The sequence below is a fragment of the Taudactylus pleione genome, unplaced genomic scaffold (assembly GCF_031769625.1).
Source record: "Taudactylus pleione unplaced genomic scaffold, aTauple2 ptg000447l, whole genome shotgun sequence".
NCBI lineage: Eukaryota > Metazoa > Chordata > Amphibia > Anura > Myobatrachidae > Taudactylus > Taudactylus pleione.
This window is the reverse complement of record NW_028284849.1, coordinates 548,478-692,656: the sequence shown is the minus strand read 5'-3', so window position 1 is coordinate 692,656 and position 144,179 is coordinate 548,478. Positions and strand designations below refer to the sequence as shown.

Genomic DNA, 144,179 nt, shown 5'->3' with positions numbered 1-144,179 from the left:
TCCGGGTCTCGCGGGTTTTGGATCCTATATAAGGTACCCGCGTCGGCGCCATTTTCTCTCTCGGCTGTGGACAGTGAAGAGGGAGGGTGGGAGTTAGGGCTGGCTGGACTGTGTAGTGTAGTGTAGTGCAGAGTAGTGTTGTGTTGTGCTGTGCTGTGCTGCTGTTGTCCACTACTTCAAAGTCCATAGGGGCTGGGTGGACTGTGTTGTGCAGTCAGTTCTCCATAGGGGCTGTGTCCTCTCCAAAGTCCTGTGCAGTGTCCCAGTCCTAAAGGGGTGCTGTAGTGTTGTCCAGGGGGTGCTCTGTCCATCAGGGGTGCTCACCCCCAGTGCTAAAAAAATAATATTTTTTCTGTGTTTGTGAATTGTGTGCGCAGTAGCCGCACGAGCATCAACAAAGTAGTGCCAAGCGTGCGCCTGTGTCATAAGTAAAGGGCCGGCTGGCTTGACCGTTAAAGGGTGCTGTAACCCCCAAAGTACACTCCAGTCCAAACCTAAAAAAAAAATATTTTCTGTGTTTGTGAATTGTGTGCGCAGTAGCCGCACATGCATCAACAAAGTAGTGCCAAGCGTGCGCCTGTGTCATAAGTAAAGGGCCGGCTGGCTTGACCGTTAAAGGGTGCTGTAACCCCCAAAGTACACTCCAAACCAAATAACAAAATATTTTTTCTGTGTTTGTGAATTGTGTGCGCAGTAGCCGCACGTACATCAACAAAGTAGTGCCAAGGGTGCGTCTGTGTCATAAGTAAAGGGCCGGCTGGCTTGACTGTTAAAGGGTGCTGTAACCCCCAAAGTACACTCCAAACCAAATAACAAAATATTTTTTCTGTGTTTGTGAATTGTGTGCGCAGTAGCCGCACGTACATCAACAAAGTAGTGCCAAGGGTGCGTCTGTGTCATAAGTAAAGGGCCGGCTGGCTTGACCGTTAAAGGGTGCTGTAACCCCCAAAGTACACTCCAAACCAAATAACAAAATATTTTTTTGTGTTTGTGAATTGTGTGCGCAGTAGCCGCACGTGCATCAACAAAGTAGTGCCAAGCGTGCGCCTGTGTCATAAGTAAAGGGCTGGCTGGCTTGACCGTTAAAGGGTGCTGTAACCCCCAAAGTACACTCCAAACCAAATAAAAAAATATTTTCTGTGTTTGTGAATTGTGTGCGCAGTAGCCGCACGTGCATCAACAAAGTAGTGCCAAGCGTGCGCCTGTGTCATAAGTAAAGGGCCGGCTGGCTTGACCATTAAAGGGTGCTGTAACCCCCAAAGTACACTCCAGTCCAAACCAAAAAAAATATATTTTCTGTGTTTGTGACTTGTGTGCACTGTGGCTGCACGTGCATCAACAAAGGAGCAGCGCCAAGCGTGCGCCTGTGTCCCATAAGTAAAGAGCTGGCTGGCTCATTTCTTAAAGGGTGGTGTAACCCACAAAGTGCACTACTCTCCAGCAAAAATAAAAAAATATTTTCTGTGTTTGTGTGCGCTTTAGCCGCACGTATATATCAATATAACATAAATGGAGGACCAAACTTTCTCTGATAAAAATAAAATAGGGAAAGATCAAGAACCACTTCCTCCTAGTGCTGTTGCTGCTGCTGGGAGTTGTTCATCATCCCAGAGAGGAAGTCGGAACACCACCACTTTTACTAAACAATTGACCCTCCAACAGTCCCTAGCGATGAGGATGAAGTACGACAGCAGTCATCCTGAAGCAAAACGTATAACTGAGGCCTTGACTGCTATGTTGTTGTTAGACGTGAGTCCGGTATCCGCCATTAGTGCAGTGGGATTTAGACAATTGATGGAGGTAGTGTGTCCCCGGTTCCAAATCCCGTCTTGATTCCACCTGCATCCTTAAAGCAGCAGCGACAAGCGTGCGTCTGTCTGTTAAAGGGTGGTGACACCCTCAAAGTGCGCTCCACAAACAATTTAAAAATTCTTCTTTTTTTTTCTGTCTTTGTGAAATGTGTGGGCTGTAGCCGCACCTGCATCCTTAAAGCAGCAGCGACAAGCGTGCGTCTGTCTGTTAAAGGGTGGTGACACCCTCAAAGTTTGCTCCACAAACAATAAAAATATTCTTCTTTTTTTTTCTGTCTTTGTGAAATGTGTGGGCTGTAACCGCACCTGCATCCTTAAAGCAGCAGCGACAAGCGTGCGTCTGTCTGTTAAAGGATTACATCGGTGACAGCATCCAAGTAGACATGTCAGACAGTCCGTACCTGTACTGGCAGGAAAAAGAAGCAATTTGGAGGTCCCTGTACAAACTGGCTCTATTTTACCTGAGTTGCCCCCCCTCCAGTGTGTACTCCGAAAGAGTGTTTAGTGCAGCCGGGAACCTTGTCAGCAAAAGGCGTAGGAGGTTGCTTCCACAAAATGTGGAGAAGATGATGTTCATAAAATGAATTATCAACTCTTCCAGGGAGACCAGCCTCCAGAACGTACAGAGGGACCTGTGGTTGTGGATTCCAGCGGGGACGAATTAATACTCTGTGAGGATGAGGATGTACACAACACTGAAGAGGGTGAGGAATCGGAGGATGAGGACGACATCTTGCCTCCGTAGAGCCAGTTTGTGCAGGGACAGATTAATTGCCAGCTTGTTTTGTGGGGGCCCAAACGAACCAATCATTTCAGCCACAGTCGTGTGGCAGACCCTGGCGCTGAAATGTTTGGTTTGTTAAAGTGTGCATGTCCTGTTTATACAACATAAGGGTGGGTGGGAGGGCCCAAGGACAATTCCATCTTGCACCTCTTTTTTTTCTTTGAATTATGTACTGTTTGGGGCCTAGTTTTTCAAACTGCCATCCTGTCTGCCACTGCAGTGTCACTCCTAGATGGACCACGTGTTTGTGCCGCCCACTCGTATCTCTTAGCATAGTCATCCAGCTACCTCGGTGCAACCTTTTGGATATAAAAACACTATTGTGAGGTGTGAGGTGTTCAGAATAGACTGGAAATGAGTGGAAATTAAGGTTATTGAGGTTAATAATAGCATAGTAGCAGAAAAACACACAAATTCTGTGATTTTAGCTGTTTTTATGCTTTTTAAAAAAAAAATACAGATCCAAAACACAAAACCCAGAACCCAAAACACGGAAGGGTGGTTTTGGCAAAACCAATCCAGATCCAAAACACGAAGAAAGATCCAGATCCAAAACCAAAACACAAAACACGAAAAGTGGCCAGTGCACACCCCTAATAGTAACACAGTATAACTACCAGGAGAAGGTACAAATTGCTGCATGTATGTATAGTAACACAGTATAACTACCAGGAGAAGGTACAAATCGCTGCATGTATTTATAGTAACACAGTATAACTACCAGGAGCAGAATAGTAACACAGTATAACTACCAGGAGCAGGTACAAATCACTGCATGTCTGTATAGTAACACAGTATAACTACCAGGAGCAGGTACAGATCGCTGCGTGTCTGTAGAGTAACACAGTATAACTACCAGGAGCAGGTACAGATCACTGCATCTCTGTATAGTAACACAGTATAACTACCAGGAGAAGGTACAAATCACTGCATCTCTGTATAGTAACACAGTATAACTACCAGGAGAAGGTACAAATCACTGCATCTCTGTAGAGTAACACAGTATAACTACCAGGAGCAGGTACAGATCACTGCATGTCTGTATAGTAACACAGTATAACTACCAGGAGAAGGTACAGATCGCTGCGTGTCTGTAGAGTAACACAGTATAATTACCACGAGCAGGTACAGATCACTGCATGTCTGTATAGTAACACAGTATAACTACCAGGAGCAGGTACAGATAACTGCATGTCTGTATAGTAACACAGTATAACTACCAGGAGCCGGTTAAAGATAACTGCATGTCTCTATAGTAACACAGTATAACTACCAGGAGCAGGTACAGATCACTGCATTTCTGTATAGTAACACAGTATAACTACCAGGAGCAGGTACAGATCACTGCATTTCTGTATAGTAACACAGTATAACTACCAGGAGCAGGTACAGATAACTGCATGTCTGTATAGTAACACAGTATAACTACCAGGAGAAGGTACAGATCACTGCATTTCTGTATAGTAACACAGTATAACTACCAGGAGCAGGTACAGATCACTGCATTTCTGTATAGTAACACAGTATAACTACCAGGAGAAGGTACAAATCGCTGCATGTCTGTATAGTCACTATGGGTGAGCGGGTTCGGATTTTTGAAATCCGAGGCCGATCCGAGTCAGGTTCGACTTTTCCCGCCTGACTCGGATCTGAAATCGAGGCAAAACGTCATCATCCCGCCTTCCGGGTCTCGCGGGTTTTGGATCCTATATAAGGTACCCGCGTCGGCGCCATTTTCTCTCTCGGCTGTGGACAGTGAAGAGGGAGGGTGGGAGTTAGGGCTGGCTGGACTGTGTAGTGTAGTGTAGTGCAGAGTAGTGTTGTGTTGTGCTGTGCTGTGCTGCTGTTGTCCACTACTTCAAAGTCCATAGGGGCTGGGTGGACTGTGTTGTGAAGTCAGTTCTCCATAGGGGCTGTGTCCTCTCCAAAGTCCTGTGCAGTGTCCCAGTCCTAAAGGGGTGCTGTAGTGTTGTCCAGGGGGTGCTCTGTCCATCAGGGGTGCTCACCCCCAGTGCTAAAAAAATAATATTTTTTCTGTGTTTGTGAATTGTGTGCGCAGTAGCCGCACGAGCATCAACAAAGTAGTGCCAAGCGTGCGCCTGTGTCATAAGTAAAGGGCCGGCTGGCTTGACCGTTAAAGGGTGCTGTAACCCCCAAAGTACACTCCAGTCCAAACCTAAAAAAAAAATATTTTCTGTGTTTGTGAATTGTGTGCGCAGTAGCCGCACATGCATCAACAAAGTAGTGCCAAGCGTGCGCCTGTGTCATAAGTAAAGGGCCGGCTGGCTTGACCGTTAAAGGGTGCTGTAACCCCCAAAGTACACTCCAAACCAAATAACAAAATATTTTTTCTGTGTTTGTGAATTGTGTGCGCAGTAGCCGCACGTACATCAACAAAGTAGTGCCAAGGGTGCGTCTGTGTCATAAGTAAAGGGCCGGCTGGCTTGACTGTTAAAGGGTGCTGTAACCCCCAAAGTACACTCCAAACCAAATAACAAAATATTTTTTCTGTGTTTGTGAATTGTGTGCGCAGTAGCCGCACGTACATCAACAAAGTAGTGCCAAGGGTGCGTCTGTGTCATAAGTAAAGGGCCGGCTGGCTTGACCGTTAAAGGGTGCTGTAACCCCCAAAGTACACTCCAAACCAAATAACAAAATATTTTTTTGTGTTTGTGAATTGTGTGCGCAGTAGCCGCACGTGCATCAACAAAGTAGTGCCAAGCGTGCGCCTGTGTCATAAGTAAAGGGCTGGCTGGCTTGACCGTTAAAGGGTGCTGTAACCCCCAAAGTACACTCCAAACCAAATAAAAAAATATTTTCTGTGTTTGTGAATTGTGTGCGCAGTAGCCGCACGTGCATCAACAAAGTAGTGCCAAGCGTGCGCCTGTGTCATAAGTAAAGGGCCGGCTGGCTTGACCATTAAAGGGTGCTGTAACCCCCAAAGTACACTCCAGTCCAAACCAAAAAAAATATATTTTCTGTGTTTGTGACTTGTGTGCACTGTGGCTGCACGTGCATCAACAAAGGAGCAGCGCCAAGCGTGCGCCTGTGTCCCATAAGTAAAGAGCTGGCTGGCTCATTTCTTAAAGGGTGGTGTAACCCACAAAGTGCACTACTCTCCAGCAAAAATAAAAAAATATTTTCTGTGTTTGTGTGCGCTTTAGCCGCACGTATATATCAATATAACATAAATGGAGGACCAAACTTTCTCTGATAAAAATAAAATAGGGAAAGATCAAGAACCACTTCCTCCTAGTGCTGTTGCTGCTGCTGGGAGTTGTTCATCATCCCAGAGAGGAAGTCGGAACACCACCACTTTTACTAAACAATTGACCCTCCAACAGTCCCTAGCGATGAGGATGAAGTACGACAGCAGTCATCCTGAAGCAAAACGTATAACTGAGGCCTTGACTGCTATGTTGTTGTTAGACGTGAGTCCGGTATCCGCCATTAGTGCAGTGGGATTTAGACAATTGATGGAGGTAGTGTGTCCCCGGTTCCAAATCCCGTCTAGATTCCACCTGCATCCTCAAAGCAGCAGCGACAAGCGTGCGTCTGTCTGTTAAAGGGTGGTGTAACCCTCAAAGTGCGCTCCACAAACAATTAAAAAATTCTTATTTTTTTTTTCTGTCTTTGTGAAATGTGTGGGCTGTAGCCGCACCTGCATCCTTAAAGCAGCAGCGACAAGCGTGCGTCTGTCTGTTAAAGGGTGGTGACACCCTCAAAGTGCGCTCCACAAACAATAAAAATATTCTTCTTTTTTTTTTCTGTCTTTGTGAAATGTGTGGGGCTGTAACCGCACCTGCATCCTTAAAGCAGCAGCGACAAGCGTGCGTCTGTCTGTTAAAGGATTACATCGGTGACAGCATCCAAGTAGACATGTCAGACAGTCCGTACCTGTGCTGGCAGGAAAAAGAAGCAATTTGGAGGTCCCTGTACAAACTGGCTCTATTTTACCTGAGTTGCCCCCCCTCCAGTGTGTACTCCGAAAGAGTGTTTAGTGCAGCCGGGAACCTTGTCAGCAAAAGGCGTAGGAGGTTGCTTCCACAAAATGTGGAGAAGATGATGTTCATAAAATGAATTATCAACTCTTCCAGGGAGACCAGCCTCCAGAACGTACAGAGGGACCTGTGGTTGTGGATTCCAGCGGGGACGAATTAATACTCTGTGAGGATGAGGATGTACACAACACTGAAGAGGGTGAGGAATCGGAGGATGAGGACGACATCTTGCCTCCGTAGAGCCAGTTTGTGCAGGGACAGATTAATTGCCAGCTTGTTTTGTGGGGGCCCAAACGAACCAATCATTTCAGCCACAGTCGTGTGGCAGACCCTGGCGCTGAAATGTTTGGTTTGTTAAAGTGTGCATGTCCTGTTTATACAACATAAGGGTGGGTGGGAGGACAATTCCATCTTGCACCTCTTTTTTTTCTTTGAATTATGTACTGTTTGGGGCCTAGTTTTTCAAACTGCCATCCTGTCTGCCACTGCAGTGTCACTTCTAGATGGGCCACGTGTTTGTGCCGCCCACTCGTATCTCTTAGCATAGTCATCCAGCTACCTCGGTGCAACCTTTTGGATATAAAAACACTATTGTGAGGTGTGAGGTGTTCAGAATAGACTGGAAATGAGTGGAAATTAAGGTTATTGAGGTTAATAATAGCATAGGAGCAGAAAAACACACAAATTCTGTGATTTTAGCTGTTTTTATGCTTTTTTAAAAAAAAAATACAGATCCAAAACACAAAACCCAGAACCCAAAACACGGAAGGGTGGTTTTGGCAAAACCAATCCAGATCCAAAACACGAAGAAAGATCCAGATCCAAAACCAAAACACAAAACACGAAAAGTGGCCGGTGCACACCCCTAATAGTAACACAGTATAACTACCAGGAGAAGGTACAAATTGCTGCATGTATGTATAGTAACACAGTATAATTACCAGGAGAAGGTACAAATCGCTGCATGTATGTATAGTAACACAGTATAACTACCAGGAGCAGAATAGTAACACAGTATAACTACCAGGAGCAGGTACAAATCACTGCATGTCTGTATAGTAACTAGGGGTGAGCGGGTTCGGATTTCTGAAATCCGAACCCCCCCGAGCCCCCCCGATCCGAGTCCGATCCGAGTCAGGCTCGACTTTTCCCGCCTGACTCGGATTCTGAAATCGAGGCAAAACGTCATCTTCCCGCCTTCCGAGTCTCGCGGGTTTTGGATCCTATATAAGGTACCCACGTCGGCGCCATTTTCTCACTCGGCTGTGGACAGTGAAGAGGGAGGGTGGGAGTTAGGGCTGTGTAGTGTAGTGTAGTGTAGTGCTGCTGTTGTCCACTACTTCAAAGTCCATAGGGGCTGGCTGTGTTGTGCTGTGCTGCTGTTGTTAATAGGGGCTGTGTCCACTACTTCAAAGTCCATAGGGGCTGGCTGGACTGTGTTGTGCAGTCAGTTCTCCATAGGGGCTGTGTCCACTCCAAAGTCCTGTGCAGTGTCCCAGTCCTAAAGAGGTGCTGTAGTGTTGTCCAGGGGGTGCTCTGTCCATCAGGGGTGCTCCCCCCAAGTGCTAAAAAAATAATATATTTTCTGTGTTTGTGAATTGTGTGTGCAGTAGCCGCACGTGCATCAACAAAGTAGTGCCAAGCGTGCGCCTGTGTCATAAGTAAAGGGCCGGCTGGCTTGACCGTTAAAGGGTGCTGTAACCCCCGAAAGTACACTCCAGTCCAAACCAAAAAAAAATTATTTTCTGTGTTTGTTAATTGTGTGCGCAGTAGCCGCACGTGCATCAACAAAGTAGTGCCAAGCGTGCGCCTGTGTCATAAGTAAAGGGCCGGCTGGCTTGACCGTTAAGGGTGCTGTAACCCCCGAAAGTACACTCCAGTCCAAACCAAAAAAAAAATTATTTTCTGTGTTTGTGAATTGTGTGCGCAGTAGCCGCACGTGCATCAACAAAGTAGTGCCAAGCGTGCGCCTGTGTCATAAGTAAAGGGCCGGCTGGCTTGACCGTTAAGGGTGCTGTAACCCCCGAAAGTACACTCCAGTCCAAACCAAAAAAAAAATTATTTTCTGTGTTTGTGAATTGTGTGCGCAGTAGCCGCACGTGCATCAACAAAGTAGTGCCAAGCGTGCGCCTGTGTCATAAGTAAAGGGCCGGCTGGCTTGACCGTTAAAGGGTGCTGTAACCCCCAAAGTACACTCCAGTCCAAACCAAAAAATTTTTTATTTTCTGTGTTTGTGAATTGTGTGCGCAGTAGCCGCACGTGCATCAACAAAGTAGTGCCAAGCGTGCGCCTGTGTCATAAGTAAAGGGCCGGCTGGCTTGACCGTTAAAGGGTGCTGTAACCCCCAAAGTACACTCCAGTCCAAACCAAAAAAAAATTTATTTTCTGTGTTTGTGAATTGTGTGCGCAGTAGCCGCACGTGCATCAACAAAGTAGTGCCAAGCGTGCGCCTGTGTCATAAGTAAAGGGCCGGCTGGCTTGACCGTTAAAGGGTGCTGTAACCCCCGAAAGTACACTCCAGTCCAAACCAAAAAAAAAATTATTTTCTGTGTTTGTGAATTGTGTGCGCAGTAGCCGCACGTGCATCAACAAAGTAGTGCCAAGCGTGCGCCTGTGTCATAAGTAAAGGGCCGGCTGGCTTGACCGTTAAAGGGTGCTGTAACCCCCAAAGTACACTCCAGTCCAAACCAAAAAAATTTTTATTTTCTGTGTTTGTGAATTGTGTGCGCAGTAGCCGCACGTGCATCAACAAAGTAGTGCCAAGCGTGCGCCTGTGTCATAAGTAAAGGGCCGGCTGGCTTGACCGTTAAAGGGTGCTGTAACCCCCAAAGTACACTCCAGTCCAAACCAAAAAAAAATTTATTTTCTGTGTTTGTGAATTGTGTGCGCAGTAGCCGCACGTGCATCAACAAAGTAGTGCCAAGCGTGCGCCTGTGTCATAAGTAAAGGGCCGGCTGGCTTGACCGTTAAAGGGTGCTGTAACCCCCAAAGTACACTCCAGTCCAAACCAAAAAAAAATTTATTTTCTGTGTTTGTGAATTGTGTGCGCAGTAGCCGCACGTGCATCAACAAAGTAGTGCCAAGCGTGCGCCTGTGTCATAAGTAAAGGGCCAGCTGGCTTGACCGTTAAAGGGTGCTGTAACCCCCAAAGTACACTCCAGTCCAAACCAAAAAAAAATTTATTTTCTGTGTTTGTGAATTGTGTGCGCAGTAGCCGCACGTGCATCAACAAAGTAGTGCCAAGCGTGCGCCTGTGTCATAAGTAAAGGGCCGGCTGGCTTGACCGTTAAAGGGTTCTGTAACCCCCAAAGTACACTCCAAACCAAAAAAATATATATTTTCTGTGTTTGTGACTTGTGTGCACTGTGGCTGCACGTGCATCAACAAAGGAGCAGCGCCAAGTGTGCGCCTGTGTCCCATAAGTAAAGAGCCGGCTGGCTCATTTCTTAAAGGGTGGTGTAACCCACAAAGTGCACTACTCTCCAGCAAAAATAAAAAAATATTTTCTGTGTTTGTGTGCGCTTTAGCCGCACGTATATATATCAATATAACATAAATGGAGGACCAAACTTTCTCTGATAAAAATAAAATAGGGAAAGATCAAGAACCACTTCCTACTAGTGCTGTTGCTGCTGCTGGGAGTTGTTCATCATCCCAGAGAGGAAGTAGGAACATCACTACTTTTACTAAACAATTGACCCTCCAACAGTCCCTAGCGATGAGGATGAAGTACGACAGCAGTCATCCTGAAGCAAAACGTATAACTGAGGCCTTGACTGCTATGTTGGTGTTAGACGTGCGTCCGGTATCCGACATTAGTGCAGTGGGATTTAGACAATTGATGGAGGTAGTGTGTCCTCGGTTCCAAATCCCGTCTAGATTCCACCTGCATCCTCAAAGCAGCAGCGACAAGCGTGCGTCTGTCTGTTAAAGGGTGGTGACACCCTCAAAGTGTGCTACACAAACAATTAAAATATTGTTCTTTTTTTTTCTGTCTTTGTGAAATGTGTGGGCTGTAGCCGCACCTGCATCCTTAAAGCAGCAGCGACAAGCGTGCATCTGTCTGTTAAAGGGTGGTGACACCCTCAAAGTGTGCTACACAAACAATTAAAATATTGTTCTTTTTTTTTCTGTCTTTGTGAATTGTGTGGGCTGTAGCCGCACTTGCATCCTCAAAGCAGCAGCGACAAGCGTGCGTCTGTCTGTTAAAGGGTGTTGTAACTCTCAAAGTGCTCCAAAAAATCAAAAAATTTTTTTTAATGTGTTTGTGACTTGTGTGCGATGTAGCCACACTTGCATCCTCAAAGCAGCAGCGACAAGCGTGCGTCTGTCTGTTAAAGGGTGGTGACACCCTCAAAGTGTGCTACACAAACAATAAAAATATTCTTCTTCTTTTTTCTGTCTTTGTGAATTGTGTGGGCTGTAGCCGCACCTGCATCCTTAAAGCAGCAGCGACAAGCGTGCGTCTGTCTGTTAAAGGGTGGTGTAACTCACGAAGTGCTCCAAAAAATAAAAAACTATTTTTTTAATGTGTTTGTGACTTGTGTGCGATGTAGCCGCACTTGCATCCTCAAAGCAGCAGCGACAAGCGTGCGTCTGTCTGTTAAAGGGTGGTGACACCCTCAAAGTGTGCTACACAAACAATAAAAATATTCTTCTTTTTTCTGTCTTTGTGAATTGTGTGGGCTGTAGCCGCACCTGCATCCTTAAAGCAGCAGCGACAAGCGTGCGTCTGTCTGTTAAAGGGTGGTGACACCCTCAAAGTGTGCTACACAAACAATTAAAATATTGTTCTTTTTTCTGTCTTTGTGAATTGTGTGGGCTGTAGCCGCACCTGCATCCTTAAAGCAGCTGCGACAAGCGTGCGTCTGTCTGTTAAAGGGTGGTGACACCCTCAAAGTGTGCTACACAAACAATTAAAATATTGTTCTTTTTTTTTCGGTCTTTGTGAAATGTGTGGGCTGTAGCCGCACCTGCATCCTTAAAGCAGCAGCGACAAGCGTGCGTCTGTCTGTTAAAGGGTGGTGACACCCTCAAAGTGTGCTACACAAACAATAAAAATATTCTTCTTCTTTTATCTGTCTATGTGAATTGTGTGGGCTGTAGCCGCACCTGCATCCTTAAAGCAGCAGCGACAAGCGTGCGTCTGTCTGTTAAAGGATTACATCGGTGACAGCATCCAAGTAGGCATGTCAGACAGTCCGTACCTGTACTGGCAGGAAAAAGAAGCAATTTGGAGGTCCCTGTACAAACTGGCTCTATTTTACCTGAGTTGCCCCCCCTCCAGTGTGTACTCCGAAAGAGTGTTTAGTGCAGCCGGGAACCTTGTTAGCGAAAGGCGTAGGAGGTTGCTTCCACAAAATGTGGAGAAGATGATGTTCATAAAATGAATGATCAACTCTTCCAGGGAGACCAGCCTCCAGAACGTACAGAGGGACCTGTTGTTCCAGCAGGGACGAATTAATACTCTGTGAGGATGAGGATGTACATAACACTGAAGAGGGTGAGGAATCTGTGGATGAGGAGGATGAGGACGACTTCTTGCCTCCGTAGAGCCAGTTTGTGCAGGGACAGATTAATTGCCAGCTTGTTTTGTGGGGGCCCAAACGAACCAATCATTTCAGCCACAGTTGTGTGGCAGACCCTGGCGCTGAAATGATTGGTTTGTTAAAGTGTGCATGTCCTGTTTATACAACATAAGGGTGGGTGGGAGGGCCCAAGGACAATTCCATCTTGCACCTCTTTTTTTTCTTTGCATTATGTACAGTTTGGGGCCTAGTTTTTCAATGCCATCCTGTCTGCCACTGCAGTTTCACGCCTAGATGGGTCACGTGTTTGTGCCGCCCACTCGTGTCGCTTAGCATAGTCATCCAGCTACCTCGGTGCAACCTTTTGGACATAAAAACACTATTGTGAGGTGTGAGGTATTCAGAATAGACTGGAAATGAGTGGAAATTAAGGTTATTGAGGTTAATAATAGCATAGGAGCAGAAAAACCTACAAATTCTGTGATTTTAGCTGTTTTTATGCTTTTTTTCAAAAAAATACAGATCCAAAACACAAAACCCAGAACCCAAAACACGGAAGGGTGGTTTTGGCAAAACCAATCCAGATCCAAAACACGAAGAAAGATCCAGATCCAAAACCAAAACACAAAACACGAAAAGTGGCCGGTGCACACCCCTAATAGTAACACAGTATAACTACCAGGAGAAGGTACAAATCACTGCATGTCTGCATAGTAACACAGTATAACTACCAGGAGCAGGTACAAATCACTGCATGTCTGTAGAGTAACACAGTATAACTACCAGGAGCAGGTACAGATTGCTGCATGTCTGTATAGTAACACAGTGTAACTACCAGGAGCAGGTACAAATCGCTGCATGTCTGTATAGTAACACAGTATAACTACCAGGAGCAGGTACAGATTGCTGCATGTCTGTATAGTAACACAACACCTACCAGAAATGTAGTCTCCACCTGCTGGGAATCTAATTTAATTGTAAATCTTCATTAAATGCAGACCCACCCCTAATGATGTCACAGTCCCTCCCTAACCTCAGTGAAGTGAATGGATGGACTAAGGGCCTGATTCAGAGCCGGACGCTATTTGCGCTCGCTCGTTCAGAAAAAGGGGCCGGCTATTTAAATTGAGCGCTCGCTCTTTGCGGTCTGTTGACGCCTGTATGTGTGAATGAGCGAACGAAACAAAACAGCAGCGCTATTTAAAAAAAAAAAGGAAAACATGATAAGACACCTCGAGACAAGAGTAATGTATGAGATAAAATGTGCCCCACACTGTTGGGGGATCGCAGTGAGATGTGTCATAATGGCCCCACGTCTTACTCATGCTTGCCTATTCTCCCAACCATCCGGGGGGCTCCAGAATCTCGGGTGACTCTCCCGCAGTCAAGTAAAGTGGGCAGGCCGGGTGAAGAATGACACAGTTTGCGCTGAATCACGTCATTAAGGCCCCCTTCCCCCGCTTCACAATGTGTGGAAGAAGCAGGACCATGATGATGTAACCACACCCTCATACGCCCCCACTTTACTGCCCCCACTTAGCCCACTTTGCCCCCCCCCCCACCCTGAATAGCCGAACTGACTTCTTTATCTCGGATGGGGCAGCCAGAAGTCGGCAAATATGCTTTTGCTGCTGAATGCTAAGATTTGAGGCATCAGGCAGCAGGACCGGGATGCAATCGGGAAGCCGGCTGACGTATCCCGGCGAGGGTTAAATGACAGGCGTCTAAATCTAGACACCTGTCATTTTTACGACACCAGGAGCCCGTCGCCTGGCATCCCGATCGAAGGGATGCCGGACGCCGAGAGTGGACAGCCGACGGGGGGGAAGGTTAGGTTTAGGGCTCCCTGGGGGGACTTAGGGTTAGGCACCCCCCCGGGAGGGTTAGGGTTAGGCTAGGGGGAGGGAGGGTTAGGGTTAGACACCCCCGGGGGGAGGTTAGGGTTAGGCACCCCCCCCCCGGGGGACTTAGGTTTAGGCAGCGGGGAATTGGGGGTTAGGATTAGGCACAGGGGGAAGGTTAGGGTTAGGCAACCCTAAGGAGGGTTAGGGTTAGGGGGGTTAGGTTAGTAAGTACTCGCCTACGGACGATCGGGATTTCCAGCACTGTCGGGCTGCCGCTGCCGGGAACTCTTCATTTGTCTGCCTGACACTGCCGGGATTCGAACTCCAGGCCATGCGGCCGGCGGTATTTCATACCACTTCCGCAGGACCACATAGATTTACTGTGAGTTGTGTCATAAAGCTTCGGATTACTCACTTCACAGGGGCAATTCGGGAGGCAGGTCTACTCGAGAGAGAGAGAGAGAGAGACCGGAAGAACCCCTGACATTCGGGAGTCTCCAGGACGTTCTGTGAGAGTAGACAAGAACTGTGACAAACATAATCACACACTGGCTAATGCCACTGGCAATATAAAATTTCCTCTTACTAACATTTAAAAAAAAAAAAAAAATGTAACTGAAGCACCATAAAAACAATTGTTAACAAAAATCTAAATGAATGAAGAAAAAAAAAAAGAAACATTGTAATTGTTACAAAATAAATATACCTAGTATAATCTCTTACTAACATTTGTAACGTCAGTAATGGTGCGTACACACTACACGATATGCTCCCTGAGCGATATCGTGTAGTGTGTCCCCGGCAGGGTGTGCTCAATGTCGTTCATGACATTGAGCACAGCCACTGAACGATATCATTAACGATATCGTTCAGCGCCGGGCTCTCTCCCCCATTCCCTGACATGCAGCAACCTGACGAGGTCGTCAGATTGTGCTGCATGTTCAGGCGATGGACAATGTCGGAAACGACCAGCGGGAGTGCGCATCGCTGGTCGTTTCCGACCTAAAAGTGCACGATTTGTGCACGATTACTGAGCGATTGCACGATTACGATGTCGTAATCGTGCAGTCGCTCAGTAATATCGCCCAGTGTGTACCCACCATAAGAGCATGCAGATGGGAATGAGGATGGAACCTAATGCCAGCGTGTAACAGGTGTCAATATTACTCGTAGCTCGTAGCTTAGTCACTGTAACCCCGTTTGTTAATACATGGCAATATTTCCTGTTCCCGTTACCTCTGTTTTCCTGGTTTCCCTTAACTCGTGTGATTAATATGATTAAACAAATTAAGAGCATGCTGAATTTTTCAGGCGATAAGCGCCTGAATTTAATATACTGGTTTATTAAAATGAGTAGAATAGTTAATTAATAAACAGTGATCTCTTATTCTGTGCATGGCTTCGCAGCCCTTTCATGTTGTGAGTTTGAATTACATTTGTTTAATTATGTTTTTTTTTCTCTTCCCTTTCTGCCACTAGCATCAATACGCCAATATACGCAGAGCTTCTTTGCTTCAGTTGTCTAACCCCCTCCTCCACCAGGGGGAGCTGTAGTTCACATCATAGAAATGGGTTCTTTGGGTGTAGAAGGGCTGATTTTTACAGGTTCTGATACCATGTACATTTTACAGCCATTTTGGGGACAAACTGCTTTATTGCATATAATGACCTGAATATTTGTTTAAATATCTAAAAAATAAATTCTTGCCCGCAACACAACTTTTATCACCAGGGGTTTAAGAAGCACCAGGGCATTCCTGACTCGACATCAACAGTACCTCCCCTGTGAGCCAATCAGATGACACACATCTGATTTAGGGGTCAGGATGCACCCAGCAAATCAGCAGCAGTAACAGGTAGCAGGCTACTATCTGTCACATACATATCATGCCACTACTGGCTCCACCCCTTGATATCAGGGCTGTTCTAGGGATGGTCATCGGTGGGTTGTCCATTTATGGTTACCATCGATGATTTCATCAGTGTTTACCATCGATGGCACTAAACCATCTACGGTGAACCACTGATGGTTTGCACCACTTGATGGCCAGTGCTGCTGAAAGGCATGGAGAGCCATGGGCCAATCAAAATAGGGGATGGGGCTTAGTGATCACTGGGGGGTGGGGCTAAGCTCTGTGCCGACTAAAAATAAAAGCATCGGGTTTTACTCTGACATCGATGCCGAGAACCATAGTTAATCATCGGTGTTTGATAATGATCGATGGTCATCCCTAGGCCGGTCCCGATGACCCTGGACAGCCAAAGGAGCCCCAACCTCACCTTCCACCTCCCGCACCACAATTCGTCACCTGCAACTTAAAGCATTTGAATTGTGTCGGTAGTATGACTATGCTTTACAGCTTCACACTTATACTGCTGACACTGTTAAAATACTCTAACCTGCATTTTTACCTTTGTTTGCATAGTGCCACCAACATAGTCCTGTCTATCTCCTGGTTGTTGACGTAAAAAACAGGCACTGAGGAGGAATCTGCAGTGGAGAGAACCGACCTTGTCCTAGTAGGAAGAAATCTTCTGGCAGAACCACTAGTTGTGTATAAATAAACATTCCTGTTTGGCCACAGCCCTGCTAAGAGGCACAGTATTCCCCCTCTATACCCATGTGGCTAGTAAGGAATGACGTTGGAAAGTAACTGATGACGTCAAGGTTCAAAAATTGAAGGGGATCTATCCACTTCCAAGAGGGGGGCATAAAAGGTAGCAGGGTAAATAACAGCTAGTTTGTCAGCAGTGGGACACCATCTATCAGGGCTGGCTCCAGGGGTCGGAGCACCCTGTGCCGGCCCTCTCCAGTGCGCCCTATCTTCACGCGCATGGCCAAGCCACGCGCAGATCTAACTGCCATAGGCCACGCCCCCTACGTGATGTTATTAAAGGCCTTGTCTGCCTCCAAATAACATCAGGCTGGGGGGAGCCTCACTAGCTGGGCTTCCCCCAGCCCCTCTCCTGTCGCTGAATGGATGTCGTGCGCATGCGCGCAGCATCCATTTAGAGTCTCTGGGGTCCGGCACTACCGCACAGTTGCGGCGGTGGGTGTCCCCAACCTCTCGATTTGACTGCCCGCGGGCCACTGAAATCGGGATGTTGGGGAGGGGTGCGCCCCCTATAGGTGACGCCCCTGTGCGACCGCACAGGTCGAACACCCCTAGAGCCGGCCCTGCCATCTATAATAGACTTTATAGATACTCTCTTTAATGCATGGTTGCCTATACTCCCGGACAAAAGTGAAGTCTCCTGCTGCACCAGAAGGATAGGCAGAAATCCCAGAATCTCCCCATTGCCCGTCGCTATACAAAACGTCATAAGGGTGGGACTGCGATTATGCAATCCATCATGCCCCACCCACCTCGACCACCCTCTCCACGGACCTCCTGGGGAGGAACCTTTGGTGGCAGCAGGTAGTGGTTCTTGAACTAGACGCCACTTTTTCCTTAATGCCCCTTAGCAGTGTTGCAGAGAGACAGATTTTTTGGTCATACAGGAGGGGGGCATTTTATTTTTTATTAATATTTTGTTATTATTTATTTTATTCTCGGTGATGTAGGTAAAGGTAATGCTGAGATTTCCATTTGTATTGTGCCACTTTAAACCTCACCCTCGGGCTGCCATGCTGTGCCCCATGCTCACAAAACCTGTTTAGATCTACCTAACCGCACTCATATTACCAATGTACCACACCAATTTGTGGCTGCCGCTTCAACAGTAGCAGGTGCATGTGCCAATGTAGGGGTGTTATAGGTGAAAGACAAAGGACTGGGGGCTTCCTCTGGGAGGGGGGGGGGCACGGCCCCATTAGACATGGCATATACCAATGTGCTTGATCATACTCAATGTTGCATAACCACTGCCATGTCGCTAACCAATGTGGGATAGACATAAGTTGGGACGTATGGGGCGGGGGAGGGGTATACATTACTTATAATTCTCAATAACCACCCAATATCCACCCAACATGGCGAAATAGTTGTCATGCATAATATTATCTTGAAAAATTGTGAAAGCCAATCTATTGCCAGAGGTATGGACAAAATCTTTATGTCCTCAGTTTTTTCCATTTCTTATGGACTCCCTGCAGACTGACTGAGGAAGGGTAAAACACGATCCAAGCGTGCAAAGGATCCATCTGAAAGAGGCGTGCCATCTCTGTCTGCACGCCACAACCACGCGCGGAGGCTGGCCTACACGCCCACGGTACTGCCACAACACTACTAAAAGGCAGATCAATCCGCAAGTTGAGCGGCCAGTTGCCGATCAGAAATGTCCATTTCACGTAGAGAGTGATGAATCAACGGATGGAGCAGTCGGCGATTACTTCCGCGGCGCATTTGCACTATAAAAGGTGTCTAAAAGACAGCACAGACAGTGTAATGGTTAGCATTACTGCCTCACAGCACTGAGGTCGTGGGTTTGAGTCCCACCTCGGCCCTAACTGTGCGGAGTTTGCATATTCTCCCTGTGCTTGCGTGGGTTTCCTCCGGGTGCCTCCCATGCTCCAAAAATATACTGGTGTGATACCCCAAAATTAGGGGGTCATAATTGTTAAACAGTCTGTGCCAAGTAAAGTGAAGTCATGAATGTTCCCCAAAAATGTAAATAAATGTATTTTATTAAAGAAGATTGTTCTCAGATAAAGTAGTCAACGGGGACGTGTGTGCCTGTGCTGCCCCTATAGAAGGAAGAAGATGGTACCATCCATACAGAAAGGCCCTGCAGTATTAGGGAGAGCACGAGCACAGGACTCTACCAAGGAGTCTGAGATAGGGGAGAAGTACCCCCGTTAGACGTCCCGGTGATAGGTTGATAAGTCAGCGCGTGAGGACAGGTGGAGCGTTAGCATGGCCGCGAGGGAGAGAGCAGGGAACAAGTCCAGGATGTGTGTCGACTGGCAGTTGGTCCCAGGAGCAACAGCCGCAAACTGTTCCCCCCCCTGTTGTGCTGTGGGGACTGGAGAGAGAGGAACGGTTGGCAGGTCCCTGAGGTTGCGGTAGCTGAAGAGAGCTCCGGTGCGCTGTTTACCTGATATAACCGGAGGACAGGAGCGGCCATCCGGAGACAAGGAAAAGTCGTGGCTGCGGTCCAGAGACATTGCGGCGGCAGAAGGGACCTGACGTCAGGAAGCGGAAGCCTGTCGGGGAGAAGGCACGGCTGAGGCGGAGACAGTGGGATCAGCATATAGACGGAGGCGAGTCTATCCTGGGTCCTCTGGAGGTTGTGTCGGGCACTGCAGGGAACCAGGAGGTCACGGTGGTAAGAGACTTAGGCCCTGATTCAGAGCCGCTTGTAAGCGGCCGCTCGTTCGTTCTGACCGATGTTCGCACATCTGCGCATGCGTACGGATTTTAATACGCATGCGCGAACCAGTGAGTGCGGCCGAAAATTGTTTGTTCGCTATATAGCGAATGCCTGCTATTTTGAGTGACAGAGGGAGGCGTATGTGGGTGGTAACAGGGGAAGGTGCTTGAAAACGGGGGTGTGGAATTAGATCGCAGGCGTGCTTAAAGGTCAAAACGGGCGTTTTAAGGGAGTGCATAATTAATACAGCAGCGTCATTGACCACGTCACTTTTTTTTTTTTCTACTCCGAACTGCTCGCAAAATAGCGGTTGAAAAAACCAGCCACAAGAATAGCGAGCAGTTCATACGCTGTTCGATGTACTCGATTAATCTAATAAATAGCGGACATGACGTAGGATGCGAGCGGCCAGGGGGCGTATTTTTCAAAATTACAAACGCAAGTTTTGCTCGCTCGTTCAGACTTAGAGGCGTGAACAGACCGCAATTAGCGAACGGTTCATTTGAATAGCCAGCCCTTGTTTTAGAACGAACGACCGCAAATAGCGAGCGGCTCTGAATCAGGGCCTTATTACACAAATGTTGCCAAATTGTTGATGCATTAGTCTAGTTACAGAGACTGTCAGCCAGGATTAATAAGGAGGGACAATTGCAACAGGAATAAATTCAGCTTGAGCAATTTAACCTACTCAGAGTGGAGAGATCTCCATTAGTGACAGTTTAAAGTCGGTGCTAGCATCCAATAACCCGAACAACGCAGTGTACACCAACAGGACTTTAGGGATATATGAGCTCATGAACTATTAGGTGTTCTGGCCAGAAAAATTTAGAAAAATAGCATACAGGCTACAAAGATAGAAACTGCTATTTTTGTCTTTACTGTTTTGATAAATACACTGAGGTTATTGAATATAAGTATTTTTGTTAAAATGTTGCTTAAAGAGTATTGCATGCATTAATCCTTTGACATCAGGAGGAGAGGAATATTTGGCGATAGCAAGGAGGCAGTGTTCCTGAATAATAAACTTGATTTGATGTTTTGTTCGTGTGAATTGTGACTGTAATTGTTATTGGAAAATGAACTTGTAATTCTTACTGCAGAAGTGCAATTTAACATGATATAATTTCTGTTACTGCAATAAAATACATAATATGTTTCCCTCAAACTATTGTATACTTACCTCTTTACCTCTCTGTACAAAAGAAAGAACCTAGAACCCCATTCTTACGTATACCCAGTGTTAGGGGGTGTTACACTGGTAGGTTAATTGGTTCCCAACAGAATTAACCCTAGTATGTATATGTGTGTGCATATGATAGGGAATCTAGGGCCTGATTCAGAGCTGAACGCTCTGACCAGAGCGCTCGCTCTGAATCAGGGCCCTCCTACCTGTTTTAGGAGCGTCCTCATGGACGCTCGCATAGCTGTGGGTTACCACCCACAGCTTATGCGAGCGTCCATGATGATGACCATCGGGCTTGCGACGGAGACCCTGCGGTAGGGTCTCGCTGCCGCAAGCCCTGGAGTGATTTTGGCTCTATCAGAGCCAAAATCACTCCCACTGACATCACTAGTGATGTCAGTGGGGCCGGCTTGAGACGGTAGGCGTTCCCATGGGAACGCCTCCGTCTGGCAGGCACGCCCACCAAAGGGGGCGTGCTGTCAATCAACATCGACAGCACGCCCCCTTTGGTGCGAGACCCGGAGCGATGGAGAGCCCGTCGCTCTCCGGGTCTCGCGCATGCGCACGACGGAACTCCCTCCATTGTGCGCATGCGCAGTGGGGGACATCGACCCGCTTGCTAGCGTACTGCCGCTCACGAGCGGGTCTGAATGACCCCCCTAGAGTGTAAGCTCCCCTGGGGCAGGGACTGATGTGAATGGCCAAATAGTCTCTGTAAAGTGCTGTGGAATATGTGTTCACTATATAAATAACTGGTAATTATAAATAATAATAAAATTAGAGACAGACCTGCCAGTGGATCTAGTTTTTTTTGCCAAGATTGATTGGATTTCCACTCTCAAGGTGCCCACACACATAGCGATCTGCACACGATTAGCCGGAGTGTACGATTTCCCTTGAAACTCTCCCCGGCAGCTCTGCACACGATCTGCACACGATTTGGTGTCCAATCTTCATACAATCTCTCCTGCATCCAGACTATCACAGTGCGTCGCCTCCTAGATTGTCAGATCTGCCCTACTGCACGGCAGATCTGACGATGCGATGTGCGACCAGCGGGGACGCGCATCGCATCGTGGTCGTGAGTGGGGACTCATGATTTACTCAAGATTTGGCCATATTTTACACGATCTGTCATTCCAATGTGTCGGAATCGGCCAGATCGGGTAAAATATCGCTATGTGTATGGCCAGCATCAGATTCAGGATTCGTTTGTAAATAAGCTCCGAGTTGGTGCTTTTCTGGGACTTTTAGGGCCTTGGAGGTAACCTGTGATCAGCTGTTACTTTCTATGGTATGAGGCATCTATAATAACCGCACCTCAGGCTGAACTACTATACATGAGAGTGCGGCAGTCGTTATCTCATTGAAGCCGCTGGGTTCTCGCCAGTTATCCCGCTGCTCTCCGGCTCAGGCTGTCTGCACTGTGTGTATATGACAGGTTCATTTTAAGTGAAATAAATACAAAGTTATTGCTCAACGGACCTTTAAGACTTAATCAAAAGTAATTTGTCGGCGCCCTCGTCACTGTCTAATTGTTAGCGTACAACTTATCAGAAAATCATTGTTACCAAGAAGTTGCTAGTTCAGCGTTTGATAATACAGTTTTCCCTGTCACCCTCAGCCCCAGTTTTATCATTTGCATAAAACATAAAAAAAATTAAATGATGTGACCTAATTAATGGAATTGTTACAGACTGTGGGCGTGATCCAGCAAGGAACGCACGGATGCAGACGCACGCACCCGGCAGCTGCGAGAATATGCTAATGAATACAGGCCCTGATTCAGAGCCGGCTGCTCTGACAGAGCGCTCGCTCTGAATCAGGGCCGGTCTTTTTTTTTTAAGAATGGCCTCCTGGCCGCTCGTATAGCTGTGCAAGACCATCGCGACCATCGGGCTTGCGATGAGACCCTTGTGGTAGGGTCTCGTTGCCACAAGCCCCAGAGAGATTTTGGCTCTAACAGAGACAAGTGATGTCAGTGGGGCCGGCCCCAAATGGTAGGCGTTCTCATATGAAAGCCTTCGTTTGGGCAGCCACCCCCCCAGCCCGCCCACCAAATCGGCGTGCTGTCACTCAACATCGACAGCACGTCCCCTCTGGTGCGAGACCCGGAGCGACGGATTGCCTGTCGCTATCCGGGTCTCGCGCATGCACGCGACGGAGCTGGCTCCAACATGCGCACTGGGCCACCATCGACCCGGTTGCGAACGCTCAGCGCTTGCAACCGGGTCTGAATCAGGCCCAAGTGCATACGCACGGCAATGGCAGCACGAAGTTGCAGACGCCCAGCGCTACATAATGCCGCCCCCTTTACTGTCCGCTGACGTCCGTACTGTTGTGCAAGGCAAGAAAACATTGGGAACATCGAGTAACATCGGAGCAGCACGCAGACTAAAAGTACACCTGACCCTGCCGCAGGAGTTGAGTGACTTCCTGCACGCAGAGGGACGCCAGGCTGCTTCCGTCATCTCAGTGGATAATTTATGCACGCCCCGGTCTTCACCAGGGACCCTCGCAAATGTAAGAGGTGCGTGGGTGAGGTGCAAGCCTGCTGCCCTGCAGATGTATCAGCTGGCTACTTTGCTTCTGGGATGTAGGCCAGGTACCGACACAAAGTGGGGAGAGGAAAACCACATCCCTGATTCTTGCAACAGAAAACGGGCTCCTAAGCCTGGATGACCTGCTCTGGGATCAGTGGATGGTCATTATTGGCACTTCTGATCTCATACATTGTTACAAGGCAGTGTAAAGCACCGAGATGCAACTTTTGGAAATGTCCGCCGAAGGGATGAGGGATTGGGACGTCACACAAATAAATGTTCTCACCACGATATTCTTGTCACCTTGCTAGGTGGATGTCAGCATCTGCAAGAAAACGCAGAGAAAAGGCCCTCACCACAGCTTTCTGCAAGTCTACCTGCCAAGATGGTCGAACGTGCCCACTCAACGCTAAGTAAACACACAGGCCCTGAAACTAGCCCACTAGTATGTGTTACAAATTACAATGAAACTTTCCGCCTTATTTAGAGCCGCTCGCAAAAAGCGAGCGCTCGCTCTGAATCAGGGAGGCCACTTTGTTTTGACAAACCCTGCCTCCTGGCCGCTCGCTAAGCTGTGGGTGACCACCCACAGCTTTTGTGAGCGGCCAGGTGATGGTCGCGATGAGACCCTTGTGGTAGGGTCTCATCTGCCGCAAGCCCCAGTGAGCTTCCGGTTCTATTAGAGCCAGAAGCTCACTACTGACATCACTCGTGGTGTCAGTAGGGCCGCCCCCAAACGGCAGGCGTTCCTTTGGGAACGCCTCCGTTTGGCCAGCCACCCCCGCTCCCCGCCCACAAAACGGGGCGAGCTGTCGATCAACATCGACAGCCGCCCTGTTTGTAGCGAGCCACCCACAGCTTATGCGAGCGGCCAAAAAGATGGTCGCGATAGGGTCTCGCTGACGCAAGCCCAGGAGTGCTTTTGGCTCTATCACAGCCAAAAGCACTCCCACTGACATCACTAGTGATGTCAGTGGGGCCGGCCCCAGACGGTAGGCGTTCCCATGGGAACGCCTCCGTCTGGGCAGCAACGCCCCCGGCACGCCCACCAAAAGGGGCGTGCTGTCACTCACCATCGACAGCACGCCCCCTTTGGTGCGAGACCCATAGCGACGGCTTGGCCGTCGCTATTCGGGTCTCGCGCATGCGCACGATGGAGCTCCCTCCGTCGTGAACATGCGCACTAGGGCACCATCGATCCGCTTGCGAGCGCTCAGCGCTCGCGAGCGGGTCTGAATCAGGCTTGCTGTCTATAACATACATAACAAATATACCAACAAGCAGTAACTGGTACAAAAGATATAACATGTATATTCAGCAACAATGCTTAATTATCAATACAACTGTTATAAATCTCTAAGCCCAGAGCACGGACACGTGATCACCGTTGGCCTACTCTGAATGTGGCCTAACTGGGTTTAGTGACACGAGATAAGTAACACAGATACTCACCAGCCTGGCGAAATACCAGGCGGGGCAAATTGGGCATTTTGCTGTCCAGGACTGATGGGACAAATAAGTCGATCCTGTCCTTCCTGCTGCCGGTGAGCTCGTATTGCTCTGACAGGGGGTCTCTCTTCTGCACAGCTGGATCCAATCAGACTGTGTATCACTTATTAGGAACAATTATTTGGCTGGTCATATCGGCAGCAGCTCACAGTCCACTCTTTGTGGTTGACTCAATTGCAGGGTGCGATACTGGCAATCTGGGAGTGGGGTGTGCGTATATATAATTGCCGTATAGGGTACCCTCAACATTGCGGCAAGATTGTACCTGTAGATTGTGCTTTCACAATCATTCTTACCATTCGGTTTCTGATGCCTTCTGTCAGAAATACAGCATTTACTCATACTGTTTTGTCTCATTATCCTTTGGAGGAGGGAAGTTATTATGGCACAGGGGTGTTGTGCTCTGTATTCGGGCTCCTATACCTGATGCTTTTCATGTTTTCCTGGACTGCAGCACTGATGCTAGAATAAAGACACTTCAGAATAAGGATCATAGGGGGTCATTCAGACCCGCTCGCGAGCAAAGGACGCTCGCAAGCGGGTCGATGTTGCCCCACTGCGCATGCGCACGACGGAGGGAGCTCCGTCGTGCGCATGCGCGAGACCCGGATAGCGACGGGCTCTCCGTCGCTCCGGGTCTCGCACCAAAGGGGACGTGCTGTCGATGTTGATTGACAGCACGCCCCCTTCGGTGGGCGTGCCGGGGGCGTGGCTGCCAGACGGAGGCGTTCCCATGGGAACGCCTACCGTCTGAAGCCGGCCCCACTGACATCACTAGTGATGTCAGTGGGAGTGATTTTGGCTCTGATAGAGCCAAAATCACTCCTGGGCTTGCGGCAGCGAGACCCTACCGCAGGGTCTCGTCGCAAACACGATGGTCGCGATGGTCAAAGACCATCGCGGCCATCTTTTTGGCCGCTCGGATATGCTGTGGGTGGTCACCCACAGCTATGCGAGCGGCCAGGAGGCCGCTCCATTTTCAGGTAGGAGGGCCCTGATTCAGAGCGAGCGGTCTGGTCAGAGCGTTCAGCTCTGAATCAGGCCCATTGATCCCTATAAAAAATGTATCCACAATAAAATGTGCATGACGAAAGCAGGAGTGAGCATGAGCACGCCGTAAATATGATTGCTAAATAATGTACTGTAAGTGCCATGTGCCCTCTTCTTAAATGATCAATGATCCCTATTTAATATGGCCTAATGATGTGTTCATCGTGCAGCGGACCCAGCTCAGGGAGAGTATAAATGGTGCTTTGCAGCCGTACGGTAGTAGAGAAATAACTAACAATCATCTGTAATACATCCTAATGTCAACTGAAGCATTTGAATGAAATATGGTTGGACGTCTAGCAGTTAATTGGGTACTGTACTAAGGACTAGAGCCAAGGCCTGGAAATGAGGGGCATTATACAGTTACTATGGTTTTGTCACAAGTTTTAAGGCCTTGAGTTTAGTGTAACTGTTGCTTTGCCATGAGATCTCCAGCAGCTTCTGATGTACAGTACAGTATTCACAAACAGAGCCGTAACAGGACTTAAATGCACCCTGTGCCTTTCCAGGCACCCTGCTAGCCAGAAGGCAGGGCCGTGGGGGAAGGGGGCCCTCTGTTCTGTGTGATGGCACCGGTCACACACCGCTAGCTATGATACATATTACAGCTGAATAAATCATTTGTAACAGATCTATCGCTGTATCCAAGGGCAATGACAATAGAGAAATCCACCTGTACAGTGCAATTCTCAGAAGCCAATCAGTGGCCGCTCTACATGTAGCAGCCGCTCATTGGCTGGGACCCACGTGTAACCAGTCAATGAGCGGACGCTACATGTAAATCAGCCTCTGATTGGCTGTCAGCCCGTGGGAATTCCCAAGGAGGCCCGTCAGCTGTCATTTGCGAAGTATTGCTGTGTGTGAGAACCCACATAGCAATACTTGTCCGTATATAGGATAGTTTTTTTTCCGGTTTGTTTTGTTGCCAAGACCCCTGGATGCTACGGAGAGCAGCGCCAGGATGGAGGTGAGTATCAGATCGTTTTTTCAGGTGCACCCATTGGATTCTACATGGGACAAGTGGATGTTAACATCTAGCAGCAGGTATGTGTGAGTGAGGTAGGTGTGTATTAAAGCTGTACTATGGGGGTCATTCAGACCCACTCGCGATGTTCCCCACTGCGCATGTGCACGACGGAGGGAGCTCCGTCGTGCGCATGCGCGAGACCCGGCGAGGGAAGGATTTTCCATCGCTCCGGGTCTCGCACCAAAGGGGGCGTGCTGTCGACGTTGATTGACAGCACGCCCCCTTTGGTGAGCGTTCCGGGGGCGTGCCTGCCAGACGGAGGCGTTCCTATGGGAACGCCTACCGTCTGAAGCCGGCCCCACTGACATCACTAGTGATGTCAGTGGGAGTGATTTTGGCTCTGATAGAGCCAAAATCACTCCAGGGCTTGTGGTTGAGAAACCCGACCACAGGGTTTCTCTCGCAAGTCCGATGGTCGCGATGGTCAAGACCATCGTGACCATCTTGTTGTACGCTCGTATATGCTGTGGGTGGTGACCCACAGCTATACGAGCGTCCAGGAGGACGCTCCATTTTAATGGAGGTGGGCCCTGATTCAGAGCGAGCGCTCTGGTCAGAGCGTCCGGCTCTGAATCAGGGCCTATATACGGTGTGTGTTCTGTCTCTTTTTAACTATTTATGTTACAGTGGGGGTACAGGTGCCGGACGCCTGCTGACACTTGTAGCTCCACAAGTGCCAAAGGGCAGGCATGCTGGCACCTGTAGTTCCATTGTGAAATACAATAGTTTTCAACTATTTAACACATTATTACCCCTGTACCCACCGTTTCAGGGGTGCGGGGAAGAACCCCGGACTTCAGACCAATCCTGGGATTTTGGGAGATGGGGGACCCCTTTTTTGGGGGGTTCCCCAGCTCCCCTGAGATCCCCGGCTTGGCCTGACTGGCTTGGGGTGAGAATGCTTTGGCCATGGAGACCCGGTAATAGGGTCTCCTGGCTGTAGGATTACACCCCGGTCGGTTTGGTCTATTCTTTCCTAAAAATTAACCCTTAACATATAAAAAAACATACAAGCAGCCTGCACATATTTCACTGACATGTGCAGGCTGCTTGTTCGAGAGAGAAAGTCGGGCAGGGAACTCGGGGCTTCAACACGGAAAGGATCAATCAAATACACCATCAAACAAAACCATCCTGTCAAAACCGGGAGCTTGGTAAATTCACAATTTTTAAAGTAAAAAAACGTCCGTTTTTGATCGATCCTATCCGAGTTCTAAAACGGGACAAATCGGGACCAAAACGAATCTTAGTCAATTTACTAAGGTCCGTGTTGGTTCGAGATTGCTATCTCGGGTGAAAATATCACTTTTTTGCTTATCGGGAATGTACTATCATTAAACTCGGGTGACTTTTTTCATCTTTTGGGTGTGAAATCGGGTGAATAAATGCCGCAAAATCAGACGCTTTTATCACTAGAAATGAATACACCATCCACTATAATTTGAAGTACTTTTCATTCACTTCAGCCTAAATCGGGAATTTACCATGATTTGTTTTGCTATATTCGCCCATTTTTACAGCCAAATCAGGGAGTCAATAAAAGTTTCAAATGCACCAGCTCCCGAGCTGCAATTCAATCAAACATACACAAATCAGTGTGCTTTGTGTACGTTTATAATGAAAAGTGTGTTTTAAGGGTTAGTTTTTAGGAAAAAATTTACGTGGGGCCCCCCCCAAAAGCATAACCAGCCCCGGATTGGTCAGCCAGTCCTGGTTCCAAAAATTACGGGGAACAAAACGTGTAGGGTTCCACGTAATTTAAGTACCAGCACGTGGCTGCAGGGCCAGTCCTGGTTTTAAATATAGGGGAAAAAAAATGCATAGTGGATCCCCCTATATTTAAAACTAGCACCGGACCCAAACCGACTGGGGTGTAATGCCACAGCCAGGAGACCCTATTACCGGGTCTCCATGGCCAAAGTATTCGCACCCCAGGCTGGTCAGGCCAAGCTGGGGATCTCAGGGGATGTGGGGACCCCCCAAAAAAGGGGTCCCCCATCTTCCGGGCACCCCAGGCTTGGCCTGAAGCCCGGGGCTCTTCCCTGCACCCCTGGAGCGGTAGGAATGGGGGTAATAATGTGTTAAATATTTCCAAACTATTGTATTTTACAGTGGAACTCCAGGTGCCAGCATGCCTTCCCTTTAGCACTTGTGGAACTACAAGTGCCAGCAGGCGGCTGTCACCTGTACCCCATTGTAAAATAAATAGTTAAAAAGAGACAGAATACACACACCATATATAGTACAGCTTTAATACACACCTACCTCACTCACAAATACTTACCTGCTGCCAGATGTTCACGTCCACTTGTCCCATGTAGAATTCAATGGGTGCACCTGAAAAAAGATCTGATACTCACCTCCATCCTGGCGCTGCTCTCCGTGGCATCCCGTTACTTGGCAACAAAACAAACCAAAAAAAACGATCCTATACGGACAAGTATTGCTATGCGTGTTGTCACACAGCAATACTTTGTGAATGACAGCTGACGGGCCTCCTAGGGAATTCCCATGGCCCTACCAGCCAATCAGAGGCTGCTTTACTTTGGCTGGGTACACGTGGGTCCCAGCCAATGAGCGGCCCCTACATGTAAGCAGCATATTACCAAGGGCTTATTGATGCGAATAGTCTGGCCCCGTCCCCCCATCGCCACCCACCTGCATCTCCTCTCCGGACTTATCGATTTTAGAGGAATGTCGAAAAGTTGGTATTAAGGAAAACCATAACAAAAAATGCTTGCTAAATATTTAAGGGTGCGCACATAAACAAGCAGCCTTGGGGCGCTATACCTCTGGGTGTCCCATAACCCAGACAATAAAATATAACAATACAACAGTGGTATAGTGCCAATGGCGCTAATAAACTAATAGTGCAAAGACAGAGATTGATACTGTACTTATATTTTTGACCGGCAATGATGACTTAGAACAATTAGCTTAGAAGCAAAGGTAACAGTGTTACAAAATTAGCTCTATTTAGGAGTATAACATTTGGAATAAAATATAAATATAAATATAAAAAGTGTCGGAGGTACTGGACCCGTACCGGAGGGTGATGTAATATACAGCGTGTTGTTTGCAAGCAGGGGGTTCTGGAATCACCCCGGCGTGACTCACTGTTAAAGGTGCCTCTGGATCGGGGTCCGCAGGCTACTGCATGCTGTGGAACAAGACCCCGATCCAGACCTTTGCTTCTAAGATGATTGTTTTAATATTTTTATCAAATAAATAAGGAATTACCCTTTTATAGCAATACTGCCCCATTGTGTTGTTCTTTTCTCTATTTTATATTGCATGTCTCTGCTGCAACTAAGTCATCATTGCCGGTCAAAAATATAAGTACAGTATCAATCTCTGTCTTTGCGCACTTAATTTATTAGCGCCAGAAGCATTATACCACTGTTGTATTATTAAGGAAAACCATGCTTAAGCACAGATTACTGAAATAGTACCTCAGACAAGCATGGATATCCTTAAAACCTGGACTGTTAGGGTGCCTTGAGGGCTGAGTTTGGGAAACACAGGGCCTGATTCAGACCCGGTCTCGAGCGCTGAGCACTCGCAACCGGGTCGATGGCAGCCCACAGCACATGCGCACGACGGAGCCGGCTCCGTCGTGCGCATGCGCGAGACCCGGCTAGCGACGGGCAATCCGTCGTGCCGGGTCTCGCACCAAAGGGGGCGAGCTGTCGATGTTGAGTGACAGCTCGCCCCGTTTGGTGGGCGGGCCGGGGGAGGGGGGTGGCCGGCCAAATGGAGGCGTTCTCAACGGAACGCTTGCCGTTTGGGGACGGCCCCACTGACATCACCAGTGATGTCAGTGGGAGAGCTTCCGGATCTGCTAGAGCCGAAAGCCCTCTGGGGCTTGCGGCCACGAGACACTACCACAAGCGTCTCGTCGCAAGCCCGATGGTCGCGATGGTCTTGACCATCGCGACCATCAACCTGGCCACTCGCTATAGCTGTGGGTGGTCACCCACAGCTATGCGAGCGGCCAGGAGGCCGCACAAATAAAAACGCCCTGATTCAGAGGAAACTCTCTTTCAGAGCGTCCAGCTCTGTCCCTCTGTTCTTAGGCCTGATTCAGAGTTACACACAGGCCCATATTTAACAGTGAAGCATAACCCCTTTAGTGCTCGCTAATGGCGTTATGCCACCCTTTCTGGATTTATCAAACAGCTGTAATCTAAGATTACCGCTGTTTTCAAGCATCGCTCTCGCCATCTTTAAGATGGTGAGAGCGATACGCACTCCATTGTCGTCAATGGAGACCTGGCCGGCGCTGCCTTTACGGCTTCAGCGAAGCCTTCCAGGCACTGCCGGGTTCCGTGTCATGCAGATGCGCAGACGGACCGTCGCGCATGCGCATTACACAAAACCCCGTCGCCGGCAGCGTTGGGCTGCCAGCTGGTGAGCGTAAGACCCCGCCGATGTGGAGGACTTCGCTGGACCTCACTGGAGGGGTAAGTATTGGTAAATACCAGTGGCATTTTCGTTTGTATCGCAGTGATACTAAAACAAAAGTGCCGCTGGTATTTACGCTCGTTCTTAAATGGGACCCTCTGTTCCAAGCGTGGACGGATCGTGTGAATTTTACTAAAGTGCTCATGCATCGCGGCCCGATGGGGCAACTTAAAGCAATTACAAGCGACTCTGAGAAGGCTTCATCTCGTTTGCTTCTCACATATGGCTGCACGGGTGCTACTGGGTGGCAACGGGTGTTCACACATAGAATAAGTGTTCCAAGGGGCGTGAAGACAGAGATGCGGGCGATTCAGAGGTTAGTATATGCAGAGGTCCGTCCACTGTCAGGCGGATCTCCTGCACCAAGTCGGGGCCATAGAGATATCGGCTGTGGTGCGCCGCTTAGATGTGTCCGACTCCTACTCAGAATCAGTCCCCGAATCTCTCCTCTGAATGCACGCAGCTCAGCAGCGAGGGATGGGACAGCGCATTGCTGCAGCTCCTAGGGTACATTTACTAAAGTGAGAGTCTTTACAAGTGGAGATGTTGCCCATAGCAACCAATCAGATTCTAGCTATTATCTTCTAGAAGGTGCTAGTTAAATGTTAAGTAGGATCTGATTGGTCCCTATGGGCAACATCTCCATTTCTAAAAACTCCCACCTTAGTAAATTTACCCCCTAGTGCAGGCCTGGCCAACCTGTGGCTCTCCAGCTGTTGTGAAACTACAAGTCCCAGGATGCCTTGCCAGAGTTTTAGCATTCCCTAATAGCAAAACTGTGGCAAGGCATGCTGGGACTTGTAGTTTCACAACAGCTGGAGAGCCACAGGTTGGCCAGGCCTGCCCTAGTGTAATGCACCTTGCGACTAACTCAGACCGAGGACTGCTATGGGCAGAACATTTTTTTAAATCATTTTGTACCTGATCCACGTGCGGGGAGAACAAACTCTGTAGGAGCTGCAAACCTGACAGATACACTTCAAACTATTGCAAAAACTATTGCAAATATTCAGAAGATAATACACAGGGTATGATTATATTTTTCTGTTGGCCGATATTACACACTCATAACACAATAAGACTTTAGTGGCAGGATGGTGTTTTATTTATGTTTTTTTTGCACAATATAACACAACGAATGCCTTTTTGTTCTTTTGGACGGTAGAAGCGTTAAAATACTTCCATGACCCGGATGTAAAGTTGTAAAATTACAGATTTCAGGAACGTTGGATGAATAATTCTGCTGTATGGATGCATGACAATAAATAAATAAATTACGCTATGTATTTCCATTATTCACAAATATAATTGTCTGCTCTGTGCACCGACTTTGTCATATAACACGAACGTCTATCACGGTCTGCTCTGGGACCACTGGATGGACACAGTGAGGGGTTAAAAGGCAGGACTAAGCGTTAGATTGGGTCGCTGGCAAGATCTCACCATCCATACAAATGGGTCTCCATTACATTGTGGTAGGCGTATGGTCAAGGCAGGTCCTTCATCATGGTCACTTACAACATTATGAATTCAAATTCAAGTGCATGTGTCCTGAGGACTTTGGGGGATCAAGAACGGTGTCTCTAATGCAAACTAATTTTACACCCCTGGTCTTCCAGCTGACATGTGCCGATGCCAGGATTCCTGGTGATCTATAAATCATGGTAAAGAGGTCTGAGCCTAGTTCAGAACCACAACATCCGTGGTATGTTCATGACAATGAGAATGTAGTCGTGTAGTCATTGCTGGCCCTGCCGTATACCGGCACCACTGCTAGATACATAGACCTTAAGGTAGGGTACAAAATAAATTAAACCACACTATAATACAACTCCCCTTCCACCCCGGCCTTGTCGGTGTGCTCAGGTACTGCGGCAGGATTGTCCGGTGCTGGCTTGTCTTTCTTCTCGCCTCTGATGTTAGCAGAATCCCTCACCATGCTGTAGTTACTGGTGGTCAGGTACATGCTTCTTCTCTGGCTCTCCACCTGGCCACACTTGCACAACCTCTTAAAGGCAGTGCGGAACTTCTGAGACATGACGTTGTAGATGACGGGATTAATTGCACTGTTGGCATAGACACAGACGCGGCAGAAGAGGATAAACCAAGGGTCTAAGTAAGGATTTCCCACGAATGAGTTCACTAGGACTAAGGTTCGGTAGGGCATCCAGAGGAGGGCAAACAGTACCACCACCACCGCCAACATCTTGGTGACCTGTAAGGCAGAGAGAGACCAATCAGATGCAAGGAAAAAATGTTAGCTATTTTGGCATTAATAGTAAATGGATAATTCTGGAAGGAGTCACACTCACCCCAGTACTGTGATGAACGGACGATGGACGGTGTATGGAGTACATGGACGGTGTGTATGGTATACATGGACGGTGTGTATGGTGTACATGGACGGTGTGTAAGGTGTACATGGAGGGTGTGTATGGTGTACATGGAGGGTGTGTATGGTGTACATGGAGGATGTGTATGGTGTACATGGAGGGTGTGTATGGTGTACATGGAGGGTGTGTATGGTGTACATGGAGGGTGTGTATGGTGTACATGGACGGTGTGTATGGTGTACATGAACGGTGTGGATGGTATACATGGACGGTGTGTATGGAGTACATGGACGGTGTGTATGGCGTACATGGACGGTGTGGATGGTGTACATGGACGGTGTGGATGGTGTACATGGAGGGTGTGTATGGTGTACATGGAGGGTGTGTATGGTGTACATGGACGGTGTGTATGGTATACATGGACGGTGTGTATGGAGTACATGGACAGTGTATATGGTATACATGGACGGTGTGTATGGAGTACATGGATGGTGAATATGGTGTACATGGAGGGTGTGTATGGTATACATGGACGGTGTGTATGGTGTACATGGACGGTGTGTATGGTGTACATGGACGGTGTGTAAGGTGTACATGGACGGTGTGTATGGTGTACATGGAGGGTGTGTATGGTATACATGGACGGTGTGTATGGTGTACATGGAGGGTGTGTATGGTATACATGGACGGTGTGTATGGTGTACATGGACGGTGTGGATGGTGTACATGGACGGTGTGTATGGTGTACATGGAGGGTGTGTATGGTATACATGGACGGTGTGTATGGTGTACATGGACGGTGTGTATGGTGTACATGGACGGTGTGTATGGTGTACATGGACGGTGTGTATGGTGTACATGGACGGTGTGTATGGTGTACATGGACGGTGTGTATGGTGTACATGGACGGTGTGGATGGTGTACATGGACGGTGTGTATGGTGTACATGGAGGGTGTGTATGGTATACATGGACGGTGTGTATGGTGTACATGGACGGTGTGGATGGTGTACATGGATGGTGTGTATGGTGTACATGGACGGTGTGTATGGTGTACATGGACGGTGTGTAAGGTGTACATGGACGGTGTGGATGGTGTACATGGATGGTGTGTATGGTGTACATGGAGGGTGTGTATGGTGTACATGGAGGGTGTGTATGGTATACATGGAGGGTGTGTATGGTGTACATGGACGGTGTGTATGGTGTACATGGACGGTGTGTATGGTGTACATGGACGGTGTGGATGGTGTACATGGACGGTGTGTATGGTGTACATGGACGGTGTGGATGGTATACATAGAGGGTGTGGATGGTATACATGGATGGTGTGGATGGTGTAAATGGACGGTGTGTATGGTATACATTGGCGGTGTGTATGTTATGCATGGACGGTGTGTATGGTGTACATGGAAGGTGTGTATGCTATAATACGTGGATGTGTGGATTGTATACGTGGATGGTGTGTATGGTATACATGGAAGGTGTGTATGGTATAATACGTGGATGTGTGGATGGTATATGTGGATGGTGTGTATGGTATACATGGAAGGTGTGTATGGTATAATACGTGGATGTGTGGATGGTATATGTGGATGGTGTGTATGGTATACATGGAAGGTGTGTATGGTATAATACGTGGATGTGTAGATTGTATACGTGGATGGTGTGTATGGTATACGTGGATGTGTGGATTGTATACGTGGATGGTGTGTATGGTATAATACGTGGATGTGTGGATGGTATATGTGGATGATGGGAATGATACATTGTGAATAATTTAGCACGATAACTGTAAAACTGACAATAGGAATGTTGTGTCGGATGTTCCTGTCCTTCATCTTGCTGTTCTTTTAAACTTTCTACACATATGGGATAACTCTAACACCCGCACTTTACTTGTCACTGTATTATTTCCCAAGGCCATAGTATTAAGGATATACAGTAGAAAAGCGATAAATCCTGCGGCAATTTTAGATGATTGAGAGCAGTGACGCATCGCTCGCCAAGTCCACGCCTGCTACAAATGAGTCACAATGCAGGGGGGGGGGGCATTAGTGTAGTCAGATCTGACACATCCACCATGTATTACCCAGATCCAAAACAAGCTCCACATAGATGTATATATATATATATATATCACCAATATACTGTATAACTATCTGCAAAGCGGGGGCGATCGGACGTGAGGGGGTCCTGTGTGATTTATCACTACCAGAGCAGAGGTAAACCTTAAGCTGTTATCTCAGCGGGGTGCCCAGCTCCGCAGTAATTATATAGAGTGGAGAATCAATGGTATACATCACGCAGCGCCTATATCGCTGGTCAGTGGGGTCTCCCCAGCTCTCTGAGCCACGTATTGTGTTTGATGTGCGCTGTATACATTTCTGTCCTTCATCTGAAATACAAACTGGGATCAAGCCCAGCGGAATCTCTCTGTTCTTCCTACTTCTCTCTTACTACAAAGCACCAGAACTTCATTCAATTATAAAGGCGGCTGCAACTGTGACACTGAGCACTGTGACTGCCGCAGCACTGTGACACCGAGCACTGTGACTGCCGCAGCACTGTGACACCGCAGCACTGTGACACCGAGCACTGTGACTGCCGCAGCACTGTGACACCGAGCACTGTGACACCGAGCACTGTGACTGCCGCAGCACTGTGACACCGAGCACTGTGATACCGAGCACTGTGACTGCCGCAGCACTGTGACACCGAGCACTGTGACTGCCGCAGCACTGTGACACCGAGCACTGTGACTGCCGCAGCACTGTGACACCGAGCACTGTGACACCGAGCACTGTGACTGCCGCAGCACTGTGACACCGAGCACTGTGACTGCCGCAGCACTGTGACACCGAGCACTGTGACTGCCGCAGCACTGTGACACCGAGCACTGTGATACCGAGCACTGTGACTGCCGCAGCACTGTGACACCGAGCACTGTGACTGCCGCAGCACTGTGACACCGAGCACTGTGACTGCCGCAGCACTGTGACACCGAGCACTGTGACACCGAGCACTGTGACTGCCGCAGCACTGTGACACCGAGCACTGTGACTGCCGCAGCACTGTGACACCGAGCACTGTGACACCGAGCACTGTGACTGCTGCAGCACTGTGACTGCCAAAGCACTGTGACACCGAGCACTGTGACTGCCGCAGCACTGTGACACCGAGCACTGTGACTGCGCAGCACTGTGACACCGAGCACTGTGACACCGAGCACTGTGACTGCCGCAGCACTGTGACACTGAGCACTGTGACTGCCGCAGCACTGTGACACCGAGCACTGTGACTGCCGCAGCACTGTGACACCGAGCACTGTGATTGCCGCAGCACTGTGACTGCCGCTGCAACTGTGACACCGAGCACTGTGACTGCCGCTGCAACTGTGACACCGAGCATGTGACTGCCGCAGCACTGTGACACCGAGCACTGTGACACCGAGCACTGTGACACCGAGCACTGTGACTGCCGCAGCACTGTGACACCGAGCACTGTGACACCGAGCACTGTGACTGCCGCTTCAACTGTGACACAGAGCACTGTGATTGCTGCAGCACTGTGACACCGAGCACTGTGACACCGAGCACTGTGACTGCCGTAGCACTGTGACACCGAGCACTGTGACTGCCGCAGCACTGTGACACCGAGCACTGTGACACCGAGCACTGTGACTGCCGCAGCACTGTGACACTGAGCACTGTGACACCGAGCACTGTGACACCGAGCACTGTGACTGCCGCAGCACTGTGACATCGAGCACTGTGACACCGAACACTGTGACACCGAGCACTGTGACTGCCGCAGCACTGTGACACCGAGCACTGTGACACCGAGCACTGTGACGGCCGCAGCACTGTGACACTGAGCACTGTGACACCGAGCACTGTGACTGCCGCAGCACTGTGACACCGAGCACTGTGACACCGAGCACTGTGATTGCCGCAGCACTGTGACACCGAGCACTGTGACTGCCGCAGCACTGTGACACCGAGCACTGTGACTGCCGCAGCACTGTGACACCGAGCACTGTGACTGCCGCAGCACTGTGACACCGAGCACTGTGATTGCCGCAGCACTGTGACACCGAGCACTGTGACTGCCGCAGCACTGTGACACTGAGCACTGTGATTGCCGCAGCACTGTGACACCGAGCACTGTGACTGCCGCAGCACTGTGACACCGAGCACTGTGACTGCCGCAGCACTGTGACACTGAGCACTGTGACACCGAGCACTGTGACTGCCGCAGCACTGTGACACCGAGCACTGTGACTGCCGCAGCACTGTGACACCGAGCACTGTGACTGCCGCAGCACTGTGACACCGAGCACTGTGATTGCCGCAGCACTGTGACACCGAGCACTGTGACTGCGGCAGCACTGTGACACCGAGCACTGTGACTGCCGCAGCACTGTGACACCGAGCACTGTGACTGCCGCAGCACTGTGACACCGAGCACTGTGACTGCCGCAGCACTGTGACACCGAGCACTGTGACACCGAGCACTGTGACTGCCGCAGCACTGTGACACCGAGCACTGTGACTGCCGCAGCACTGTGACACCGAACACTGTGATTGCCGCAGCACTGTGACACCGAGCACTGTGACTGCCGCTGCAACTGTGACACCGAGCACTGTGACTGCCGCAGCACTGTGACACCGAGCATGTGACTGCCGCAGCACTGTGATACCGAGCACTGTGACACCGAGCACTGTGACTGCCGCAGCACTGTGACACCGAGCACTGTGACTGCCGCAGCACTGTGACACCGAGCACTGTGACTGCCGCAGCACTGTGACACCGAGCACTGTGATTGCCGCAGCACTGTGACACCGAGCACTGTGACTGCCGCAGCACTGTGACACCGAGCACTGTGACTGCCGCAGCACTGTGACACCGAGCACTGTGACACTGAGCACTGTGACTGCCGCAGCACTGTGACACTGAGCACTGTGACTGCCGCAGCACTGACACCGAGCACTGTGATTGCCGCAGCACTGTGACTGCCGCAGCACTGTGACACCGAGCACTGTGATTGCCGCAGCACTGTGACACCGAGCACTGTGACTGCCGCAGCATTGTGACACCGAGCACTGTGACTGCCGCAGCACTGTGACACCGAGCACTGTGACTGCCACAGCACTGTGACACCGAGCACTGTGATTGCCGCAGCACTGTGACACCGAGCACTGTGACTGCCGCAGCACTGTGACTGCCGCAGCACTGTGACACCGAGCACTGTGACACTGAGCACTGTGACTGCTGCAGCACTGTGACACCGAGCACTGTGACACCGAGCACTGTGACTGCCGCAGCACTGTGACACCGAGCACTGTGACACCGAGCACTGTGACTGCCGCAGCACTGTGACACCGAGCACTGTGACACCGAGCACTGTGATTGCCAGTAACAATGAGAGAGGAGACAAAGTATAGAAACTGATGCTATACTGACAACTGCTAAAGCAAATGTGACCTATAGTACTACTGTACATAAGGACGCCCCCCTTACCTTACACAAATCAGTAATACTTAGCAAGACTGAGAAACCATCGGTAACATCGAGTACCATCGCAGCCTCACGCACACTGACCTTGCTAACTTCATCGCACGCTACCAGACCTCAGGCTGCGTATGGAATCGCAGTGGCTAATTTATGCACGCCCCTGCAACGTCGTTCAAACTCACTGACACGCCTGCGTTTCACCAACCAACCCCCATCACCACCCCCAAACGGTACTTCCTGTCAATCACTCTGCGATGGGTCTGTGTAGTCACTGCTCGCAGTACCGATTGCAGTAGAGTGTTAGCACACTGCAATGCATACGCATGCGCAGAACCCAACAATCGGCCGATTGTGTGCGTAATCGCGGTTGCCATCGGTTGTAAATCATGCCCCTAATGTCTGCAAGTACTGGCCCTTGCTGCCCCCGTCTCAGTGAAAACACAGATATTTCATATAAGAATAACAGAGGGCTTGGATGAGCCAGGAGTGGCTTGAACCAGAAGGCTGGGGGCTGGCCTGGGTGATGATCACATGCCGTCAGTTAACCTATTACACAGTTAGGGGTGTGGTTTTTGCAGAGTTTATTTAAGTTTTGGGTTGCAGGCTTTAGGCCTCTTCTTTCCTGAAGAAAACGTACCCACCTGCCCTTCCCTAGTGCTTGTTTGTTGTTAGCTATTGTTTTGGGCGTGAAAGTACGGCTTATCATCAGCCCGGGTGCAGTTGGTATATTGGGTGCACTCAATTGTGGAAAAGTACTGTACCACCTTTACGGGGGCAGTATGGCCATCTCCGGATGGGTTATTGAATGTTTGTGCTTAGGGCCCGATTCAGACTCGCTCGCTAGGAAGCGCTCGCAAGCAGCCAGCCGATTTTTGCATTCTGAGCATGCGTATGCATCGATGTGCGCGCGAACCAGTCCGAGTGATCGGGAAGCATTCGGCCGCTGCGCACAGACTGCCCAGCTGAGTGAGTGACAGGACGAGCCGTTTGTGGGTGGCGACAGGGGTCGGTCTGAAAAAAACGGGGGAGTGGAGGTGCAAACGCAGGCGTGCCTGAGCATCTCAACGGCGTTTCAGAGGCGTGCATAATTAGGAGGCAGCGTCATGGTACACATCACTTGATTGTATTTCACACTGAAGCACTCGCACTGCTTGCGGCAGGGTATGGTCAGCCACAAGCACTGCGAGCGCTTCCGATGGTAGTCGATGTACCAATGGTTGTATACACGTCCTGGAGCTAACGTGCGCGAGTGGGCATCTTAAGTCAGGCTGGTGGGCGTCTGCACACAGTACACATAGTGATCGCTCGCAAAGACACAGTGGGCGTGCTAATGCCTTGGTGTGCGATCGCTTGCCTTGCCGTAATTTGCATACGCATCTAGCGAGCGGGTCTGAATCGAGCACTTAGTACCTAGTGATTGCTTTTTGCATCCACTGGGCGGATACCGCCCGCAATGCAGTGATTGGTTGTTTGGGTGGCATTGTTGGGCTGCTCTGTGTAGCGGGCCGTCCTTTCTAGTCACCATACAATATTTTATAATTAAAATAAAATTCTTCATATAAATAGCTGACCTTTATAATTCCATTTCTGTCTCTCGAGTGTTTATTTGAGATAAGTTTTGGTTATGTATGATGATCACACACCTACGACACACCTCAGCCATTACTGGGTTTATGTGCAGCTGAAAGTCACAAGTTATCCCCTCTCAGTATAAGAGATTAACGGCCTGATTCAGACCCCCTCGCAAGCGCACAGCGCTCGCAAGCGGGTCGCCGGTCCTCCACTGCGCATGCACCGCCTCCGGCGTGCGCATGCGCAAGACCCGTCCAGTGACTGCAGCTTAGTCACTACGGGTCTCGCTACAAGACGGGGCGGCTGTCGATGGTGAGTGGCAGCTCGCCCCGTTTTGTAGGCGGGGAGGGGGGGTGGCTGCACAAACGCAGGCGTTCCCTTAGGAACGCTTGGCGTTTGTGGGCGGCCCTACTGACATCACTAGTGATGTCAGTAGTGGACTTCCTGCTCTATTAGAGCAGGAAAGTCCACTCAAGCTTGCGGGAGCCCAGACCCTACCACAGGGTCTCTTCGCAAGTCCGATGGTCGTGATAATCGCGACGGACTCCAGGCCGCTCGCACAAGCTGTGGGTGGATACGCCCTGATTCAGAGCGAGTTTATTGCAGTGAAGCGCACGAGACGGGGGACGTTTTTTTTTTCTTGCAATTAAGTTGAACTCTACTCGCAGCTCAACTAATCTGACGTTTGTCACAAGATGTCACCGGAGCTTTGCTGCAATATATATATATCAGTCGTGTACGTCTGGGAATCACAAATAATAGTAGCTAATAGTAATAATATGTAATGAACATGGATATAAGGAAATTCTCTATAAAATGTAAAGTGTTAAAAAATAAAAAATAAATGTAGGGCCTGATTCAGAGATGTATGAAGAGCCGGCACAAGGTTTAATCGTGACCTTAGGCAACTTCAGTTTACTGCCCCCAACCACCAATAATTCCCAATTGCCAGCCCCTCAGGTGAAAGTGCGGAGGCAGAGAGGTCCTGATTCAGAGGCGCTCGCTATTTGCGAGCGCTCGCTCTGAATCAGGGCGGATTTAAAAAAAAAAAATCCCCCTCCAGGCCGCTCGCTTCTGCGGGCGGCCTGGCGATGGTCGCGATTATCGTGACCATCAGACTTGCGACGAGACCCTTGTGGCAGGGTCTCGTCCACCGCTAGCCCCAGTGAACTTCCTGCTACTGATATCACGTGTGATGCCAGTAGGGCCGCCCACAAACGGCAGGCGTTCCTTCGGGAACGCCTCCATTTCTGCAGCTACCCCCTCCCCACCTACAAAACGGGGCGAGCTGTCGATCAACATCGACAGCTGCCCCGTCTTGTAGCGAGCCCCGCACGCCGCGCATGTGCACTGCCCAACCATCGACCCGCTTGCGAGCGCTATGCACTCACGAGCGGGTCTGAATCAGGCCCAGAGTCTTATAAGTTCCACATCTGTCACTGGTATTAAGGCCATGTTATTTTGTAATAGGCAGATCCCGGCGCCCTGGGCAGCTGCCCAATGATGATATCGGCCCTGGATGCGCGCAATTCCATCTGCCTACGGAGCTTTGCGCTTTTCTTTAGCAAACTGGGGCAGCGTCAGGGCCTGCAGATGCAATTTAAAACAACTATGGGAGATTAACGTTATATAAATCAAATTGGTGCAAATCTGTGCTGAGGATGACGCGACTGCGTTCACTAGCGGGTGGATGGGGGGCGCTGCCACTTTGAGCACAGGGGGAAATCCGCTTTCGTTTCTGAAATCATGTGAATTTGCCGGTTTCTGTGGTGATTTTTCTACACTTCTTATAATATATATAATATCTTGCATATTCTTCTTATCACTTTCATTCGTTCTTTGTTTTCAGTGCGCAGTGTGAAAACATCTGAGATGTCGCTAAATTTAACGATGTCCATTTAACGATGCGGCGGACGACGGCAACGATTACGACGCCGTCGTCTGCCGCAGGGTGAAGTGCATGCACTGAACATTCACACGTTCAGTTTATGCAGATCAATCTTCCCAGAACATGGCAACCTGACGGCGGTCGTCAGGTTGACCGTCATGTTCGGGCGATGATTGATGTTAAAAACGAACAGCAGGCGCGCGCATCGCTGGTCGTTTTTAACCTTTTACTGCCCGATTTGCTGGCGATTACCAAGTGATGGATCGATAACGACCGTCGTTATCGCTCCATCGCTAGGTAAAATCGCCTAGTGGATGGGCAGCTTAACTGTAGGGATTTCCTACAATCCTACAATCAAAAGACTAACCGCCGTCTAACCACAATCAGTTACGCAATCTCATTACTAATCTATTTCCATTCAGGCAGATTTTGTTTTTATCTATCTGGCAGAGATACCGTAGCTGAACCTCCTTTGATGTCCTGATGTTCTCCCCCCCCCCCCGTTCTGGCAATTAATAAAAAATATCTATCTTGGTGCACACAACAGACCTGGATAGTTCTGCCTACAGGCGTTGTTATTTCTCATGGTATAAAGTAGGGGTGTGCACCGGCCACTTTTCGTGTTTTGTGTTTTGGTTTTGGATCTGGATCTTTCTTCGTGTTTTGGATCTGGATTGGTTTTGCCAAAACCACCCTTCCGTGTTTTGGGTTCTGGGTTTTGTGTTTTGGATCTGTATTTTTTTTTAAAAAAGCATAAAAACAGCTAAAATCACAGAATTTGTAGGTTTTTCTGCTCCTATGCTATTATTAACCTCAATAACCTTAATTTCCACTCATTTCCAGTCTATTCTGAACACCTCACACCTCACAATAGTGTTTTTATGTCCAAAACGTTGCACCGAGGTAGCTGGATGACTATGCTAAGCGACACGAGTGGGCGGCACAAACACGTGACCCATCTAGGCGTGAAACTGCAGTGGCAGACAGGATGGCAGTTTGAAAAACTAGGCCCCAAACTGTACATAATGCAAAGAAAAAAAAGAGGTGCAAGATGGAATTGTCCTTGGGCCCTCCCACCCACCCTTATGTTGTATAAACAGGACATGCACACTTTAACAAACCAATCATTTCAGCGCCAGGGTCTGCCACACAACTGTGGCTGAAATGATTGGTTCGTTTGGGCCCCCACAAAACAAGCTGGCAATTAATGTGTCCCTGCACAAACTGGCTCTATGGAGGCAAGATGTCATCCTCATCCTCCTCATCCACCGATTCCTCACCCTCTTCAGTGCGTACATCCTCATCCTCACAAAGTATTAACTCGTCCCCACTTGAATCCACCACCACAGGTCCCTCTGTACCTTCTGGAGGCTGGTCTCCCTGGAAGAGCTGATAATTCATTTTGATGAACATCATCTTCTCCACATTCTGTGGAAGCAACCTCCTACGCCTTTCGCTGACAAGGTTCCCGGCTGCACTAAACACTCTTTCGGAGTACACACTGGAGGGGGGGCAACTCAGGTAAAATAGAGCCAGTTTGTACAGGGGCCTCCAAATTGCCTCTTTTTCCTGCCAGTACAGGTATGGACTGTCTGCCATGCCTACTTGGATGCTGTCACCGATGTAATCCTCCACCATTCTGTCAATGGTGACAGTATCATATGCAGTGACAGTAGACATGTCAGAAATTGTTGCCAGGTCCTTCAGTCCGGACCAGATGTCCAAACTTGGTCCTGCCTGTCCTGCATCACCGCCAGCGGGTTGCTTAGGATACCTAAGTTTTTTCCTGGCAGCCCCAGTTGCAGGAGAAAATGAAGAAGGAGCTGTTGACGTGTCACGTTCCGCTTCAGCTGACAGTGTGTTCACCAGCAGGTCTTTGCACCTCTGCAGGCTTGTGTCGGCCGGAAAGAGAGACACCACATAGGCTTTAAACCTAGGATCGAGCACGGTGGCCAAAATGTAGTGGTCTGATTTCAACAGATTGACCACCCTGGAATCCTGGCAAAGCGAATGAAGGGCTTCATCCACAAGTCCCACATGCCGAGCGGAATCGCTCCGTCTTAGCTCCTCCTTCACTTTCTCCAGCTGCTTCTGCAAAAGCCTGATGAGGGGAATGACCTGACTCAAGCTGGCAGTGTCTGAACTGACTTCACGTGTGGCAAGTTCGAAGGGCTGGAGAACCTTGCACAACACGGAAATCATTCTCCACTGCGCTTGAGTCAGGTGCATACCCCCTCCTTTGCCTATGTCATAGGTGGATGTATAGGCTTGTATGGCCTTTTGCTGCTCCTCCATCCTCTGAAGCATATAGAGGGTTGAGTTCCACCGTGTCACAACCTCTTGCTTCAGGTGATGGCGGGGCAGGTTCAAGAGTGTTTGCTGGCGCTCCAGTCTTCGGCACGCAGTCGCTGAATGGCGAAAGTGGCCAGAAATTTTTCGGGCCACCCAAAGCGTCTCCTGCACGCCCCTGTCGCTTTTCAGAAAATTCTGCACCACCAAGTTTATTGTGTGAGCAAAACATGGGACGTGCTGGAATTTGCCCAGATGTAATGCCCGCACAATATTGGTGGCGTTGTCAGATATCACAAATCCCCAGGAGAGTCTAAGTGGGGTAAGCCACTGGGCGATGATTTCCCTCAGTTTCTCTAAGAGGTTGTCGGCGGTGTGCCTCTTACTGAAACCGGTGATACACAGCGTAGCCTGCCTTGTAACGAGCTGGCGTTTCTGAGATGCTGCTACTGGTGACGCTGCTGCTGTTGCTGCGTAAGGTGATACATCTACCCAGTGGGCTGTCACAGTCATATAGTCCTTAGTCTGCCCTGTTCCACTTGTCCACATGTCCGTGGTTAAGTGGACATTGTGTACAACGGCATTTTTCAGGACACTGAGGACACTTTTTCTGACGTTTCTGTACAGTCTCGGTATCGCCTGCCTAGTGAAGTGGAATCTAGACGGTATTTGGAACCGGGGACACACTACCTCCATCAATTGTCTAAATCCCACTGCACTAATGGCGGATACCGGACGCACGTCTAACACCAACATAGCAGTCAAGGCCTCAGTTATACGTTTTGCTTCAGGATGACTGCTGTCGTACTTCATCCTCCTCGCTAAGGACTGTTGGAGGGTCAATTGTTTAGTAAAAGTAGTGGTGTTCCTACTTCCTCTCTGGGATGATGAACGACTCCCAGCAGCAGCAAGAGCAGCAGCGGCAGCAGTAGGCGTAGCAATGCAGGATCCTCCAGAGGAATCCCGGATAGGAGAGTCAGTCATGCCAGTGACATGGCCTGCAGGACTACTTCCGATCCTGACTAAGGAGGAAATTGACGAGGAGGGAGTTGACGGTGTGGTTTGCAGGCGCTTGGATACAACAGGACAACGGGATTTAGGTGTCCCTGGACTGCTTACGGTCTTAGCCAAAGTTTCTGAACTTGACAGTAACTTTTTATGAACGCGCTGCAGGTGCCGTATAAGGGAGGATGTTCCTAGGTGGTTGACGTCCCTACCCCTACTTATTTCACCTTTACATATGGTACATATGGCAAGACAGTTGTTGTCCGGATTTGGATAGAAATATTGCCAGACCAAAGAGGTGGAATGTTTGGTCTTCTGCCCAGGCATGACCGTGATGGGCTTTTTCATCCCACGGACAACAACTGTCTCCCCCGGAGCCTGATTTAAACAAACCACATCACCATCAGAATCCTCCTCGCCAACTTCCTCCTCAGCGCCAGCTACACCAGTATCCTCATCCTGTTGTACTTCAACAGTGACATCTTCAATTTGCATATCAGCAAGTGGACTGTGGGTGCTCCTTTCAGCACTTGCAGGGGGCATGCAAATGGTGGAAAGAGCCACCTCTTCCCGTCCAGTGCTGGGAAGGTCAGGCATCGCAACCACCACCACACTTGGACTCTCCTTGGGGATTTGTGATATCTTCTTAGAAAGCACAGTTCTTCGCTGTGCTTTTGCCAGCTTAACTCTTTTGATTTTTTTAGTGGGAGGAGGGCTTCCATCGTCATGTGAAGCTGAACCACTAGTCATGAACATACTAGGGATCGACCTTAGCCGTTCCTTGCCACTCCGTGTCGTAAATGGCATATTGGCAAGTTTACGTTTCTCTTCAGCTGATTTAAATGTCTTTTTCAAGGTCATTTTCCTGAACTTTGCCATTTGGGATTGTATGTGCCCTCTACTATGACATTGGGCATCGGCCTTGGCAGACGACGTTGATGGCATGTTATCGTCTATGTCATGACTAGTGGCAGCAGCTTCAGCACTAGGAGGAAGTGGTTCTTGATCTTTCTCTATTTTATTTTTATCGGAGAAAGTTTGGTCCTCCATTTATGTTATATCGATTTGATATATACGTGCGGCTAAACACAGAAAATAATTTTTTTTTTGGTTTGGACTGGAGTGTACTTTGTGGGTTACAGCACCCTTTAACGGTCAAGCCAGCCGGCCCTTTACTTATGACACAGGCGCACTCTTGGCACTACTTTGTTGATGCACGTGCGGCTACTGCGCACACAATTCACAAACACAGAAAATAATTTTTTTTTGGTTTGGCCTGGAGTGTACTTTCGGGGGTTACAGCACCCTTTAACGGTCAAGCCAGCCGGCCCTTTACTTATGACACAGGCGCACGCTTGGCACTACTTTGTTGATGCACGTGCGGCTACTGCGCACACAATTCACAAACACAGAAAATAATTTTTTTTTTGGTTTGGACTGGAGTGTACTTTCGGGGGTTACAGCACCCTTAACGGTCAAGCCAGCCGGCCCTTTACTTATGACACAGGCGCACGCTTGGCACTACTTTGTTGATGCACGTGCGGCTACTGCGCACACAATTCACAAACACAGAAAATAATTTTTTTTTTGGTTTGGACTGGAGTGTACTTGGGGGTTACAGCACCCTTTAACGGTCAAGCCAGCCGGCCCTTTACTTATGACACAGGCGCACGCTTGGCACTACTTTGTTGATGCACGTGCGACTACTGCGCACACAATTCACAAACACAGAAAATAATATTTTTTTTGGTTTGGACTGGAGTGTACTTTCGGGGGTTACAGCACCCTTAACGGTCAAGCCAGCCGGCCCTTTACTTATGACACAGGCGCACGCTTGGCACTACTTTGTTGATGCACGTGCGGCTACTGCGCACACAATTCACAAACACAGAAAATAATTTTTTTTTTGGTTTGGACTGGAGTGTACTTTCGGGGGTTACAGCACCCTTAACGGTCAAGCCAGCCGGCCCTTTACTTATGACACAGGCGCACGCTTGGCACTACTTTGTTGATGCACGTGCGACTACTGCGCACACAATTCACAAACACAGAAAATAATATTTTTTTTGGTTTGGACTGGAGTGTACTTTCGGGGGTTACAGCACCCTTAACGGTCAAGCCAGCCGGCCCTTTACTTATGACACAGGCGCACGCTTGGCACTACTTTGTTGATGCACGTGCGGCTACTGCGCACACAATTCACAAACACAGAAAATAATTTTTTTTTTGGTTTGGACTGGAGTGTACTTTCGGGGGTTACAGCACCCTTAACGGTCAAGCCAGCCGGCCCTTTACTTATGACACAGGCGCACGCTTGGCACTACTTTGTTGATGCACGTGCGGCTACTGCGCACACAATTCACAAACACAGAAAATAATTTTTTTTTTGGTTTGGACTGGAGTGTACTTTCGGGGGTTACAGCACCCTTAACGGTCAAGCCAGCCGGCCCTTTACTTATGACACAGGCGCACGCTTGGCACTACTTTGTTGATGCACGTGCGGCTACTGCGCACACAATTCACAAACACAGAAAATAATTTTTTTTTTGGTTTGGACTGGAGTGTACTTTCGGGGGTTACAGCACCCTTAACGGTCAAGCCAGCCGGCCCTTTACTTATGACACAGGCGCACGCTTGGCACTACTTTGTTGATGCACGTGCGGCTACTGCGCACACAATTCACAAACACAGAAAATAATTTTTTTTTTGGTTTGGACTGGAGTGTACTTGGGGGTTACAGCACCCTTTAACGGTCAAGCCAGCCGGCCCTTTACTTATGACACAGGCGCACGCTTGGCACTACTTTGTTGATGCACGTGCGACTACTGCGCACACAATTCACAAACACAGAAAATAATATTTTTTTTGGTTTGGACTGGAGTGTACTTTCGGGGGTTACAGCACCCTTAACGGTCAAGCCAGCCGGCCCTTTACTTATGACACAGGCGCACGCTTGGCACTACTTTGTTGATGCACGTGCGGCTACTGCGCACACAATTCACAAACACAGAAAATAATTTTTTTTTTGGTTTGGACTGGAGTGTACTTTCGGGGGTTACAGCACCCTTAACGGTCAAGCCAGCCGGCCCTTTACTTATGACACAGGCGCACGCTTGGCACTACTTTGTTGATGCACGTGCGACTACTGCGCACACAATTCACAAACACAGAAAATAATATTTTTTTTGGTTTGGACTGGAGTGTACTTTCGGGGGTTACAGCACCCTTAACGGTCAAGCCAGCCGGCCCTTTACTTATGACACAGGCGCACGCTTGGCACTACTTTGTTGATGCACGTGCGGCTACTGCGCACACAATTCACAAACACAGAAAATAATTTTTTTTTTGGTTTGGACTGGAGTGTACTTTCGGGGGTTACAGCACCCTTAACGGTCAAGCCAGCCGGCCCTTTACTTATGACACAGGCGCACGCTTGGCACTACTTTGTTGATGCACGTGCGGCTACTGCGCACACAATTCACAAACACAGAAAATAATTTTTTTTTTGGTTTGGACTGGAGTGTACTTTCGGGGGTTACAGCACCCTTAACGGTCAAGCCAGCCGGCCCTTTACTTATGACACAGGCGCACGCTTGGCACTACTTTGTTGATGCACGTGCGGCTACTGCGCACACAATTCACAAACACAGAAAATATATTATTTTTTTAGCACTTGGGGGGAGCACCCCTGATGGACAGAGCACCCCCTGGACAACACTACAGCACTCCTTTAGGACTGGGACACTGCACAGGACTTTGGAGTGGACACAGCCCCTATGGAGAACTGACTGCACAACACAGTCCAGCCAGCCCCTATGGACTTTGAAGTAGTGGACACAGCCCCTATTAACAACAGCAGCACAGCACAACACAGCCAGCCCCTATGGACTTTGAAGTAGTGGACAACAGCAGCACTACACTACACTACACTACACAGCCCTAACTCCCACCCTCCCTCTTCACTGTCCACAGCCGAGTGAGAAAATGGCGCCGACGTGTGTACCTTATATAGGATCCAAAACCCGCGAGACTCGGAAGGCGGGAAGATGACGTTTTGCCTCGATTTCAGATCCGAGTCAGGCGGGAAAAGTCGAGCCTGACTCGGATCGGACTCGGATCGGGGGGGCTCGGGGGGGTTCGGATTTCAGAAATCCGAACCCGCTCACCCCTAGTATAAAGTATAAACCCACAGTCTCACAACTAGAAGAGGAATTGTGGGTGGCGGGAGGGCATGGTGGGAGGAACACCCCCGCCGACTCTGGCAGACCCAATTGGCTCATTGCTAAAATGGTCGATGCCAACACTGCTCGCCAAGGAGCTGAATAAAGTAAAAGGTGGAGGGGGGGTGGGGTGGTATCTATTTCCTTGATATAAGACCCCTTTGATTCTGCTCGTTGTTTAGGTTTATTACCAAAATAGGGATAAAATGATGGAGCTCACGTCTATGCATAAATTGCTGAACATATTGGGCCCAATTCCCGGTCGGACGCCTCTGCGGCTGCTGTTCTTTTTGGCAGCGGAAGCCTACGTTATTGCGTGTATCCGCCCGTCTATGCTGGCTATCTGTCTGTCTTCATGCAGTAGGCCGCGCCGCCCACTGTTTTTCCGTCTGTACCCGTCATCATTATTATCAGGACGTATACCCACTCCACGGGTGCAAAACAAAAGATCCATCGGAAACTGAAAGCTTCCCATCTACAGTAGGTCAACACAGAAGTCGGCCTACGAGCCCACGACCCAAAACGGATCCTACCCGTGCGCCCACACAGTAGCCACCGGGAAACGCCCCTTTCACTTCCAATCTGGGTCCGTGTGGGTACGCATGGTACTGCCCATGTGCTGCCTGGGATTGTTTATTGCGGCACATGCACAGTTTGCAGATATCCGCGGCACCCGCCCCAAATTGAACTCCGACTCAAAATCTGCCTTATTGAACACAGCTTGGCTGCACTGAAAACCATCCCCCACTATTCACAGATGCAGGCATCTATGCAAGAAGACCTCTCGTATCTGTATGCTTGGTGCGATACTCATTATCACTATCAGCGCACACTTGTTCCAACCTAATCCTTGGCGCAAAACAGGCGCATTTATTCTTCTGACCCAGTGTGCAGCATATGCGCCTGGTTCGCTGTACTGCCAGGTACAAAGGATGGAATGGGTATGATATACCGCCGGCGGTTCGATTCCCGTCAGCGGCAGCCCGACAGGAGCAGAGTGCGACGCAGCGGAAGCCCGACAGCGCTGGAAATCCCGATCGTGGATAGGTAAGTATCCACTAACCTAACCCCCCTAACCCTCCTTAGGGGTGCCTAACCCTAATCCCCCCTCTAAGTGCTTAACCCTAACCACCCCCTTCCACGCTGCCTAAACCTAAGTCCCCCGGGGGGTGCCTAACCCTAAGTCCCCCCCGGGGGTGCCTAACGCTCCCCCTCCCGGGGGGGTGCCCGCGGCTCGCGGCATCACTACGATTGTGATGCCGGGCGCCGGTCTCCCGGCGTCGGTGAAATGCGGGCGTCTACATCTAGACGCCCGGCATTTCACCCATGCCGGGATAAGACAGTCGGGAAGCCGGCTGCCGGTATATAGGCAGTCGGCTTCCCGATTGCTTCCCCAAAGGATACATGCATGCACTGATAAGTACTGTTCACACAAACGCTGGTGTCATCACTGGTTTGTGCACGTTTTCCTCCCCCGTCATCTCCTGCACAGACGCGCTGTACTGTGGTGGGGAAGTATCCCCGGATTTACTGTCAGATTGCTGATGCCCGCTAATAACCTCACGTTCATCTGCTATGTGCTCATCCCCTACGGATATATTATGGTATGTTCCGACAGACCTCTCATGAACTGATTTCAGGGGATCAGCCAACTCTTTGAAGGGCTTTGTCTCCTCGGCCTGACCTGGAGCCACTGGTGAACTATTTGTGTCTTCCATCGCGCACTTTATCCCTAATCCAGGAATATTGAACCAAAAGACTGTGCTCCACTCTGCAGCGGCTTCATTACAGATTGTAGTCTGGATGCAGAGGGGGCCAACCTCCGGCACATCAGCGCTGAGCTAAGCTGTACATAGAGGCCCATTTCTGTGTCAGGGACTTTACTGCATGTGAGATTGCTGGGGGATCCTCAGCTCTTTACCCAAAGGACCAAAACAATTAGTTTGTGTTATCATATAATTTCCCACACGCCATATAGGGGCATATTTATTCATTAGCGGGAATTGGTTCCGATAATTACAATTTCTTACCACTTCTTAAGGCTGCAATAAAATAAAAGAAGGATCGCCTGGATGTACCATAGATTACATACAGGCACACAGGCTACGATAGGAGCCCATTCCTGCAAGGTGTTACAAGTAAAGTGGTCCAGGTCAGTGGTTTCAGTAAGTGTAGTGCGTGTGGTCCGCGCTACACAGTAAAACAAACACAACGCTGCCGGGTAGCACACTCACTGACAGTAAGTGTACTACCCGGCGGCGGTGTGTTTATTTAAACAGCCAATGAGAGTCAGACAGACTCTCATTGGCTGCTGCGCCCAGGGCCGGAGGTGGGCTGGATCTCACTCATGAGCTCCGGCTCCCGCAGTGGGTGAAAGGAGAGACATCATGAAGTCTCTCCCATAGTGCCGAGCGGGAGGATGGAGGAGCGGATGGCGGCGGGTGCAGGAGTGGGGATTTAGGTAAGTTTTGTGTGTCTTTGTGTCATATATGTAAGGGACACTACTGGCCGGTCGCACTGTATAAGGGGCACTACTGGCCAGGGGCACTGTATAAGGGGCACTACTGGCCAGGGGCACTGTATAAGGGGCACTACTGGCCAGGGGCACTGTATCAGGGGCACTACTGGCCAGGGGCACTGTAAAAGGGGCACTACTGGCCGGGGGCACTGTATAAGGGGCACTACTGGCCGGGGGCACTGTATAAGGGGCGCTACTGGCCGGGGGCACTGTATAAGGGGCACTACTGGCAAGGGGAACTGTATAAGGGGCACTACTGGCCGGGGCACTGTATAAGGGGCACTACTGGCTGCAGGCACTGAATAAGGGGCACTACTGGCTGGGGGCACTGTAAAAGGGGCACTACTGGCTGGGGGCACTGTATAAGGGGCACTACTGGCCTGGGGCACTGTATAAGGAGCACTACTGGCCGGGATCACTGTATAAGGGGCACTACTGGCCTGGGGCACTGTATAAGGAGCACTACTGGCCGGGAGCACTGTATAAGGGGCACTATAGGCCGGGGGCACTGTATAAGGGGCACTACTAGCTGCAGGCACTGAATAAGGGGCACTACTGGCCTGGGGGCACTATATAAGGGGCACTACTGGCCAGGGGCACTGTATAAGGGGCACTACTGGCTGGGGGCACTGTATAAGGGGTAATGCATAGGGTTGACCACTACTGGGAGCACTGTATTAGGGGAATTACTGGGGGCACTTTATAAAGGGCACTTCTGGAGGCACTGTATAAGGGGAACTACTGGCTGGGGGCACTGTATAAGGGGCACTACTGACTGGGGGCACTGTATAAGGGGCACTATTGGCCGGAGGCAATTTATAGGGTTGACCACTATTGGGGTATTGTATATAGGGCACTACTGGGGGCTCTGCATAGGGGGGGACAACTACTGGGGGCACTGTATATGGGGCATTGCATAAGGTGCACTGTATAATCAGCACTACTGGGGGCACTGTAAAAGGGGCACTACTGGGGGCACTGCATAAGGGGTACTGCATAATGTGCACTAGAACGGGGCACTGCATAATGTGCACTGCAACAGGGGGCATTGCACAAGGGGCATTACTACTGGGGCATTAAGGTGCATATGAATGGAAAGAATGTCCCCAGAGTGATGAGAAATGGTGGTGTGTCATGGTGGCACCCCCCCCCAATTCTCAGTGGCCACACCCACTTTTTCGATGCACGCACATACTTGGGGGGGGGGCTTAGTTTTTTTAACTTGCCCTGGGCTCCAAATACCCTAGTTACTCCACTGCCGGGGAGGTACGGATCCCTCTGCCAGAAACTATTGTAATGTGTAGCCCATAGGCCAGAGTTTCACAAACTCCGCCATTACAGTCCAGGTTTTAAAAGATATCCCTGCTTAAGTCCAGATGGGGAAATCAAACTGACTGAGGTACTAATTAAGTCACCTGTGCTCAAGTGTGGCTATCCTTAAATCCTGGACTGTAATGGCGGAGTTTGGGAAACACAACATCGGCTATAATGGCTGACGCCTTCTGAAGATGGCATAAACTATTGGGGCCGCGCTTTGCATTCCAGAACTTGGTGAATTTGGCATTTTTGCAGCCCCCATAGAAACCTTTTGCTATTTTTGTGATAGAAAATGAGGAAACCGTCGCAAATATCTCCGTTATCTGCTGCAGTCCCCCGTACATACATTCAGGGGACCCTTAGTATTTGTGGACAAGCCCCCAAACAAGTGTTTTTTTTGTAATAAAGAAGTGAGACCGTCAGACAGATCCTCATAGTCAGTAAAAGCTGAGATTGCTTTAGGCTCTGGCTATATTACTACTCGGGATAGTGGTCAGTGACTCACTTGCCCGGCTTGCGGTCTCACGTCCCGTCCTTCTCTCTACGTGTTTCTCCGCCTTAGAAACATCGGCGGCTTCTTCAGGAGACAGAGTACTCCACTCTACACTGACCACTTTACACGGAGGAAGAACAATAACGCTGCACGCTGCACACCGACGGGTGATTGCACCGGAGCCGACCCCTCTCCTCCGTGGATTACTGTGAGGCCACTGCATGTGAAAGATAAGTGGGGAGTACGGTATGACTTATGGTCACAACTGGATCGTGAGTGACAGACCCTATAAAGCATGCATGCTTGAATGTGCACTATTCTAAAAAAAATTTTTACATTTTTATTCTCTGATATATTGAACAGAGCTGTCTGCAGCTGTGCGGTCTACACGTATTAGGAGTGGCTTCAAATGTTAGAAACAGCCAATGCTCCTAGATGAACAATCTATAAGCCCAGCTCCTAAGGGCTCAATCTATATTCCAACTTTTTTTCAGAATATCACTGGACATCAACAGTCCCCCTAAAAATCCGTTGTGCCACATAGGCTGGAATACCTTTATTATGGTGTACTAATTAACATTCTCCTACAGTCTCAGATGTGTGAGAGACATTAATATATATATGTCTACACGGACCATCTAAGAGCTACGTAAACATCAACACCTTTAATGTTATCTGTGATTGTTTATATGCAAGCCACTATACACTGCCATTGTTGCTACATATTTACAATTTATCTGGCAGGTTTATTATTCTCTGCTTGGTGCAGATTGTATGCAATTACAAATATTGCTTTTATTTTCTTATTCATTTTTTATTGTCTTAGTTGAAGCAATTCTCTAATTTATTTATATATATATTTTTATTCTTTATTTTTAATTTTTATTTTCATTATCCCATTATTGTCATTTTAGCATTTCCTATCCTATATGTATTTTTATTAATTTTTTGAGTGTCTAATTTACTATTTACTGTGGTCTTCTTATTAAATATTAGTATCTTTAGCGCCTGTCTATCTGTGCTTTTAGGCCCTCATTCAGAGCCGATCGTTAGCGGCAGTACGCACGTTCCGAGCGATGTTTGCACATCTGCGCATGCGTACGGTTTTTAGTACGCATGCGCGAACCAGTCAGTGCGGCCAAAAATCGTTGGTACGCAATATAGCGAGTGCCTGCTATTTTGAATGACAGAATGAGGCGTATGTGGGTGGTAACAGGGGAAGGTGCTTGAAAATGGGGAGTGGAGATCCGAACGCAGGCGTGCTTAAAGGTCAAAACGGGCGTTTTATGGGTGTGTATATTTAAAACAGCAGCGTCATTGTTCACGTCACTGGGTTATTTTATAGCCTGAACTGCTCGCAAATTTGTGGTAGCAAACACCAACCACAAGAATAGCGAGCAGTTCATACGCTGGTCGATGTACTCGATTAATCTAATAAATAGCGGACATGACGTAGGATGCGAGCGGCCAGGGGGCGTTTTTAACAAATAAACGAGCGTATGTTTTGCTCGCTCGTCCAGACTTAGAGGTGTGAACAGACTACAATGTGCGTACGGATCATTTGAATAGCCACCCCTTGTTTTTAAACGAACGACCGCAAATAGCGAACGGCTCTGAATGAGGGCCTTAATTCCTACACCGTTCACCTGATTTGGATGTAATTACCTTCAAATTAAATCTGAAAGTCTGCAGGTAAATCACATCTTGTTTGTTTCATTTCAAAGCCATTCTGGTGGTGAATAGAGGCCAAAATATGAAACTTCTGTCAATGTCCCAATATTTATGGTCCATCGATTTATCCAAGAACCTCAGTTTTGCTGACAATTTGATCCATTAATCCCTGTATACATACTCAGGACATCACAGAACTAGTAAATACACTGTATACTGTACATGACTGGGGAGCCCTGTCCTTGAATGTTACAATGTAATTAGCAGGGCCAGCATTCTACCATCTGCTTTAATAATTGCTTTCAGCCTCATAGTAATATTCTGAGAGGAAATAGTTACTTGTCTGACGCAAAACTGTTGGTACTTTAAATGACACTTCAATTTTTTTTCTATGAGGGTTCTGCAACCTGCTTTGGGGACATGTATGAGGGTCTGTGCAAAACACGGACTATATACCACAGCAAGCAACCAGACACAGCGATTTCTAATCTCTACCATACAGCAACGTTTTGTATATACTGTATATACTGCCTCTCTTTATCTCCTCAGACCTCGCCTTCCTGTGCACTCTAAGGGAAGGGATATAGGGCCTGATTCAGACCCGCTCGCAAGCGGGTCGATGAGAACTTCACTTGCTCTGGGCTCGCAGAAAAACGGGGCGGCTGCCGAAGTTGATTGACAGCTCGCTCCGTTTTGTAGGCGGGTCAGGGGGGTGGCTGCACAAACGGAGGCGTTCCCTTAGGAACACCTGCCGTTTGTGGGCGGCCCTACTGACATCACACGTGATGTCAGTAGTGAACTTACTGCTCTTAGGGCAGGAAGTTCACTGGGGCTTGCGGTGGATGAGTCCCTACCACAAGGGTCTCGTCACAAGCCAGATGGTCGTGATAATCGCGACCATCGCCAGGCCGCCCGCTAAAGCTGTGGGTGGTCACCCACAGCTTAGCGAGCAGCCTGGAGGCCGGTGAAATTAAAAAAATCGTCCCGCCCTGATTCAAATAGCAATAGCAAATAGCAAATAGCAATAGCAAATAGCGAGCGCCTCTGAATCAGGACCAGTGAGATCAGTGAGATGTTGCCCATAACAACCAATCAGATTCTAGCTATTATCTTCCAGTAGGTGCTAGTTAAATGACAAGTATAATCTGGTTGTTATGGGCAACATCTCCACTTCTAAAATCTCTCACTTTAGTAAATATACCCCTGACTCCCAAGCCTCTCTCTATGGACCTTTCACAACAGCGGCCACTGCCTGGACTCGGTCATTTCTAACCTCTGTACAGTCTCCTACTGTCCCCCATCCCTCTCTCTGACCTCCATCTCCTCTGTCTGTCCCCCATCTCCTCTGTCTGACCTCCATCTCCTCTCTCTGACCTCCTTCTACTCTGACCTCCATCTCCTCTCTCTGACCTCCATCTCCTCTGCCTGACCTCCATCTCTTCTCTCTGACCTCCATCTCCTCTCTCTGACCTCCATCTCCTCCGTCTAACCCCCATCTCCTTTGTCTGACCACCATCTCCTCTGTCTGACCACCATTTCCTCTGTCTGACCTCCATCTCCTCTTCTTCTATACCCTTCCTTTCTTTCCAGGCCCCTTGGCCCTCTCCTGAGGTCATTCTCATGACACAAAACTTTTGACACCATTGCAGTGGTGTAACTATGGTATCTGGAGCCCAGGGCAAGATGAGAAACGCAGCTGCCTCCCATGTATGCGGCAAAAAAGTGGGCGTGGTCACTGGGAAATGGGGGCGTGTCAACATGACACACCACCATTTCTCATCACTCTGGGAACATTCCTTTCCATTCCATATGCACCTTAATGCCCCCAGTAGTAGTGCCCCTTATGCAATGCCCCCAGTAGTAGTGCCGCTTGTGCAATGCCCCCAGTAGTAGTGCCCTTATGCAATGCCCCCAGTAGTAGTGCCCTTATGCAATGCCCCCAGTAGTAGTGCCCTTATGCAATGCCCACAGTAGTAGTGGCCCTTATGCAATGCCCCCAGTAGAAGTGCCCCTTATGCAATGCCCCTCAGTAGTAGTGCCACTTATGCAATGCCCACTGTAGCATTGCCCCTTATGCAATGTCCCCAGTAGCATTGCCCCTTATGCAATGCTCCCTGTAGCAAAGCCCCTTATGCAGTGCCCACAGTAGTAGTGCCCCTTATGCAATGCCCACTGTTGTAGTGCACATTATGCAGTGCCCCCAGTAGTGCCTCTTATGCAGTGCCCCAGTAGTGCCTCTTATGCAGTACCCCAGTAGTGCCTCTTATGCAGTGCCCCCAGTAATGCCTCTTATGCAGTGCCACCAGTAGTGCCCCTTATGCAGTACCCCTAGTAGTGCCTCTTATGCAGTGCCCCTCAGTAGTAGTGCCACTTATGCAATGCCCACTGTAGCATTGCCCCTTATGCAATGTCCCCAGTAGCATTGCCCCTTATGCAATGCTCCCTGTAGCAAAGCCCCTTATGCAGTGCCCCCAGTAGTAGTGCCCCTTATGCAATGCCCCCTGTTACTCTGACCTCCATCTCCTCTCTCTGACCTCCATCTCCTCTGCCTGACCTCCATCTCCTCTCTCTGACCTCCATCTCCTCTCTCTGACCTCCATCTCCTCCGTCTGACCCCCATCTCCTTTGTCTGACCACCATCTCCTCTGTCTGACCACCATCTCCTCTGTCTGACCTCCATCTCCTCTTCTTCTATACCCTTCCTTTCTTTCCCGGCCCCTTGGCCCTCTCCTGAGGTCATTCTCATGACACAAAACTTTTGACACCATTGCAGTGGCGTAACTATGGTATCTGGAGCCCAGAGCAAGATGAGAAACGCAGCTGCCACCCATGTATGCGGCAAAAAAGTGGGCGTGGTCACTGGGAAATGGGGGCGTGTCAACATGACACACCACCATTTCTCATCACTCTGGGAACATTCCTTTCCATTCCATATGCACCCTAATGCCCCCAGTAGTAGTGCCCCTTATGCAATGCCCCCAGTAGTAGTGCCCCTTATGCAATGCCCCCAGTAGTAGTGCCGCTTGTGCAATGCCCCCAGTAGTAGTGCAGCTTATGCAATGCCCCCAGTAGTAGTGCCGCTTGTGCAATGCCCCCAGTAGTAGTGCCCTTATGCAATGCCCCCAGTAGTAGTGCCGCTTGTGCAATGCCCCCAGTAGTAGTGCAGCTTATGCAATGCCCCCAGTAGTAGTGCCGCTTGTGCAATGCCCCCAGTAGTAGTGCCCTTATGCAATGCCCCCAGTAGTAGTGCCCTTATGCAATGCCCCCAGTAGAAGTGCCCCTTATGCAATGTCCCCAGTAGCATTTCCCCTTATGCAATGCTCCCTGTAGCAAAGCCCCTTATGCAGTGCCCCCAGTAGTAGTACCCCTTATGCAATGCCCACTGTTGTAGTGCACATTATGCAGTGCCCCCAGAGTGCCCCTTATGCAGTGCCCCCAGTAGTGGCTCTTATGCAGTGCCACCAGTAGTGCCCCTTATGCAGTACCCCAGTAGTGCCTCTTATGCAGTGCGCCCAGTAGTGCCTCTTATGCAGTGCCACCAGTAGTGCCCCTTATGCAGTACCCATAGTAGTGCCTCTCATGCAGTGCCTCCAGTAGTAGTGCCCCTTATGCAATGCCCCCAGTAGTAGTGCCCCTTATGCAATGCCCCCAGTAGTAGTGCCCCTTATGCAATACCCCCTGTTGTAGTGCACATTATGCAGTGCCCCCAGTAGTGCCTCTTATGCAGTGCCACCAGTAGTGCCCCTTATGCAGTACCCATAGTAGTGCCTCTTATGCAGTGCCTCCAGTAGTAGTGCCCCTTATGCAATGCCCCCAGTAGTAGTGCCCCTTATGCAATACCCCCTGTTGTAGTGCACATTATGCAGTGCCCCCAGTAGTGCCCCTTATGCAGTGCCCCCAGTAGTGCCTCTTATGCAGTACCCCCAGGGAGCCTCATGACAATCGGGTGCTGCTCCTGGCCCCCGGAAAGGCAGGCAAGCCTCCCAGCCCCCGGTGATGTGACCGCCCCCTCACTACAGTTAAAAGTATAAACCCCAGCATCGGGGGGGCGATGACGCGATCACACTGTCATGCCCCCATGTTCCGGCCCAATGATGCGTCAGCACGCCCCCCGCTGTGTAAGCTCAACAGCTCCGTCCCGGAAGGAGGGAGGTAAATGTCGGTAAGTTTGCCCCAGTAGTGCCCCTTATACAGTGCCCCCAGTAGTGCCCTTATACAGTCTAAGATTACCGCTGTTTGTCATGGCATCGCACTCGCCATCTTTTAGATGGCGAAAGCGATGCGCTCCTCATTGCCGGCAATGGAGACCAGCGGTGCCGTTCCAGCAGGTGAGCGGAGGATCTCGCACACGAGGAGGAATTCGCGGGACCTCGCCGGAGGGGTAAGTATTGATGAATACTAGTTTGTATCACAGTGATACTAAACAAAAAATTGGCGCTGGTATTTTCGTTCGTTTATAAATGAGGCCCTCAGTGCGGTCGCACCACACATGGAAACCACTGATCCGCCCGGTGGCACCCCCCTGGGGCGCCGCTGCTCGACCCCCCTAGTTACGCCACTGCACCATTGGCCCCACCAGCTTCTCCTCCTCCGCTGACTCTCTTCTCTCACCCCTCTCCTATCTAACCTGGCCTGGCTGTCTCCCTCTACCCCCACCTCTGCTGCCGTGGGTGTCACTATTAACTAACGACGGTCCCCTCCACACCTCTGGCGCCCTACTCTGATGTGCTGTCTCCAAAAATGCCCTCACTCAACCGGGCGCCTCCATAGGAAATCTCGCTCTCTCGCTGTCTTCCTCCATTGTAAAGTCATTCTCTCCCCTACTACTCTGTGCTCTCACTCGCAGAAATCCTTCAGCAAATCTCTCCTCCCTATCCTCTAACCGACATCCCCTCTTTACCACCCTCGTACCCCTCCCTTCATCCCTCTCTACACTTGATATTAATACACACTTTACCTCTAAGGGCCATATTCAATTGCCGGTCAGAAGCCGTTATCGACGTATCCCCCTATTCAATTCTTACAACTTTTCGCCGGTGCGGAAAATCAATGTGTAGAACCCTGGAAAAAAGTATCACTTATGAATAGGTGTCGAAAAAATTTGCAGAATTGTGGTTTTGGGGTACATACTTCCTGAAACCACCCAGCAGCCCTTGGACTGTCCCCCAAAGGTAAACTGTGTAAAAAAATTACTAAAAAGTTACCCCGGACACCCCAAAAAAGTACTTTAGTTTTGGGGGCGAAAAAATACAATGTTGGGGGACAAACTTCGAAATAGACTCGGGGGGGGGTTCAAAAGTATGCCACAGGTGTTTATTTTATTGCAGGTGGTTGCGGCAGGTGGATTTTTCACGATTTCTAAAAGTTCACAATAGCCACTTTAAAATACGCTTGCACCAATTTTCGTGTGCCCCAAATTTGCTGGGACTACTAATTTTTAATTGCTAAGTGCTATTCTTCATCACTTTTTCAAAGATGCTAAACAGCACCTGTTGAGACCATTTAAAGACCCAAAATACCTTCAGCAGGGCTATTCGGGGGTACCCATAGTGAACCCCCATGTCACAGAATCTTTAGGGGGTGTCAGGCTGATTTCCACTAAAATTACAGCACTTCTCGCTCACTTCGTTTTCGCCTGGGGTCCCATTTTCGCCGATTTGGAATTGAACACGGGTTTTTCGCACCCAAAACTTCCGATGTTGGCAAAAAGTCCTGGAACTGACTTTTCGCATCTAATTGAATATGCCCCTAAGTTTGATTGTCTCCATTGTGACAATTCCTTACTTACATCTCCCTAAAATCTCCAGGATCAGGTCCTCTCTCACCCTGGAAGCTACCAGAACTCATCTTCATGCCCTTATCATCTATGGCTTCCATTACTGCAGCCTTCTCCTCAGGGGCAGTTCTAGACTTTGCAGAGCTCAGGGCGAAAATTTCCTTTGGCACACTGAGCTCAGGGGGCGTGGCCTGATCGGAGGCCGTGGCACCACCATTCTGAGAGACTGGGACTCCCAGTAGGAGGGAACAGCAATGCTATTTGTAAATACACCGCCAGATAAGATGGCCAAGGCCTCAGGCCGCAGTGCCCCTTGGCAATAGCCCTGCTTCCCTACCCCCTAGCACCTCCACTGCTTCTCCTCACCGGTCTTCTGATCTCGCGCCTCTGGTTTTATTACCATGTGAAATCATAATGTGTTTGTACAGAAAGATGGTGATATTTGCAGAGGGAGGAATGACTGATGTATCAGATAATTCCCTCATATAACAGCCTAGTTTCGGCCAGATGCTTTGCAACAGGTCTTATGCTGAAAATGGAGAACAGCCAACACTGGGCCGAATTCAATTGTATTCGCGGCCCGCATCTCCCGTCTAAAGTGACAGGAGATCGCGGGCCGCTATACAATTGTCCAAGATGTTCGCGCTGATCGCGCCCATAGAGGTCAGGTTTAGCCGCGTATAACAGCTAAACCCGACCAAAGTGCTGGGCGCGATCGCGAAAAGTGATGTTTGGGCGCCCAAACATGTCACTTTTCGCACATTTCAGCTCTCATCCCCCAGGGGCTGCGAGCTGAAATGTAGCACTGGCAGCTCATCGTGCCCGACAGGAGCAGGAATTGAATAGCTCCGTCGGGCGCGATAGCGGCTATAAAGAATTGAATTCCGCCCACTGAATCTGTTCCCTGCATTACATGACGGAGCCTCGTGCAATGTGCCTTAACGTTTGTCTATTTCCAGTGAGGAGCCCAGTGGACGTTTTGGCGCTCAGAATACTCCATATAACTAGCACGTCACAAAACCCCCAATATATTTAATGTTACAAACTCCACAGTTATAGCCTAACAAATTAAGACAGCCCATTAATTCTATCCACATTTCCAAAGAAACACTAAATAGTGATGACTCTGCCCCTCACTGACCTCCAGCCCAGGGTCTTCTGCATATGGTCCTTTTCCTGGGGCCGCCCTGTGTCTGTCTTATGGAACTGGTAAAGCTTTTAAGTTTTACCTTTTAAAATGGCTTTGAGTAGAAGGACCAATCAGATGCTCCAATGTCCATTGTAGCTGTTTCTGATTGGCCCTCGAGTTACACTCTCACCCTCCGCAATGTCCTGCAGCCCCTGGTTTCTGGCGCAGAGTGGGGGAGGGAGCAGGTGGGTAACGTTTAGTGATTAGGTGGAAATGAAGCTTTAATACCTTCAAAAGGGGTTAGACCGGTGCCGCTTGGAAATGCTTTAAACAAGACACATAAATTGAGCTTTTGCCTTGTAGAAATAAATAATTCATAGCTTTTTCCATGCTGAAGTGAATAATGCACTTTAATGTTGCTGGTTGCTGACTTCATTACTGCTTTCTGCTGCTTTATAGGCTAATGCTGTTTAACCTACCAGCTTCTGTGTAACATCGGACTGCAATGCACATATAGAGCTCTGTGATCTCTATCATAGGGGTCGGCAGCCTGTGGCACTCCAGCGGCTGTGGAACTACACCTCCCAGCATGCCCTGCCACAGTTTTAGCATACCATAGCAACAAGGCAGGCTGGGAGGTGTAGTTTTACAGCCGCTGGAGTGACACAGGTTGCCTACCCTTGCTCTATCAGGTTGTCAGAAATAGGACTGAGCACCTTATTTATTTAGTTGGCTGACGCTGTATTACTGCTCACTTATCACCACCATGCAGGAGGCTGCTGCATTGCACATAAATTAATTACTGTAATGTGCAATTGCCCAGTCGCTGACAAAGAAATGGCCGGGCCAAACACATGGGCCTTTGTCCTCAGCTAGACTCATTATATGGGAGACACTAAGGGGCTCATTTAGAGTTGGAGGCAAGCCATATGACTACTACCTCCGTAATCAGCGCTTGTAGGGGAGGGATGGGAGGTAAAGAGGGGAAATGCCAGAAGGGCCGATGGGCCGGTCCAGCGTTAAACCCTGGCTGAGTAGCTCTGGACTGCTGATATGGGCCCCACAGTGGAGGGGCGGGGGGGTCTATCTTCTTTGTCTGTCCCATGCTACTATGTGATTTTTTTATACTGGGTGGCCCTTACAAATGTTGATATGGGGTCCAAAAATTACTAGTTATGCCCCCGAGTAAAGGCGGACACAGCCTCAGATACAACTGTCAGGAGGCACTCGACCCCTGGGGGTAAATTTACTAAAGTGAGAGTTTTTAGAAGTGAGTTTTAAAAGTGATGTTGCCCATAGCAACCAATCAGATTCTACTTAACATTTAAATAGCACCTTCTAGAGGCTAATAGCTAGAATCTGATTGGTTGCTATGGGCAACATCTCTTTTAAAACTCACTTCTAAAAACTCTCACTTTAGTAAATTTACCCCCTAGAGTCTGGACACTTACAAACAGCGATGAGAGTCTTGTTTTCAATTCATTCTTTCCACCAGGTGCAGAAACAAAGCAAAACGTAATTTTTCCAGAAAACTCGGATCTCACGCGATTTAGATTGTACATGAAGTATGTGCCCCCCCCAACACATGCGAGATCCTCATTTTGTCAATTTGCTTGGTTTTTAGGGCCTGATTCAGACCCGTTCGCTAGGATGCGTTAGCTCGTAGCGAGCCGATGTTTGCAATCTGCGCATGCGTATAAGTCACAGTGCGGGTGTGCGAACCAGTCCATGCGATCAGGAAGCGATCGCCCCTTGTACATAGACGCCTTGTAAGAATGAGTGACAGGACGAGAAATTTGTGGGTGGCGACAGGGGGTTTAGATGGAAATGGGGGTGTGGTGGTGCGAACGCAGGCGTGTCTGTGCATCTTAACGCTGTTTCATAGGCGTACATAATTAAGACGCAGTGTCAAAGTACACGTCACATGGCTGAATTACACACTGAAGCACTCTCAGTGCTTGCGGTAGGGTATGGTCAGCTACAAGGGCTGTGTATGGGTCCGATGTTACTCGATGTTACCGATTGTCACATACACTTCATGGAGATGACGTGTGTTACTAAGGGAGAGGGGGCGTCTTAAGACGAGCTGGTGGGCGTCTATATTAGTGATGAGCGGTTCGGATTCTGAGGAATCCGAACCTCTCCGAACAGGTGGAATCCGAGTCCACCCGAACGCAAGTTCGGGTGTTCCCGCCTGACTCGGATTCCACCTCGAGGCCGAACGTCACCCGTCCGGCGTCGGATTCTCGCGAGAGCCGAGTGACGTTCGGCCTCAATAAAAAGGCGCGGCGCCCGGCAGTCGGCGCCATTTCTCGCGTGACGCGTAGTTAGGTAGTTAGCTAGTGCGCTGTCTGTTCTAGTGTTAGATAGATTAGAGTAGGCAGTGCTCTGTGACTTTACTGGGCATAAGCCCTTGTGTGTGCTCCGTGACTGGGCATAATAAGCCCACTGTGTGTATGTGTACTCTACTACTCACTGTATTATACAAGCTCCATGACAACTGACAGGGCATAGCCCACTGAGTGTATTATACAAGCTCCGTGACAGGGCATAGCCCACTGAGTATTATACAAGCTCCTTGACAGGGCATAGCCCACTGTGTCTATTATACAAGCTCTGTGACAGGGCATAGCCCACTGTGTCTATTATACAAGCTCCGTGACAGGGCATAAGCCCACTGAGTATTATACAAGCTCCGTGACAGGGCATAGCCCACTCAGTGTATTATACAAGCTCCGTGACAGGGCATAGCCCACTGAGTATTATACAAGCTTCTTGACAGGGCATAGCCCACTGTGTCTATTATACAAGCTCTGTGACAGGGCATAGCCCACTGTGTCTATTATACAAGCTCCGTGACAGGGCATAGCCCACTGAGTGTATTATACAAGCTCCGTGACAGGGCATATGCCCACTGAGTATTATACAAGCTCCGTGACAGGGCATAGCCCACTGAGTGTATTATACAAGCTCCGTGACAGGGCATAGCCCACTGTGTCTATTATACAAGCTCCGTGACAGGGCATAGCCCACTGTGTCTATTATACAAGCTCCGTGACAGGGCATAGCCCACTGGGTCTATTATACAAGCTCCGTGACAGGGCATAGCCCACTGAGTGTATTATACAAGCTCCGTGACAGGGCATAGCCCACTGTGTCTATTATACAAGCTCCGTGACAGGGCATAGCCCACTGAGTGTATTATACAAGCTCCGTGACAGGGCATAGCCCACTGTGTCTATTATACAAGCTCCGTGACAGGGCATAAACCCACTGAGTATTATACAAGCTCCGTGACAGGGCATAGCCTACTGTGTCTATTATACAAGCTCCGTGACAGGGCATAGCCCACTGAGTGTATTATACAAGCTCCGTGACAGGGCATAGCCCACTGTGTCTATTATACAAGCTCCGTGACAGGGCATAAGCCCACTGAGTATTATACAAGCTCCGTGACAGGGCATAGCCCACTGTGTCTATTATACAAGCTCCGTGACAGGGCATAGCCCACTGGGTCTATTATACAAGCTCCGTGACAGGGCATAGCCCACTGAGTGTATTATACAAGCTCCGTGACAGGGCATAGCCCACTGGGTCTATTATACAAGCTCCGTGACAGGGCATAGCCCACTGTGTCTATTATACAAGCTCCGTGACAGGGCATAGCCCACTGAGTGTATTATACAAGCTCCGTGACAGGGCATAGCCCACTGTGTCTATTATACAAGCTCCGTGACAGGGCATAAACCCACTGAGTATTATACAAGCTCCGTGACAGGGCATAGCCTACTGTGTCTATTATACAAGCTCCGTGACAGGGCATAGCCCACTGAGTGTATTATACAAGCTCCGTGACAGGGCATAAGCCCACTGAGTATTATACAAGCTCCGTGACAGGGCATAAGCCCACTGAGTATTATACAAGCTCCGTGACAGGGCATAGCCCACTGTGTCTATTATACAAGCTCCGTGACAGGGCATAGCCCACTGAGTGTATTATACAAGCTCCGTGACAGGGCATAAGCCCACTGAGTATTATACAAGCTCCGTGACAGGGCATAAGCCCACTGTGTCTATTATACAAGCTCTGTGACAGGGCATAAGCCCACTGTGTCTATTATACAAGCTTCGTGACAGGGCATAGCCCACTGAGTCTATTATACAAGCTCCGTGACAGGGCATAAGCCCACTGAGTATTATACAAGCTTCGTGACAGGGCATAGCCCACTGAGTGTATTATACAAGCTCCGTGACAGGGCATAGCCCACTGTGTCTATTATACAAGCTCCGTGACAGGGCATAAGCCCACTGAGTATTATACAAGCTCCGTGACAGGGCATAAGCCCACTGTGTCTATTATACAAGCTCTGTGACAGGGCATAAGCCCACTGTGTCTATTATACAAGCTCCGTGACAGGGCATAGCCCACTGAGTCTATTATACAAGCTCCGTGACAGGGCATAAGCCCACTGAGTATTATACAAGCTTCGTGACAGGGCATAGCCCACTGAGTGTATTATACAAGCTCCGTGACAGGGCATAGCCCACTGTGTCTATTATACAAGCTCCGTGACAGGGCATAGCCCACTGTGTCTATTATACAAGCTCCGTGACAGGGCATAGCCCACTGAGTGTATTATACAAGCTCCGTGACAGGGCATAGCCCACTGTGTCTATTATACAAGCTCCGTGAAAGGGCATAGCCCACTGTGTGTATACAAGCTCTGTGACTCCAGTTCATAGTGATAAAGTAATATGGATCACGAGAATGAACTGAGAGGAGAGCAGAAACAACATGTAAATGCTAGCATTGCAGCGGCTGGAAGTCCATCACTTTTATCTAAAGCTGATGCTCAAGGGCGTAGAGGCTTTAAAACCTTAGGGAACCTGAAATCAAAAAATTTAGATTTTAATGGGGTAAAGACAAAAAAAAAACCTCTAAAGACTACTACTTTTGCAGAGAAACAGAAAATTGGCAACATACCATTCACCACACGTAGCGGCAAGGAAAGACTCAGGCTTTGCCCTTTATTTCTGAGTGGTGGTTCTGCAGCTGTCAGTGAGGCATCTTGTGCCTCTCGTGATGATAAAAGACCTTTTCAATCAGACTATAGAAGTGTGAAAAAATTTAAAACCAATAAGGCAGTCGAACAAACTGTGTTTTTTGAAACACAAATGTCAGAAATCCCTGAGGAGAGTCTAAGTGGGTCCACAAGTGGCATTTCTATGTGTAAGCCTGACCTTTCAGAGAAGCCGCCCTCCACAGTTTCTTTTCCATCTGTAGTTGTGGGGATGAGCAGTATTGCCGAGGACATAGAAATTGAGGATGCCACCGTGGAATTGCAAGAGGATGAGAGGAATATATGTGCAGCTGATGCTGGCACTAATGAGGATGTTGAGGATGAGGATATTATTTGTATAAGTCAGGCACCAGTGGAAGCAGCTCTTGGCCAAGATAAGAAGGCCATTGCCATGCCTGGGCATAGAACCAAGAAATCCACATCTTTTGTGTGGAATTACTTTTACCCAAACCCTGACAACGTTTGTCAAGCCATTTGTAGCCTCTGTGAGACCACAGTTAGTAGAGGTAGGGACGTTAAACATCTAGGAACCTCTACGCTATTACGTCATCTGCAGCGAGCTCATGACAGGTGTTTGATAACAGAAACTACTGCAAAAAAAATAACAACAAGCAGTCCAGCATTAGCTAGATGCCTTCTCTCTACTAAATCCCAGCACCTGCAATCTCCACCGACAACACCTTCCTCCTCAATATCCTCAGGAATGATCAGTAGTAGTACAACATCCAATTTATTAGTGCTAAGTCACGGTGACTCCTCCAATTTCCAGGACACCTCAGAAGAAACTGAATCTTTGAGCGCTAGGCCTGCTGCTGCTGCTGCTGGTGGATCTTCATCCCAGAAGTGGACAAAGAAGACTACTAGTAGTATACCAAAAAAACAATTGACTGTTAAAGAATCTCTTGCAAGGGGAAGCAAGTATGACAGCTCTCACCCTGTCGCACAGCGGATCACTGACGCCATGACAGCTATGCTAATATTAGATCTGCGTCCAATATCCTCAATTAATGCAGTGGGATTTACACAGCTAGTTGAGGTCATGTGTCCCCGGTACCAAATTCCATCTCGGTTTCATTTTACCCGAAAAGCCATTCCTCGGCTGTACCAGGACGTTAAACAGAACCTAATTATTGGTCTGCAAAATGCTATTGTACCCACTGTCCACTTAACCACAGATATGTGGACAAGCGGTAGTGGACAAACTAAAGATTACATGACTGTGACAGCCCACTGGGTGGGTGAATCGCCTTCAGCAGCAGCAGTATCTAACAAACAACACCAGCTCATTCAGAGGCAGGCAACTCTGTGCATCACCGGATTCAATAAGAGGCATACCGCTGACAACCTCTTAGAAAAACTAAGAGATGTCATAGAAACATGGCTTACCCCACTTGGACTCTCCTCAGGATTTGTGATTTCTGACAATGCTACAAATATAGTGAAAGCATTACAGCTGGGTGAATTCCAACACATCCCCTGTTTTGCTCACACAATAAACTTAGTGGTGCAGGGTTTTTTAAAAAACGACAGGGGCGTTCAGGAGATGCTGTCTGTGGCCCGAAAAATTTCGGGACATTTTCGGCATTCAGCAACAGCGTGCAGGAGATTGCAGCACCTGCAAGAGCAGTTTAATTTGCCCTGCCATCAACTGAAGCAAGAAGTGGTAACGAGGTGGAACTCAACCCTGTATATGCTTCAGCGGATGGAGGAGCAGCAAAAAGCCATCCATAGCTATACGACAAGCCATGACATTGGGAGAGGAGGGGGAATGTACCTTACCCCAGCACAGTGGAGAGTACTTTCTGTCTTGTGCAAGGTGCTCAAACCATTTGAAGTTGCCACTTGTGAAGTGAGTGCTGACACTGCTAGCTTGAGTAAGGTGATTCCCCTGATTTCGCTTTTGGAAAAGCAGCTGGAGAAATTGAAGGATGATATTAAACAAAGTGATTCCGCAAAGTATGCTGGACTGATAGATCAAGTCCTTTGTTCGCTTCGCCAGGATCCACGGGTGGCCAAGATCTTGAAATCTGATCATTATATTTTAGCAACCATTCTTGATCCTAGGTTCAAGTCATATGCTGTGTCTTTCTTTACAACTGACCCAGATCTTAAAAGAACCAAAGCGCTCCTGGTGAGCAAGTTGGCAGCTGAAGTGACACATGGCACTACGATGACGTCTCCTCCTTCGGTTTCTGCAGCAGCAGCCAGAAAAAAATGCACCTTTTCCAAAAGACCCAGTGGTGATGCAGATAAGTCAAGTCAACATTTTGACATCTGGTCGGGTCTAAAAGATTTGCCCAACACCAGTGACACCTCTACCGCAACTCCATCTAATACGATTACCATCCAAAGAATGGTGGAGGATTATTTTCAGGACACCATACACGTAGACATGTCACAGAGTCCCTTCGAATATTGGAAGAAAAAAAAAAGCAATTTGGAGACCCTTGTATAAACTGGCTTTGCATTATTTAAGCTGCCCACCCTCCAGTGTGTACTCGGAGAGAGTTTTCAGTACAGCCGGGAACCTTGTGAGTGAACGACGAAGGAGGCTACTTCCACAAAATGTAGAAAAAATGATGTTCATTAAAATGAACTGGAAATTTCACGAGGAAAACCTTTCCCACCAATCACGTCACAGTACAGATACTTCTGTAATGGTAGATTCCAGCGGGGATGAACTGATATTGTGTGAGGAATCGGATGATGTACACACTGATGAGGGTGAGGATGGCAATGATGGTGACATCATGCCACTGTAGACCTGTTGCCTTTAGTAGATTGGAAGATTTTTTTGTGGGGGCCCAAACAAACCAAGCACTTCAGCCACAAAGTGGCAGTACCTGTCGCTGAAATGCTTTGTTTGTTAAAGTGTGCATGTCCTTTTTAAGATCCAACATAAAGGGTGGGTGGGAGGGCCCAAGGACAATTCCATCTAGCACTACCTTTCATTTCTGCCACTGCTGTGTGGCATAGTTTCATAGATGTGCTTTAAACTGTAGTGTCTGTGCCACTGCGCCGCTGCTCTGACGCTTGGTCACCAGTCAGCTCACTGCAACCTTTGGCCAATAATGGTGAAACGAATAATTTAAGCTGTGAGGTGGTCTAAATTGACTGTAAATGACTGGAAATTAATGTTATTGAGGTAAATAACACTCTAGGAAGAAAAAAAAGCCCAATTTATGTAATTTTAGCTTTTTTTGCCAATTTTGGCAAAAAATCCAAATCCAAATCCAAATCCAAATCCAAAGTCAGTCACCGCAGTTTGGCAAATCCAAATCCAAATCCAAAGCCGGATGACGAATTAGAACCAAATCCAAATCCAAATCCGCCAAAAATGGTCCGGCGCACATCCCTAGTCTATATACACACCACAATCGCACGCCAAGACATAGTGGGTATGCTAATGTCTTGCTGTGCAATCGCGGAATTTGCATACTTTTCAGCTGACGGCTGCGCGCGAACGCATCTAGCGAGCGGGTCTGAATCAGGCCCTTAGAACCAAACTTAATGGGAAAAGTTGAATCTGAGTTGCTCATCTCTCTTTCTCTCTCTTCTCTCTATGAGATAGATTCACTAAATCTTCTAAATCAGACAAGTAGTGGTGTTCCCCATAGGTACCAAGCAGATCCTTGCCATCATTTCTCTATTGCAATCTAGAAAATGATAGACGGAAACTGCAATGTGCACCACCACCCCTATGTGTAAAAGGTGTCATATACCAAAAGAACTTGAGATGTTTGATATTCTATTCACATTTCCTGCTCAACTGAGGGCGAGCTTTTGTTCTCTGCTATCATTAACCACTTGACTGGCGTGGCCACAATAGGAGAAGGACCTTCTGGTACCACTGCACCCCTGCCCCCTCCCACAGTGCCCGCTGCGCTGCAAATCACTGCTGATCATGCCGCACAGCAGGATCCTCCTACCCCAAGGCTGCAGAGTTGAGCAGCAGCCGGGGAAAGACAAATGAAGCAGCCCTCATCCCCCAAGTGAATACTTCATACTTGCCCACCCTCCCGGAATGGCTAGGAGGCTCCCGTTAATTGTGTGGCGCGCTTGGCCACTCGGACAAGTTTGGGGCCGCCCAGCCGTGCACAGGCAGTCGATGGTGCACTTAACGTTGAGTCGTGTCATCGTGGCTCCGCCCACGCTCCACAATGCCAGTAATCTCGGCATTGCATAGTGGGGGTGAGGCTTCATTGATGCCCTCAGACCCATCCACCTCTGCAGAGCCCTGCCTCCCGCTGCCCCCAGACACGCCCACCTCTACCGAGCCCCGCCTCCCGCAGTACCGACCTGGCTGCCTCCACCCTGAGGAGGCAGCCAAAAAGTCGGCAAGTATGGTATACTTGGATGCTCAGAGGGGCAGCTGCTGGGTAAATACAAAGTCGCAATTTTGCGATGGTCCGATCATCAATATTCCGATATATTGATGATCAATATGCTAAAAATCAATATTAATGTTATGCATTTCAAATAAAAAAAAAAATATATAGATTTTTTAAATAATATTGTGTTGGATAAGTTATAAATAGATGTTATTGACCTAATTCAATCATAAAAAAACCTAACAATTTCTGAGTGTTTTTTTTTTTAATGATCAGCCGGCTACGTGGTTAATTTTCAATACAAAGTGGGAAAAAAGGCGGTTGCTTTGCCTTTCTTTTAGAGTAGTGTCTAAATCCCCTTCACAGAGAGGACCCTGATGTCATCAGCCAGTGTCCAGCGTCATTCCCTACCATCCAAGTGGGCATAGAGGGGGAATATTACCATGTGGTGAGCGTAGCGAGCCACCGAGCCCGCGAGGGGGCACCTTTCTTCTTTAAGTGGTGACAACTTACTTGTTTAGCTGGCAGTGGCGTAACTAGTGTATTTGGAGCCCAGGGCAAATTTGAAAAGGGAGCCCCCCCCCTCATCACCCCGATATGTGCGCGCGCCCCCCAAAAATGGGCGTGGTCACTTTAAAATGGGGCGTGTCAACATGACACACCCCTTTATTTTCACGCTGAACATTCCTATCCATATGCACCTTAACCCCAATAGTACCCCTTATACAGTACCCCCAGTATGCAGTTGTTGTCCCTCTTAGGCAGGCCCATAGTAGTGCCCCTTATACAGTATCCCCAGTAGTGGTCCCTCTTATACAGCCCCCAACTAGTTCCCCTTACTCAGTGCTCCCAGTAGTGGTCCCCCCAAATGCAGTGCCCTATGTAGTGTTCCCCCTTATGCAGTGCCCCCAGTAGCAGTCCCCACAATGCAGTGCGCCCAGTAGTGGTATCCCCTTATGCAGTGCCCTTTATATAGTGCCCCCAGCAGTAGTCCCCCCCATGCAGATTTCCCAGTAGTGGGTCCCCTTATGCAGGCACCCAGTAGTGATCCCCAACTATCTAGTGCCCCCTGTAGTGGTCCCCCCAGTGCAGTGCCCCTAGCAGTAAGCCCCTTATTTAGTGCCCCCAGCAGTAGTACCTCCCCTCCCATGCAGTGCCCCCAGTAGTGGTCCCCCTGATGCAGGCACCCAGTAGTGACCCCCTCTATCCAGTGGTCCTTCCTGTTATTGCCCCCAGTAGTGGTCCCCCCAGTGCAGTGCCCCTAGTAGTAGGCCCCTTTTATAATGCCCCCAGTAGTAGTTCCCCCCCCTCCCATGCAGTGCCCCCAGTAGTGGTCCCCCTGATGCAGGCCCCCAGTAGTGATCCTCCTATCCAGTGCCCCCTGTAGTGGTCCTTCCTATTATTGCCCCCAGTTGTGGTCCCCCCAGTGCAGTGCCCCTAGTAGTAGGCCCCTTTTATAATGCCCCCAGTAGTAGTTCCCCCCCTCCCATGCAGTGCCCCCAGTAGTGGTCCCCCTGATGCAGGCCCCCAGTAGTGATCCCCCTATCCAGTGCCCCCTGTAGTGGTCCTTCCTATTATTGCCCCCAGTTGTGGTCCCCCCAGTGCAGTGCCCCTAGTAGTTGGCTCCTTTTATAATGCCACCAGTAGTAGTCTCCCCCCCCCAAGTAGTGGTCCCCAGTTACCAGTTATTATTTATTTAGCACACACATATTCCGCAGCGCTTTACAGAGAATATTTGTCCATTCACATTAGTCCCTGCCCCAGTGGAACTTACAATCTCTATTCCCTAACACACGTTCGCACACTAGAGTTAATTTTTTGCTGGGAGCCAATTAACCTACCAGTATATTTTTGGAGTGTGGGAGGAAACCGGAGTACCCGGAGGAAACCCACGCAAGCAGGGCCGCCATCAGGGGGAGACTGCCAGAATTGGAGTCCCGGGCCCGGACTGAGAGGGGGGCCCGCCCTCGCTGCCGGGACGCCAGTGCTAGTCCTGAATGAGGCACCTCTCCTTCTTTGTCACGGCTTCCATCGTCCCTCGGCCCTTAAGCACCCGAAGCCAACCCCCAGCACGGCAGCCTGGTGGGCGGGCTGTATAGAGCGAGTGGAGATGTGGCGTGCTGCAGTGCCGATTGACACCACGGTGATTGGTGCTTGTGCATGTGGGGGTGTGCTATGGGCGGAGCGGGAGCCGCGAGTGCCGACTGGGAGTGGAGGCAAGCACCGCAGTATTGTATATCCCAGCCTGCCGCTCATTCTTCTCTCCTACCCAACAATGCTGGCTATCAGGACAGCGGGATAGGCTGAACTCAGAACTGGCATCCTTATTCTTCACTAACAAATGGCTGCATTCTGCAGGCAGAGAACACTGGTCTCTGTTTCCATAGGGGACGCAGCTCTTCCTATGCCCATGCTGCACCCCCTGTGCTGAGCTCCTTCTCTGCCCTGCATCCTTCAATGTGTGAATATCTTCCCTCAAACTCTGTAAATATCTCTGTGCTCCCCCACGCTCCAGTGTGTGTGTCATTATGTCCCCCACCCCAGATCCTAGTATATGTGTAACCATGTCACGCCCCCAGGCTACAATGTGTATCACCATGTTATAGCCCTAGCCCGCAATATGAATGTCACCATTTCCCCCCAGGCCCCAGTAAGAATGACACCATGTTACAACCCCAGGCCCCAATGTGTGTCACCATGTCCCACCCCAGGCCTCAGTGTGTATGTTTCCATGTCTCCTCTAGGCTCCAATGTATATGTATCCATGTCCCCACTTTTCCCAGTGTGTGTGGCTCCATGTCAAGAATCTAATGTGTCTCTTATCATCCATATGTGACGACAACGTGTGACGTCACATAGGGGTTAGAGCGGTGCAGCGGAATAACGCACCCTGGAGCTTCATATGAACGAAGATTGCATTGCAGAGGAGAGGACAGAAACTTCAGCCAAAGAAGAAGGTAAGTAACAAAATTTTTTAAGTAGATCACAATCATAAAGATAAATAGGAGGTCTGTTCTTGTAGGGATAAGGTAGCCGCATGAAAGGGGGGCCCTACCTATTTTGTCAGTCCCGGGCCCCACAATTTCTGATGGCAGCCCAGCACGCAAGCACAGGGAGAATATACAAACTCCGCACAGTTAGGGCCGTGGTGGGAATCGAACCCACGACCTCAGTGCTGTGAGGCAGTAACGCTAACCATTACACCGTCCGTGCTGCCCAGTTGAGGTTCCCTCTCTCGATTAAATGCCCCCAGTAATAGCCCCCCCAGTAGAGGTCCTCCCAATAATGGTGCCCCCAGTAATAGCCCCCCCCCTGTTGTGCCCCCACCCCCAGTAGAGGTCCCCCCAGTAGTAGCCACCCCCTCCCCCGTTGTGCCCCCAGTAGTGCAGGCAGGTTTTAAAAAAAATATCTAAAAATATACTTACCTGAATCCACGCTGCTGCTCCGGTCCGCGACACCGCTCCCGCCGCCACCCGCCAGTCCTCCCGGGCTGGCGCGCTCAGCATTATGGGAGAGACGTCATGATGTCATGACGTCTGTCCCATTACCCACTGCAGGAGCCGGACAGAAGTCCGGCTCTTGCAGTGGGTGCTGCAGCAGTCAATGAGAGTCTATCTGACTCTCATTGGCTGCTGTTTAACACACGCATCGCTGCCAGCGCTGCACAGCTTGAGCCCACCTCCTGGCGCTATTGGGCAAGCGCTCAGGGGGAGGGAATGGGCTCAGGTGTGCAGCACAGGACTGGCGCTGGAAGCCTAGCGCCGGTCCTGTGTAAATGTGTAGCGCTGACCGCACTCACTGCGGTCGGCGCTACACTGGTGGCTAACTAGGGCCGCCGGTCCCACGGCGCCCAGGGCATGTACCCCGCTCGCCCTGCCCTAGTTACGCCACTGTTAGCTGGCCTTAATGGGCATGGACTGCACTTCCGCCCTCACTAACGTCACTTCCAGGTCCCTAGCATGAAGGGGAAATAAGCTCTACCTTTCTGTTAGACTACTGACAGGAAGTCTGCTGTGTGCAGGAAAATATATTCCTCCTTTAATAAAAGTTTAAATTCATTATTATTGCGCTGCGGAATATGTGTGCGCTATATAATTAACTGGTAATAATAAATTCATTATATATATATATATATATATATATATATATATGTACCAGTGCTGTTGTATTTTTGTGACAAGTGCCGCTTTATCCATCTATATATATATATATATATATATAGAAAGTGATAGCAGCGGCACTCCTTAGTAATAAATCAATAAACAGATGAAGTTCTAAACTTCTTTACTTCAACGTTTCAATCTTTTGGATTTTCGTCAGGAAGATAACAAACAAACATAAACAAACTTACCTAAATAACATACAGAGTCCACCCCGAGTGCGATCGTCTCCGTCCATCTGAGAGGGCGTCTGACGCCCTCTCAGATGGACGGAGACGATCGCACTCGGGGTGGACTCTGTATGTTATTTAGGTAAGTTTGTTTATGTTTGTTTGTTATCTTCCTGACGAAAATCCAAAAGATTGAAACGTTGAAGTAAAGAAGTTTAGAACTTCATCTGTTTATTGATTTATTACTAAGGAGTGCCGCTGCTATCACTTTCTACATTATAGTTTTTTGTTACTTGCGGAGGGCACCCGAAAATCACTGACTGAGGAGGAGTGCCAAGCTTTATGCCATTTATATATATATATATATATATATATATACATACATATATATATATATATATACACACTGTATATATATATATTCCACAAACATAGGCAGCACTCAGAGACTAATAATCCAAAGATCCTCACCAGAGGGATTTATTGGTGCAAAAAATGAGTCAACGTTTCGGGGCTCACACCTCTTCCTCGGGACTAGAGGTATTTGCCCACGAGGAGGGCACCAGAGCAAGTTGGGCTAACCGGCCCCTTTTTTTTTCAGAGTGCCCGGGAATGCATGCTGTCTGTATATATATATATATATATATATATATATTAGGGGTGAGCGGGTTCGGATTTCTGAAATCCGAACCCCCCCGAGCCCCCCCGATCCGAGTCCGATCCGAGTCAGGCTCGACTTTTCCCGCCTGACTCGGATCTGAAATCGAGGCAAAACGTCATCATCCCGCCTTCCGAGTCTCGCGGGTTTTGGATCCTATATAAGGTACCCGCGTCGGCGCCATTTTCTCACTCGGCTGTGGACAGTGAAGAGGGAGGGTGGGAGTTAGGGCTGTGTAGTGTAGTGTAGTGTAGTGCTGCTGTTGTCCACTACTTCAAAGTCCATAGGGGCTGGCTGTGTTGTGCTGTGCTGCTGTTGTTAATAGGGGCTGTGTCCACTACTTCAAAGTCCATAGGGGCTGGCTGGACTGTGTTGTGCAGTCAGTTCTCCATAGGGGCTGTGTCCACTCCAAAGTCCTGTGCAGTGTCCCAGTCCTAAAGGGGTGCTGTAGTGTTGTCCAGGGGGTGCTCTGTCCATCAGGGGTGCTCCCCCCAAGTGCTAAAAAAATAATATATTTTCTGTGTTTGTGAATTGTGTGCGCAGTAGCCGCACGTGCATCAACAAAGTAGTGCCAAGCGTGCGCCTGTGTCATAAGTAAAGGGCCGGCTGGCTTGACCGTTAAAGGGTGCTGTAACCCCCGAAAGTACACTCCAGTCCAAACCAAAAAAAAATTATTTTCTGTGTTTGTGAATTGTGTGCGCAGTAGCCGCACGTGCATCAACAAAGTAGTGCCAAGCGTGCGCCTGTGTCATAAGTAAAGGGCCGGCTGGCTTGACCGTTAAGGGTGCTGTAACCCCCGAAAGTACACTCCAGTCCAAACCAAAAAAAAAATTATTTTCTGTGTTTGTGAATTGTGTGCGCAGTAGCCGCACGTGCATCAACAAAGTAGTGCCAAGCGTGCGCCTGTGTCATAAGTAAAGGGCCGGCTGGCTTGACCGTTAAGGGTGCTGTAACCCCCGAAAGTACACTCCAGTCCAAACCAAAAAAAAAATTATTTTCTGTGTTTGTGAATTGTGTGCGCAGTAGCCGCACGTGCATCAACAAAGTAGTGCAAAGCGTGCACCTGTGTCATAAGTAAAGGGCCGGCTGGCTTGACCGTTAAGGGTGCTGTAACCCCCGAAAGTACACTCCAGTCCAAACCAAAAAAAAAATTATTTTCTGTGTTTGTGAATTGTGTGCGCAGTAGCCGCACGTGCATCAACAAAGTAGTGCCAAGCGTGCGCCTGTGTCATAAGTAAAGGGCCGGCTGGCTTGACCGTTAAAGGGTGCTGTAACCCCCAAAGTACACTCCAGTCCAAACCAAAAAAAAAATTATTTTCTGTGTTTGTGAATTGTGTGCGCAGTAGCCGCACGTGCATCAACAAAGTAGTGCCAAGCGTGCGCCTGTGTCATAAGTAAAGGGCCGGCTGGCTTGACCGTTAAGGGTGCTGTAACCCCCGAAAGTACACTCCAGTCCAAACCAAAAAAAAAATTATTTTCTGTGTTTGTGAATTGTGTGCGCAGTAGCCGCACGTGCATCAACAAAGTAGTGCCAAGCGTGCGCCTGTGTCATAAGTAAAGGGCCGGCTGGCTTGACCGTTAAGGGTGCTGTAACCCCCGAAAGTACACTCCAGTCCAAACCAAAAAAAAAATTATTTTCTGTGTTTGTGAATTGTGTGCGCAGTAGCCGCACGTGCATCAACAAAGTAGTGCAAAGCGTGCACCTGTGTCATAAGTAAAGGGCCGGCTGGCTTGACCGTTAAGGGTGCTGTAACCCCCGAAAGTACACTCCAGTCCAAACCAAAAAAAAAATTATTTTCTGTGTTTGTGAATTGTGTGCGCAGTAGCCGCACGTGCATCAACAAAGTAGTGCCAAGCGTGCGCCTGTGTCATAAGTAAAGGGCCGGCTAGCTTGACCGTTAAAGGGTGCTGTAACCCCCAAAGTACACTCCAGTCCAAACCAAAAAAAAAATTATTTTCTGTGTTTGTGAATTGTGTGCGCAGTAGCCGCACGTGCATCAACAAAGTAGTGCCAAGCGTGCGCCTGTGTCATAAGTAAAGGGCCGGCTGGCTTGACCGTTAAGGGTGCTGTAACCCCCGAAAGTACACTCCAGTCCAAACCAAAAAAAAAATTATTTTCTGTGTTTGTGAATTGTGTGCGCAGTAGCCGCACGTGCATCAACAAAGTAGTGCCAAGCGTGCACCTGTGTCATAAGTAAAGGGCCGGCTGGCTTGACCGTTAAGGGTGCTGTAACCCCCGAAAGTACACTCCAGTCCAAACCAAAAAAAAAATTATTTTCTGTGTTTGTGAATTGTGTGCGCAGTAGCCGCACGTGCATCAACAAAGTAGTGCCAAGCGTGCGCCTGTGTCATAAGTAAAGGGCCGGCTGGCTTGACCGTTAAAGGGTGCTGTAACCCCCAAAGTACACTCCAGTCCAAACCAAAAAAAAAATTATTTTCTGTGTTTGTGAATTGTGTGCGCAGTAGCCGCACGTGCATCAACAAAGTAGTGCCAAGCGTGCGCCTGTGTCATAAGTAAAGGGCCGGCTGGCTTGACCGTTAAAGGGTGCTGTAACCCCCGAAAGTACACTCCAGTCCAAACCAAAAAAAAATTATGTTCTGTGTTTGTGAATTGTGTGCGCAGTAGCCGCACGTGCATCAACAAAGTAGTGCCAAGCGTGCGCCTGTGTCATAAGTAAAGGGCCGGCTGGCTTGACCGTTAAGGGTGCTGTAACCCCCGAAAGTACACTCCAGTCCAAACCAAAAAAAAAATTATTTTCTGTGTTTGTGAATTGTGTGCGCAGTAGCCGCACGTGCATCAACAAAGTAGTGCCAAGCGTGCACCTGTGTCATAAGTAAAGGGCCGGCTGGCTTGACCGTTAAGGGTGCTGTAACCCCCGAAAGTACACTCCAGTCCAAACCAAAAAAAAAATTATTTTCTGTGTTTGTGAATTGTGTGCGCAGTAGCCGCACGTGCATCAACAAAGTAGTGCCAAGCGTGCACCTGTGTCATAAGTAAAGGGCCGGCTGGCTTGACCGTTAAAGGGTGCTGTAACCCCCAAAGTACACTCCAGTCCAAACCAAAAAAAAAATTATTTTCTGTGTTTGTGAATTGTGTGCGCAGTAGCCGCACGTGCATCAACAAAGTAGTGCCAAGCGTGCGCCTGTGTCATAAGTAAAGGGCCGGCTGGCTTGACCGTTAAAGGGTGCTGTAACCCCCGAAAGTACACTCCAGTCCAAACCCCCAAAAAATTATTTTCTGTGTTTGTGAATTGTGTGCGCAGTAGCCGCACGTGCATCAACAAAGTAGTGCCAAGCGTGCGCCTGTGTCATAAGTAAAGGGCCGGCTGGCTTGACCGTTAAGGGTGCTGTAACCCCCGAGAGTACACTCCAGTCCAAACCAAAAAAAAAATTATTTTCTGTGTTTGTGAATTGTGTGCGCAGTAGCCGCACGTGCATCAACAAAGTAGTGCCAAGCGTGCGCCTGTGTCATAAGTAAAGGGCCGGCTGGCTTGACCGTTAAGGGTGCTGTAACCCCCGAAAGTACACTCCAGTCCAAACCAAAAAAAAAATTATTTTCTGTGTTTGTGAATTGTGTGCGCAGTAGCCGCACGTGCATCAACAAAGTAGTGCCAAGCGTGCGCCTGTGTCATAAGTAAAGGGCCGGCTGGCTTGACCGTTAAGGGTGCTGTAACCCCCGAGAGTACACTCCAGTCCAAACCAAAAAAAAAATTATTTTCTGTGTTTGTGAATTGTGTGCGCAGTAGCCGCACGTGCATCAACAAAGTAGTGCCAAGCGTGCGCCTGTGTCATAAGTAAAGGGCCGGCTGGCTTGACCGTTAAGGGTGCTGTAACCCCCGAAAGTACACTCCAGTCCAAACCAAAAAAAAAATTATTTTCTGTGTTTGTGAATTGTGTGCGCAGTAGCCGCACGTGCATCAACAAAGTAGTGCCAAGTGTGCGCCTGTGTCATAAGTAAAGGGCCGGCTGGCTTGACCGTTAAGGGTGCTGTAACCCCCGAAAGTACACTCCAGTCCAAACCAAAAAAAAAATTATTTTCTGTGTTTGTGAATTGTGTGCGCAGTAGCCGCACGTGCATCAACAAAGTAGTGCCAAGCGTGCGCCTGTGTCATAAGTAAAGGGCCGGCTGGCTTGACCGTTAAAGGGTGCTGTAACCCCCGAAAGTACACTCCAGTCCAAACCAAAAAAAAATTATTTTCTGTGTTTGTGAATTGTGTGCGCAGTAGCCGCACGTGCATCAACAAAGTAGTGCCAAGAGTGCGCCTGTGTCATAAGGGCCGGCTGGCTTGACCGTTAAAGGGTGCTGTAACCCCCAAAGTACACTCCAGTCCAAACCAAAAAAAAAATTATTTTCTGTGTTTAGCCGCACGTATATATCAAATCGATATAACATAAATGGAGGACCAAACTTTCTCCGATAAAAATAAAATAGAGAAAGATCAAGAACCACTTCCTCCTAGTGCTGAAGCTGCTGCCACTAGTCATGACATAGACGATAACATGCCATCAACGTCGTCTGCCAAGGCCGATGCCCAATGTCATAGTAGAGGGCACATACAATCCCAAATGGCAAAGTTCAGGAAAATGACCTTGAAAAAGACATTTAAATCAGCTGAAGAGAAACGTAAACTTGCCAATATGCCATTTACGACACGGAGTGGCTAGGAACGGCTAAGGTCGATCCCTAGTATGTTCATGACTAGTGGTTCAGCTTCACATGACGATGGAAGCCCTCCTCCCACTAAAAAAATCAAAAGAGTTAAGCTGGCAAAAGCACAGCGAAGAACTGTGCTTTCTAAGAAGATATCACAAATCCCCAAGGAGAGTCCAAGTGTGGTGGTGGTTGCGATGCCTGACCTTCCCAGCACTGGACGGGAAGAGGTGGCTCTTTCCACCATTTGCACGCCCCCTGCAAGTGCTGAAAGGAGCACCCACAGTCCACTTGCTGATATGCAAATTGAAGATGTCACTGTTGAAGTACAACAGGATGAGGATACTGGTGTAGCTGGCGCTGAGGAGGAAGTTGGCGAGGAGGATTCTGATGGTGATGTGGTTTGTTTAAATCAGGCTTCGGGGGAGACAGTTGTTGTCCGTGGGATGAAAAAGCCCATCACGGTCATGCCTGGGCAGAAGACCAAACATTCCACCTCTTTGGTCTGGCAATATTTCTATCCAAATCCGGACAACAACTGTCTTGCCATATGTACCATATGTAAAGGTGAAATAAGTAGGGGTAGGGACGTCAACCACCTAGGAACATCCTCCCTTATACGGCACCTGCAGCGCGTTCATAAAACGTTACTGTCAAGTTCAGAAACTTTGGCTAAGACCGTAAGCAGTCCAGGGACACCTAAATCCCGTTGTCCTGTTGTATCCAAGCGCCTGCAAACCACACCGTCAACTCCCTCCTCGTCAATTTCCTCCTTAGTCAGGATCGGAAGTAGTCCTGCAGGCCATGTCACTGGCATGACTGACTCTCCTATCCGGGATTCCTCTGGAGGATCCTGCATTGCTACGCCTACTGCTGCCGCTGCTGCTGTTGCTGCTGCTGGGAGTCGTTCATCATCCCAGAGAGGAAGTAGGAACACCACTACTTTTACTAAACAATTGACCCTCCAACAGTCCTTAGCGAGGAGGATGAAGTACGACAGCAGTCATCCTGAAGCAAAACGTATAACTGAGGCCTTGACTGCTATGTTGGTGTTAGACGTGCGTCCGGTATCCGCCATTAGTGCAGTGGGATTTAGACAATTGATGGAGGTAGTGTGTCCCCGGTTCCAAATCCCGTCTAGATTCCACTTCACTAGGCAGGCGATACCGAGACTGTACAGAAACGTCAGAAAAAGTGTCCTCAGTGTCCTGAAAAATGCCGTTGTACACAATGTCCACTTAACCACGGACATGTGGACAAGTGGAACAGGGCAGACTAAGGACTATATGACTGTGACAGCCCACTGGGTAGATGTATCACCTTACGCAGCAACAGCAGCAGCGTCACCAGTAGCAGCATCTCAGAAATGCCAGCTCGTTACAAGGCAGGCTACGCTGTGTATCACCGGTTTCAGTAAGAGGCACACCGCCGACAACCTCTTAGAGAAACTGAGGGAAATCATCGCCCAGTGGCTTACCCCACTTAGACTCTCCTGGGGATTTGTGATATCTGACAATGCCACCAATATTGTGCGGGCATTACATCTGGGCAAATTCCAGCACATCCCATGTTTTGCTCACACAATAAACTTGGTGGTGCAGAATTTTCTGAAAAGCGACAGGGGCGTGCAGGAGACGCTTTGGGTGGCCCGAAAAATTTCTGGCCACTTTCGCCATTCAGCGACTGCGTGCCGAAGACTGGAGCGCCAGCAAACACTCTTGAACCTGCCCTGCCATCACCTGAAGCAAGAGGTTGTGACGCGGTGGAACTCAACCCTCTATATGCTTCAGAGGATGGAGGAGCAGCAAAAGGCCATACAAGCCTATACATCCACCTATGACATAGGCAAAGGAGGGGGTATGCACCTGACTCAAGCGCAGTGGAGAATGATTTCCGTGTTGTGCAAGGTTCTCCAGCCCTTCGAACTTGCCACACGTGAAGTCAGTTCAGACACAGCCAGCTTGAGTCAGGTCATTCCCCTCATCAGGCTTTTGCAGAAGCAGCTGGAGAAAGTGAAGGAGGAGCTAAGACGGAGCGATTCCGCTCGGCATGTGGGACTTTGCCAGGATTCCAGGGTGGTCAATCTGTTGAAATCAGACCACTACATTTTGGCCACCGTGCTTGATCCTAGGTTTAAAGCCTATGTGGTGTCTCTCTTTCCGGCCGACACAAGCCTGCAGAGGTGCAAAGACCTGCTGGTGAACACACTGTCAGCTGAAGCGGAACGTGACACGTCAACGGCTCCTTCTTCATTTTCTCCCGCAACTGGGGCTGCCAGGAAAAAACTTAGGTATTCTAAGCAACCCGCTGGCGGTGATGCAGGGCAGGCAGGACCAAGTTTGGACATCTGGTCCGGACTGAAGGACCTGGCAACAATTTCTGACATGTCTACTGTCACTGCATATGATACTGTCACCATTGACAGAATGGTGGAGGATTACATCGGTGACAGCATCCAAGTAAGCATGTCAGACAGTCCATACCTGTACTGGCAGGAAAAAGAGGCAATTTGGAGGCCCCTGTACAAGCTGGCTCTATTTTACCTGAGTTGCCCCCCCTCCAGTGTGTACTCCGAAAGAGTGTTTAGTGCAGCCGGGAACCTTGTCAGCGAAAGGCGTAGGAGGTTGCTTCCACAGAATGTGGAGAAGATGATGTTCATCAAAATGAATTATCAGCTCTTCCAGGGAGACCAGCCTCCAGAAGGTACAGAGGGACCTGTGGTGGTGGATTCAAGTGGGGACGAGTTAATACTTTGTGAGGATGAGGATGTACACACTGAAGAGGGTGAGGAATCGGTGGATGAGGAGGATGAGGATGACATCTTGCCTCCGTAGAGCCAGTTTGTGCAGGGACACATTAATTGCCAGCTTGTTTTGTGGGGGCCCAAACGAACCAATCATTTCAGCCACAGTTGTGTGGCAGACCCTGGCGCTGAATGATTGATTTGTTAAACTGTGCATGTCCTGTTTATACAACATAAGGGTGGGTGGGAGGGCCCAAGGACAATTCCATCTTGCACTTCTTTTTTTTCTTTGCATTATGTACAGTTTGGGGCCTAGTTTTTCTAACTGCCATCCTGTCTGCCACTGCAGTGTCACTCCTAGATGGGTCACGTGTTTGTGCCGCCCACTCGTGTCGCTTAGCATAGTCATCCAGCTACCTCGGTGCAACCTTTTGGACATGAAAACACTATTGTGAGGTGTGAGGTGTTCAGAATAGACTGGAAATGAGTGGAGATTAAGGTTATTGAGGTTAATAATAGCATAGGAGCAGAGAAACCAACAAATTCTTTGATTTTAGCTGTTTTTATGCTTTTTAAAAAAAAAATACAGATCCAAAACACAAAACCCAGAACCCAAAACACGGAAGGGTGGTTTTGGCAAAACCAATCCAGATCCAAAACACGAAGAAAGATCCAGATCCAAAACCAAAACACAAAACCCGAAAAGTGGCCGGTGCACACCCCTAATATATATATATATTTTTTTTTAGGCTGTTATTACTAAATCTGTTATATGACCCGATTGCATGCACATTTCCCCTTTAAGTTAATTTAATATGTACATAAATGTCCCGGCTTGAAAACCGAAATGACATAAAATTTGCATTAGGGACGATGGCAGTTAATTTTATTCACCATTGAAGAACTACAGCCCAGCCAGGGAACATTTCTCCCCAGACTTTGAGAAGACGACCTCATATTTCAAATCAGGTAAACCTAGCGATATTAACAATGCTGGAAATAACATCCAATATTAAATATTATACATATTCATAAACTGCCCTATTCTGAATTTGCCTTCCAATAGACGTATTATACTGCGACTTCTGTTTAGAGATGGAAATTTTCATCTGCAAAGGGCATCAGTACAGCTCACCGGCTTCAATGTATTGGTGACAGTTCAGGGGAAAACTAAACAAAGAATAGGCTGTTTTATAATAAAAAAGTTATGTTAAATATTCTTTCAAGTATTTTCTCTTTCGGGAGACCTACTGTGGGGATTTAAAGGGATTGTTGTCTTTTGTGTAACCCCCTTCTTGATAAAAACTTGTCACACAGCAGAATCCCTGCTGGGAAGACCCCTTTTGTTACTGGAGACACGGAAGCAGCTCGCCTTGCGTCTCTCAGCGCTGGGAAGATGTATCACTCAGTGAAAAGAGTGAAGTTTCCCATAGCAACAATCGGCATTGAGGTAGCATTTATCAAGTACATTCTATAAAATGATAGGTGAAAACTGAATGGTTGCTATGGCAACTGCTCTCAGATATATACTATTTAGCTGCGTACTAGCCATGATAAGCGGTGACAACAATTGTTCTTTGTTTGGGTTAAGTCGTACCTGCTTTCTTGAGGACAAGGCCCCTTTTGGCCGGTTCCGATTGTTTATCTTGTTGCCATCTGGTTTTGTCCCATTTTTTTCCTTGCAGCTTTTCTCCCTTAATCTCTCTGTTGTGCTTTCTGGGTGATCGGGGATCGGACTGAGAAACAAGATCCTGCCGATCAGCCCATACAAGATGGTGGCCACGAACAGCGGAATCACGTAGAATATTGCGAAGTCGGTCAAATAAATGGGGAGGTAAAGGTTACGGGAGACCTTGTAGCCGCACTCCACCTGTTGGCTTTTGTTCACTTGAATGTCCACCAGGAAGAACCAAAACATGCAGTAAATGGAGGTGAAGACCCACACTATGGCAATGATACGCTTGGCACGGGACACTGTGCAGACTGTCTGGGCCTTCATTGGGTGGCAAATGGCGATGTATCTATAAAAGAAGTGGAAACACATCAAATAAATTTTCTCGGCAAAAGGACAAGTTCAGTAAGATAATAGAGAGGCGTTGCTATGGTTTCATGGGATCCTTGAGGGCAGTTATCTGTCTTGAAGGATAGCTGTGGTCTAACTTCTGTAAAGGACAACGGTGGTCTTGCCCGTGTGTTTAGAGACGGTGATATCATCAAGGGCTACTGACAAATGTAAGGACATCATGACCTATCACTGAGAGAAGACTGATGTGGGTCCACAACCTACATACAAGATGCTCCACTAATTTCCCAGAATTCTCTTAGCTTCTCCTCTACCTCATCCTGACCCTTCTGTTGGGGAAGGGGGGGGGGATCTGAGATATTCGATACATTGATGGGTGATGGGTTCAGTGCGCTACAGGAAGCTCGTACACAATATCCCCTTCTAGCATGTTAGAGACCACCGCCCCACTAATCCCTTAATATTACACAGGTTATGTAGGCAGAAGACCTCTGGTACATCATGGACAATTATATAATCCCATTAAATAAAATACATTATTACTATTTAATCAAAATAACTGAATGAAATAAGGCAGCAAATGGACACTGTGGCTACCACTGGAGCCATGGTTTCTGTTTCCTCTCTGTGTGGAGCTTGTATGTTCTCTCCTTGTTTCAGTGATTTTCCTCTGGGTGCTCCAGTTTATGAAATCTCCACTTTGTATATACTAGTTTTATTATACCATACTATGTTCAGTTTATTGTTTTTGCCTTTTGGTAGGACACTTTTGGACAGATGTAGACCATGAACCTACCTCTCAACCGTAAAAGCTGTAATGGAACAAGAGGATGCGTTGATGCCCAAATATTGAAAGTAGGTTATCCCGAGACATCCAGCCTGGCCATAGATCCATGTCCCAGCCAGGCTATCTGATACATTGGGCAATCCAGCAGCCACCAGGACCATTAAGTCAGCCACAGCCAGACTGACCAAATAACAATTAGTTGGGGTTCTCATGTCACGGGTAATAAACACCACCAGAACCACCATGATGTTGCCTATTATTCCAATACCACAGATCAGTAGAACCAGGAATACGGAGATGGCTTTGTACTCGATCATACTAGAAACCAAATCATTGTTCGCCAAGGAGATATTGGTCGGACTGTCGAACTTGCTGCTGTTCTCCATGTTGGTAGGAAATGGACGCTTCAGCCCTGAGCCTTATCTAGAATACCAACTCCATGATAGGCTGTTCCATACTGGGAAAGATGTATTTCATGGTGATGATGACTCAAATGAAACCCCGGAGCCACCAGCGACGGACACCTTGATCTACCATGCTCCAAGTCAACATCTGAAAGTGAGAAGCACAAAGGAGAATTTGCACATATGTTTTCACAAAGCACCAATGACTCTCTCAGTTTTTAAGTGTACCTATACCTGGAGGCGGCCATTTTGTGGTCTGGACTGGTATAAAACTTACATTATCCAGTGACATCCCTGAGGCACCGGCTGACTGATATTGATGTGCTACTAACTCCGCAGAGTTTGCTGCTATCGTGCCACCAGCTCTGGCTGGCACTGCCCAGTACTGATGCCTTTCATCGCACTACTTTTGCTGATACAAGCCTAGGATAGCAACACTAGTACTGGAATTTTTTTTTGGGTGGGAGATACATGAATGATTAAAATATTATTATTATTATTATTATTATTATACAGCCACATCATGGGCCTGATTCAGAGCCGGACGCTATTTGCGCTCGCTCGTTCAGAAAAAAGGGGTGGCTATTCAAATGAACCGTTCGCTCTTTGCGGTCTGTTCACGCCTCTAGGTCTGAACGAGCATACAAAACATACGGTCGTTTTTTGGAAAACTACGTCCCCTGGCCGCTCGCATCCTACGTCATGTCCGCTATTTATTAGATTAATCGAGTACATCGACCAGCGTATGAACTGCTCGCTATTCTTGTGGTTGGTTTTTGCTACCACAATCATGCGAGCAGTTCTGGCTATAAAATAACCCAGTGACGTGGTCAATGACGCTGCTGTATTAATTATGCACACCCATAAAACGCCCATTTTGACCTTTAAGCACGCCTGCGTTCGGATCTCCACTCCCTGTTTTCAAGCACCTTCCCCTGTTACCACCCACATACGCCTCATTCTGTCACTCAAAATAGCAGGCATTCGCTATTTAGCGAACAAACGATTTTCGGCCGCACTGTCTGGTTCGCGCATGCGTATTACGATCCGTACGCATGCGCAGTTGTGCGAACATCGCTCGGAACGAACGAGCGGCCACTTACGAGCGGCTCTGAATCAAGCCCTATATCCGCTTTCTGACAGGCATGTATGCAGCTGCTTCTATCTGTGCATAGTGTGTTACAGTAAAAATTCTTAAACGCATGATATGCCCAACTCCACCAATGCAGCATCCCTTACGCTAATTCACAGTAATGAGCGAGTTTTGCACTCAAGAGTTGGACTTATGTCCAACTGTGCACGAGCCCCGCTATCCGCTGAACTGTCAACTTTTTAAAAAGATTTATTTTATTTTGCAGTTTTCAAAACACAAAATACACAACTGCAAGGATCTTGTCTGCCAGTAACGATTTGGGGCACAGCGCAGACACAGGTGAACAAGTTCAAAATACTAATGTCATAAATGGCAATAAGGTAACATGATATATAGTTTATACCCTCCGCATTCCTATTGGGAAACTTGCATAACGAGGGTAATTACATCGATCGAACAGGCACCTATTGTACATACATCCCATTATGGAAATCATATTGCTGGAAAAACTCAGCGGAATTACATGTGTAGATTTAGAAATTGCAGGTCACAGGTTCTCCTCAGTTGGACCAGTGTGGTGTAGAGGACGAGTTCTGGGCACGAGTAACCCCCCCCAGCATGTACCTATGATATGTCCTCTTCCATTGCTCACCATTTCTGACTTAGACGCTTATTTCAGTTTCATGTGATCACAAAAATCATCCACGATTGTTTCCTTATTAAATATTTCCCCTTAAAATTTTTCCTTTAAGCTTTAATGGCGTCAGAATATTACTCTGTATCTTCCACACACCCACACAGTGACCTGGAAAATTACATCTACATTTCATACCCGGCTGACCATATATAACTACACGCTGCATGCTACTACGGTGACTCATATCTATCTATGTCTATATATATATATATATATATATATATATATATATACACGCTGCATGCTACTACAGTGATTCATATCTATCTATGTCTATCTATCTCTCTGTCTCTCTCTCTCTCTCTCTCTCTCTCTCTCTATCTATATATATATATATATATATATAGATAGATAGATAGATATACACTGCATGTTACTACAGTGACTCATTTATTTCTATTCTCTATCTATATATATATATATATAATATATATATTATATATATATATATATACACACACACACACACGCTACATGCTACTACAGTGACTCATTTATTTCCATTATCTATATCTATCTATCACATATCTATCCACACCATCACCCAAACCAGCCCCACACCATCACCCAAACCAGCTCCCACACCATCATCCAAACCAGCCTCTACGCTATCATCCAAACCAGCTCCCACACCATCACCCAAACCAGCCTCCACACCATCACCCAAACCAGCCTCCACACCATCATCCAAACCAGCTCCCACAACATCATCCAAACCAGCTCCCACACCATCACACAAACCAACTCACAAACCATCATCCAAACCAGCTCCCACACCGTCATCCAAACTAGCTTCCACACCGTCATCCAAACCAGCTCCCACACCATCATCCAAACCAGCTCCCACACCGTCACCCAAACCATTCTCCACACCATCATCCAAACCAGCTCCCACAACATCACCCAAACCAGCTCCCACACCATCATCCAAACCAGCTCCCACAACATCACCCAAACTAGCCCCCACACCATCACCCAAACCAGCCCCCACAGCATCATCCAAACCAGCCCCCACACCATCAACCAAACCAGCCCCCACACCATCATCCAAACCAGCTCCCACACCATCAAACAAACCAGCCCCCACACCATCAACCAAACCATCATCCAAACCAGCCCCCATGCCATCATCCAAACCAGCCCCCACATAATCACACAAACCAGCCCCCACACCATCACACAAACCAGCCCCCACACCATCAACCAAACCAGCCCCCACACCATCACCCAAACCAGCTCCCACACCATCATCCAAACCAGCTCCCACACCATCATCCAAACCAGCTCCCACACCATCATCACCCAAACCAGCCCCCACTCCATCACCCAAACCAGCCCCCACACCATCACCCCAACCAGCCCCCACACCATCAACCCAACTAGCTCCCACACCATCACCCAAACCAGCCCCCACACCATCACCCAAACCAGCTCCCACACCAACTCCCATCACACCATCATCACCCAAACTAGACACCACATCATCATCCAAACCAGCTCCCACACCATCATCCAAACCAGCTCCCACACCTTCATCACCCAAACCAGCTCCCACCACACCATCATCCAAACCAGCTCCAACCACACCATCACCCAAACCCGCCCCCACACCATCACACAAACCAGACACAAATCTCTTTTTCCACCATACAACATCCAAGTCTAAGCCCTTCCCAAACAGACGCTGACATTTCCTCATCAGTGACAGCTGTAAGAGACATACATGCAGCACATATCCCACCAGGACGCCTGTAACTCTGCGTCCCGGGAGACGATCACTCTTCATTACAGGGTTGGCAGAGTTTTGTCACACAGCGGTAGATAAATAATAAACGTGGAATTATATGCCAGGGACAGAATTGAGCAGGTTTTCTATATGCAAAGCATTTTAACATCTTTACCAAACGCTCAGAATTTATTCTTCTAAAGAACAAAATAGCAATTTGACTGTTGCCCCCGAGGACTCGGGCCATGCTCACCCACAATCTGGCATTTGAACATTGTTGGCTATAATTTGTTCTGCAGTTCCAGTCTGTTATGTTAATATGCCATTATTTCATTCTTAGGGGTATATTTACTAAAGTCAGGGTTTTTAGTAGTGGAGATGTTGCCCATAGCAACCAATCAGAATCTACTTAACCGTTATCTAGCACCGTCTAGAACATAATAGCTAGAATCTGATTGGTTGCTATGGGCAACAACTCCACTTAAAACCTGCACTTTAGTAACTCTGGGGCCTATTCATCAACACTAAAATAACGTTTTTAAGGACATTTTCCTTAAATAACGTTATTTTGGTATTCATGAACAGACTTAACACAGGAGATATCACAGATATCTCCTTGCTAAGTCCCCCTGCCTTAATTTCCACACTCCCCAGGAGGGGGGTGGGGGGGTCGAGGGGGGTGGGGGGGTTCGGGGGGGGGTACGAAACTTACCGCATCTGTTGGCAGTGCTGCGCATGCGCTGGTTTTACAGATGAAACAGCGCATGCGCAGCACTGTTTCCAGACGCGATAAGGTAGTGTAGGCAGGGAAAAGTATCTATTTCCCGAAAAGCTGTAATCGCAAAAATGACAGCTTTTCGGAATAGATACTTATGGAGAGGTGTTTTCTGTTTTGTTTCAAAAATTTGCCTTGTGCTATCATGGCAGCTTTCAATTAAGGCTATAAAAAGCCTAGTTGGGTGTGGCTAACAGCCAGCCCCTGTATAGATGTGTCCCTCTGTATCTAGGAGGTGAGTACATTTAACTGCAATGTAATGATGTGATAGGCATATATGCTAGTGTTAGGGACCTGCAGAAAAATGGGGTCCCTTGATGCTGGGCTGCAGGCTTAAATGCTTTGATCAAATCATGACAAAATCCCCTTTGTTTTATTTGCTGCACACACATAAATTTGCAGTATATTATTGTTAGCGCAGATAGCAAAAGTTTTTCCAAATTAAATAGTTGTCTGGCCAAAATGCAAGTGTGGATTCTCAGCTTAAAGCAGCTGGTTATACGTCACCGGGACATCATCATGTTACGATTACCAGTGACCACTCCTAGTAAGCCATCTAGAACTTCAGGCTACGAGATCTTCCGCCATTAACAACTGCCCGTAGTTCCCTTCGAGAACATTAGCTCACCAGTACTTAGGCGGCCGCCTGGACTTACTGCTCGGAGTAGTAGTAGCTTACAGGAGTGTCAACTGGAATTCTGAGGTGATGAGAAGGAGTCCTGTACAGGAAGAGATGATTATACCATTGGAGGGATGCGGCTTGGGAGCCGATAGTGTGAAATGTGCCAATGGTGCGGCTACTGTGCCGATGGTGTGGCTTGCGAGCCAGTCAATGGTAAAGCTGTGGCTTTGAGAGCCGATGGTGTTGCAAATGTGTCGATGATGCGACAACTGTGCCGATGGTGCGGCTTGTGTGCTGATGGTGCGGCAATAGCCGTCAGTAGACGGTCAATGGTAAAGCTTTGGCTTTGGTAAGCCGATGGTGCGGCAGATGTGCCGATGATGCAGCAAACGTGCTGATGGTTCGGCTTCTGTGCCGATGGTGCGGCAATAGCCGTTAGTAAACAGCCAATGGTATGCTGTGCCTTTTGAGAGCCGATGATGCGGCAAATGTGCCGATGGTGCGGCAATAGCTGTTAGTAGACAGTAAATGGTATGCTGTGGCTTTTGAGAGCCGATGATGCGGCAAATGTGCCGATGGTGCGGCTTGTGTGCCGATGGTGCGGCAATAGCCGTTAGTAGACAGTAAATGGTATGCTGCGGCTTTGGGAGCCGATGATGCGGCAAATGTGCCGATGATGCATCAAATGTGCAGATGGTGCGGCAATAGCCGTTAGTAGATTGTTAAAAGTAAATGCTGCCGCTTGGAGAGCAGATAACAGCATAGAGGTGTAGGTGCGGCTTGGAAGCCGTAGAAAAAGCTGGAGAGCTGGGAACATCACAGAAGCTGTTGGTGTGGCAAATGTGCCAAAGGTGCGGCAAGAGCCGATGGTAAAGGAATAAGTAGTCGGTGCTGCGGCTTGGAAAGCGGATGGCAGCACGGTGGTGAAGATGTGGCTAAGAAGCTGTAGAAGAAGCTGGAAACCTGGGAACAGCACGGAAGCTGTTGGTGTGGCAAATGTGCCGAAGGTGCAGCAAAAGCCAATCGTAGAGGAGTAAATTGTCGGTGCTGTGGCTTGGAGAGCCAATAGCAGCACGGTGGTGTTGGTGCAGCTAGGAATCCATATGGAAGCTGGGGAGCCGGAGGAAGCCACTTCGAGAAAGTCAAAATCTGCACCACGAGGAAGAGAACGCTGACCATGCAGCCAAGCTGATAGAACTCACAGATACGCTATAGTCAGCGAGGAGGCAAAAGTCCAGTGAGTACAAATAGAGGGAAGCACCAATCACGCAGCACTGTGGATGACACGTCACTACCTGAGGCGTGCCGATCGCCTAGTGACAGAAGAAACTGGAGTAACCCCGTCCTGACTGGCAGGGCCGGTGCTAGACTTCTAGGCACCCTAGGCAAAACTTCTTCATGCACCCCCTCCCTGTACTCAATTAGCCCCTCAGATGAAAATGACTTTGCACAGGTGGAGTGGCGGATACGTTTTGTGATATATATATATATATATATATATATAACACAAAACTTATCTGCCAATCCACCTGTGCAAAGTAATTTTCACCTGAGGGGCTAAATGAGTATGAAGAGGGGGGTGCAGGCAGAAGTATGTATATATACATGCATATATATCTATATATATATATATACACAGTATCGGGGGCATAACTAGAACTTTTTGGGCCCCATAGCAACATTTTTAAGGGGCTCCCCTAACTTAGGTCTTACACAAAGCCCACAGTAGTAGTTCCCCAAAAACACTAAATGCCCACTGTAATGGTGCCCCTTATGCAATGCCCACTGTAATGGTGCCCCTGTATGCAGTGCCCCCAGTAGCAATAATGCCCCTGTACTAATGCCCCTGGTAACAATGCCCCCTGGTAATAATGCCCCTAAAAGTAATGCCCCCTGTAGTAGTGCCCACAGTAGTAATGCCCCTTGAAGTGCCCCCAGTAGTAAGGGCCCCTGTAGTGCCCCCAGTTGTAGTGCTCCCAATAGTGCCCCCAGTAGTAAGGCCCCTGTAGTGCCCCCAATAGTAAAGCCCCTGTAGTGCCCCCATATGATGCCCCCAGTAGTAAGGCTGCTGTAGTGCTCCCATATGATGCCCCCAGTAGCAAGGCACCTGTATAGCCCCCAGTAGTAACACCCCCCCGTGCACACACAAACACACAAAAAAAAACCTCAATACTTACCTTAAACCCCGCTCCCGTGTCTGCTGCCATCTGTCCCTGGTGCCCGCTCCTCAGAACTATGGGAGTGACGCCATGACGTCACTCCCATAGTGCACTGTGCCGCTGGCGCCGCGAGGGAGAAAGGAGAGAAGGAGCCCGGCGCCCGCTGGTAACACAATCTCAGCGGGCACCCAGCAAATGGAGAGTGCAGGGGGTGACCCCATAGCAACCGGGCGGACTCAGAAGCACCCTCTAGTGGTCGGCGCCCCTAAGTAGCTGCCTAAGTTTGTCTAATGGAAGCGCCGGCCCTGCTGACTGGGTAAACTGCTAGAAGGAGACAAGTTGTGACCGCGACTTGTAACACTTCATCCGTTTGCTACTGTGACAGATTGGGCGCTGGGAGTCCACCTTGCTTGGTTATTGCCAGGTCCCGAGAATAAGGTTAAAGTGTAGAGACAGCAGATTGCAGGTACAAGCTCACCTTGCAACTTACGTGGGAAAGACTGAGTAATTGTTACGAATCCCACTGCCTGCTCCATGTGAGACCCCTAGAACCCGGCTAGCGAGATCTTCTGGCAATAACAACCACCCGTTGTTCCCTTAGAACTAGGATACGTTCACCGGTACTTAGGCGGCCGCCTGGACTTATGCTCGAGGTAGACGTGGCTCACATGGAGATACAGGGAATTCAACAGGTAAAGAATGTACAGGTAGGACTGACACAGTTGATGATTGTAAGGATATCAATGGCACAGATGTTGTGAGAGTACAGTTTGGTTTTTCGGGCAATAGCTTGGGAGTCGATGGTGTGGCAGCTGTGCCGATGGTGCAGCAATGGTGCTGATAGTGCGGCAATTATGCCTATGGTGCGGCAATGGTGCTGATGGTGCGGCAATAGCCGTAGATAAACAGTCTAAGGTTAGTAAATGGCTCTGAGAGCCGATGGTGCAGCAACTGTGCCGATGTTGCAGCGATGGTGCCGATGTTGTGGCAGTTGCCGTAGATAAGCAGTCTATGGTTTGATAATGGTTTTGAGAGCTGATGGTGCGGCAAGTGTGCCGATGTTGCAGCGATGGTGCCGATGTTGAGGCAGTTGCCGTAGATAAGCAGTCTATGGTTTAATATTGGCTTTGAGAGCCGATGGTGTGGCAAGTGTGCCGATGTTGCAGCGATGGTGCCGATGTTGGGGCAATTGCTGTAGGATGAACGTTGGCAGCACGGGAGCTGCTGAATACGGCTAGGAAGCTGTTTGGAGATTGGTGGTAGCACGGAAGCTACTTGGAGCGGCCTGGAAGCCGTATGGTGAATGGTGGCAGCACAGGAGCTGCTGGATACGGCTAGGAAGCTGTTTGGAGATTGGTGGTAGCACGGAAGCTACTTGGAGCGGCCTGGAAGCCGTATGGTGAACGGTGGCAGCACTGAAGCTGCTGGATATGGCTAGGAAGCCGTTTGGAGATTGGTGGTAGCACGGAAGCTACTTGGAGCGGCTAAGAAGCCGTATGGTGAACGATGGCACCACGGGAGCTGCTAGATGCGGCCAGGATGCCGTTTGGAGATAGGTGGTAGCACAGAAGCTACTTGGAGCGGTTAGGAAGCCGTATGATGAACGTTGGCAGCACGGGAGCTGCTGGATACGGCTAGGAAGCCGTTTGGAGATTGGAGGTAGCACAGAAGCTACTTGGAGCAGCTAAGAAGCGGTATGGTGAACGATGGCAGCACGGGAGCTGCTAGATGCGGCCAGGAAGCCGGTTGGAGATAGGTGGTAGAAAGAAAGCTACTTGGAGCGGTTAGGAAGCCGTGTGGGAGTTCAGTGAACTGGAGAACAGGAACAACCTGACTCTGCAGCCAGGCTGAGGGAACTCACAGACACTCTATAGTCGGCACAGGTGCAATAGATCATTGAGTATAAATAGGCTGAAGTCCCAATCAGGTTTGCACTTGTGGAAAACACATCACTTCCTGAGGCGTGCCGATCTTCTAGCAACAGGAAGAACTGGAGTAACCCGTCCTGTCTGGGCATACTGTCAGAAAGTGTCAAGTCGTGACCGCGACTTGTAACAGGAATGTAGAAGTAGATCCTGGTGACAGTCCAAGTCCAGATGATATAAAGAGAGCCATGGGTACCATATGCTTGTGTGCATAGGCACACTCAGAAGCCAGCACAGAGGGTGCCGGTTCTGCACTTCTCACTCCGCAGGGTCTTGGATTACCCCGTCTCCCCCTCCCACAGGACTTTGAATGCTCACCTGAGCATTGGGGTAGTCCGTGACCTGGCATAGGGGAAAGTGCCAAAGCAGCAACCCCTGTGCTGGCTTCTGCACATGCCTATACTTGCATGTGCTACATGTATACTCTATAAAATATGGGAAGGTGCCAGCTAAAGACATGTGGACTGCATTGCAAGAGGCATATCAGAAAGGTGGTCTCATGAGAAGAATAATTTGAGACGTGCTTTGTATAATATGAAGTTACATGAATGCAGAGATATAAGTGATTATATAGAAAGGATGATGTCTGTATCCCAGCAGTTAGTGTTGGTGTGAATACTGAATTGTAACAGCCTTGCTTCAGAATTTAACACCAGAGTTTGACTTCTAAAGCTGGGTACACACTAGACAATATGTTGTCCGATCCAGTGAATCAGAGTAACATATCGGGTACATCTACCCGTGATACGCGCGCTCCGGCGGGTCATTAGCGACATCCCACATCAGTCCTACTGAAGGATGTTTCTAATTATGCCATGCTGCAGAATGCAGCATGACACGTCCCTCCCCCCGTGTATGCACTTTCTGCATGCCGTATGCTGTCACCGGCGACGTTGTGCTTTAGAAGTGGCATTAGAAGCAAACACAGTGAAATTGACAACAGACACATTGATAGCAAACTTATTGCAATATGAGAAATGTGTATCCTGTGGAACTGATGCTGAGATGTTTTGCAGGCAAAAAGTGAAAAATGTAAATTTAAGTTCAAATGATATAATTGTCACAAGATAGGTCACAAAGCATTCAACTGTAAGCAGAGAAAAGTGAGTCCTGTACAGGACCAGAAATGTGATGACAGAGATCAGTCAACACTAAGTGTTACAGATGATAACTTGGTATACCGATTCAGGTGCAACAAGATATTTCAGCTGCAACAAGGAATGGTTCACTAAGATTAGCGAGTGTGTCTCTATCACTATGAAGGGAATTGGCAATCAAATGTTCACAGCCACAGCAGTTGGGACAATTAAAGCTTGTTTGAGAATTTGACCAAGACTAAAGATCACAGAAATTAAAAATGTATTTTATGTAGCAGAGATGTAAACAAATCTTATCACCATTAGAGGCCACAGAGTTCCATTCGCCATAGGAAAGTGCATTGTGAGAAATAGAAATGGGTCAATTATTGCTACAGGCACAAGACACCAGCAATTGCCCTTGATACACAGCACTACTACGCAATAATGACAAGTGAGTCACAGTCATTGGAACTCTGGCACAGAAGATTTGGTCATCTCGGATATGATAGTGTCCAAAAGCTACAGAACGGGATGGTCACAGGAATGTCAGTGACTAACATAGAGAGGACACACCTCTGACGAAATCGCCAGGTGCGAAGAAACGCGTTAGAGAAGTCCAGAGCCGTCCACCGGTACCTGTCTCCGGCATATGAGAGGAAACATCCAGTGTTTTTCACATCACGGCACACCGGAGCATTTGCGGATTAGTCACCTCCCGCTGCCCTATGTGCTCTGCTCACCTCAGCTAACCACCATCGGCAGGACACCAATTGCCGTCCAGTGAATTATTGAAGGGTCTGCACGGCTCCTCGAGTAACAACTCCCCATGCTGCTTGGTCTTCTGATCTGATCCTACAAACGGAGATGTTTCCCTTGCCTGTTGACTATCTGCATAAGCAGCCACCAAAAGAGACTATATACGGGACGGCTTTGCTGGTGAGTCATGAACGATTAATTTATTCACTGGCTACATTGTAATCACTTCTATACTACTATCTAGTAGCACCGTTATTATAAGAGTGACATTATTGGAGTATATATCATTTCTCCCTAAAGGATTGACTACTTCAGACACTTGCTGGTGGAAATTATATGCATGCTCTAGAGGTATCTGTATTATTCACTGGAGCCTTTCCAATTAATTTTACAAACAAGCCAGAGGAACATTAATTATTATCACAATCACATCTTGCTGCATATTCTGGCATATAAACATTTTATTTATCCAACAGACGATTCGATCCCCTTTTTTTTAATCAGTCCGGAGCATCGTATATGTGTGGTCGCTGTCTCAGGTGTAGTAGAGACACCTATTTATGTGTATTTTCATATGTGATTTTTTATTTTTTTTTCCAAAACAATTTCTAATTTTAATTTTATATGCTCATAAGTGCAAACATACATGTATATGATTATCTATACAAACATACAGACATATTACATACATCCATATACACATATATACAGAACTGCAATCTGTGCAAACAAGTCCATTTCAAGTGCAACATCAAACAAATACATTCTGTCTGTAGGATATAGCTAGTCAAAAATGACTGTTAAACATAAGCACAGAGACAAAATATATAATTCAAATAGAACCATAATAACAAAAAAACAAAAACAAATTATATATGTATAAAGTAAAATAAAATAAACACATACACCCCCCTCCCCCTCCCCCCCCCCCGAACCCTGGTGCAGCTTGTTCCCCTTCCATTGATCGGATATGCCTATACTGGCGGAAATATCATTGTTCCTCTACAGGAGACGAAGAATCTTATCCCCCGACCCTTACATGCAAGATTTAAAGATCTAAGTACACATCACTCCAAATTACGAAGTAGAGACCAATTCGTAGTCTCAAATAATCTCATTAGAGGGCCCATTTATCAAAGATCATTTGAGGTAAATTCCCCGAAAACACCTGTTTTCGGGGGTTTACCTCAAATACTAAGTATCCCCCGAATGTATGAAGGAGAGACCGCAGCAGGTATCTCCGATCTCCGATACCTGCTGCGATCCCTCCATTGCCGCCGGCAGCTGCCTCCCCCATAGGTTTCTATGGGGGATGCGATGCTGCCAAATGTATCAATATCGGGAATGCTTCGCATTCCCGATATTGACCCCAGCAGCTAACGCCATCTGCAGATAGCATTAGCCGCTGTAGCCTATGGGGACTTACCGCATATCAGCTGGCAGATCCCTCCGATCCCAGATCCCTCCGCCGGCAATGGGTGCAGCTCATGGGCAGTCTGCGGGACTGCGCATGCGCAGCAGCCCGGAATGCGCTCCGGCCACATCGCAGGGACGGGCTCTTTTCGGAGCCCGTCTCCGTGCATGTGCCGGGTCATACATTCGGCCGGTATGATCGCATTTTGCGATCATGGGCAGTACTGCATGCCCTGATTGCATTGCAAAATGCGATCCTTAATAAATGGGCCCCTATATGAGTTCTAACATCAGAATCCAGTGAATCGATATATATACCCCATTTAGCGTAAAAGTGAACCACCCCCTTCTCAACATCAGGTATAGTTGCTCTTCTATCGAAATAAAGTATTTGTAGTAATATGGTTTTAACTGCTTGAAGAGATGGTGCTGTGGAAACTGTCCAGTTACGGAGGATAGCTTTCTGCGCCACAGTTACCACTATCGTAAGAAAGGGCAAGAATTCCATCTTACGACCTTGCAGGTCCCAATTTATAAACTTAGCGCATAACATAGCCAATGGGTCTTTCATAAGATGTAATGTGCATATCTTATTTATAAATACCATAATCTTATCCCAAAATTTCCTAATTTTCCCGCATTCCCACATATTATGGAAGAAAGTAGCTCGTGAGAATTTACACTTCGGGCAGCAGCCTGACTCCTCCTCCACAACACGTTTCCTCTGACTCTGAGACATATATGCCCTATGAAGGGTCCTAATATGCACTTCCTGCCAAATAGCTGAATGGAGAATTCTTAAGGTCTTCCCCGTATGCTTTAATAGAACAATGGGGGAGTCTACTTGTGGTATTTCTGAGGACCAATGTTGGATGCAATTTTCCCATAGAGCCTCAACTGTTGCCGGAAGCAAGTAGGGGTATAACAACCGTGTCTTGTAATACCCAGTATTGGATAAATGAAATATGGGCCGTAAAATATCATCATCTCCCTCCTTCAACATAGGAGAGGGTAAAGATTGTATAAAGGGACGAAGTTGCAAAAACATAAAAAAATCTCTATTAGTAAGAAAAAATTTAGATTTCAAATCTTGAAAAGAGTACATTTGGCCCCCTGGATCAAACACATCCCCAATGGCAGCGATACCCCTCACCTTCCAGACCAGGTATTCAGCGTATTCTAGGCCAGGAATAAACATGGGATTACCCCCAAAACGTATTATACTGAGATACAGGACCTTATTCAGAGGCGGCCGTACGGTCTACGACCGCACGGACGCCTCGATGTTTGGCTAATGCACATGCGCACGAGGGAGCCGGCTCCCTCGTGCGCATGCGTGAGACCCGCTATGACCGACAGCGCCGATCGTAGCGGGTCTCTTTCCAAAGGGGGCGAGCTGTCGATGTTGATTGACAGCTCGCCCCGTTTGGAAGGCGGGCTGGGGGCGTGGCAGCCCAAACGGAGGCGTTCCCATGGGAACACCTGCCGTTTGGGGGAGGCCCTACTGACATCACTAGTGATATCAGTGGAGAGCTTCCGGCTCTGACAGAGCCAGAAGCTCTCCGGGGCTTACGACAAGTGAGACCCTACCCTAGGGTCTCGTCGTAAGCCCCGATGGTCGCGATGGTCTCTGACCATCGCGACCATCACCCGAGCGGTCGTTAGAGCTGTGGGTGTTAACCCACAGCCTAACAACCGCAACAGAGGCGGGCGGTCAGGATGCAAGTGGCCGCCCAGTTTCTGAGCGACCGCTTGCATACTCCGACCGCCTCTGAATGAGGCCCACAGTGTGGCGCCTGTGAAGCTTTCGATTTATTTGCAACCAGACTAGATAAGTGTCAAAAAATAGAATATTATTTCGCATCAATGGTGGGAGATGTAATTTGGGAGTATGAAGTAGAGCAGACAAAGAATAGGGAGAAGCTATTTCTTCCTCCAGGGATTCATATGTGATTTTTATAACATGTCATATTTATTATATTATTAATACTCTTGTACTTTATATATGTTTCATTAAATTGTGTTTTATACATTTTTTTCATACGTCTGTGGTTATATCTTACTCTTTACCCAATATTAAATATTCATTATATTGGTATTTTTACTTAGAGATTACTATTCGCTTTAACCAAGCGCTGCTGTGTTTTTCAATTCTAGTTTTTCTCTTTGTTCTAGGTGGTAGCAACCACCTAGTAGTAGCCGCTGGTTAATGATCTATTTTGTATATTGTGCTCAGCACCAAGGGAAATTATACCAACATAGAGAAACCCGGGTGTGAGAACTGCATGTCAACCGTTTCCAAGATCAACAAATAGGGCTACGGCACCACTTAAATAGCGCATTCAGACATGTGCGGACCGAAGGAGGTAAAGTCTGTCAGTGGATACAGATACCTCATAACATTTATAGATGGCTTCAAAAGAATGACGCACGTATATTTCATGCACGAAAAATCTGAAGTAGCAAAAACATTGAAGACTACAAAAGACTTGTAGAGAACCAAACAGGCTGCAGTTCTGAGATATGAAAATGGTGGTGAATTAAGATATTCATCACTATTTTCAGATATCAGAACTTTGAGTCTTCGGGGAGGTGGAAGAATTCTTAAGGAATTATGGAATAGAGCATCAGTTGGCCATCGAGTATAGGACCTCATTCAGACCCGCTCGCAAGCGGGTCGATGTTTGACTGTGTGCATGCGCAGCGGCCGCACTGCGCACGCGCAAACACCCCGGAGCGAGAGAGAAATTCTCTCGTTCCAGGGCTCTATACAAAAAGGGGTGGCTGTCGATGTTGATTGACAGCTCGCCCCGTTTTGTAGGCATGGCGGGGGGGTGGTTTCACAAACGGAGGCGTTTGTGGGCGGCCCCACTGACATCACCAGTGATGTCAGTGGGAGAGCTTCCGGCTCTATTAGAGCCAAAAGCTCTCTGGGGCTTGCGGCAGACGAGACCCTACCTCCATCATCCTGGTCGCTCGTTTAAGCTGTGGGTGGTAACCCACAGCCTAGCGAGCGGCCAGGAGGCCGGCTGAGAAAATGGAAGCAGCCGCCCTCATTCAGAGCGAGCGCTCGCATTTTGCGAACGGCTCTTAATGAGGTCCATAGAGGCGTATGCTGCTCTCTATGCCCCCTCTTTTCTAGCCGGCAGGGCAGGTCAGTAGGGCCTGATTCAAAGGTGGATGCATTTAATACATTGTACGCAATCTGTGCATGTGTCCGAGGCGCGCTGTGCATGCGTCCCGATTTTTACTGCCGGGGTTGCAGACTGGAATTGCAATTCCAATAGGAGTTCCTGGGCAGTGACTGGGAGGCTGGCTTTTGTCGGCAGGCGTGGCGGGGGCGTGCCAGTGTCAGGCACTGTGCCGGAAGATGCCGTTCCACTAGCACCAGCGACCGTCTATCGTCAGACATCCTGAGCAACCATAGGGTTGCCCCAATGTTAGATGGTGCAGCCGATGTCCGCTCAATGGTGCGACTATTTGCGGATTACAGCCGCGGCCAGAGGGCATCCCAGTAGACGGACCAGCGGCTGCGGCATTAGGATAAATTTGCAATAATGGCTGCAACAAAACATGCAGCCGCTACTGCATCACCGCCCACCTCTGAATCAGGCTCTCTGCACAGGGCACCAAAAAGTCTAGATACGGCTCTGGACTCCTCCAAACTCTGCAAGAGCAAAGGCCAGGGACGAGCTGTGAAATGTCCACGATATGACAGAGACTCTGGAAATGAAGGATACATCGAGCGGCTGCAGAGAACGGTATACAATCGGGAAACCGGCTGCCTTAATACCGACTGCCGGCCTCCCGACTGTCATATCCCGGCGAGAGTGAAATGCCGGGCGTCTATATCTAGACGCCTGTCATTTCCCCGTCGCCGGGAGACAGGCGCCCGGCATCCCGATCGAAGGGATGCCGGGCGCCGTGAGCAGACAGCCGTGGGGGGGGGGAGGGATAGGTTTAGGGGGGGGTAGGGGGTTAGGAGGTTAGATTAAACTTACCTTAGCGGTGATCAGGATTTCCAGCGCTGTCGGGCTTCCGCTGCCGGGAACTCTGCTTTTGTCGGCCAAGCGCTGCCGGGAATTTCATACCGAGAGAACACCCTGGCAATGGGCTATGGAGGCCTAGAGAGCCATTGCTCTAGGGGGCAGTCAGAGTGGCCTGATCCCATATGACTGGCTGCAATTTAAGAGGGAACCAGCTAAAATCCTGTCCAGGACGCTAACTTGCTCAGGGCCAGGTCTGAGCAGCGCTGGGAGACATCGGACACCAGTTGTAGCTGGGGATTATGTCATTGCAGCAGAGAAGTACTGAGCAAAATCCTAGACATCAGTTGGCACAGCTCTTTGTACACGGCCTCCTCAGCTCAGAAGATCAGGAGAGGCAGCCGCAATAGAGCGGATCCTTGGCTCCAGCCCCGACACTTTGTGACACCTTTCATCTACACAATGCTTTTATGTTCTTGGTCTTTAATGATACTGCAGAAGGAAATGTGGATTTCGCTTCAGCACTGTCTCTCAGTCACACAAGCACAGATCTGACAGCTCTGCTGGATTGGAGAAAATACTGGAAAAAATATTCCCCATAAACAGCCACACAAACCCCCTCCCCAAACCTCCCCCCCCAAAAAAAACAAAACATAAGATCAACTCTACGGTTCCAGTCACCCTTCTCTAACGCAGATGCCAAATAAAAAAATAACAACACCAATATATAATATATAATAGAGGTTTTATTCCAGGGAAGGCAAAGCCAGCCGCTCACAGCTTCCTATAGCCTCGCGGAAGACTCAGCTTCATAAATACTTTAAATGGCACTTTGAGGAGAAAGACTGGTTCCTACCTGCACGCAGTAACTGGCAGCACTTAACTCAGTCCAAGTTAATTAAACACTGCACGGCGGATCACGCTTATATCCCAGCCGGCTTGTTTGGCTCCAGTCCTGGAGGGCTTCTGACAGTCCAAATTTTCACTGAAATTGATATGCAGAAATGTCAGGGTTCTTTTGCTTGTTAATTAGAGATCTTTAAACTCTTTGTCTTCTGTGATTAGAATTGAATGACTATTTTTTTTTTTTTTTGAAAAGACAGATTTTCTAATCCAGGTTATTCCTGTACGAAGCCCTCTCCCTGATACTGTTATTTTGGTAGGTGCCGTTACCTGGTACCCCACCTATTCGCCCTATAAAGAGGCCCATTCATCAACAACTTTTATCATACGCAACAAGTTTTAAAACTCGTTGTGTATGATAAAGGTGCTCTAGCCAATCAGCTCCCAACTGTCACCTGTTTGAAAAATGAGAGTTGGGAGCCGATTGGCTGGAGCACCATGTCTCATACGCAACAAGTTTTAAAACTCGTAGAAGTGTTTGATAAAACTCATTGATAAATGGACCCCTGCAGAACTCACATATACCTCTTCCAATCACCTTTGGCGCTGCTCTGGTCTCTCGGGAGCCAAGGAGATAGAACACAGTAGAGCTTAATCTTTCAGTGCTCTGTTACACAACTGCTTGTTTTCCAGTTACCGTAACCTGGGCTCAATTAATTATTCGATGTTTAAAAACACCTTTCTCATCCATTAATTCATTCGGCCCACTCTACTGCCATAGTAAAATTGCTGGGAAGTTCTGCAGCAGAACATTTTGTACCAGGTGGAAGGGGTCACGTTGGAAGGCCTGGTTAGGCATGTTTTATTTATTGTCCTGAAATACAACCTGTTTATAGAGAGCACCTGTCTGTTGCCCACACACACAGTGGGCCAATATTCACCAGGGGTCTCAGAGCTCTGGTCGGAGGTTCCCTAACTTTTGGAATTAACAGAAAATGTTTGGGACACATAAGCCTTTAATCCTAGGATTAAAAAAAAGCACCACTGCAACTTTTAGGTCATTATAACTTGGACAGTCACTTATAAATAGTTATTGTGCCAGTTGTTTGATGTTAATCGTAGAAGCCTAATAGCCTGAAAACCCAGGGCAGTAAGTAGCCCTAATACCCAGCATAGCAGCCCCAGTGCCCAGCATAGCAGCCCCAATACCCAGCATAGCAGCCCAAATGCCCAGCATAGCAGCCCCAATGCCCAGCATAGCAGACCAAATGTCCAGCATAACAGCCCAAATGCCCAGCATAGTATCCCGAATACCCAACATAGCAGCCCCAATGCCCAGCATACCAGCATAGTACCCCGAATGCCCAGCATACCAGCCCCAATGCCCAGCATAGCAGCCCCAATGCCCGGCATAGCAGCCCAAATGTCCAGCATGACAGCCCAAATGCCCAGCATAGTATCCCAAATACCCAACATAGCAGCCCCAATGCCCAGCATACCAGCATAGTACCCCGAATGCCCAGCATACCAGCCCCAATGCCCAGCATAGCAGCCCCAATGCCCGGCATAGCAGCCCAAATGTCCAGCATAACAGCCCAAATGCCCAGCATAGTATCCCAAATACCCAACATAGCAGCCCCAATGCCCAGCATACCAGCATAGTACCCCGAATACCCAGCATACCAGCCCCAATGCCCAGCATAGCAGCCCAAATGCCCAACATAGCTGCCCAAGTGCCCAGCATAGCAACCACAAAAATCCAGAATAGTAACCCAAAGCATTCAAGCCAGTTGCCTCATTACCCATTACCCTGTCATTACACTGTATAGCATGTTAGGCGCCAGCATGTGTGACCAGTGCAGCCTGTATGCCCTGTGGTATTGGGTATACAGTACCAGGGTCTAAACTTGTGTAGGAGGGATGCCGCACCCTTTTCTGCAAGGAAGTCACTCAGGGAAGCACAGTAGTGGTTACAGGATTGGCGGCAATCTGGTATATATCCTATAAAAGCCTCAGATTTGGTGGCCATGACATTTGGGGGATATATAGTCATAATGTCATAATGCAAACACCACAATCTATGATGGCGACATTGCTGAAATGCCAACATTGAACCTGTCGTCATCTGAAGAATGTCAACCTGTTCACAATTTCGACATGTGAATTGTCCACATTCTGAAGAGGCAGGAGGGTTAGGGTTAGGCCAGGGGTATCCAAACTCAGTCCTCAAGGCACCCTAACAGTTCAGGTTTTAAGGATGACCATGCCAGTACATAGATGGTATAATCAAATTGACTGAAGTACTAATTAAGTCATCTGTGCTTAAGTATGGATATCCTGAATACATGGAATGTTAGGGTGCCTTGAGGACTGGGTTTGGGAACCACTGGGTTAGGCTGTGGCAGCTGGGGGTTAGAATTAGGCTGCAAGGTTAGGGTTGGAGTTCTGCAGGGTTAGTGAGGAGAGGGTCAGGCACTAGGGGGAGGGTTAGGCTATGGGAGGGTAGGTTAGAGTTGGGCACTAGGGAGAGTGGTAGGCTACAGGAGGGAAGTGTTAGGTTAGGCACTATGGGGATGGTTATGGTTGGACATTATGGTGAGGTTTAGGATAAGCTTAGGCACTAGGGGAGGGTTACATTTAGGGTTAGGCAATAAGGGGAGAGGTAAGGTTAGGTACTAGGAGGAGGGCTAGGGTTAGGCTACGGGAGTGAAGGGTTAGGGTTAGGCACTAGGGGGTGGGCTAGGCTACGGGAGTGGAGGGTTAGGCACTAGGGGGAGGGTTAGGCTACAGGAGTGAAGGGTTAGGGTTAGGCACTAGGGGGAGGGCTAGGCTATGGGAGGGAGGGTTAGGGTTAGGCACTAGGGGGAGGGCTAGGCTACGGGAGTGGAGGGTTGGGCACTAGGGGGAGGTTTAGACTACAGGATGCCTGGGTTAGGGTCGGCACTAGGAGGAGGGTTAGGTTACGGGAGGGGAGGGTTTGAGTTAGGCACTAGGGGGAAGGTTAGGCTATGGGAGGGGAGGTTAGGTGCCAGTGGGATGGTTATTTGGGGTTAGCGATACTGACCGCCAGAAGCACCTGAGGGCCACCAGAATCAGCAGGATGTAACTGCCAGACTCGGAAGCCACTGCTGGAGCCACTGGACCCGCCAGACCAAGTAAGTCACCACTAGCCCACCAGGGATGTTTTGTCGACATTCCAATCATGCCGATATTTAATCAGTGTCGATATGATGAATGTGGACATGGGTAATGTGAACATGCCCAGCATGTCGACATGGTGAATTTTGACAAAATATAGTGCACCCGACATTTGTATAGCGTCAGTGTTGAATGTCTACAGTACATGTGCTCGGTGGAAGGGAGAACAGTAGTCCTGGAACACCTCTATAAAGGAACGCTGCAGCACAGGGAGAAGATGATACCACTAAGTAGTGATTTGGATTTAGACTGACAGTTGGAAACGACTACTTGGGGCCGTAGAATTCCATAGGTCGGTGCCACACGTTCACTTGTCCACTTGCTGAGAACATGCTGAAGGGCGACTCATTTGACTATCTCCTTCCTGCACTGCGCAGTAGTCATTGCCTCTCCTCTTTACATCGCTGAACTACCAAATCAAATCGCCAGGTGTGATGGGCGGCAGTGATATAAAATTATGATATCCTGCTCTTTGGAGCCCCCTGGAAACATTTTTGGTGAAACTTTGGTGTGTTGAACCACAGGCTGAACTTTGCCATCTATCTGACTGGCAGCTGCTCCTCTGTTTTGCCTTGCACTTGGGAATAATGCACGATTGCCCCCATCCTGGAACATGAACTTCCATTCACTGCTGTCCATTGCTGAAGAGGTTGTTCCTTTACAGCTGACATTCCCGGAGGCACCGTAGCTGGTGGAACATGAACAGGTTGTGTTGGTGCTGACGCTCCTGCAAAACTCGGGCCAACAATTACCGCTCTTGCAAAGTCTCAGGGCAGTCCAGCATTTGTATACCTGACGCTGACCATGATTGGGTGTTATTAGCTCAATGAATGAATGAACCCCATCTGTGTCCCTCTTCCTGTAGGTACTTAAGAGAAATCACTGGGAAAATCTCCACATGCTGAATGCTGGACCACTAATAAATGATCAGCCACACTGTACATAAGATATTGCACTTTTATTTTTAGTATTGTGATATTATAAATATATACATTCATAAACATATGCATCCCGACTGAGGGCCTGATTCGGCATGGATCGCAATTGCGTAATCGCACGCAATGAAGCTGTGAAAATAGGCTAATGCCTGCAAAGTACTGAATATATAGAAAATAAGAAGTTTGGTGCAGGTATTCTCTCCCTCTCTCTAATGCCTGCCACAGCTCAGCCAGCATAGAGACGCCCACTACCGCTTTCTCACATCTGTAATACCTCACAGTCCTGTGTATACATCTGTAACATCAGCCACAGCTCAGCCAGCATAGAGACGCCCACTACTGCTATCTCACATCTGTAATACCTCACAGTCCTGTGTATACATCTGTAACATCAGCCACAGCTCAGCCAGCATAGAGACGCCCACTGCTGCTTTCTCACATCTGTAATACCTCACAGTCCTGTGTATACATCTGTAACATCAGCCACAGCTCAGCCAGCATAGAGACGCCCACTACCTCTATCTCACATCTGTAATACCTCACAGTCCTGTGTATACATCTGTAACATCAGCCACAGCTCAGCCAGCATAGAGACGCCCACTACTGCTATCTCACATCTGTAATACCTCACAGTCCTGTGTATACATCTGTAACTTCAGCCACAGCTCAGCCAGCATAGAGACACCCACTACTGCTATCTCACATCTGTAATACCTCACAGTCCTGTCTATACATTTGTAACATCAGCCACAGCTCAGCCAGCATAGAGACACCCACTGCTGCTTTCTCACATCTGTAATACCTCACAGTCCTGTGTATACATCTGTAACATCAGCCACATCTCAGCCAGCATAGAGACACTCACTACTGCTATCTCACATCTGTAATACCTCACAGTCCTGTGTATACATCTGTAACATCAGCCACAGCTCAGCCAGCATAGAGACACTCACTACTGCTATCTCACATCTGTAATACCTCACAGTCCTGTGTATACATCTGTAACATCAGCCACAGCTCAGCCAGCATAGAGACACCCACTACTGCTATCTCACATCTGTTATACCTCACAGTCCTGTCTATACATCTGTAACATCAGCCACAGCTCAGCCAGCATAGAGACGCCCACTACTGCTATCTCACATCTGTAATACCTCACAGTCCTGTGTATACATCTGTAACTTCAGCCACAGCTCAGCCAGCATAGAGACACCCACTACTGCTATCTCACATCTGTAATACCTCACAGTCCTGTCTATACATTTGTAACATCAGCCACAGCTCAGCCAGCATAGAGACACCCACTGCTGCTTTCTCACATCTGTAATACCTCACAGTCCTGTGTATACATCTGTAACATCAGCCACATCTCAGCCAGCATAGAGACACTCACTACTGCTATCTCACATCTGTAATACCTCACAGTCCTGTGTATACATCTGTAACATCAGCCACAGCTCAGCCAGCATAGAGACACTCACTACTGCTATCTCACATCTGTAATACCTCACAGTCCTGTGTATACATCTGTAACATCAGCCACAGCTCAGCCAGCATAGAGACACCCACTACTGCTATCTCACATCTGTAATACCTCACAGTCCTGTGTATACATCTGTAACATCAGCCACAGCTCAGCCAGCATAGAGACACTCACTACTGCTATCTCACATCTGTAATACCTCACAGTCCTGTGTATACATCTGTAACATCAGCCACAGCTCAGCCAGCATAGAGACGCCCACTACTGCTATCTCACATCTGTAATACCTCACAGTCCTGTCTATACATTTGTAACATCAGCCACTGCTCAGCCAGCATAGAGATGCCCACTACTGCTATCTCACATCCCTAATACCTCACAGTCCTGTATATACATCTGTAACATCAGCCACAGCTCAGCCAGCATAGAGACGCCCACTACTGCTATCTCACATCTGTAATACCTCACAGTCCTGTGTATACATCTGTAACATCAGCCACAGCACAGCCAGCATAGAGACACCCACTACTGCTATCTCACATCTGTAATACCTCACAGTCCTGTGTATACATCTGTAACATCAGCCACAGCACAGCCAGCATAGAGACACCCACTACTGCTATCTCACATCTGTAATACCTCACAGTCCTGTGTATACATCAGTAACATCAGCCACAGCACAGCCAGCATAGAGACACCCACTGCTGCTTTCTCACATCTGTAATATCTCACAGTCCTGTGTATACATCTGTAACATCAGCCACAGCTCAGCCAGCATAGAGACGCCCACTACTGCTATCTCACATCTGTAATACCTCACAGTCCTGTGTATACATCTGTAACATCAGCCACAGCTCAGCCAGCATAGACACCCACTACTGCTATCTCACATCTGTAATACCTCACAGTCCTGTGTATACATCAGTAACATCAGCCACAGCACAGCCAGCACAGAGATGCCCACTACTGCTATCTCACATCCCTAATACCTCACAGTCCTGTGTATACATCTGTAACATCAGCCACAGCACAGCCAGCATAGAGACACCCACTACTGCTTTCTCACATCTGTAATACCTCACAGTCCTGTGTATACATCAGTAACATCAGCCACAGCACAGCCAGCATAGAGACACCCACTACTGCTATCTCACATCCATAATACCTCACAGTCCTGTGTATACATCTGTAACATCAGCCACAGCACAGCCAGCATAGAGACACTCACTACTGCTATCTCACATCTGTAATACCTCACAGTGCTGTGTATACATCTGTAACATCAGCCACAGCTCAGCCAGCATAGAGACGCCCACTACCGCTTTCTCATATCCATAATACCTCACAGTTCTGCGTATACATCGGGAACATGGAAGCACATCGACCCGTCACGCACAATTACAGCAGGTCTGACCCGTCACAGAAATTGCAAGTCTCATTCGCACGCAGTGAGTACACAAGCTGTGTAGGCAATCGCAGTGGCTAATTTATGCACACCCACGCAACGGCCTTCAAACGGACAGACATGCCTGCGTTTCTCCAGCCACTCCCTCATCCCCACCCCCAAACGCTCACGGCCTGTCACTCACTCTGTAATGGATTCCTATCTGTGTGCGTAATCTCAGCGAGATTGCAGTGCACGCGCAGTGCGGTACACACGCATGCGCAGCAGTACGCAGCAATCGGCCGATCTGCGTACTCTGCTGAATCAGGCCGTGAGTCCCTCTCTCCAACTGCCACTCTATTTCTCTGTTCCCCTTCGCCTCTGTCACATTCCCCCTCCACTCTCACTAGGCTGTGTTCTTGTCTCTTTGCCTTTCTCACTGTGCACCTCTTCTCTTGGGGAACTAATCAGGTCAATCAGCCACCAGGACCCCTCTGTATGCTGACCTCCACTACCACCAAATCTACCTCCTCCACTTCACCCCTTCTGTACTTTCTCATGTAACAACAATCTCTCAGCTGTCTCCACATGGTCGTCCCAATTCCGCTTAAAGCTCAACATATCCAAATCAAAGGTGATCGTCTTCCCTCCTCGCAGAGTCACCACCACCCCCATCTGCTTCGCATTACACCACAACTTCTTCAGACTCCCAAGCCCAATGCCTTGGTGCCACCACCCCATGAATATTGTCAGAATATGCCCTTTTCTTACCAATATGCTAACAAGACTCTTTTCTACTCTCTCATCATCTCCCACCTTGACTACTGTAACCTTCTCAAAGCTCATATAGAAATACTTGCCCATTCGCTCGCCCACACAGATCTACCTCTGACCTGCACCTTGACTCTGGTAACAACCCCTAACTCCTGCCTACAAGGCTTCTCTCATGTCCCTACCCACTTATAGGGATGGTCATCGTAGAGTTAACCATTGATGATCACCATTGAAGGTAGTATTGGTGGTTAACCTCAATAGTATAAAACCATTGATGTTTTCACCTACCGATCGTCATACCAGCTCTAATACTCACTGGGCCAATCAGAGGTGGGGGCGAGGCTTTGTGTGTTGCATTGGGGGCAAAGCTAGGTTCCGTATCCTGGTGCCAGGGAGGAGAGAAAAATCATTGCGGGGTCTCTGTGCCATCGATGACAGAAAACCACTGGACTTCCACCATCGATGGCAAAACAATCTACTATCAGTGGGTTATTATTGATGGTGGTTAACCATCGATGGTAGTGGCCATCCTTACCCACTTATAGATTTCCCTACCATGCCTCATCAGACTCTCCCACAGGCTTCTCATCTTTACACGATGTCTGAAAACCCATCTCCTTATTAGAACTCACCGTGCTCCAAACCAATGCCCCCTCCATATCCATCCCTGAGCCTCGCTCTCTCCTGTAGCTTCAGCTTCACTCCCTTCCACCTAGACGTTGCCCTTTGTTCTCATATCTGCATTTATTTTACCTTCCTTGCCCTGAATGCCCTGTTTACGCCTCTGCCCGCAGTATTACATACCGATTCCCTGCCCGCAGTGCGGACAAATCCATGGTAATAATAATCACTGCAGCTCCACGATTATTAATATCATTGCTTTATATTACACCAATCATATTATGCACTGCTATACAGAGAACAGGCAATCACACACAACAGTCACTGTCGCAATGCTAACCACTGTGCCCACATGCTGCCACAATCAGAGTCACAAAGTCCAGGCACAGATGTAAAACTCGTATGCAAGAGCTCCACATTTGGGTTTTTAAACAGTGCCAGGTGGCAAATTTCACAACATTCATTGCTTTATTTCTCCTGTCTTTGTCTGTGCTTTTCATCAATGTATTTATATTATCATTATCATCATTATTTATTTATATTGTGCCACCATAATGTGGAGCCGTTTGCAGAGCATCATTCACATTAGTCCTTGCGCTGCTGGAGGTTACAGTCAGCAGACAGGTAACCTGGGGAGTATGTTCTGGTCTATGGGAGGAAACCTGAGCACCAGGAAGGCACCCACGCAAATGTGGGGAGAACATACAAACTCCTTAATATTTATATGATTATGTAGACACTTATTTTCTGTGCTAGGCAGAAAATCACTGTAAAACTATAGAACAAAGCCTGGCTGGGTACAGTAGCTATAATAATATAATAACAGGTGTGGACTAGTTAAATAACTGCTATGATTATTCCCACCCCACACACACTGTGTTCTGCTCAGACTCTGATCAGCCAGGGTAATACACTGCCGAGATCACTGTACAACAAAGTATTTATCATCTGGAAATAAACTGGTTCTGTATTTATAAGTCACATGAGTGATTCATATAAAGGTAACACAATCAGAAACACACAGATTAAGCCCAAGCCTGACATCCTACACATCCTCTATTTGTTTGGTGACCAATCACCTGCTGCTATCCATATCTAAAAAAATAAAAATCAGCATTTAATATGTATCAAAATAAGGAAACTCAACTGTAAATCCCATTCCTGCAAAACTGTGGGAATATATAGAACATATAAATATTACTATTCACTAACATAGCCTGGGAAATACTGGACTCTTCTGTCAGCAGGTATAAGTGTTGCTGGTACATGTAGTGCGCCAGTGTACATGGGGTTATATCATTTCTGCATGCCAGGCTGTGGCAGAAGCAAAGAGATATTGTAGTTAGGTCACACAGAAGATGTTGACATCATCATAACCCTACATTGGATTCATGGCAACAAAACAGTTGAAGCAATCTTATATGATCCAACAATCCAACATAATGCTATAGCATCTGTATTCCAAGACGTGTGTGTTGTCAGATTATGGAGGCAAATCTCCAGATAGTATCTAGTAATCCTACGTACAGCTCAATTAAGTCTCCTCATTGAATGTACAGTATGTACTACGATCCATAAACACACACACACTCTTTATTATCAGGAGGAGCTCCATTCCAGAGGGGTAGTCAACATGTGGCTGACCTGCAGTTGTGGAACTACATGTCTCAGCATGCCTAGCTGTGTATTAGATTGTCTCAAAAAAGTCATGGAAATGTATCCATTACTGTATGTGTTTTCCCCTCTCCAAGGACCCTAATGTCAGAATATGAATGATGGTGAGTTACTGTCCTTTTATGGGACTTAATGACACCTCTCAGGGGTGATAATTGCCCTGATGTAGATAAAATGCCATGTAGAGCTGGCACTGGCAGGAGGATGCTTGTGCAGAAGCTGCTGGCGCTCTGTTGCATCTCTGTGGCTGAGTACAATCTGGTAGTACAGTAATTGGAGATAAATCACATTCCAGCATTATAAAAACATTTATTCTCTAAGCCATAATGTGAGTGCCAGCCACAGCCAGTGCCCCTTGTGTTCTGCTACTGTCAGTGCCCCCCTGTGCAAACACATACCCTGTGTTCTGCCACAGCCAGTACCCACCTGTACAAACATCTACCCTGTGTTCTGCCACAGCCAGTGCCCACCTGTACAAACACCTAACCTGTGTTCTGCCAGTCAGTGCCCACCTGTACAAACATCTACCCTGTGTACTGCCAGAGCCAGTGCCCCCCTGTACAAATATCGACCCTGTATTCTGCCACAGCCAGTACCCACCTGTACAAACACCTACCCTGTGTTCTGCCACAGCCAGTGCCCACCTGTACAAACATCTACCCTGTGTTCTGCCAGAGCCAGTGCCCTTCTGTACAAACACATACCCTGTGTTCTGCCACAGTCAGTGCCCCCCTGTACAAACATCTACCCTGTGTTCTGCCACAGCCAGTGCCCACCTGTACAAACACATACCCTGTGTTCTCCCACAGCCAGTGCCCACCTGTACAAACATCTACCCTGTGTTCTGCCAGAGCCAGTGCCCTCCTGTACAAACACCTACCCTGTGTTCTGCCACAGTCAGTGCCACCTGTACAAACACCTAACCTGTGTTCTGCCACAGCCAGTGCCCACCTGTACAAACATCTACCCTGTGTTCTGCCACAGCCAGTGCCCACCTGTACAAACATCTACCCTGTTTTTTGCCAGAGCCAGTGCCCACCTGTACAGACACCTACCCTGTGTTTTGCCAGAGCCAGTGCCCACCTGTACAAACACCTACCCTGTGTCCTGCCAGAGCCAGTGCCCACCTGTACAAACACCTACCCTGTGTCCTGCCAGAGCCAGTGCCCACCTGTACAAACACCTACCCTGTGTCCTGCCAGAGCCAGTGCCCAAAACAATGTTAACTCTTCGCCAATGACATAACAGAGCCTCTTGGTTAAGAACAGCAGAAATAATTACAAGTCCGATTTGTTCTCCATCCCCAGCCCCTGTGTGCAGCCAGCGAGTGTAGGGTATGTTGGAGTCTCTGACCGTCAGATGGGAAAAATCATTTCACTGCAGAAATAAAGGTATGTTGCCAAAATCCCAAATCCTCCAGCGTAGAATGACTGCTGCTGCCCAGCGGGGCAGGTGAATGGGGTGATCATTAGGCAGGCTGCAGGGGCATTGTGCATTTACCATCCGTGCAGAGAACTTTATCACTCACCTGTGCTGGAAGTGGCCGCCCTGGCTCTCTGTGTAGCTGGTGAGGGCTCGGTTCTGTGTGACTCCAACACTCTGTCTGTCCTCAGTCTTACAGCTTATCCTCTATTGCTGACAGTTATATGGGGACTTCTCACCAGCGATGGCTCCTATTCCCCACACCAGCCTATGAGAGAGAAGACCCGTCCCCTCCACATCCCCAATCCAGGGTCACCCAGAGACATGGCAGGGGGCTCATCTGTGTGTGTGTGGGGGTATGCTGTTATATACTCTGCACCGTGAGTAATCACATGCGTGTGCAGCACACAGGGCATCTATCTATATCCTGCCAAGCTGGCACTGGGCGACTACATCGTATACATGGGAACTATTTTATATCTATCTACAGTAACGCTCTCTCTTTCTAGATGGCTAGCTATAGATCATATATTTATATACTGTACATATAGATGTATATAGCTATATATATATATATATATATATATATATATATATATGATATATCAGTTGTGTGTACGTAGAGGAGAGATAGAAAGTGGGTAGTATAGGGTTGGCATAATAGCCATTGGTCTCTGCAGAACATCTCAGATGACAGAGCTGTCAATCATAAAAAGAATGACTGATGATTGACGGCTGGTCTGTACTGGGACATGGTATGCTAAGCTATAAAAGTCTCTTACATAGAGCTGGAGGCAGCCGCAGCGGCTACAGGGTGTAGCGCTCTCTGTACGGAGCTGTCTCTGGTGCTGAACTCTTCTCCTTGCTCAGAGTACAAGTCATTCCTGCTACAGTATCAGATCTATATTATTATTATTATTATTATTATTATTATTATTTGAGATGAGCAATTGTATTTCTACAGACCTCTCTTCTTTACTTTCTCAGTGAAATTAACCCTGTCATTGCCATGAAGGTTTATTTGCGTTACTGAATCCTATTGTATAATAAAAAGCTGAATATTTCAATGGTTCTGTATACTGTACAGAGCTGGGGAGGGTGACAGCATTGCTCTGCTGTCTTTGCATCAGCCGATGACTGTTCCTTCTTTTCAGGGGGGATATCTGTGTTCACAATATATTGGGGCGCAGGATTCAGTGGCAAACGCAGGATTTCTAGAGGGGGGTTTCCAAATGCTTGATTTTAGAGTGAGTGTGACCAGTCTATATCCAGCTTTAATATGTGTCATACATAGTGTATTGTGTGTCATAATTCCAGCATATACAGGACCAGAGATCACAGTAAGCCATTAGATGCGGCAGTAGTGTTTTTATTCTAGATGTGGGCACCATTCCAGGGCATGGGAGCAAGTCCGGGAGTCTGGGGGAGCAGAAGAACCTACAGTAGCACTGCCCTGGGCATATATGTAAATATTGGGCTCTAAAGCAGTGCATCCCTAACAGTGCATGTTTTCCAGATCTCCTAATTGGTGCACAGGTTATTTATTACTGGCTGATACATGTTAAAAGATCCACAGGTGGTGCTATTTATTTCATTTATGACACTGAGAACATGCAGCGCTAGTAAAATTCCATTATATTACTATATCTATTGTGGTCATGGTGTGGGCGGTTTCTAGGCAGACAGAAACCCCCCTGCGTTTGCCTATGGGATTACGATTGAAAGCCCTGTTTAACGCTACCCATTAACCCTGACCAATCAAGTGCCCCCTAAACTACAGCCAATACCGCTCCCAAGCTTTGCTGTGCTTGCTGGGTGCCCCCTTCCCCCATGAAGCAATGGCACCTTAGGCATTCATCTATATGGCCTATGTTTATAGATAGTCCTGACGGCAGTGAGAGCTGCCAGATCCTTAAAGCTGTAAGTAACTCCTCCAAAATGATGACATTGAATATAAATGAAACTCTAGGCAAACATTCCTACAGGCGGATAGTATTCTACAGTATACACGTGTAACATGTTTCCCACAATGAAATCTATTCTGGGAGCAAATTAATGATTTCACTGTATTTTTATGGTCTATTTTTTATGCATGATAATAAAATAGGAAAGGGGGAATTTCATGCTTTATATTATGCTAGCGCTTTCGTGGACGTCTGTTATTGCTCGGCGGAACTAATTTTACAAGGACAGTAGTGGCATGTAATATTCTGATGTATATTTTATATTGTAGACATTGATCACAAAATGTCTTTGTAAACAATATTTACAGTTTTTCAGTCAGGGATTAACACAAAAAGATGATTGGGGCTACTAACTCGTGAGCAAGCCACGTAAAGCTGCCTATGGGAGAAGCAGCTGATCCTGCGATCTATGCCTGCAGCCCTGAGTGTTTGTCCCTGTGACTTGTTGATCGTCATAGCGAAGCAAACGCTTACAGGAAACTGCAGGTGCTATAACTGAAATGTAAAATTGTTGGGGATAAGGGGTATAAATGATATAAACACAGTCTCACCTGCACCAGATCCCGTTAGAATCTGTGCCTCAATTAGATTCCTCTGTAGAGCAGTGACTTTAAGTCGGGTTCCATTGCATAACTTGGGTGGAGTCAATTTCTGCAGAAATATGGTCGGAACACCAACTTTCAGTGCAATGCTGTGCGCTAGAAGTCCAACTGCACTATCATATAGATCCCAAATCTGTTGTTACTTAACCTACAGTAACACTGAAAGGTTGCAAGTAATATGAGGAGCGACTGATTGATATTTAGTATTTGTCTTGGTGCGCCATCTATTGGATTGACATGTATACTGCAACTTCATGAGTCAAGATAAACTGCCTGATTAGTGCTTAATATATAGTTAGATTTTCCTGAGAAATAGATCTTGAGATATATAAATTTAGATATGCATTCATATATAACTGTTTGCGTTCGGGATGTGCAATATATGTATATATATATTTATATACATATAGTAATTTTGGACTTGAAAAGCCTGTGCAAATTCTGATAAAAAATTTTTTGTCTCCATAGTTCGTAAACAGTCCTTAAAAGTATATTTGCCCCCAAAGAGATGATATTTGTATACATCTAGTTATTTTTTGGCTTGAGGAACCAGCACACTGCAAGTATTGAGTGTCAAGCATCTGGTTATTCTTTCATTGCTCCTCTCCCTGATATCACATTGAGATAATACATACCTCAGTTTCTTTCTAGGTGACTAAGCGACACAATATTGAAAGCACAATCCAAATTCATCCCATAGTTTTTGTGTGATGCCGGAACGAACAAACAGTCAGACAAACAAACATTCAGATTTTTTTTTTGTCTCTATAGTTCATACACAGGCCCTGATTCAGAGCCGGACCCTCTGACAGAGCGCTCGCTCTGAATCAGGGCATTTTTTTTTGTGTGGCCTCCTGGTTGCTCGCATAGCTGTGGGTGACCACCCACAGCTATAGCGAGCAGCCAGGTTGATGGTCGCGATTGTCAAGACCATCGCAACCATCAGGCTTGCGACGAGACCCTTGTGGTAGGGTCTCGTGGCTGCAAGCCCCAGAGAAATTTCGGCTCTAACAGAGCCGAAATCTCTCCACTGACATCACTCGTAATGTCAGTGGGGCCGCCCCCAAATGGCAGGCGTTCACATTTCTATGTACAGACACAAACATTACAACTTTATTATGTATAGATATTGCTACTAACAGGGCAGTTTGTTACCTGCTTGTGGTTGCTTCCAGCCTGATTATACTCCAACCCTCCTCTAATTGAGAATACAGTCGGTGGTGCGGATTATACTGTATAAAGTACAATTTGTACAGAGACCAAAGATCCCTATGAAACTGTCATGTGTTTGCAAAATGATTTTCTATGCAATCTCCTGCTGGGAACCTCCTCATGTTCCCTTGTATTTGTATAGAACACCGCTGGCTTCAGGTAATGCCGGACAACAAAAGAGTTGGAGGAATAAAAAGTGGAATAATTGAAAGGGAAAAATTTCCGGAACAGATGGCAAATATGATCCATACTTATATTTATTAATGAACGGTAATAAATGTCATTTACAGTGACTGCTGAAACACTGCATGCATCATTTTATCCCATCCGGCCTCCTCGCCTCCGTGTTAGGCCTCCTGCAGCTTGTAGTATAGTAAGTATTGATCCCTATTGCAAGCGTAATTTTACCTCCAGTTGTGTCACCAATGATTAAGGACAGCTCATCTCAGGGGCATGACCACTTACACCCTTACCCCTTAATTGCAGGAGATGCCAACACGCACCTCCTGTAGAATTAGAGACTGGCACTGACAGTTATTATACATGAGGCTAACTAGGCAGGTGTACAGGGCTCCGCACATGAACAGGTTAAGGCTAAATAGCTTAATGAGACCGTAGTATTATGGACTCATCATTAGCCAGGTCGCTAGCTTTTCCCCTTTTATCTATAGCTACCTTTCCATAACTGTCCTTCTTTCCTTCAGTATACCTTATCTGTATCTCCCCATCCCCATTTATCCCCTCTTTACCCATGTTCCTCCATTTACCCCCAATCTCTTGCCCTGTCTCTCTTCCCTTCTTAACCCTTTCCCCCACTACCTGTCGAAGCTGGATAATTGGCTGAGACAGAATCTGTTTAAAATTAAATCTGCACAACGCCATTTTGCGAATGGCAACACGCCATTTTGCAAATTGCCGCCCAGCGCCATTTTAGCGAATCTCACGCATAAGTACATACGGCGATGCTATTATTTAGCGTCGTGCGATTCCCTCGCAATAGAACATTGTTAAAAGTCCCCTTTATATAAATGCATACATTGAAATAAACATATATGATCAACCCTGCAAAACACGTACCACGGTGTACTCCACAAACACGTAGTCGCACAACGCTAACTAGTGTCTTTTCTTAATACCCCAATACTTACACACTGCACACTTACATAAAAAGGTTCCCTAGTATTAAGGTTAATATTTAAGGTTTTACTCATTATCAGTAATGTTGTGAAATACAGGTTATTTGATATCTAAGGTTTAGTGCATGATAAGCAGACCGTGTTTGGTGTCATTCTAAACCACTGTGTCTTCGCAGATTTCCGGTTTCATCGGTGAGGGGATCGCAACTTGTGTCTGCAAATTGTGGATCATAGAGAGTTAGGCATTAAAATGTACTCTGTAATGCAGCCAGGTTAGATTTGTTATCCAGCGGGAAAAGGGACACCTAGAGCTGTTGGAGGCTGGACTGTGACCATACGAACTGACCTATGAACTGTACTGTAACAGAAGAACCAGGAAGAACCAATGGAATCATGCCAACCTGTTCTATTGTATTGCCTATCTCTGTAAGAGTATATATGCAGGCTCTCTGAAACTATATGCCAGTCACCTTTTCTTTGCTGTTGACGGAGGTTTCATCTTTGATGCCGGGATCTGGATCCAGAGCGCGTGCGTATGTAACACTGTACCTTGTGACTGTATAATTTGTTTGCATTAATTGTAATTTAGATCACAGCATGTAACTATCTGCTTTTATGGTGAATAATAACTTGTTTTGCTTTGGAACCACAATCAAAGTCTGAAAGCAATTATTTCTTGTGCGACTCATAACGCTAAATAGCAACAATTTTAGAGTGTATAGATAGGTAGGAATTGATACAACACCCACACAAATACCATGTCCCTCTCCACTCTTTTCTCTCTTCCTCTTCTGTTATCTGTTGTAGTCCAATATATCGGCTCTGGCTGATATATCGACACAGCCACAGATCGATGTTGACAATTTGACTATATTGGGCTGTGCTGCGGGGATGGGGGTGTTCTCTGTACAGTCACTGTCAGACAGCCTTAATATTGTGCAGGGAATGCGCATGGGTGGTTGGGGTCAACAGGGGGAGAGAGGAGAGGCTGAGGTGTCCGGGCATCTAGTGAGAGCTGTGAAAGGAGGTAATGGGTGGGACTGCCAGGGTTTCTGCGCATGCAAAGTCCTGCTTACTGCACATGTGTGGTCGCCATTGCTGGGGAGGGTTCCAGGGGAACCGCCTCCTGGCTAATAATGCGATGTACAGCCCGTAGGCTACAGAGGCTAATGCCTTCTTCAGATGGTGTTAGCTGAGTGGACCAATATCTGGAATGCATCACATTCCGGAAGTTGGTTAATTTGGCGGCATCGCATCTGAAATAGAAACTTATGGGGGATGCGGCTGCCTGCGGGAATGAGGGATCCCGGCAGTTATCGGAGATACCTGCTGCGGTCTCTCCTTCATACATCTGGGAGAAACTTAATATATGCGGTTAACCCGTGTTTGGGTACTTTGCCGCTAATATACAATGATGAATGGTCTGTGGCCATTATGATAACTCTTACATGGGAGAAGATACAGCCAGAGTGGGAATTGAGATATGATGAGACATGGGGGGAGGGGGGTGGAGACTGTCAGTGGTGGATGCTGGGAAGGAAGGGAACAGGTTTGGTCTTATTAAAAAGAACATTTCTGTTATTTCTACTTGAAGTGTATTTTTGTGTTTTATTTCGTTTCAGAAATACATTTATTCTGCTCAGAAGACAATATTACTATTTGAATTTATTAATCTCAAATTGATCGTTTGACCATGAATCAAAATATTGAGCCCTATTGAAGAAAAGCGCTATATAAATAAAATTATTATTATTATCATCTACATTGTCCAATGGAACAGAGGGCCTGATTCAGACCCGCTCGCAAGCGCACAGCGCTCGCAAGCAGGTCGATGGTCCCCCACTGCGCATGTGCGCACCGGAGCCGGCTCCAGCATGCGTATGCACGAGACCCAGCCAGTGACAGGCGCTCTGTCGCTACGGGTCTCACACCAAAGCGGGACAGCTGTTGATTGTGATTGACAGCTTGCCCTGTTTTGTAGGCGGGCAGGCTGGCCAAATGGAGGCCTTCCCGATGGAACGCCTGCCATTTGGGGGCAGCCCCAATGACATCACGAGTGGGTGAGCTTCCGGCTCTATTAGACAAGGGTCTCGTCGCAAGCCCCGATGGTCGTGATCATCGCTACCATCACCTGGCCGCATGCTAAAGCTGTGGGTGGTCACCCACAGCTTAGCGAGCGGCCAGGAGGCCGTCTTTATAAAAAAAAAACAGGGATGCCCTGATTCAGAGTGAGCGCTCTCAAAGAGCGTCCAGCTCTGAATCAGGCCCAGAGCCCCTAGTGACTACATTGTAAAACAACGAGCATCATTTTTTCCAAGCAATAACACTGAATTAAAGTCTAAAGGCCACCATACACGGGGCGATTTATTTCCGATCCGATCTCACATACGATTCCCTTGAAAATTCTTCCCTTGACATTCTGTACGATCTGTATTTAGAAAAGGTACAATTGTACAAACGACCATACGATCCGATTTATTAAGATGTGTCACATCGTACTGTTCAGTCGAAATCCTTTTGCAAAACCATCTGATCTACGATGCTGATACACAACACCGGGGACGCGCACCGCATCGTAATCATATATGAAAACACTACTTTTCACACGATTGGTCGTTACGATCAGTCGAAAATGGCCATATCGTGTGAAAAATCGCCCCGTGTATGGGCACTTTTACACAAGTGAAATTTTTGTACAAAAACATATACATTTTAAAGTGATAAATCTTTCAGAATATGGGACCTCATTCAGAGGCGGTCGCGTGGAGCGATTGGACGTAGCGAGCGATGTTTTTTTCAACTGCGTATGCGTGTACATGGCAGTGCGCGTGCGCAAGCCTGTCTTTCCGACCGCAATCCTCTTGCTCGTTAGTCACTACGAGGTCGTAGCTGTGATTGACATTTCGTGCCGTTTGTGGGTGGTTACAGGGGAAGGTGCTTGTGAACGGGGGTGTGGTGGCGTGGTTGACCTCAAAAAGGGCGTGCATATATTACTGAGCGAGTCATCACACACGTCATCTCGTTGCAATAACGATGCTACTGCTCGTAGTGCTAAAGGTAGCCCAGGGTCTACCTTTAGCATTGCGAATGCAGGCGATGGTTTCTGCCTCAACCGATGTTTGTAGGCAATTAACACTGTAACAGGTGTTAATCGTGCTGATGTAGGTTGCCGCCTGCGACCGACTCTGAATTAGGCCGTAGAGATAGGAGGTGTGCTGTCATTGTTGTGGGTGTTTCCGCGCTTACGATGTGCATTGTGACTGAGCGCTCGTTTTGCATATTCTCGATCACTTTGGGTGCTACTGATCGCTCCCGAGCGACCGCCTCTGAATGAGGTCCTTGGTCCCTTTCAGCTTCTTCTCCTATACCAGAGGTTCCCAAACTGGGTCCTAAATGCACCCTAAGGGTCCAGGTCAGAGCCGGCCTGAAGCCAAATCAGAGTCCCACCCAGTGATATCCAGAAAAGGGGTGTGGCCTCACTGTGCGATGGCCCCTTCCTCCATTGTGTTGTGCTCTCAGCACCCCTCTACCAGCACAGATCGCAGAACACAGCACCCCTCTCATAGCACAGATTACAGCACCCTCAAAGAAGCACAGCACCCCTCTCATAGCACAGATCACAGCACCCTTTAAGAAGCACAGCACCCCTCTCATAGCACAGATCACAGCACCCTTTAAGAAGCACAGCACCCCTCTCACAGCACAGATCACAGCACCCTTTAAGAAGCACAGCACCCCTCTCACAGCACAGATCACAGCACCCTTTAAGAAGCACAGCACTCCTATCCTAGCACAGCACAGATCACAGCACCCTTTAAGAAGCACAGCACCCCTCTCACAGTACAGATCACAGCACCCTTTAAGAAGCACAGCACCCCTCTCACAGCACAGATCACAGCACCCTTTAAGAAGCACAGCACTCCTATCCTAGCACAGCACAGATCACAGCATCCATCACCCCTCTCCCAGCACAGCTCCCTACACCCAGCACAGCACCCCTCTCTCAGGATAGATCACAGCACCCCTCTACTAGCACAACACAGATCATAGCACTCATCACACTCATCACCCAACACAGTACACCCCTCTCCCAGCACAACACAGATCACAGCACCCATCACCCAACACAGTACACCCCTCTCCCAGCACAACACAGATCACAGCACCCATCACCCCTCTCCCAGCACAGCACCCATCACACTGGCCCTCACTCAGCACAGCACCCCCTCTCCCAGCACAGCACGTGGTCAGCACCCCTCACCTGACCCATCACCCCTATCCCAGCACAGCACCTCCCTCTCACAGCACAGTGTCAGCACCCACCCTCACCCAGCACCCCTATCCCAGCACAGCACCTCCCTCTCACAGCAGTGTCAGCACCCACCCTCACCCAGCACCCCTATCCCAGCACAGCACCTCCCTCTCACAGCAGTGTCAGCACCCACCCTCACCCAGCACCCCTATCCCAGCAGAGCACCCATTTCCCAGCAGTGAGCACAACAGCACCCCAGCCCTCTCCCAGTTCCAGACTGACTTTACTTGAATGCAGCCTGTAGCGCTGCCCGACTTGAGGTACAGCAAGCTGCGGGTGGTGGACTCGCTTTTCCCTGCTCAGGCTGGCATGCCACAGCTGGGTGTGATGATTGCTGGAGGCGGAGCCCGGAGCCGTCAGATGTGACTCGCTACTCAGAGCTCCACAGATGCCCATGGGAGGAGCTGCTGTGGGTGCAGCAGCCCTCCCGTGGCCATTTACTTATAGTTCTGAATGAGGCTCTACCATGTGCAGAAGCTCATTCTGATCGTGGTCACCACCGGCCGATGTCCCAGTGTGTGCCACCCCAGAGCTGGCCCAGTGCTAACCACCAGACACTTTTCAGGTGCCCCGTCCCCTTAAACCGCTGCTACCCGGCTTCATCAGAGCGGTCAGCTGAGCTCTGATCGTGGATGCTGTGCAGTGGCAGTCTCTGCCCACCCAGAAGTAGGTGCCCGGGCCGTGTCTGTCCCAAACCTCCGCTGGCCTTGGTGGGCCTGGACGCCCCTAGGCATTCCAAATGCCCTAGGCATTAGCTTAGTTCACTTATGCCTAGGGCCGACTCTGGTCCAGGTTTTAAGGATATCCACAGATGAATACAGATGGTTAGATCACAAGACTGAGGGCCTGATTCAGAGCCGGACGCTATTTGCGGTCGCTCGTTCAGAAAAAGGGGCCGGCTATTTAAATTGAGCGCTCGCTCTTTGCGGTCTGTTGACGCCTCTATGTCTGAGCGAGCGAACGAAACATGCGCTCGCTATTTTGTAAAGACGCCCCCTGGCCGCTCGCATCCTACGTCATCTCTGCTATTTATTAGATTAATCGAGTACATCGAAAGGCGTCTGAACTGCTCGCAGTGCTTGTGGTAGGTTTATCCTACCGCAATCATGCGAACAGTTCAGGCTAAGAGACAACCAAGTGACATGGTCGATGACGCTGCTTTGTTAATTATGCACACCCTTAAAACGCCCGTTTTGACCGTTTGGCACGCCTGCGTTCGGATCACCGCTCCCCGTTTTCAAGCACCTTCCCCTGTTACCACCCACAAACGCCTCATCCTGTCACTCAAATTAGCAGGCACTCGCTATTTGGCGAGCGCTCGATTTCCGATCGCACTGACTGGTTGGCGCATGCGTATTACGACCCATACGCATGCGCAGATGTGTGAACATCGCTCGGAGCGGCCGCTTACGAGCGGCTCTGAATCAGGCACAAAACTTCGCGGAGTAGTCAGTGCAATGTGTAAGTGATGCAGTTTCTTCCATGGGGCTGAGAAACAGCAAAATGCCAAACAATATACATAATATAGGTTTATATAGCATTATGCCCTAAAGTAACGGATACTGCAAGACATGTCACATTAATAGGCCCCTCTCCGGGGGGAGTTCAGGTTGTTTCAAGGTAAATCCTTAGCATGTTTCTTCCTTTATCAATGTGGCAAAAGGGCGTTTTATTTTAATGGCTTAAATGTCAAGTTATAAAAAGAAAAACATCTCTCTGTGTAATAATAACAAGCTGTATGGGTGAGATAGGCTTTATATGTATGTACGTCTGTTGCGGTCATTGATTCCAACCAGTATTTCACTATGGAACTAGGTATAATACTGCTACCACCAATGAGGTACAATGCTGCTACCACGGATGAGGTACAATGCTGCTGCCACCGATGAGGTACAATACTGCTACCACCGATGAGGTACAATACTGCTACCACCGATGAGGTACAATACTGCTACCACCGATGAGGTACAATGCTGCTACCACCGATGAGGTACAATGCTGCTACCACCGATGAGGTACAATGCTGCTACCACCGATGAGGTACAATGCTGCTACCACCGATGAGGTACAATGCTGCTACCACCGATGAGGTACAATGCTGCTACCACCGATGAGGTACAATGCTGCTACCACCGATGAGGTACAATGCTGCTACCACCGATGAGGTACAATACTGCTACCACCGATGAGGTACAATACTGCTACCACCGATGAGGTACAATACTGCTACCACCGATGAGGTACAATACTGCTACCACCGATGAGGTACAATGCTGCTACCACCGATGAGGTACAATACTGCTACCACCGATGAGGTATAATACTGCTACCACCGATGAGGTATAATACTGCTACCACCGATGAGGTACAATGCTGCTAACGCCCATGGACAATACTGCTACCACCGATGAGGTACAATGCTGCTACCACCGATGAGGTACAATGCTGCTACCACCTATGAGGTACAATACTGCTACCACCGATGAGGTACAATACTGCTACCACCGATGAGGTACAATGCTGCTACCACCGATGAGGTACAATACTGCTACCACCGATGAGGTACAATACTGCTACCACCGATGAGGTACAATGCTGCTACCACCGATGAGGTACAATACTGCTACCACCGATGAGGTACAATACTGCTACCACCGATGAGGTACAATGCTGCTAACTCCCAAGGACAATACTGCTACCATCTATGAGGTACAATGCTGCTACCATCGATGAGGTACAATACTGCTACCACCGATGAGGTATAATACTGCTACCACCGATGAGGTACAATACTGCTACCACCGATGAGGTATAATACTGCTATCACCGATGAGGTATAATACTGCTACCACCGATGAGGTACAATACTGCTACCACCGATGAAGTACAATACTGCTACCACCAATGAGGTACAATACTGCTACCACCGATGAGGTACAATGCTGCTACCACCGATGAGGTACAATACTGCTACCACTGATGAGGTACAATCTCCACTCCCCCGTTTTCAAGCACCTTCCCCTGTTACCACCCACAAACGCCTCCATCTGTCACTCAAACTGTCGACCTGGCTGTGTTCAAGGAGAGAGAAATTTCTGATTGTAGCGGCCAGTTTGCGCACGCGCATTGCGAACTGTACGCATGCGCGGTATAGCGAACATCGGTGGCGTACGACCGTGTGGCCCCAACGACCGACTCTGAATGAGGTCCTCTGTGTCAGTGTTATATATGAGTGTTGTTCATGATTGTAGCATATGAACATTGTATATCAGTGTTGTATATGGGTGTTCTGTGTCAGTGTTGTATATGAGTGTTGTGCATGATTGTAGCTTATGAACATTGTATATCAGTGTTGTATATGGGTGTTCTGTGTCAGTGTTATGTATGAGTGTTGGACATGATTGTAGCATATGAACATTGTATATCAGTGTTGTATATGGGTGTTCTGTGTCAGTGTTATATATGAGTGTTGTGCATGATTGTAGCATATGAACATTGTATATCAGTGTTGTATATAGGTGTTCTGTGTCAGTGTTATGTATGAGTGTTGTGCATGATTGTAGCATATGAACATTGTATATCAGTGTTGTATATAGGTGTTCTGTGTCAGTGTTATATATGAGTGTTGTGCATGATTGTAGCATATGAACATTGTATATCAGTGTTGTATATGGGAGTTCTGTGTCAGTGTTATGTATGAGTGTTGTACATGATTGTAGCATATGAACATTGTATATCAGTGTTGTATATGGGTTTCCTGTGTCAGTGTTATGTATGAGTGTTGTACATGATTGTAGCATATGAACATTGTATATCAGTGTTGTATATGGGTTTCCTGTGTCAGTGTTATGTATGAGTGTTGTACATATGATTGTAGCATATGAACATTGTATATCAGTGTTGTATATGGGTTTCCTGTGTCAGTGTTATGTATGAGTGTTGTACATGATTGTAGCATATGACTGCACCGCGTGTGTAGCGCTGACCGGACGGAGTCCGGTTAGCGCTACACAGCACAAACACACAGCTGCCCCGGAGCCGGCAACTGTGTGTTTGCTGTAATCAGAAGCCACTGAGAGTCTGTCAGACTCTCAGCGGCTGCCGCTGCTCCCACTGCGGGAGCCATCTTCCGGCTCCCGCAGTGGGTAATGGGAGAGACGTCGTCATGACGACGTCTCTCCCATAATGCAAAGCGACCAGAGGAGCCGGTGGAAGCGTCGGGACCAGGAGCGGGAGTTTCAGGTAAGTGTTTTTTTTTTATTTTTTTATTAAGTCTCTCTCTACTATGGGGGCACTACCAAGTGGGGGGATTACTATGGGGGCACTACCAAGTGGGGGGATTACTATGGGGGCACCACCAAGGGGGGGTTACTATGGGGGCACTACCAAGGGGGGGATTACTATGGGGGCACTACCAAGGGGGGGATTACTATGGGGGCACTACCAAGGGGGGAGTTACTATGGGGGCACTACCAAGGGGGGGTTACTATGGGGGCACTACCAAGGGGGGGGGATTACTATGGGGGCACTACCAAGGGGGGGGTTACTGTGGGGGCACTACCAAGGGGGGGGATTACTATGGGGGCACTACCAAGGGGGGGATTACTATGGGGGCACTACCAGGGGGGGATTACTATGGGGGCACTACCAGGGGGGGATTTCTATGGTGGCACTACCAGGGGGGGATTACTACTGGGGGCACTACCAGGGGGGTGGATTACTATGGGGGCACTACAAGGGGGGGACTACTACTACTGGGGGCACTACAAGGGGGGGACTACTACTACTGGGGGAACTACAAGGTGGGACTACTACTACGACTGGGGGCTCTACAAGGGGAGGGGACTACTACTAGGGGCACTGCATAGGGGAGCGGGGACTACTACTAGGTGCACTACATAGGGGGAGGGAACTACCACTGGGGGCACTGCGAGGGACCACTGCTGGGGGCTCTATATAAAGGGCAATACTGGGGGTACTGCATAGGGGGGAGACTACACCTGGGGCCACTATTTAAGGGACATTGCATAAGGGTTACCACTATTGGGGGCACTGCATGGGGTGGTGGACTGCTACTGGGGGCACTGCATAGGGGGTACCACTATTGGGGGCACTATATAAGGGGCCTACTACTGGGGGCACAAGGGGCACTGAACAGGGGGGACCACAACTGGGGGCACAAGGGGCACTGCATACGGGGGCATCACTACTGGGGGCACTACTGGAGGCCTGCATAAGGGTGTTATCTCCTGTGGCACACGGGGGCACTGCATATGGGCACTACGACAGGGGGCTGCCCCTAATCTTTATTTTTACCTTACATTAATCCCATATGGACCCGCCTCCTGCCTGAAACACTTGAGGGGGGGCGGCGCCGTAGCACGCACGTTCTTCGGGCACCGTAGCTACACGCTGCTCCTCTGCCAGGGCCGCCTGCATGCATTTGCCCCCCAGGCTAAAAGTTGCCAGCCAGCCCCTGTCTGTGTCAGTGTTATGTACGAGTGTTGTGCGTGATTGTAGCATATGAACATTGTATATCTGTGTTGTATATGGGTGTTCTGTGTCAGTGTTATATATGAGTGTTGTGCATGATTGTAGCATATGAACATTGTATATCAGTGTTGTATATGGGTGTTCTGTGTCAGTGTTATGTATGAGTGTTGTGCATGATTGTAGCATATGAACATTGTATATCAGTGTTGTATATGGGTGTTCTGTGTCAGTGTTATCTATGAGTGTTGTACATGATTGTAGCATATGAACATTGTATATCTGTGTTGTATATGGGTGTTCTGTGTCAGTGTTATCTATGAGTGTTGTACATGATTGTAGCATATGAACATTGTATATCAGTGTTGTATATGGGTGTTCTGTGTCAGTGTTATATATGAGTGTTGTGCATGATTGTAGCATATGAACATTGTATATCAGTGTTGTATATGGGTTTCCTGTGTCAGTGTTATATATGAGTGTTGTGCATGATTGTAGCATATGAACATTGTATATCAGTGTTGTATATGGGTGTTCTGTGTCAGTGTTATATATGAGTGTTGTACATGATTGTAGCATATGAACATTGTATATCAGTGTTGTATATGGGAGGAGTTCTGTGTCAGTGTTATATATGGGTGTTGTGCATGATTGTAGCATATGAACATTGTATATCAGTGTTGTATATGGGTTTCCTGTGTCAGTGTTATATATGAGTGTTGTACATGATTGTAGCATATGAACATTGTATATCAGTGTTGTATATGGGTGTTCTGTGTCAGTGTTATATATGGGTGTTGTATATGATTGTAGCATATGAACATTGTATATCAGTGTTGTATATGGGTGTTCTGTGTCAGTGTTATGTATGAGTGTTGTGCATGATTGTAGCATATGAACATTGTATATCAGTGTTGTATATGGGTGTTCTGTGTCAGTGTTATGTATGAGTGTTGTACATGATTGTAGCTTATGAACATTGTATATCAGTGTTGTATATGGGTGTTCTGTGTCAGTGTTATATATGAGTGTTGTACATGATTGTAGCATATGAACATTGTATATCAGTGTTGTATATGGGTTTCCTGTGTCAGTGTTATATATGAGTGTTGTACATGATTGTAGCATATGAACATTGTATATCAGTGTTGTATATGGATGTTCTGTGTCAGTGTTATATATGGGTGTTGTATATGATTGTAGCATATGAACATTGTATATCAGTGTTGTATATGGGTGTTCTGTGTCAGTGTTATGTATGAGTGTTGTGCATGATTGTAGCATATGAACATTGTATATCAGTGTTGTATATGGGTGTTCTGTGTCAGTGTTATATATGGGTGTTGTGCATGATTGTAGCATATGACCATTGTATATCAGTGTTGTATATGGGTGTTCTGTGTCAGTGTTATGTATGAGTGTTGTGCATGATAGTAGCATATGAACATTGTATATCAGTGTTGTATATGGGTGTTCTGTGTCAGTGTTATGTATGAGTGTTGTGCATGATTGTAGCATATGAACATTGTATATCAGTGTTGTATATGGGTGTTCTGTGTCAGTGTTATGTATGAGTGTTGTGCATGATTGTAGCATATGAACATTGTATATCAGTGTTGTTTATGGGTGTTCTGTGTCAGTGTTATGTATGAGTGTTGTGCATGATTGTAGCATATGACCATTGTATATCAGTGTTGTATATGGGTTTCCTGTGGCAGTGTTATATATGAGTGTTGTACATGATTGTAGCATATGAACATTGTATATCAGTGTTGTATATGGGTTTCCTGTGTCAGTGTTATATATGAGTGTTGTGTATGATTGTAGCATATGAACATTGTATATCAGTGTTGTATATGGGAGTTCTGTGTCAGTGTTATGTATGAGTGTTGTACATGATTGTAGCATATGAACATTGTATATCAGTGTTGTATATGGGTTTCCTGTGTCAGTGTTATATATGAGTGTTGTACATGATTGTAGCATATGAACATTGTATATCAGTGTTGTATATGGGAGTTCTGTGTCAGTGTTATGTATGAGTGTTGTACATGATTGTAGCATATGAACATTGTATATCAGTGTTGTATATAGGTGTTCTGTGTCAGTGTTATATATGAGTGTTGTGCATGATTGTAGCATATGAACATTGTATATCAGTGTTGTATATGGGTGTTCTGTGTCAGTGTTATGTATGAGTGTTGTGCATGATTGTAGCATATGAACATTGTATATCAGTGTTGTATATGGGTGTTCTGTGTCAGTGTTATCTATGAGTGTTGTACATGATTGTAGCATATGAACATTGTATATCAGTGTTGTATATGGGTGTTCTGTGTCAGTGTTATGTATGAGTGTTGTGCATGATTGTAGCATATGAACATTGTATATCAGTGTTGTATATGGGTGTTCTGTGTCAGTGTTATATATGAGTGTTGTGCATGATTGTAGCATATGAACATTGTATATCAGTGTTGTATATGGGTGTTCTGTGTCAGTGTTATATATGGGTGTTGTGCATGATTGTAGCATATGAACATTGTATATCAGTGTTGTATATGGGTGTTCTGTGTCAGTGTTATATATGAGTGTTGTGCATGATTGTAGCATATGAACATTGTATATCAGTGTTGTATATAGGTGTTCTGTGTCAGTGTTATATATGAGTGTTGTGCATGATTGTAGCATATGAACATTGTATATCAGTGTTGTATATAGGTGTTCTGTGTCAGTGTTATATATGAGTGTTGTGCATGATTGTAGCTTATGAACATTGTATATCAGTGTTGTATATGGGTGTTCTGTGTCAGTGTTATATATGAGTGTTGTACATGATTGTAGCATATGAACATTGTATATCAGTGTTGTATATGGGAGGAGTTCTGTGTCAGTGTTATATATGGGTGTTGTGCATGATTGTAGCATATGAACATTGTATATCAGTGTTGTATATGGGTGTTCTGTGTCAGTGTTATGTATGAGTGTTGTACATGATTGTAGCATATGATCATTGTATATCAGTGTTGTATATGGGTGTTCTGTGTCAGTGTTATATATGGGTGTTGTGCATGATTGTAGCATATTTATGAACATTGTATATCAGTGTAGTATATGGGAGTTCTGTGTCAGTGTTATGTATGAGTGTTGTGCATGATTGTAGCATATGAACATTGTATATCAGTGTTGTATATGGGTGTTCTGTGTCAGTGTTATGTATGAGTGTTGTGCATGATTGTAGCATATGAACATTGTATATCAGTGTTGTATATGGGTGTTCTGTGTCAGTGTTATGTATGAGTGTTGTGCATGATTGTAGCATATGAACATTGTATATCAGTGTTGTATATGGGTGTTCTGTGTCAGTGTTATATATGAGTGTTGTACATGATTGTAGCATATGAACATTGTATATCAGTGTTGTATATGGGTTTCCTGTGTCAGTGTTATATATGAGTGTTGTACATGATTGTAGCATATGAACATTGTATATCAGTGTTGTATATGGATGTTCTGTGTCAGTGTTATATATGGGTGTTGTATATGATTGTAGCATATGAACATTGTATATCAGTGTTGTATATGGGTGTTCTGTGTCAGTGTTATGTATGAGTGTTGTGCATGATTGTAGCATATGAACATTGTATATCAGTGTTGTATATGGGTGTTCTGTGTCAGTGTTATATATGGGTGTTGTGCATGATTGTAGCATATGACCATTGTATATCAGTGTTGTATATGGGTGTTCTGTGTCAGTGTTATGTATGAGTGTTGTGCATGATAGTAGCATATGAACATTGTATATCAGTGTTGTATATGGGTGTTCTGTGTCAGTGTTATGTATGAGTGTTGTGCATGATTGTAGCATATGAACATTGTATATCAGTGTTGTATATGGGTGTTCTGTGTCAGTGTTATGTATGAGTGTTGTGCATGATTGTAGCATATGAACATTGTATATCAGTGTTGTTTATGGGTGTTCTGTGTCAGTGTTATGTATGAGTGTTGTGCATGATTGTAGCATATGACCATTGTATATCAGTGTTGTATATGGGTTTCCTGTGGCAGTGTTATATATGAGTGTTGTACATGATTGTAGCATATGAACATTGTATATCAGTGTTGTATATGGGTTTCCTGTGTCAGTGTTATATATGAGTGTTGTGTATGATTGTAGCATATGAACATTGTATATCAGTGTTGTATATGGGAGTTCTGTGTCAGTGTTATGTATGAGTGTTGTACATGATTGTAGCATATGAACATTGTATATCAGTGTTGTATATGGGTTTCCTGTGTCAGTGTTATATATGAGTGTTGTACATGATTGTAGCATATGAACATTGTATATCAGTGTTGTATATGGGAGTTCTGTGTCAGTGTTATGTATGAGTGTTGTACATGATTGTAGCATATGAACATTGTATATCAGTGTTGTATATAGGTGTTCTGTGTCAGTGTTATATATGAGTGTTGTGCATGATTGTAGCATATGAACATTGTATATCAGTGTTGTATATGGGTGTTCTGTGTCAGTGTTATGTATGAGTGTTGTGCATGATTGTAGCATATGAACATTGTATATCAGTGTTGTATATGGGTGTTCTGTGTCAGTGTTATCTATGAGTGTTGTACATGATTGTAGCATATGAACATTGTATATCAGTGTTGTATATGGGTGTTCTGTGTCAGTGTTATGTATGAGTGTTGTGCATGATTGTAGCATATGAACATTGTATATCAGTGTTGTATATGGGTGTTCTGTGTCAGTGTTATATATGAGTGTTGTGCATGATTGTAGCATATGAACATTGTATATCAGTGTTGTATATGGGTGTTCTGTGTCAGTGTTATATATGGGTGTTGTGCATGATTGTAGCATATGAACATTGTATATCAGTGTTGTATATGGGTGTTCTGTGTCAGTGTTATATATGAGTGTTGTGCATGATTGTAGCATATGAACATTGTATATCAGTGTTGTATATAGGTGTTCTGTGTCAGTGTTATATATGAGTGTTGTGCATGATTGTAGCATATGAACATTGTATATCAGTGTTGTATATAGGTGTTCTGTGTCAGTGTTATATATGAGTGTTGTGCATGATTGTAGCTTATGAACATTGTATATCAGTGTTGTATATGGGTGTTCTGTGTCAGTGTTATATATGAGTGTTGTACATGATTGTAGCATATGAACATTGTATATCAGTGTTGTATATGGGAGGAGTTCTGTGTCAGTGTTATATATGGGTGTTGTGCATGATTGTAGCATATGAACATTGTATATCAGTGTTGTATATGGGTGTTCTGTGTCAGTGTTATGTATGAGTGTTGTACATGATTGTAGCATATGATCATTGTATATCAGTGTTGTATATGGGTGTTCTGTGTCAGTGTTATATATGGGTGTTGTGCATGATTGTAGCATATTTATGAACATTGTATATCAGTGTAGTATATGGGAGTTCTGTGTCAGTGTTATGTATGAGTGTTGTGCATGATTGTAGCATATGAACATTGTATATCAGTGTTGTATATGGGTGTTCTGTGTCAGTGTTATGTATGAGTGTTGTGCATGATTGTAGCATATGAACATTGTATATCAGTGTTGTATATGGGTGTTCTGTGTCAGTGTTATGTATGAGTGTTGTGCATGATTGTAGCATATGAACATTGTATATCAGTGTTGTATATGGGTGTTCTATGTCAGTGTTATATATGAGTGTTGTGCATGATTGTAGCATATGAAAATTGTATAGCAGTGTTGTATATGGGTGTTCTGTGTCAGTGTTGCATATTTGTGTTGTGTTTTGTATATTTGTGTTATGTATGAGTGTTGTAGAAAAGTATTGCATATGGATGTTGTGTATTGTGTAGTAGTAGTAGTAGTAGTACCATACTTGCCTACTTTCCCGGTAGTCGCAGGAGGTTCCTGAATTTTTGGGTAACCCCCGCACCCCTGAAAGAGTAGGCAGATCTCACGCATTAGTGAAGTGGGCATGATGTGGAGATTTTACGAGAAATTTGTCGGTCCGTAGGGAGGGGCGGGGCTAAATTAGGCAAATCACGTCCTTTAGCCCCGCCTCCTCCCCGCGGATCAGCAAAACGAAGGCTTTTCCTGTAAAGGGGGCGTGCCCTAATGATGGCTATAGTCTGACCCCGCCCCCTGAAGCCGAGAGCAGCTCTACTATCCGCACTGCCCCTGGGAAGGATTCCTAAAAAGTCAGTAAGTATGAGTAGTTCAAGTTATTTTATTCCACAGCACTTCACAGAGAATATTTGTCCATTTACATCAGGGCTTGCCCCACTGGAGCTTACACTCTATATTCCCTTCCACATATACACGCACTATGATTAATTATTTGTTGGGAGCCAATTAACCTACCAGTATATTTTTGGAGTGTGGGAGGAAACCAGAGCACCCGGAGGAAACCCACACAGGCATGGAGAGAATATACAAACTCCACACAGTTAGGGTTGTGAACCTCAGTGCTGTGAGGCAGCAATGCTAATCATTACACCATCCGTGCTGCCAGTGGCGGAACTCCCGGAGACAATGGAGTGCTGATCGGCGCTCCACCTCCATGACCTGCTGCTGCCGGAGTGCTCCATGGTCGCGGACGTCATGTAGCATGTGACCACCGCGACCCGCCTGAGCCCATTCGCGCACGCAGGAGGGGTTTCTGAGTAGAAAGCCCCCTGCCCGCGGATCAGTAACAAACACGCCGCCGGCAATGTGTTTGTTTTAGCAGCCAATGAGAGTCAAACAGACTCTCATCAGCTGCTGTATCCACTGAGGGAGCCAGACAGAGCTCACTCATGAGCTCCGTCTTCCAGCTCCCGCAGTGGTGATGGGAGAGACGTCATGACGTTTCTCCCATAATGCCGAGCAGAAGGACAGAGGGGCGGACGATGGCGGGCGCAGGTAAGTAATCTGTGTGTGTCTTGTCTGTAAGGGGCACTGCATAGGGGGCCCACTACTGGGGGCACTATATAAGGGGCACATCATTGGGGGGACCCACTATTGGGGGCACTGCATAGGGGGGACCCACTACTGGGGGCACTGCATAGGGGGCCCACTACTGCGGGCACATCATTGGGGGGACCCACTATTGGGGGCACTACGTAAGGGGGTACTGCATAGGGGGGACCCACTACTGGGGGCACTGTATAAGGGGCACTACTGGAGGCACTGCATAGGGGGACCACTACTGGGGGCACTTCTGGAGGCACTGCATAGGGGGACAATTACTGGGGCCACTGTATATGAGGCACTACTGAGGGGCACTGTATAAGAGGCACTAGTGTTAGATCTGAGTAGTATATAGGAGTGTTGTGTTGTATATCGGTGTTGAATATGAGTGTTATATGTGAATGCTGTATAGTAGTGTTGGATCTGAGTATTACATATGAGTGTTGTGTTGTATATCGGTGTTGAATATGAGTGTTATATGTGAATGCTGTATAGTAGTGTTAGAGCTGAGTATTATATAGGAGTGTTGTGTTGTATATCGGTGTTGAATATGAGTGTTATATGTGAATGCTGTACATTAGTGTTAGATCTGAGTATTATATAGGAGTATTGTGTTGTATATCGGTGTTGAATATGAGTGTATATGTGAATGCTGTACATTAGTGTTGGATCTGAGTGTTATATAGGAGTGTTGTATATCGGTGTTGAATATGAGTGTTATATGTGAATGCTGTACATTAGTGTTAGATCTGGGTAGTATATAGGAGTGTTGTGTTGTATATCGGTGTTGAATATGAGTGTATATGTGAATGCTGTGCATTAGTGTTAGATCTGAGTAGTATATAGGAGTGTTGTGTTGTATATCGGTGTTGAATATGAGTGTTATATGTGAATGCTGTATAGTAGTGTTGGATCTGAGTATTATATATGAGTGTTGTGTTGTATATCGGTGTTGAATATGAGTGTTATATGTGAATGCTGTACATTAGTGTTAGATCTGAGTATTATATAGGAGTATTGTGTTGTATATCGGTGTTGAATATGAGTGTATATGTGAATGCTGTACAGCAGTGTTAGATCTGAGTATTATATAGGAGTGTTGTGTTGTATATCGGTGTTGAATATGAGTGTATATGTGAATGCTGTACATTAGTGTTGGATCTGAGTATTATATAGGAGTATTGTGTTGTATATCGGTGTTGAATATGAGTGTTATATGTGAATGCTGTACAGCAGTGTTAGATCTGAGTATTATATATGAGTGTTGTGTTGTATATCGGTGTTGAATATGAGTGTATATGTGAATGCTGTACATTAGTGTTAGATCTGAGTAGTATATATGAGTGTTGTGTTGAATATGAGTGTTATATGTGAATGCTGTACATTAGTGTTAGATCTGAGTATTATATAGGAGTATTGTGTTGTATATCGGTGTTGAATATGAGTGTTATATGTGAATGCTGTACAGCAGTGTTAGATCTGAGTATTATATAGGAGTGTTGTGTTGTATATCGGTGTTGAATATGAGTGTTATATGTGAATGCTGTATAGTAGTGTTGGATCTGAGTAGTATATATGAGTGTTGTGTTGTATATCGGTGTTGAATATGAGTGTTATATGTGAATGCTGTACAGCAGTGTTAGATCTGAGTATTATATAGGAGTGTTGTGTTGTATATCGGTGTTGAATATGAGTGTATATGTGAATGCTGTACAGTAGTTTTGGATCTGAGTATTATATAGGAGTGTTGTGTTGTATATCGGTGTTGAATATGAGTGTTATATGTGAATGCTGTACATTAGTGGTGGATCTGAGTATTATATAGGAGTGTTGTGTTGTATATCGGTGTTGAATATGAGTGTTATATGTGAATGCTGTACATTAGTGTTGGATCTGAGTATTATATATGAGTGTTGTGTTGTATATCGGTATTGAATATGAGTGTTATATGTGAATGCTGTACAGTAGTATTGGATCTGAGTATTATATAGGAGTGCTGTGTTGTATATCGGTGTTGAATATGAGTGTTATATGTGAATGCTGTACATTAGTGGTGGATCTGAGTATTATATAGGAGTGTTGTGTTGTATATCGGTGTTGAATATGAGTGTTATATGTGAATGCTGTTTATTAGTGTTGGATCTGAGTATTATATAGGAGTGTTGTGTTGTATATCGGTGTTGAATATGAGTGTTATATGTGAATGCTGTACATTAGTGGTGGATCTGAGTAGTATATATGAGTATTGTGTTGTATATCGGTGTTGAATATGAGTGTTATATGTGAATGCTGTACATTAGTGTTAGAGCTGAGTATTATATATGAGTATTGTGTTGTATATCGGTGTTGAATATGAGTGTTATATGTGAATGCTGTACAGTAGTATTGGATCTGAGTATTATATAGGAGTGTTGTGTTGTATATCGGTGTTGAATATGAGTGTTATATGTGAATGCTGTACATTAGTGGTGGATCTGAGTATTATATAGGAGTGTTGTGTTGTATATCGGTGTTGAATATGAGTGTTATATGTGAATGCTGTTCATTAGTGTTGGATCTGAGTATTATATAGGAGTGTTGTGTTGTATATCGGTGTTGAATATGAGTGTTATATGTGAATGCTGTACATTAGTGGTGGATCTGAGTAGTATATACGAGTGTTGTGTTGTATATCGGTGTTGAATATGAGTGTTATATGTGAATGCTGTACATTAGTGTTAGAGCTGAGTATTATATAGGAGTGTTGTGTTGTATATCGGTGTTGAATATGAGTGTATATGTGAATGCTGTACAGCAGTGTTAGATCTGAGTATTATATAGGAGTGTTGTGTTGTATATCGGTGTTGAATATGAGTGTATATGTGAATGCTGTACATTAGTGTTGGATCTGAGTATTATATAGGAGTATTGTGTTGTATATCGGTGTTGAATATGAGTGTTATATGTGAATGCTGTACAGCAGTGTTAGATCTGAGTATTATATATGAGTGTTGTGTTGTATATCGGTGTTGAATATGAGTGTATATGTGAATGCTGTACATTAGTGTTAGATCTGAGTAGTATATATGAGTGTTGTGTTGAATATGAGTGTTATATGTGAATGCTGTACATTAGTGTTAGATCTGAGTATTATATAGGAGTATTGTGTTGTATATCGGTGTTGAATATGAGTGTTATATGTGAATGCTGTACAGCAGTGTTAGATCTGAGTATTATATAGGAGTGTTGTGTTGTATATCGGTGTTGAATATGAGTGTTATATGTGAATGCTGTATAGTAGTGTTGGATCTGAGTAGTATATATGAGTGTTGTGTTGTATATCGGTGTTGAATATGAGTGTTATATGTGAATGCTGTACAGCAGTGTTAGATCTGAGTATTATATAGGAGTGTTGTGTTGTATATCAGTGTTGAATATGAGTGTATATGTGAATGCTGTACAGTAGTTTTGGATCTGAGTATTATATAGGAGTGTTGTGTTGTATATCGGTGTTGAATATGAGTGTTATATGTGAATGCTGTACATTAGTGGTGGATCTGAGTATTATATAGGAGTGTTGTGTTGTATATCGGTGTTGAATATGAGTGTTATATGTGAATGCTGTACATTAGTGTTGGATCTGAGTATTATATATGAGTGTTGTGTTGTATATCGGTATTGAATATGAGTGTTATATGTGAATGCTGTACAGTAGTATTGGATCTGAGTATTATATAGGAGTGTTGTGTTGTATATCGGTGTTGAATATGAGTGTTATATGTGAATGCTGTACATTAGTGGTGGATCTGAGTATTATATAGGAGTGTTGTGTTGTATATCGGTGTTGAATATGAGTGTTATATGTGAATGCTGTTTATTAGTGTTGGATCTGAGTATTATATAGGAGTGTTGTGTTGTATATCGGTGTTGAATATGAGTGTTATATGTGAATGCTGTACATTAGTGGTGGATCTGAGTAGTATATATGAGTATTGTGTTGTATATCGGTGTTGAATATGAGTGTTATATGTGAATGCTGTACATTAGTGTTAGAGCTGAGTATTATATATGAGTATTGTGTTGTATATCGGTGTTGAATATGAGTGTTATATGTGAATGCTGTACAGTAGTATTGGATCTGAGTATTATATAGGAGTGTTGTGTTGTATATCGGTGTTGAATATGAGTGTTATATGTGAATGCTGTACATTAGTGGTGGATCTGAGTATTATATAGGAGTGTTGTGTTGTATATCGGTGTTGAATATGAGTGTTATATGTGAATGCTGTTCATTAGTGTTGGATCTGAGTATTATATAGGAGTGTTGTGTTGTATATCGGTGTTGAATATGAGTGTTATATGTGAATGCTGTACATTAGTGGTGGATCTGAGTAGTATATACGAGTGTTGTGTTGTATATCGGTGTTGAATATGAGTGTTATATGTGAATGCTGTACATTAGTGTTAGAGCTGAGTATTATATAGGAGTGTTGTGTTGTATATCGGTGTTGAATATGAGTGTTATATGTGAATGCTGTACATTAGTGTTAGATCTGAGTATTATATAGTAGTGTTGTGTTGTATATCGGTGTTGAATATGAGTGTTATATGTGAATGCTGTACATTAGTGTTAGATCTGAGTATTATATATGAGTGTTGTGTTGTATATCGGTGTTGAATATGAGTGTTATATGTGAATGCTGTACAGCAGTGTTAGATCTGAGTATTATATAGGAGTATTGTGTTGTATATCGGTGTTGAATATGAGTGTATATGTGAATGCTGTACATTAGTGTTAGATCTGAGCATTATATAGGAGTATTGTGTTGTATATCGGTGTTGAATATGAGTGTTATATGTGAATGCTGTACAGCAGTGTTAGATCTGAGTATTATATATGAGTGTTGTGTTGTATATCTCTGTGCAGAGCAGGTTCATTAAATTTGCGTCTGTGAGAACGTCATTGATTTAACCTTTCACATTGTAAAAAAACTAATTTATGAATCATACAGAGGGCCAAGAAAAGTGTTTCGCGTGTCAATAACTCGTTCAACATGAATTTATTTCTCACATGATTAAGCTGTCAGCTGCAATGAACAGGAAACGTAATATCTACCTTATATTTGTCTACAGTAATGTGTGGTGTAGATTGCTATATACCTCTCAAAAGGATCAATATATTCATTTCCAGCAATATAATGGGCACTGTCTGGGTAATTCCGTTCTTTTAAACCTAGAACCTCTGAGTGCTTCCTATACTCAATTCCTTATATCTGTGCACATTTATCAACCTCTCTAGAGATCTGTATAACATTGCCTCCTTCACACCGCCCATTGACAGATGTCATTATAATACACGAATGGTCTATTATAAAGAGCTATGAAAGACATATATTCCTTGTTCTTCTCTCTCCTCCCTTTCCCCCATCTCTCTCTCTCTCTCGGAATGGTTCATCAGTGGAGGGGGTCCCTCCCTTGTCTGCACATGCCCTTGGTAGATTCTGGCACCGGGTAGATATTACACATGAGCCCATCTCCTATACCAGGCCTGGCCAACCTGTGGCTCTCCAGCTGTTGTGAAACTACAAGTCCCAACATGCCCTGCTAGTTTTGCAATTAGGGAATGCTAAAACTGTTGCAGGGCATGCTGGGACTTGTAGTTTCACAACAGCTGGAGAGCCACAGGTTGGCCAGGCCTGTCCTAGACGATGATGTCTGCACCATTTTCCCAGTGATTTTAATACTGTGTATGTGCAGGTCTTCGGGAAAATGGCACCTGCACCAGTTTTTTAGAGATTTCTGAGGCGCCTATAGAGAGGAAAGTCTTGTGAATGGAGGCAGGGTGTGCGGTGTGGGCAGCCATTATACAGATATAGATTTTTTTTCCTCATCCTCTCTGTGTTTGCCAGCACCGGCTGTGTTAGACATTCATTTGATACCTTTACACCCCCTTACAGTAAGAGTCACACTATACAGCAGAACGGGGCTTAAGCTTGCATACTGAATCCAGGTGTATATGGCCAAGCAAAGGGATCATCTTTTCTTCTCCCATCTCTTTCTCTCCCTCTTTCTATGCCCCTTACCCTGTGTCTGATCACACTTCATTACTGTGTGGAGTTTGCACTTTCTCCCTGTGCTTGCATGAGTTTCC

The 144,179-nt window shown here is 47.3% G+C and overlaps 1 protein-coding gene across 2 annotated transcripts; it reads right to left on the bottom strand.

The window, feature by feature from the left end:
* Positions 1-32,182: 32,182 nt before the first annotated feature.
* On the bottom strand, positions 32,183-116,547 carry LOC148505590 (thyrotropin-releasing hormone receptor-like). Of its 2 annotated transcripts, none has more exons than XM_088447972.1 (4): positions 116,467-116,547; positions 87,398-87,940; positions 86,176-86,599; positions 32,183-33,272 (listed from the first exon to the last, which is right to left on the bottom strand). In XM_088447972.1, the coding sequence occupies exons 2-4, from the start codon at positions 87,772-87,774 to the stop codon at positions 32,868-32,870; spliced, it is 1,206 nt and encodes a 401-aa protein (XP_088304098.1). In that variant the 5' UTR covers positions 87,775-87,940; positions 116,467-116,547; the 3' UTR covers positions 32,183-32,867. The 2 variants fall into 2 exon arrangements, with proteins under 2 accessions (XP_088304098.1, XP_088304099.1); XM_088447973.1 differs by lacking the exon at positions 116,467-116,547 and adding an exon at positions 104,880-104,955.
* Positions 116,548-144,179: the final 27,632 nt, after the last annotated feature.

Coding starts and splice junctions, on each gene's coding strand:
- LOC148505590 (XM_088447972.1), bottom strand. CDS start 87,774: ATGGAGAACAGCAGCAAGTTCGACAGTCCGACCAATATCTCCTTGGCG. Junction 86,600..87,397: donor ACAGCTTTTACGGTTGAGAG/GTAGGTTCATGG, acceptor CTTCTTTTATAG/ATACATCGCCATTTGCCACC. Junction 33,273..86,175: donor CCTTGTCCTCAAGAAAGCAG/GTACGACTTAAC, acceptor TCTGCCTTACAG/GTCACCAAGATGTTGGCGGT.